Consider the following 128,884-nt stretch of genomic DNA (forward strand, 5'->3'; position numbering starts at 1 on the left):
CTCAGGTGGTGACAAGTAAAAACCTACAGGTTGGGACTTATGAGTCCCAGCATTTACACTTTAGTCAGGGTTAGGAACTGATTAAAACCCCAGTTTTTAATTAAAGTAATTTTCATTGCTTGGTGAAAAGTCAAAATCCAGAAGAAAATAAGATATTGACCAAATTCCCAAAGGGAACCATCCTGCCAAGGGGACAACAGCTGGCCATAGGTCTATATTATGGGCCCTAAAGATGCAGTTATTTAACTAATTGGAAGAAATTATCCCAAGATGACCCCTATCACTGTTGGCCAACATGGGGCTCTTTTGAGCAGAATACAATTAATTACCTTAAGAAATGGGATGCTTTTAATAAACGGCTCCCCAAGACCACCAAAGGAGATGCCTCTTGTAACTTGGATTCTTTTAAGGAAATGTTCAATAGGATAAAAAAGCGTTCTCTCCACTGCATTACCAGTTGCCTCTGATTTCTAGACAATGGAAACTATGCAATGAGGCCATCCTTCTATAAAGAAGGTGCTCAAGATGAAGTTCTCAGGACCTAAAATGGTTCCATGTTTTTCTCCTCCACTTCTTCCAGAACTAGTCAGAATTAAAGGCATGGAAACTATCCTTCAGGGTTACTGGGAACCCCCCTGGTGTCCTGACTTGCATGCCCCTTTTTCTAGGTCTGCCTTTTGTGGCTCTAAGCAAGATCACATTAGAGACGGGCTCAGTAAAATTCCTGTTAACAGAATCCTCTTGAGTCTTTCCCCTGAGGGCAGGGCCTGAGTCTTTCCAACTCCAAGGTCCAGGAATAAGATAGAGAAAGTTTACAAACTGGAGTCACTTTGGTTCCTCTGCTCCCTAGACAGGGAGCCCAGGTTAGAAAGGACCAAGCACCAGTCCAGGTGAGTGCAGTCCATCCACAGGCTTGACTCACATCGGCAATCCAGCCATGTCCATAGACATAGAGGATGGTCTGTGAAACTGGTGACAGCTGCCTTATGAATTGTTTCTGTACAAAGAGGCATGAAATTGGATAGAGCAGTAACAACACCGTCCTGCTCACATCTTCTGTGTTTGAAGCTGATTCATTGGCACCATCCTGTCTTGAGCACTGCCTGCCCCTACCCCGGTTCTTTCTGTGAGGGGATCAAGGTTAAATGACTATCCCAGGGTCAAACAGCTAGTAAGTTTTAAGTACCTGAGGCTGAATTTGAACTCAGTTCTTGCTGACTCCATGGCCAGTGCTCTATCTACTGCTTCACCTACCATTCCCCATATGGTTTTAACTTCCCCTTCATTACAGCTGAATGACAAGGGTGGCCCCTTCATTCCTTAGTCTCTATTACCCAGGGATTGTATCTTTACTGTCTTTGTACCTGCCATCTCCCCCTCCCTCTACACAGAACTCCTCCCCATCCTTTTTCTTCCTTGTGGCCAAGCTCTCCCTTGTGGTGATTTGATCCTTCCTCCCTAGTCCTGAAGGCTCCTCCAGTCCCTATCCTTTGCTGTATGATCATTAGAGCGGAGCTTGTGCTCCTGGTGCTACTCATGTCCTCCTGCCTCAGCTCCCACAGGCCTTCCCAGGTCCCTCTGAAGCCCTCTCCTTTACCAGTTCTTAGGTCAAGTCAATGAGCAATTAGAAAGGGCCTAGTTATAAAAGCCCCAGATTTCTTGTATATAGACTGCTCTGGGGCCATCCTGCTGCTCCTGTTTCTAAAACTATCCTGGCACAGTGATTGAATGATGGATGGCTTCTCTACTGTTTGAAGGAGGTGCCTGGGATTTTCTTCCTTGCCTCTGTTGATCCTGGGTCTCAGGACTAGCTTCACTACAGACCCTATCACTGTGCAGATTGGCTTCCTGGTGGGATAATTTGGTCTACCCTTTGCAGAGTGTCCCATGTGCTGGCAGAAACCATGAGAGCAACAAGGAGAAAAGGAAGAACTGACAGTCAAATTAGCGTGTCAAAGTACCTCAGACAGTGTCTTGGAAAGTCTGGGTCTGCTATAGGCTGGAGCAGATTCTACCTGGGAAGGTAGTAATGGATGGAACTGACTTAAGCCAATACTCAATTTAGATGTTAAGGAAAAATCAGACATTCCTAGGTCATTCAACAAGTAAAAAGAGCTTTATTTAAGCAAAGCATTAAAAGAACATTCAATAAGGATGTTAGAGTTCTTTAGCTTGAATAGACAAGAATCCTTTCACCTCTACATGAGAACTCATCTGGTCAACAGAGCAATGTGTGGCAGTGTGCCATTTGGGGAAATCTTTCCTATGGGAAGGATTCTGATTTCACATGGATAGACTTTTATGCCTCTAGCTTCCCAGGCAGCCACACTACTTTGTCTAGAGACCTTTAGAATACTGTTTAAGGGGAGGCACATGGAGCCTTTGCCCATTATGTAAGTCAGGTGCTGGGGTCAGCTTCATCACCTTTCTGGGAACAAAAAAATATAATGGCCTTACTACGTGACAGAGGAAGGACAGAACTCTAGGAAACAGTGGCCCCTTCATACATGGAGAGGGTGCTGCATTTATTATCAACCACCTACTAAGTGCCAGGCATTGAATTAAGCACCTTAGCAATATCTTACTTGACCCTCACAACCAGCCTTGTAAGGTAGGTATTATTATCACTGTCTTATTTTTACTTATGTTGTCTGAAATATTTTTGGGAAAACAGTTTTTACCTTATTTCTAAATCCAATTTCTTGTACATCAGAAATTACCCTTCTCTCCCTCCCGTTTCTTCCACATGCCTCTCCTCCTGCATTGATATACCAAGAAAAACTAGCCCCCATTACAAGAATGTATGTAGCCAAGCTTAACAAAATTTCTCAATGGTTTTAGCTAAAGAAAATTATATCAGCTGGTACTTTGAATATCATGAGTCATCATGAGTCCTCCAAAATTGATTTATCATTGCATTGGTCAGACTTCCAATGTGTTTATATACACGTATGTATGGATACATACAATAGTATCAGTCAAGTTCCACCTAATTATCTTTCCACCTGCTCCCTCCTCCACACTGAAGACAGAAGAAACGCAAACCCATCCCACACAATGTATAGTCAATCTGAAAAAAAAAAAATTCACAGGACCTATGCCCTAAAAATATTTCTTTTATACCTGAGTCCTTCCCCTTTAACTTTAGCCCTCTGGAATCTTGGTTGGCTACTATACTTATTTAAGGTCAATGCAACAGTATTTCATTACATTTGTTAAACTTACTTATTCATCCATACCCCATTTATGAAAAATCCTTCAGATTTTCTTTCTTTGCCACCTCAAAAAGAATTTTAAAAATGAAATTTCTTTTGCTTAGACCTAATCCCTCCCATAATCACTAGCTTCCTTCTAATTTCTCTTTTCCTTTCCCTTCTTTTCACTAGTGAATAAAATGTATTTCCATACATAATTCTGTGTTGTGTGTGTGTTCTTCCTTCCTTTTACTAGAGGACTAATGTTCAGGAATAAGATGTTCCCACCCACTCCCACCTCCTTGTTTGTATAGATATCTACTTATGCCCCATCATTAAGGGAGATATTTCCTAAACTCCTTTTCCTTCCCCACCTTAATGTATTCCTCTTCCTTTCTTTCCATCTCTTCCTTAAAATCAAGCCATAACAGAACCTCTTCCAGGTATTTTCTAATTTTATTCTCTCTGTGAGACCCGAGGAAGATCAGAGAGGACACATATCACCTCCCCATATTTGAAGAAAAGTGATTTATCAACATTTTATTCCCCTAGGCTAGTTCATCCTTCTTTACTTTCTTATGTTACTCTTCAGTTGTACTTGAACTTGAAAACCTCTCTGAAGTTATGGTCTTTTCATCAAGAATGATTGGAAGTCCTTTCCTTAAGAGTCATTTTCCACTTGTATCACTGCACTCAGTTTTGTCAGGTATATTACTCTTGGTTATAAGACCATATCCTTTACCTTCTAGGGTATCCTATTCCAAACTCTGTGCTCTTTAATGATGGTTATTGTCAAATTGTGTGTGATCCTATGTGAGGCTCCTTGGTACTTGAATTATTTTTTTTCCTTCCTACTGCTTGCTGTTTTTTTCTTCATTCACCTGTGAGTTCTGTGTTTTTGGCAATGGTGTTCCTGGGAGTTTCCATTCAGAGATTATTTTCAGAAAGTGATCTGTAGTTTAGTTTGACTTTCTGTTCTGTTGTAAGACATATGGGCAGTTTTAAGATTTCTTGAAATCTTCTATTGAGGCTCCTTTGTTTAATGAAATTCAGATAGCTCAATGTCATTTATATTTTCCATTCTTCTCTTTTCTGTGTGAGTTGTTTTTTATTATGAGATAAGTGACATTTTCTTCTGTTTTTTTTCACCTTTTGAATTTGTTTTAATACTTGTTATTGCCTTGTGGGTTGTGTTTGTTGCATTCAGTTTTAGAGAATTTGCTGCTTAGCCATGGTTTGTGGCTCTTCGGTAAGCTGTTGCTTCCTTGATTCTTGCTTCCACACCACTCACTTCTTTTCCCTTCAGGCACTTTCATTCCACTTAAAAACATGTTTAACTCTTGCTTCAGTGCTTCCAGAAATTCTGGTTGAGTTTCTGTCCAAGCTCTGTTTTTTGGAGGCCGTGCTTGTAGCTATGAGTCACTCTTCTGTAGTTGTGTCTCCAGTTCTTCTGCCACCATAACTGTTCATTATGGTGAAGTTTTTCTTTATCTATTAGCTCATTCTTTCAGCTTTCTTCCTCTGAAGCACCAATAAGAGTGTTGTCTTATTCTAGGGATCTCAGGGGCAGGATAAAAGCCTATGTGTTCTTAGTGTTCCCAAGGTGGTCTGATCCAGAGCAAAATAGGATTATTGCCCTCCTATTCTGATCTCTATAAGTTTCTGACCTGTTTCTATGCAGAGTGAACTGCTGCCAGGCTCTGTCCCTATTGGCCAAATACTAAGCTCTTCTGCCTGGCTCAGAGGAGCAGAATTGTAAGGTTCTCTTTATTTTGGGATTCCTGCCCTTGTTATTCCGCTGCAAACTGGGCTAGAGATTTGAAGGCATACTCTGCTATGCATCCCAGGTCTGAGTTTCACCCTTGCTTCTGCAGGCTTCTGCACTTCCTTGCTTCATTCCCCAGGGTCTCATTACCAGGAATTCCACTGCTAGGCACAGATTTCCTTGACCCTGGTTATGTGAGCTGAGCCTGGGTAGAGGGTGAGAGACCTGCCAGTGGCAGCCATCCTATTCCAGTTCCCTGATGTGGGTCTGAATCTTCTTGCCCTGTTACTATGATTTCATTGCAGGAATATTCCTTCTACAATGTCTTCCTCACTAGATTTGTTCCAAGGGCCCACAAACCTTCCCTTTTGCCCTTTGTGCGAACCTGGCCCCAGGATTTCCAGGTTTTTTTTAATTTCCCTCATCCAGAATTGGTCTGGTTGACTGCAGTGCTTCCTCACTCTTGACTCTGCCATGCCCAGAGACATCACCTTCATTTTACATAAGTTAAGAAAACTGACACAGATGTTAAGCAATTTGTCCAGCGTCAGACAACTGTTAGTGTCTGAGGCTTGATGTAAGCCTATGTCATCCCCTTCCTGACTCCTAGACCAGTGTTCTTGGGAGAGGAGGAAGAAGAAAAGCTCCTGGAAGGAATCTGGCACTAAAATAATTGATCAACAAACATTCATTAAGAGCTTGGGACACACAAAGAGGCAAGAGACAATTCAGTTACTGAAGGATCTCACAGTCTATTCAGGAATGGTGCAAAATAGAAACCAATCAAAAAAGAGAAAGCAGTAGAATTAATAGGGGTTGACCCAACCACAAGTCAAGTGACTTGCTTCATCCAATTGAATTATGTTCAAAACCAATTTCTCCAGACACCTGTAACTTAGAATTCCCCCTTTCTACTGTTAAAATACACTCTGTAAATCACTCCTTAACTTCTGAGTACTGAGAAATCAGATAACCTGACTTGTTAGCAATAGCTTGCCTTGCAAGTAAACAAATCTTCATACTTAGAATTTTGATACTCAGACTCTCTTTAAGATACTAAAGAAAGGCAAGCAATAGAACACCCAACATACATGTGAAATCATGCAAAGCAGATTTCCATACCAATTGTGTTGTCAGAAAACAAAAACCTGCTTCAACCTGCACACAGATCACAGATTTCACCACTTCTCTCTCTCTCTCTCTCTCTCTCTCTCTCTCTGGAGAACATTTTCATCATGACACCTTTGGAATTATTAGGGGTCCCTGTATTGATCGGAATAGTCAAGTCTTTCATAGTTGATCATCGTTACAATATTGCTGTTACTGTGTCCAGAGTTCTCCTGGTTCTGCTCACTTCATTCTGCATCAGATCATACAAGTCTTTCCAGGTTTTTCTGAAACTATCCTGTTCATCATTTCCTATATAGCACCATAGTATGCCATCACAATCATATACCATAACTTTTTCAGCCATTCCTCAAATGATGGGAATCCCCTCAATTTCCAATTCTTTGCAACCCCCAAAAGAACTGCTACAAATATTTCTGTACAAATAGGTTCTTCTCTCCCTCCCTCCCTCCCTCCCTCCCTCCCTCCCTCCCTCCCTTCCTCTCTGTCTCTCTGTCTCTCTGTCTCTGTCTCTGTCTCTGTCTCTGTCTCTCTCTGTCTCTCTCTGTCTCTCTCTCTCTCTCTCTCTCTCTCTCTCTCTCTCTCTCTCTCTCGATTTCTTTGGGATATACTAGTGGATTATGGTTAGGGTTAGTATCAAATCAGTTGGACCAGTTCACAACTCCACCAACAATGCATTAGGGTCTTAATTTTCCATTATCACCTCCAACATTTGTCATATCTAACAGGTGTGAGGTGGTACCTCAGAGTTGCTTTAATCTGTATTTCTCTAATCAATACCATTTAGAGCATTTTTATATGGTTATTAATAGCTGTGATCTCTTCTGAAAACTGCCTATATCCCTTGGTTATTGGGGAATGGCTCTTATTTTTATAAATTTGACTCAGTTCCTTATATATTTGAGAAATGAGACCTTTATCAGAGAAATTTTCTGTAAAAAAAATAGTTGCCCCTAGTTTCTTGCTTTCATTCTAATTCTGGATGCATTGACTTTGTGCATACAGTATTCTTCATAGACAAATCTCAGGTTTGTTTTAATCCTTGCCCCATTCAAGCATGAAAGTCACTACAGTCTGAAAGGGGGTCTCCCCACCTCCATAAGGAACAGGAGCCTCCCACTTACCTGTTGGGCCCTAGCCCTCAGCACAGGTCCCTCCCAGAGGGCTGGGAAGGAAGAACAGGGAAGGAAAAGCAAACCATAAGAGGTACTAATCTTACCTGTGGTGCTGAAAACAACCCAAGGAGCCATAGAGGGATTATTTTGGCAGCTAAATAGAAAACAGATGGGACACAGCAGAGACCTATAGCAGGAGGATTAATTAGGAGTCTATTCCAAGAGTCTAGGTGAGGTGATCAGGACCAAACTAGAGGGCTGATGCCCATAGAGATGGGAACAAGGAAACGAGACTTTGGACCCCCAAAATAGGAAGGGCTGGACAAGTGGATCAGAAAGAAGAGGGGTCAATGTCCCTCCAGTCATTCAACTGCATGGGGAGGGGATGGGAAGAGAGCAGGAGACAGAAGGGGAGGGAGGAGATAGATAGGGCTTCTGGGCAAGAAGGTTACCTGAATGGATGACTCAGCTTGCCTACACCTTCTCTGACCAAACTCTTAAGTTCAGACCAGAATGAAGAGGAATCAGGAAATCCAATGAGAAACGAGAACAAATGACTTATTCCACCTGAGAACTGCACAAGAGGTCAGCTTGAGGACAACAGCAAGCTAGGGACATGCAGGTCAAACAGCCTGTAGTCTCCCAGTGGGACCAGAAGGCTGGAGACACATGTCACCTGAAGGAAGGCTCTGATTTTGGAGGCAGGAAGAGCAGAGGGTTCCCCCAAGGAAGGCACAAAGTGGTGATAAATATGGGGGGAAAGAGAGGGTCTGGAAAGCCTTAGACTAGGACATTTTGGGTATCTGAGTTTCTTGGCATCCTGTCCTAAAATGTCATAGGGGGCCCTGAAAATCCAATATGTGAATTTTAAAGATGTAGAGGCATTTGATCTTGGGAGGAGGTAAGTATAGGAGCCCAGGTGACCCAGTGTGAGACCAGGTAGAGTTAAAAGCTCATCCAAAGGCAAAGCAAGTGTTGGAGCCTGATCTGAAACAAAGTCTCAATTCAGAAACTAAAGATGGAGGGAGAAGTAAACCAAAGAGGATGCCAACCAAGATAAAAAATCACTACCAATCTGGAGATTCTCCAAAAGAAGGGGGAGAGCTTTCCTTACACAGATGCAAGCCTCAAGGGCATGGGGAAATGGCTTTTCCTTAAGGTGTACATGAACACCTGGGAGAAATGAGATTTGTGAAATGAAACAGGAGTAGAGAAGGTGGTGAGCCCAGCCCAAGCAAGGCAGAACAGACCAAAGAGAAATCTAGGCCTATGAGAGAGCAAGACACTGAAACAACATCCAAGGACAGAAACAGAAGGAAAAAGAGTCCTGACACTCCAGGTCACCAAAGCAAGGAAAACACCTTGAGCCATGAAAACCAGAGGGTGAAGTCACCAGCTCTGAAGGGTCTCAGCTCCTCAAAAGTGATTCCTACAGCAGGGGTGGCAGGTGGAATCCCGAGTACCAGCCTGGAACAGGCTGCTCTCAGAGAGGCAAACCAAGGCTTGCACACCAGAGACCTCCCTCTATGAAACTGAGCCTCAGGAGGGACACGCAGTCCTTGGGGAGCCCACGGGATGGAGGGAGAGGCATCAGGCTTCAGAGGTGGGTGAGGGAGGATTCCCGGCTTTTTCGGGGAGGGGGCATCCCCGAGTGGGAAGGGGCCTCCTTGATGCAGGCCAAGGAGGCAGACATGACCCCAACAGTAGAAAGCAGGAACGGGAATGGTGGTGGGGTTGGGTCTACCTGGGCTAAACTGATTGGCTACAAAGGTTCTCCATGGGGGATGGGAGTGAGGCTCAGGGCATTACCAGCATCCCAAGCATCCTCCTAGCCCCTCCCTAGGGGTTCCAAGGAAAGAACTTCAGCTGCTAATTATCCTCTTAATTAAAGGGGAAGATTGAAAGGGGTAGAGAAGCCCAGGATCGGGGCCGACTGTGTGTGTGGGGGGGAAGGAGAGCTGTAAGTCACATGTCATGCCAGGTTAAGAGAAAATTAAACATGGACACATAACCAAACTCTGTGAGAATTTGACAATTAAATGGTGTCATGTGGCTCAGATTGGGACTGGGATTTGGAGGACTCTTCTCTCGCCCAGAGCTAGAATTGGGTGCCCACAAACAAAATAGTTGCTCCTTCCTTTGTTGAGGGCTTTTGTCCTTCTCCCACCTTTCCTGCACCTTTCACCCTGCCATGATATCCCCCTTGTGGTGGAGATTTCTAGTATCTCCTCCCTCCTTTCTTCTGTTGTCATCAATATGCAGATTTCTGCATGACTTGTGAACTCTTTGGAAGCTATACACATGGTTATTTCTTTTTTTAAAGCTCAGCATTCACTTTATTGAAACCAATATGCCATAGTCTTGCAAAATTTAATTCAACCACCATAGTTTACCTCTCATTTACTGCTATTTATTTCCCCCCCAAAATTATTAATTTATTTATTTTTCAGTTTTCAACAATCACTTCCATAAATTTTAAATTTTCTCCCCCCTCCCTCCCCAAGATGGCATGCAATCCTATATGGGCTCTACATACACATTCTTATTGAGCACATTTCCACATTAGTCATGTGGAAGAGAAGAATTAAAATGAATGGGAGAAGTCATGAGAAAAAACAAAACAAAACAAAACCAAACGTAACAAAATAGAAAACAGTCTGCTTCATTTGACATTCCAACTCCATAGTTATTTCTCTGGATGTGGGTGGCATTTTGCATCATGAGTCCTTTGGAAATGTTTTAGGTTCTTGCATTGCTGTGAAGGGCTAAGTCTATAAAACAGTCCTCATGCCCTGTGGCTGTCTATAATGTTCTCCTGGTTCTGCTCATTTCACTCAGCATCAGCTCATATAAATCTTTCCCAGTTTTTCTGAAATCTGTCTGTTCATCATTTTTTACAGTACAATAGTATTCCATTCCATTCACACAGCATAACTTGTTCAGCTATTCCCCAATGAGTGAGCGTCCTCTCAAATTTTAGTTATTGTCCACCACAAAGAGAGCTGCTATAAATAGTTTTGTACATGTGGGACCACTTCCCATTTTTATGATTTCTTTGGGATACAGCCCTAAAAGTGATATTGCTGGGTGAAAGGATATGCAAATTTTTATAGCCCATTGGGCTTAATTTCAAATTGCTCTCCAGAATGGTTGAATCAGCTTACAGCTCCACCCACAAGGAATTAATGTTTCAACTTTCCCACATCTTCTACAACATTTATCAATTTCCTGTTTTGTCATGTTAGCCAGTCTGATAGGTGTGATGTGGTACCTCAGAGTTGTTTTGAATTGCATCTCTCTAATCAATAGTGATTTAGAGCACTTTTTCATGTGATTATAGATGGCTTTAATTTCTTCCTCTGAAAACTGCCTGTTCCTATCCTTTGAAGATTTATGAGTTGGGGAATGACTTGTATTCTCACAAATTTGACTCAATTCTCTATATATTTTAGATATTAGGCCTTTATCACAAACACTGGTGGTACAAATTCTTTCCCAGTTTTCTGATTCCCTCCTAATCTTGGTTGCATTGGCTTTGTTTGTGCAAAGCCTTTTCAATTTAATGTAATCAAAACTATTCATTTTTCATTTCACAGTGTTCTCTAGCTCTTGTTTGGTTATAAATTCCTCCATTCTCCATAAATCTGACAAATAAACTATTCCTTGCTCCTCTAACTTGTTTATGGTATCAGCCTTTATGCCCAGATTGTGTATTTTGGATTTTATTCTGGTACACAGTGTCAGACACTGATCTATGCTCAGTTTCCACCACACTGTCTTCCAATTTTCCAGCAGTTTTTGTCAAACAGGGAGTTCTTCTCCTAGAAGCTGAAGTCCTTGGGTTTATCAAACAATAGACTGCCATAGTCATTGACTACTGTATCATGTGTACCTAACCTATTCCTCTCATCTACCTCTTTGTCTTATCCAGTACCAAGTAGTTTTGAGGATTGCTGCTTTTCTCTTTAATTTACACTCTAGTATAGCCAGGCCACCTTCCCTATCATTTCTTTTCATTAATTCCTTTGATAATCTGGACCTTTTGTTCTTCCAGATGAATTTTTATATTATTTTTGCTAGCTCTATAAAACAATTTTTCATGGCTTGATTGGTATGGCACTGAATAAATTAATTTAGGTAGAGTTATCATTTTTGTTATATTAGCTCAACCTACCTATGAGCAACTGATGTTTTTCTAATTATTTAAATCTGACTTTATTTGTGCAAAAAGTGTTTTGTATTTGTGTTCATATAGTCCCTGTGTTTTTTTTGGCAGGTAGACTCTCAAATATTTTATAGTATCTACAGTACCTTTAAATGGGATTTCTCTTTCTATCTCTTGCTATAGGATCTTGTTAGTAATAGACAGAAATGCAGGTGATTTATATGGGTTTATTTTGTGTCCCGCAACTTTACTAAAGTTGTTAATTATTTCAAGTAGTTTTTTACTTGATTCTCTAGGATTCTCTAAGTATATCATTATATCATCTGCAAAGAGTAATAACTTAGTTTCCTCTTTGCCTATTCTAATTCCTTCAATTTCTTTTCCTTCTCTTACTGCTAAAGTTAATGTTTCTAGTACCATATTGAAAACAGTAGCGATAATGGGCATCCTTCTTTCACCTCTGATCTTACCGGAAATGTAGGTAGCTTATCTACATTATACATAATGTTTGCTGATGGTTTTAGGTAGATGCTACTTATTGTTGTAAGGAAGGCTCCATTTATTCCTATGCTCTCCAATGTTTTCAATAGGATTGGGTGTTACATTTTGTCAAAAGCTTTTTCTGCGTCTATTGAGATAATCCTATAATTTTATTAGTTTTGTTGTTGATATAATCAATTATGCTGGTAGTTTTCCTAATATTGAACCAAAGCTTCATTCTTGGTATAAATCCTACCTAATCAAATTGTATTATTTTCTCTTGGTAAGTTGCTGTAATTGTTTTGCTACTATCTTAGATTTTCTTGCATCCATATTCATTTGGGAAATTAGTCTATAATTATCTTTCTCTGTTTTGGCTCTTCCTGGTTTAGGCATCAGCACCGCAGTCCTTTCTCTAATAATAAAACTGTTTTCATTTAAGTCTTATGATTGCTGTTGATACCCCAGGCTGAGGAGGCTTTGTTCTGATTTGATATATATTTGGCGTGCATAGCTCAATAAACCAACGTGCTCTGTTTCCTCAGCCATTTTCTCTCTCCTGCTACATATTTGATCCTCACAACAATACATGGCAGGTGTCATTAGTATTCTCATTTTTGAAGTTGAAGAAATGGAGGCAGACAAAATTTAAATAACTTGCTCTGGATCACACAACTAACAAGGGTCTCAGGCCACGTTTGAACTTGGCTCTTCCCTGCTCCAGGTGTCGTGTTCTAGCCACTGGGCCACCCAGCTGCCTCATAGACATTGACATCTAAGTCATTAGCTATAAATACTTGTTCCTGTGTGCAATTCTGTTAAGTAATCAGTTGTATGGCGTTATATATGACAACTAAGGTAAGCTGAGAGATAATGGTTTAAGCACGATCACTTTATTAGGTAGGCTAGCAATGACCAATAAATTGGGTCAATGGCTTCTTTCAGTAACCAAGATGCCCTGGAGGAGAACTCACTAGCCAAAACAGAGTTTTGGGGAGTACAGAGTTGGGTAAGTGGGGAAAATAATACAATTGTTTAAAGTGTAGACAGCATAGTGGGAGTAGGGACAATTGGGTTAATGTATGGGAGTTTAGTGACCACCCTCTCTGACAATTAAGGAACATTGGTTATTCTGTGGGATACATCAGCACCTTTCAGGTCTTGGTAGCAGATATGAGTTAGCAGACTACCTGACACCTAGAAAGGTTTGTTAGGAACATATGAATTTTGAAAGGAAGGACACTCTATCTTTTGGGGTTGCTACCAAGTTAACTTTTGACTAACTCAGAGGAAAAGCTGACTCAGGGATGAAAAATGTGGATTCAGCAATTATACAAAATGGAGCACCAATACAGGACAGGGTCAATTACAAAATCTAATCAACTTTTGAAGGATGCAGAATGATTTCTATTTTCTCAATTGCCAAATAGTTATCTATGGTTCCTACTTGTTTTTCTATCATGGATCCCTTTGGCAGTCTGGGGATCTTTTTAACTGTACCAAGGTTTTCAATTCTCCTCTCCTCTTGTTTTGAAGGATCATTAAGGCTGCATACACTCTGATTTCAAAATTATAAAATTTTTTTGGTACATTCATAGCATTTAAATCATTTGAAGGCAAATCATATTCAGCTTTACATTCTTTTAGTGGGAAAAACCAAGCTTTTCCAAAACTTCCATTTTCATACATATTTGAAACATCATACTGGATACATCCTTAGGACACCAAATACAATGAAATACTTCTGTGGTAATAAAATATATCTTGTTCACAATAGGGAAAAGTTAACTCAATGACAAACAAAGTATTGCCCTGGCAAAACCTGAGTGAGGAAGGAGGACTAATGAACCTGTTCATAAAATTATTTGTAAGTGGCAAGATAATCAAAGGTGACAACTTTTTATTTTAAGAATCTTTTTACACAATTAAAAACAATCCATAGGTCTAGTTTCCAAAAACAAAACAAAAATCTTTTCCTCATTCTCAAAAAACATAATATAGAAACATATCTATAACCTAGAAGGTTATTAGAGGAACTCCCATTGTCTATATTTTTGCCTCTGTGATAATCATGTCAACAAATATAAGGCCACAAACAATGACTTCAAATTTCCAGCCTTTTATTCTTATCCAATAAAATAATTGATATTACAATTATTGAGAAATTCCATGTATATAATACCAATGAATATTGTACACACTATTTAGACTTCATTTCAGCTATTTAATTTTCTCAAGTTTATTTTTTTACTTTTTGCTGAGTGGATTTTATTATATGTAACACTTCTTGCTCCCTTTTTTAAATCTTATTTTTTGAGGTAATCATATCTCAGAAGAAAAGGGAAGACAGAATTTGCTCTTCACTCTGAATTCTTCCATTTCCCACTCGTTTTACCCAAAGGGGTCAAATTTAGAATAGGAAGAAGTTAAGTGTAACCCTAAAAAAGCCTCAAACCTTTGACATTTCAAAAACTTTGAACACCCTTCTACCTAAAGAATAAAACAAAACAACAGAAATCCTTTTGCCCCTTCCAAAGCTACATCGGCACAAGAAAGTCATAGAAAAGGAAAACATTTTAAAAAACGTATATGAGTTGATCAGGACCAGATAAGATAGATTTTTGCTTAGATAAGACTTCTACATAAATGAAAACACTTAAAACAACACCCTGTCTCAGCTTCTCACGAATTTAACAGGGTGAAAGACATAATTCTTTGTCTTTACAAACAAGCTCACCCATCCAACAAAAATAAATCTAGAATTAATTATAAGTAGCACTCTACCAGTTTGGGGCAGCTAGGTGGCACAGTGGATAGAGCACCAGTCTTGTAGTCAGGAGGACCTGAGTTGAAATCCAGTCTGAAACACTTGACACTAAATGTGTGACCATGGGCAAGTCACTTCATGCCAATTGCCTCAGGGGAAAAATAGCCTACCAGTTTATATCTCAAGGGATAAAAGGAATCCTAATAATACTAGAGTTTTCTTTCCTGATAGTGCTCACTTAAACCTACCTATCCCCATTTACAGACAATCACAAAGAAGTCCCCTAATGGTTTGTGGTTATATCATGGGGGAGGCAGAATTCTCCCTCCAAGACAAAAATACTCAGTGAAGACTGGAAGCAAATACCTGATGAAGTGTCAACAATTGGAGATGAGAAGGAGGAGACCAAACTGACAAAGAGCAGTTCTGTTCTCATGGAGAAGGCTGCAGCAGCCTATAAAGACAGATACATACTCTTGGGAATGGCACAGACCTACAGAAAGTGGTCTTCAGAGCATTTGTCTTCACTTAAAATAACTTCCCAAAATTTTATATGTACACACTGGGAAGGAATAGTTCTAGAACTTTCTGCAGAGAGACTTCACATCCTTTCATGTCTCCTCCAGCTCTAAAACTCTGACCCCCTCCTCCCCAATGCTACCAATAGAAACCAAATGTTGCCATGTGCAGATTAAAAATGGAAAATGCACTTTGACAATTTTAGAAGGAACACTTGGGTTCCCTATTTTAAAGAGCCATAAAAGAGAAATATATATCTACAAAATTAACCTATCACAAAATAAGATCCAACAGTCTGCTCATAATCATGAGACTTTTAGTGCTTTAAAGAATTTCAAAACTATAGCATGAAATATGTTACTTCATGCAGATTTAGAAACATCTTATATCCCTACCTAAAATTAGAAACTGATCCAAGAGGTAGGTGAAAGGTACTGGAGTGAACAGTCTTTTCCCAGTGTAGACTCTGTAGGGACTACTCTGTGTCTTTGATCATCCTTTGCTAACCTGCCCTGGCAGTAATGAAAAGTTCTGTCTAGACATAAAAGGAAAAATCAAGACCCTGTTCCTTCCTCTGTGATATCAGATTGGTGCTGAGGAGCTTCCCATATTGACCTTCCTTGAAGTCCTCAAATTCTTAAGTGACCTAAGGAGAAATTCCAAATTGCATGTTAAACATCACACGAAGAAACAGAGTTCATGATTTGGTATCAGTGTTCCCCTGGGGCTTTTCAGATAACAGTCAAGACCTTGCCACACTTGTGTAGAGCATGGGGATGCTCTTGGCAAATTTACTAAGGACTAATGTGGGATGATAGCCCACTGGCCCCTCTCTCCTGCCTGCCTCTACTTTTTTTTTATTTTAACAGCAATTGAATTTGAAGGCAGTTAGGAAAGCAATTACTTTGATAAGTAAAACAGCAGAAATGTACTGTCCAACACAGGAAAGCATGTAACCCCATTTTGGCCTCATTTTGCCTCATAATTCTGCCTCACTAATATTTTCTGACATTGTAGGGTCTTAAGAACAACCCAGTCTTACTCTGACAGTCTTCAGATAATGGATGAGAAAGTCTCCTGTGACTGTGTGGTCAAATGACCAAACGAAGCAATTCTTCTCTAGAACATTACTATTGGTCAGGAAAGCCAAGAGTCAGCATCATTGGAAAAATGCTTAGAACTGAGGCCATCCTCTGCAATGGCCTTGTCCTCAAAAAATAGACTTGGCAGATTTGGGTTCATGGAGAGCCTTGAATGAAAACGGTACAGCAGAGGAGAAGAATGTATTTTCTTCTTAAATCTCCTTCACTATGTATAGTCCATCACCCATTGACTCACAGGACTGGGACTTTTAAATGACTTTATAACATGTGCCAATATTCCTGATTATTCCAAGTAAAATGCCAGAACTTCCACATTAAAATGAAATGTGGTGGATCCTGCAGATATATATATATATATATATATATATACATGTAGTACACTTTCCCAGCTTGCCTTCCTACGGATGGACCCAGCTCAGTATACGGATGAGAGGTGGTAGAGAGAGCAGCCCTTCCCAAGTCCCGTAAACTTTTCAGGTTTCTGGCTCCATACCGAGAGGGGAAGCAACTTCCCCTGCTTCTTTCATCTTTTTCTGTCCTTTATCGACCTGGCAGTTTCTGATCCCTGTCACTGCATCTGCAAGGCAAACATTAATGGCTGGAAGAGGAAAAGGCATTTCGGTTATGGCAGACCACAGAAGGGTCCTGTCAACTATGGGGCCGGGAGCAAACGACCACCCAGGCCCCTCCCACCTCAGGCTTTCTGGGCTTTTTGACGTCTTCTTCTTTCATGCTTGTCCTTGTATCCCCAGCACCCAACACAGTACCTGGCCTATAGGACACCTGGCCGCTCATTGCTGAGGCTGTAACTCTATTGACATCAGTGGCTTCCTGCACCTTCAGGGTGCGTTTCCCACCACCAGAGGCTCGAGACAGCAGTCGATAGCCGAAATGTTAGCACCTTTCCTCCCAGAGGCGCAAATCGTGGCCAAAGCTCAACCACGGGACATGCTCGTCCTTAACCACAGCAGCGTGATGCAAAACATTGACAACACCGCAGGCAGTGAACCAAGCTGACCAGGCTCAAATCCTCAATGGAGGGACTCCAGACCAGGCTCCTGGGCAGCCCAAGTCACTCTGACTCAGAAACTAGAGACCCCAGCTTCTGTGTCTCTTGGCATTTTGACTTAGGCAAGAGGTATGGTGGTGAAATCCAGCGAGACCCGGGAGGGCTGATAACCAACATCACTGAATAGCGATGGAGCCTCGCGTGGTGTGGCTTTGATCATCTAATCTATGATGGTAACAGTTCCTCTGTTATCTGCCCTTGGCCCTCATGTGTACCAGCGCCAGCCACACCGAGCTGCCTTTGTGGGACTCCCTAGCCCAGATGTGATAGCCTGGGCTCTATCTGAGCAACCAGACTTTCCATAGCATCTATTCCAAAGGAGTAGGAAAATGCAGTAACAGCCTTTTGCATCGTGGAGGACAATGCTTACTACTGGTCACATGTTTGATGTACCCATTTCAAGAGTGGCATAGGCATGTGGACGCCAAACTGACAAAGGAGGTTTGTAGGGGATTCCTGTAATCTCAGTGGAATCCATTCCTTTAGCCACAGAAAGGGCATGATTTGAATGCAGAACCCACTGACCAAGAGCAGGGTAGTTTTACAGCAGACATATGTGGGTTTGGTAGCTATAGACTTAATGAATACCAGGGTCTTTAAATAAAGCAACAAGACTCAGTTTGTTGGCAGATCACCAAGGTGATGGTGGTAATGATAAGAGCACAGGATCTGTTGCTCCATTCAATTCAGTCATGGGAGATCCACTTCACAAGGGCCTCAGCACCATAGGGGTATAAATAACCAGTAATCTGGTTATTTACAGGCAGTTCAAGCCTTATGCTATCAGCACCCCGACCTCAGCCATCTCCCACTATTCCTAACATGGAGACAAGCCATTAATTACCTCCCATTAACACTGAAGTTTTGGTATAAAAAATGATACTGCCTCTGCTGCTGTGTCTGCAAGTCAAACAACCAGAGTGAATGCCAAAGGAAGACAAAGTGAGCTGGGTTAGGACCAGCAACCCTACAGAACAAAAGCGTCTGGGTCCCTTGAGGATTCCAGGATCAGAGGACATTCCAGGCTCTACATCCAGTCTCCCTTTTAGGGGTTTCTGGTTTCCAGCTGAGGTTTGGGAAGGAGACAGAGTGATGATGACATCTCATCAGATAGGGAAAAAATGAGTTTGACAAGCAAAACTATAAAACAAACGTGAATTGTTGAGAGGGAAGCTTGGAGTGAATGACTACTAAGGCCCCTTCTAGCTCTGTCATTATGAGACTCCAGGATCAAAGGTCATTCCAAGGTTTTGAGTGTATTCTTTGTTTTTGGGCTCTGCAGTGTCCAAGCTACAGCTAAGTATTCCAGCAAATAATTTCCACTAATTTGGTGGAAAAAGTGATTTTGACAAATAAAATGAGGGAATTCCCTGAGGTGCTGATGGACGGGCTCATTGGGTCATCTCAGCAGCTCCTATCTACTTTTCCTGCCTCAGACTCTCAGAGCTCCAACCTTGCCTCCACAACTGCTTTTTATTCCTCTCAAAATGGACATCTCGGAGACATCTTAAGCTTACCACATCCCAAAGAGATCTAAATGATCATTCCTAAACTCTTCCAACTTTCTGTCCAGGGCAAAAACCATCTTTCTAGTCCCTCAGGATCCCAACTAGGGCACTATCCAAGCTGCTGCTGGAGCTTGTGGAGTGTACCTTTGGCAACATCTCCAGAACATACTCCCTTCTCTCCTCTGTTACTGCCACCATCCTGGTGCAGACCATCATCGCCTCATACCTGAACGATTGTAACAGCCTGCAGGTGGGTCTCCACTTTATCAGTTATTTAGCTCATCCCTTCCACAGAGCTTGTCATGAAGCAAGCTGTCAGCTCATCAGGAAAGACATCCTTGTTACAATTTACTGGGCTCGTGTCTCTTCCTACTCCACTTCCTACTCCACTCAATCCTCCATTCAGCCACCCAAGTGTAGGTGTGACTATGTCAGCCCCCTACTCAACAAACTCCTATGACTCCCTATTTCCTCTAGGATCAAATACAAAACCATTCAAAGCCCTTTCTAACCTGTTCCCTTCCCACTTTTCCAGTCTTCTTGCACCTCACATCCCCACCCCCTCCACCCACTGACACACTACTCTTCAATCTAGAGTCACTGACGTCCTGTCGGTCTCACGAACAAGACATTCCATGTCTTAGCTCCAGGCATTATCTCTGGTTCTCCCCGGTGCCTGGAATGCTTGCCATTCTTTGCTTCTTTTAAGTCCCAGTTAAAATCCCACCTTCTACAGGAAGCCTTCCTTAACCCCTCTTAATTTCAGGGCTTTTCCTCTTTTGCTGTTGTGTTTCAGTTGTTTCAGTCATGTCTGATCCTCCATGGCCCCATTTGGGGTTTTCTTGGCAACGATACTGGAGTGGTTTGCCATTTCCTTCTCTAGCTCATTTAACAGATGAGAAAATTAGAGACTTACCCAGAGTCACACAGCTAGGAAGTGTCTGAGGTCAGATTTGAACTCAGGTCTTCCTGACTCCAGGCCTAGCACTTTATGCATTGCACCACTTTTTAATTATTTCTGATTGACTTGGCAGTTTCCAGATACTTATGGGGCAAGAAACTACACCATTTTGGACAAATCAGATAAAGAAGTCAGGCTATAGTTCTGAAGCATTAGCATGACTTGTTGCCTCATAAATTGGCCCATAGACAGATATCTGCCACTGAAGAAAATATACCACAAATTTGAGCATAGGCTATCAAAGAACAAAGCCACAGCAACTTATTTTATGGATAATGCTGGATGAAAATTTAAAAATATGTATATAAAGCACAGGATAGCAATGTAAGTGTGTTACATTATTCTCAACCATCCTGAGCCTCATTCTTCCACTTCCTTACCCCTCTCCTGCCAAAATAATTAGGACTTTTAAGGAAATCCTCCTTGGAAACCACTTCTGAGAAGTCAAATGTGGAAAATCCTTAAATTCCATTGCATGTAACAACCACTGTAGTGAAAGAAAGCATTTTAAACTTTCATTCGCCTTAAACGAACCCTCAAAAGAGCAGCTTGCCAAGTTTGGTCATGATTCATTTTGGCAAAAATGTACTTAGGCTGAGATTCCTTTTGATCATGCTCAATAATGAATTGGTAAAGGGCAGCTTCCCTTTCTGTGACCTTCTATTTCACTTTTTCTTTAAGTGGTTTAAAGAAAAACCACTTAATTTATGGAAAGTCTTCAATGGAAAAACCATCAATAAGACACAGGGTAAGAATGTATTTCATTGTCCAAACATTCTTAACTTCACTACTGTACAAACCTGAGACTCCACCCCCAAAACCAGACTTTTGTGGAAATCCTTCACTGAAAATTATCTTAACCTAGAGAATTACAAATATTTCCATTCATACTGTTCACACCAGGTTTTTTTTATGATCACTGTAATCAAGGCGGAATCATCAAGATATTGGAGGTGCTTGGTGAGAGTCCTATCACTTTTCCATTCCGTTCTCCATAGAATAATGTCTCTTTCTTGATCTGCTAGTTTACAAACAATTGCTGATTGGAAAAAATTCCTGTGTTCTTTTAAAAAAGTGACCAAATGAGACGAGAGTCCTGTAGCGTGTAGACATTTAACTATAGCCAAGAATGATTCATCCCTGTAAAGACATTGTTCTTGCCAAAGAGTAATCAATCCAAAGGCCATCTCAGGCAATGGCAATGTTTCACATCAATCAAGAACAACAGGCTTATTGCAGTTTGGCTCATGGAGGGTATGAAATGTCAAATGAAAAGTACAAAGCAGGAGTCAGTCAGTCATCTATCCCATTCTTAAACCTTCTTTGCCATGTCTGCCCCAGAATTGGGCAAGAAACCAAAAGGGACTTTGAAATAAATGCTTCCCTGGATTTGATCTCACAATATTAGCCTGGATAGCTCCAATCCAAAAGGCAGCATTTCAGCATTATAAAATGGAATATTATGCCTCATGCACATTTAGAAATACCTAATTATCTCTCCATCCTGACTACCTAAAAATGGAACCTGATCCATTAAATGGAGAGGGTGGATTAAAGAGCTCAGCTCATCAAAGATCATGTATGATGGATGCACTTTGTTAATGCTTCCTCCACCCAAATCCAATTCCTTCTGTTTCCTGCCTCCAAATCGAACCCAAACACGAGTTGATCCCTCTTCCTTCCCATATCTTCCATGAAAACAGATTGAGTTTAGACACTTTTCCACTCCTTTCCATCCTTTTTTGTAAATACTTGTAATTTATTAAGGTGGTTCAAGAATCTCAACTATTAATTCCCAGGAAATCAAAACTGAAAAAGTCAGTTCCTCACTTGGATTTTATTTTGAGCCATTTTGCTCATTGCCTGTCTGAACTAACTTGAAGCAAGCAAACTGTGTTTGACCTGTGGCTTATAGCATCACTTAGTTTTCTACAGTGACATTTTGCACAGAAAATGGGAATGCTGTTAGCCTGTCATTACTTAAGGATAATGTGGATTAATAACAGATGCTAGTCTGCTATCCCACCTTTGAAGGCAGTTGGGTAAACAGAGGGTTTGACAAACAAACACAAAAATTGTACTGCTATCTCAGGGGGTTGCAGCAAATCTGCACAGAGGTCACATTCTGCCCAGTCATTAAATCATTCCATGTTTGAAATATGGTTACTCTTTCCTGACTTGGCAGTTTCTAGAAGCTTGTTTTAGTTAGGGGCTACAGTGGACAGAGCTCCAGGCAAGGGGTCAGGAAGACTCATCTTCCTGAGTTCAATCTGATTTCAGACTCTTTGTAACTGTGTGACTTTGGACAAGTCACTTAAGCTCATTTGTATCAATTTCCCCATCTGTAAAATTAGCTGGAGAAGGAAATGGCAAATCACTCCAGTATCTGCCAAGAAAACCCCAAAAGGGGTCACAGAGAGTCAGACATGATTGAAATGACTGAAGAATGACAAAAAGAAGAACATTGTTGGCCACAGCTCATGGAAATGACATCACACCAAAGGAAGAAGTGAGTGTGACAAATAAACTACACAAGAGAAGCAAGCTGCCAAACGTGGGGTTTAGAACAAATAACCTCTTGGGTCCATTCCAGCTCTGACATTCTAGGGTTCTAAGATGATATGATATGCCTATCTTCTTGGGACACTTTGCTTGGTCATGAGCAAGCCATCAACCTGACAACATCCTACCACATAAAGGGAAAAATGAGTTTGACAAATAAAATTACAGAACAAAAGTGTGCTCTCCAAGGTGCTGATGGAAGTGAATGAATGAATGAATGAATGAATGAATGAATGAACGGATGAATGAAAAAGGGTATACTAAACATCTGTTATGTTCTTGTAGAACCTAGTCCAACTCTAGCATTTTATATTTCTAGAATTATGTACATCCTCAGAGTCCAAGTAGAGTTTCCCTTTCTTGACTTGGCAGGTTCCAGATATTTACTGGAACAGAAAAGCCATTATTGCTGTCTGATCACATGAGGAAGTAAAATTGGTTCTCAAGCATGGGCATGGCTGATTCCTCACCAGATGCTATGAATGGTGATCTGCTGCTAGTGCAGATTATGAGATGGGATGGGCATGTGTCCAGTAACAGAATTGGGCTTACTACACTTTCTACTTCACACAATTAAAAAGCAAAACAATGGGACTTGTAGTCATCAAAATGTCATTTCTTCTCTGTGATCTATAAAAAAAATCACAGAGATCTCTACATCACCTACTTGAAGTGCTTGATCAGAATGCTATTTTTTTAACCCCATTGAGACAAATCAGAAAGAATATAAATCTGCACTCAGACTTTCCCTAAAATAGTAATTCCCAGATCTTTGGAAGAGGAATATTCTGACAGAATAATTTCAGAGTCTTCCTTTGTTAAACTGGTGTGAGAAATGATTCACTTAGACCCCTACTCTATTCCAATAAGTATTAATCAGTTTGGTATGATATATCATTTTGTGGCTGATGTATCATTTTTGTCCCTTCAAGTTCTACCAACCAATGAGATTCTACATCTTGTGTAGTCCTTTAGAGTGTCTACACTCTACTACAGTATCAAGTCTGGTATCAAATCTTACAAAAATAAGGCCCTGGAAGAAGGGAGCATATCAGATCATAAGGAAGAACTGAGGTCCACTTCATTGGAAAGGGTCATGTACCCTTTAATAAAGTGCCATTGTCTCAGAGCTCTGTGTCTTTCCCTAACCCTAACCCCACACTAGCTATTCCCTCAAGTTTCATCCAGTTCTAAATCTATGACACTGTGATCCTACCAATTGAAATCAAATATTACTAATTAAAGATTAAAAATTTTAAAAATACATTTGACCCTTTCAAAAGCAATCATCATTGAGTTTTCCCTTTAAGAAAATATTGGTCATGAATAAGAAATGATATTTATAAATTCACCTTGTTATGTAATATTCCTTCACTATCTTGCAGTTACGTTGGAAACTTTTACATCATTTTTGGACAGAATTTCAGAGAGGCATTACTTACTCTTCCACCTCCCATTTTTAACGGCAAGTAATATGGAAGGAAATGCATTAATTTTTCTTAACTGTTTCTTGCTCCCTTCTTAGTAAATAGCAAAGTACAGAAAGTATTTCTTTAAAAGATAAGTCTCTTCTAAATTAGGTCTCTAATTAGGAATATTGTTCCTTAAGGATTCATGTGGTAAAGTTCACTGTCCCATCTCTCCTATCTCTGCTTACCATTCTTAACAGCTATCATGTTTGTGGCCGTTCAGATGACTTGATGAGCCAAACCACAAACCCATCCTCCCAAATTTGAAGGAGCAAATCCCCCCATAAGGCTTCAGTTTGCCCAGAGAGTCTCTTATTTGAAGATGGTCAGATGTTTCAGACTCAAAAGATGATTTTTTGATGAGACAGTTTTCATCTCCATTTGGGCTCATGAATAGATGTGACAATTGACTTCCAGCATGTGTTGGGTTACTATAGTCAAGAGTTTCGAATCCATGTCAAAATTCTATTCTTGCTCAACAACAATTAGGCCAAAGTCCACCTTCATTATGCCAATTTTACACCATGATTGAACAACAGTGTTCATTCATGTTATTGCAACTTGGTTCATGGTGAGTATTAGGTATAAAATGGCAGGTATAACAAGTCCTCAACATCTTCCACATGGATTATTTATAGAAAATTATACAACTTCATACATATTCTCTCATGCAGACTTAGAAATATCTCATTATCTTTCTGCCTTGGCTAGAGAAAAATGGAGCCCAGTACAATTGGCTGTGGTAGGGTGGTGGTACTTGAGAGAAGAGTCTTGTCCTTGTAACAAGAAGTTGGGGAGCCAGTCTGTGTACTTTGTCACTCCTTTCTAAAATTCCATATATTATGTGTGTCTGCTGAATTCAAAGTCGTGGGTAGAACCAGAAATGGAAAACTGACCTTACTTCATTTCCATATGAATTCTAACTCTGGCCTGGGTTGTTTTCACACTTTTAATTTTCTTTTGCCCTAAAACGTGAGCCAAAAGAGCTCAGGAGTGAATTCATGTCAACGATTTGCAAAAACTGTGCATGTGTTCATGTGCATGTGTGTGTGTGTGTGCATGTGTATGTTTCTTAACTGTCTTGGACAAGAATGGAACAGGGGACTCTCTGGAGACATGTGTACCCAATATCGCCTGTCAGAGCTGGGATTGCCCAAACAAGAAGAATGACATCTGAAGCCCACTGAAGAAATGCTTGGATGGCATCCTGTGCACTGACAAGCATTGATTTCTGGACCCCAGCAAGAATGGGCAGGTAGGACTTCTCTTTGTCTGGCAATGATCTTTCTGGGAATATGCCCCAGAAATATTTGTTTCTTTAGCACATGTGGATCAGTAATATAGGGTTTCCAAAACCACAGGCTGCCAGGCTGGGCACTTTATTTCTCTTTCTTCATAAGATTCTAAAACCCAGTGAAGCCAAGCCTTCAGCAGAACCTCCCCTTGACCTCCTCAGGCCTATCTCATGGGTAATGTGTTCAATGTGTAGAGATGCACCCAGGAGATGGACATTATCAATGCAGGAAGTTGTGAGAGTTAGTAGAGAAAAAAAAGATGGAATAGTTAGAAAGGAAAGGATGAAACTTAGGTTGAAAAATTTCAATCGCAAACATGGGAAAAAAGCTAGCCAAATGTTTGATAAATGAAAGAATTAAGATGGAGTTTTTTGCTCTAGGTGAAAGCAGAGAGAGAAGAAGAAAGCCATTTTCAGCTTCTGGAAGGTATGTTCGAGTTTAGCGCATCATCGTGTGCATCAACATGAACAACTGTGCCCTCAGCAGATGGGGAAGGCAGAAGTGCTTGGGGGCCTCAGAGAGAGACATCTGAGACAATACAAGGGGGGCAGAGGTCATTCAGAATTGTTGCTTAGAATGGGAAAGGAAGAAGCATTTCTATAGCACCTACTATGTGCCAGGCAATGTGCTCAGCTCTTTACAAATAGGATCTCACTGGATCCTCACAACAACTTTGGGAATCAGGTGCTGTTATTATAACAATTTTATAGATGAGGAAATTGAGATAAACAGAGACTTGCCCAAGAAAGTGTCTAAGGCTGGATTTGAACTCAGGTTCCTAACTCCAGGCCCAGTGCTCTGTTCACTGCTGCTGGCTGGCTCTAAACTGATGTCTAGAAATGGGAAAAACTTACGTTCATTGAGAATTTTAATGACAGGTTTTTGAAAATACAACAACTGGTGTGAAACTATTGAAGGAGATGAATCTTATTGTAGTTCCCCACTTTCCTCCCTTCACATCCAGGAGGGATCTTCAGAGTAATAAATACAGGGTTAGGGCACTCTTTGAAGCTGCCATACTTGGAGGTAAAGTTTTGATCAACTCCTGGCCTTAGAGAAACAGTTCTTTCCAAAGTTGGGATATCCCTTCCCTCCTTTCTCTTTCTTTCCCCCGTCTTGGTCTATTTTCTCCTTTCTGTCCCTCCTTCTTTTCTTTTCTCAAGCTATCTTTCTTTCTGAGGAGGGAGAATGGTGAAAGAAGGTCTGAATTGAATAGGTATATATTAGAGGCTCAAACTAAGATAAAAAACAGAAACTTCTCCAAGGACATTAGGAGTTTAAGATTACGGAACTATGTCTCTGCTTCTAGAAATCCCTCAGAAAACAGAGCATTGCCTCCTCTTGTGAAGATGCAGGAGCACATGATCTTCTCATGAATGGTCTTTCCTTCCACAAGAATGTGGGAGTCTACTTGCTTCTTCTCACCTTTGTAGACTTTTCTCATTCTCATTAATTGATTACATAGATTCTGACACGCAGAAGAGGCATTGGAGACTTCTACCACTATCTTCTTTTTTCACACCTCCGGGAGCTCTCTAGGTTCTGCTAGAGCAGGGACATGGAAGGGGATGGAGCCCATTGCCCCTTCTGTTGAATGGGCCTAACCTTGAGGAAGATTTCTGTTGCAAAGAGGAAAACAAGGCATTGCTTCTCACATTTCCCCACAGGTCCTAGTCACATCCTTTGGAGTTAGACAAAAACCTTCCTTCTCCATCTTTCTCCGTGACATTTTCCAGATGATTGAAAAGAACCGTGGTGTTCCATCTCAGTCTTAATCTTCATCCTGGCCAGCCTCCATTGAACAAATCCCCACTCCAGGTCTCAGGGTTTTAGACTCAGGATTCTTTGACCCAGAATGTCAATGATCTCTCTGTTTTAGATCACCAACAACTCAGAGGAAAATTCTTTCTGTCTTCATTCAAATAGTTAATTAAAAGAAGCTAGAGGTCTGCTCCAAGGACCAGGTCAGGGAGTTTTGAATCAAATGGTATAAAGAAGTGAGGTCTTGAGGGTCATACATGTGGAATAGCTTTCACCTTCCTAAAGGTCTTTTACTGGAGGAAATTTCAATGGGTAGGATTTAATTTTCAATCCCAGAAAGATTTATTCATCAGAGCACCCTCAGGAAATAGAGGACTAGGGGGCAGATAGCAATAGGATGAGAACTGACTCAAGCCCAGTGACAGAAAGAGCCTGAAAGAACAGGCTCACAGAGCTGCCTGAAGGTAATAGAGACTCTCCAAAAGAAGGGAGAGGCTTACTAACCACTGTGATGCCAGTGGAGCTTGAGGATGGCTGCAAGAGTTGGGGAAAGAGCTGAAATCATAGGATCCTTGGTATATGATGTAGAGGTAGTCAGGTGGTCCTCAAAATAGCCAGAGTTGAGGAATATCTAGAGAGCAGAATAACTCTTGACTTCAGTGGAGAGTAGTCCCAAGCAAAGAACATTACAAAGACCTAGAGAACAGCGGGCACAAAACCTCCAGTGGAACCAATCCCAAAGAGAACAGGGGGAAGTTATCTACAGAAACCAGCAGTTTTCCACCATCCAAAGCATGAGTTACCCCAGAAAGCTTGTGTTTTGCATGGATATCTCTTCACACAGATGCTTTGCTGCAAAAATTCCCCCCATGCCCAGATACTCCTTACATTATTCCTCTCTATGTCCCTACTCTCAATGAGCGGATGTGTGGATACTCACCAACTCAGTTCATGGTGATTATTAGGGGTAGAAGGAAAAGTATAAAGCAGAGACAAGAAATGTATTTCATTTTCAGAGTTTCTTTGCCACGTCTGGCCCATGCTCTACAGACTCACAAAACTGAGACTTTTAAATAAATTCTTTTCTGAGACTACCATATTAAGTATGAAGAGTGCAAATTACTCAGATAATTCCAAATCAAATATCAGAATTGCAGCATTATCAAATAGAATATGCTATCTCTTGTAGATTTAGAAATATCCTGTCATCTACCTAACTTGGCTCAAAATGAAATCTTTTTCAAGAAGTGGATGGGAATAGCTGAAACCTGCAGAGATCACATGGGTGCCACTTTGCTAATTTGGCCATTTGGTTAAGAAATGATGGGCATCAATATGGAATTGAAAGGCATTCTTCTATCCACTAAGAGAAAACAGCTCCTTCTTCCCTCCTCCATCCAACACAAACTGGGCTGCTATTTGATTTATATGTTTTTTTTCCTTCTAGAGTGGCAAATTTCCTAGGTAAAGAACAAGTATAACACCCTTATTCTCCTGAAATTAATCTTCAGTCATGAATTTCCCGAGGGTGGACATCACTGAGTAGTTACGCTATACCGATAGAAGCGTCTCTGCTGCTCATACTCAGTAAAAGAAAGGACAATTTCAGTGGTTCCTATTTCACTTGGTTAAAGAAATATAGATGTACCATCAGTTGTTTTATGGAGAGATTTGCATGGAAAATGAATAGTACAGTGTGCAGAATAACAATCTATATTGTTGTCCAAACCTTCTCACTTTTGGAACTTTTATGAAAATCCTTCATTGTAAATACTTTTAAAAGATTTTTCCTAAGAATCACCAAGAGTTTTAATCTGTATCCATCAAAGTGTCAGCTCTTTTAAAGATCCTTCAAAGGAGATATTAGGGCCTCATCATTAAAATATTTGCCTCATCAACTGGAGGAGATTGCTCAGCATCCTGTTGTGCTTAACTCACTAGGAAAAGAAGACAAATTATTCTGGAAATCTTAACTCTTTGCTTCAGTACAGACTTTCATGAATTTTGCATATGTAGGTGATCACAGGAACTTCCGCCATTTTCTTTTTCAATCTAGATAAACTCTCAAATCCTTGCCAGGACTAAATCTCTAGTACTGTGAGCCTACCAATTAACTTCACTTTTTACTCTCTGCCAATTAATTCTTTTATAAATTCTTTTAGATTTGGGCCAAAATAGCTAATATTGGGACTTGTCATTGGAGAGCAGAATTCATGAAATATAAAAGACAGTTACAAGTTTTCATCATTATAGAAGTAGCCCCAACATTCCTCCATGACCTTTGACTTCTGTTCTGGCTCTCTAAAGAATTTTAGCATCATACAGCCTCCCTGAAATGTTTATAAGCATCTCACCATCTGTCCACCCTGACACAGCACCCTTGAATTAGGATCATCTGTCTGTAAAACTCCAGGATTGATGGATGGTCTCTACAAAGTTGAAAGGGCAAAGCTGCTTCCTATTGTGACACTACCCTGCTCAAAGGGGGTTTGGCACTGGTTCCCCTGTCCTTTTTCCTATGGTCACAAAGCTACTAAGGTATTTAAGGAAGGAATTTCAAAACCTTGTTGTCCTGAAATGAACCCTCAAATCCTGAGTCCATCCAGCATTGGCTTTCTTACTACAGCAAAACTGAGTGATGGATTGATCTCTGCTTCTTCTGCTCAACAATAAATTGCTACAAATTGGTTTCAGTGATGGCTTTCTATCTCACCTCACTCCAGAACAAGGGACTTAGAATCGTTTCAGTTTATGGTGATTTTTGAGGGAAAATGAATGGGACAGTGTACAAAGAATCAATTTACCTCTTCAAAATTTCTCACCCTCTCCCTCTTTCAACCCCTGATAATTTGTCTAGAAGTGAATTGGATTTCATGGAAATCCTTTACTGAAACTGATTTTAACTAGCTACTTCTTTTGAATTCCAGATTATTCCAAACCTATCAAAGTCTTGGATCTTTTAATGATCTTTACAGTGAAATGGTAAGACCCAGTAATTTAGATCATGGCCTTATTAATTGGAGGTCTTTAATAGAACCAGCGTTCTATCATTTCTCACTCATTAAGACAAATCAGAAAAACCCTTCCTTCCTTATCTGTGTTTCTGAATTCTGATTCCTGTTATGACCTTACATACCACTATTTGCAGATTAAATATGAAAAAAATGCATTGAAGCTGCAACAAATGATTCACAGGGTCCCCATTTAAAAAGTAAATTTTCTGTATTAGAAAAAATAGTCACAAGTTCATATCAAAAGGTAAGGAGCCCCAAAAGTGTTCCTCTAGCCTTGTCCTTCAGTCCTAGTTCTTTAGGCCATTTCAGCAACACACAGTGAGTTATTCCATTTCATGAAAATATGGAAATATCTAATTATCGCTCTGCCTTGGTGAACTGCAAACAGGCTGATGAGAAGTGATGGGGCAGCAGTCTTGCCCTAAATGTCTTGTGGGAGGCATATGTTAGTCTGCTAATCCAGTTATAAAACTCTGAGATGGGGGATCTCTACAAAGATCAAGGGGTTCCTAGAGCTAGGAAGGGAAAGATAGACCTTTTTCCTTGCCTTTTGATGCACAACTAGGCTTGAGTGTGGACCTTGTACCCACTTGATTCCTGTCCCAAAAAGACTAGGTTCATAAGGAGAGAGTTTCAAAGACTTTCTGCTGAATTTCCCCATGTCAGATCAATTTGTGCTCTGTGATTTTGTTTGGAGCCATTTTGTATAATACCTTTGTGAGTTAACTTGGAACAACAAGCCTGGGCTTCTCCTGTGGTGGATAGCATCACTCCCCACAGTTGGCCACACTTTTCCCAGAGCATGGGAGGGCTTTCACCATACCATTACTTAAGGATTAGTGGTGAAGTCTGTTGAACCATTCTCCAACTTCTTCCCATTTTTCACAGCAACTGTCTTTGAAAGTCACTCAGGTAAGGAGCTGACTTGACAAACAAGTCCCAGCCAGGGGCTGACTGCCGTTAAAGTCACCTTCTGCCCAGACATCCTCTTATTCTAAGATTGTATCACTTCTCAGGCTCTTACAAATCATGTCCGTTTTCTTGATCTGGTCACTTCCAGACAGTTACTGGATAAGAAAGCCTTCTGTGTGCTTGCCCATGTGGGCCAGGGGGTATGGACTGCTACGTTGCTACTGCTATGATGCTAAGTTGTGCATCATTTCAACAAAAGTGCTGCTCTTGCTAAAGAGTGATTGGGCAGATGGTCATTTTCAATAATGGTTTTCTACTTCGCGCCATCAAAGAATTATGAGATGAAAACAGCTGGGCAAATGGAGATTATTAGATGCAAAAGGAAAGATGTAAAGCAGAGGATTTTGTGTCCTCAACACTTCTTTACCAAGTTGACCCTATGTGGAAAGAGTCTTATCAACCCCAAAACTGGGGCTATTAAATTAATCTTTTCCTGAGATTTCCAGCAGTCATGAAGAACCCCAAAATAGTCTCATTTGTCCAAGCTATGAGAACTTCAGTGCTAAGAAATTGAATATGATTCCTCAGCCAGATTGAGAAATATCTAATCATCTCCTTACCATGGCCACCTAAAATCAGAGCCTGCTGAGATCGACCATGCCCAAAGAAGACCATGTTCCTGAACTCTGATCATCAAGTTATTCAGTGATGGAAGTCTGCAGGCATTCCATGAAAGGACTGCAAATTTTCAAGCCCTGTCTTCTTCCCCAAAGGGAAAACAGGTCTCTCTTCCTCCACTGCTCATAAAGCAGGGTTGGCTTGGTTCCCTCTGTCTATCTTCCATGACCCAAATTACCAAGGGACTTTCAAGCTCTCATGTTCCCACAACCCACCTCCACCCCTCAGATAAGTCTGTTCTTTATTTGGGAATTTGAATTGTTTATCTTTGATAGCTCCTTTATAGCTCCATCTATTTCCCTTTCTGAGATTGGGTCAAGGAGGATCTCTAATTGGTTTTCTGATAGTTTGAATATTTTGTTGCAAATATTTCCTCTGTTTCTTTGTGTTCTCAATTTTGTTAGCGTACAACTAACTGTTCCCAATTTGTTCTGCTTCTTTTTGACATTTCTTCTGGTTTTGCTGTGATTTTACCTTCTTACTCCTTTGCTATTTTATTGATCTGATTTTGGGCTCTCTTCTTTATTGTCAGAGTAGCTAGGGGTTTATCACTTTGATTATCTTTTCAAAGAACCAGGTTTTCATTTTATTTATCATGTCTCTGTTTCCTTTAAGAATTTGGATTCTAAGGCATTTGGAACATACAGGTTTCTGATTGATGTTTTCTAGTGTCTCCAGTTTCTTTCAGCACAATGCCCTTTCCTTATTTATCCCTTTTTCTTTTTGGAATGTTTATTGTTGCTTTTTCTGACAGCACAATGAAAACTTCTGCTTTTTTGGATACTCTCAATGAAGATTAAAGTGTTTTTCTTTTCCTATCCCCATCCCCTCATTTTTACTCTGTGTACGTTTTTGGTTTTTAAAGGTGTTTCTTTTAAGCAACAGATTGTAGGGTTTTGTTTTCTCATCCATTCTGTCAATTTTTTACTGTATTATTTAAATCCATTCACAATTAAAGTTATAAGAATTAGGTTTCTATTTTCCTCCATTTATATCTAAAATTTTAAAGAAACCATTTTTCCTTCTTCTGCTGTAAACACAGTCGTCTGCCCCTTCTGTTACTTTACTTTGAATCTTTTTAAAGCTGGTCTTATTCCCGCTGGCTCCTGTCCCGTTCCCCATCCTTTCCTCCCTTTTGGTACCTCTTTCCCTTTAGGATTTACTTTATGAATTCCTCTCTCCTACTTTCGCCAGGGTATATAGTTCTTCTCCATCTTTTGTCCTGTCCATTAGCCAAGAAGCCTCCACCTTCCTCTCCGTCCCTTCACCAAGTCTTGTTCACAAGTTTAAAATTTCATTTTTGTGCCCCTTTCCAAAAGGATTTTTCTCACTCTTCATTATCCATCTTCTCTTTCGGTTTCTGGTCGAATCTCATTCTCTGATTCACTACCCCATGATCCCTGCCTTGTGTGCTTTACCTAGTTTTCCGTTGTTCCTCCCTCTCAGGACCAGACCAATGATTGCAAATATCAGAGAGGACCCGCCCCTAAGTCCCTCCCCCACCACAGGTCCATGCCCTCTCTTGTTGACTCTTTCCCACCATTTGTCTGGATATCTCTTATGTTCATGCTCTCCCACTCCTCCAAGTGCCAATTACCCCCAAAGGTTCCAAGTCCCTCCTCCCACAACAAGTAAGTAAGCTTGTTGGGTCCACAATCCCCATGGCCTCATCCAATTTTAGGTCCTTATCTCCCTTTACCCATAGGAGCTTTCTGTCCAGAATGCCTCCTGTCCATTTCACCAATGTTACCCCTGCCAGATTTCTGCTATCACACCTGTCTCTGTGCACTTTTGGAAAGAAGTCTCTTTTCTGCTCCCTCTGTTGACATTCCTGTCCTTGCCTGTTGGATTTGTTCACTCCTCTGGCATTTGTGGGGTTTGAGAAGCAAAGAATCTCCTTAGTTCTGCTTTTCTTTCTAAACATGCTTCAAATCCTTCTTTCTTATTGAACATGGGTCTTTTGTCTCATGTGGCTAAGCTCAGACTTGCAGGATGCTTCCCCCTGGAATGCAGAAAGGTCTTTCCCCCTGCATGTGAAGGTCTTTCTCCTGATGGCTGAAGAACGTATGTTTTCTGAATTTGTTCAGTTGAACCACTCTGTGTCTGGAGTTTGTAGTCAGGTTTGGTTCTGAAGTCAATCTGGGAATTCTTTTGAGTTTCATGTTTGAGGTTGAGAAGTTCTCTGAAGCTCTCTCCATCACCATATTTCCCTGGTTATGACATTATGTTTTTGTCCTGTTATATTTTGGAAAACCCATCATCCTGTCTTTGAAATCTATATCTTGTACCTTAATGTTCTTGGCCTTTGCTTCTCTTCTGCTGGCTTGTCCTTCCCTACTTTGGATTCACTTTCCCCATCAATGGTTCTCTTTTGTTTCTTTGGAGACTTGCCATGGCAGATTCAAGTGTTTCTGTTCTGCTCGTCATTACGTTTGCTTTGGAGGACATCGATTCTGCTCTCACAATTCTCCTTGCTCGTTTAAACCACTAAGGAGCTGTGTACTCCTCAAATTCCCCAGAATTCTCTTTCTCAAGGGCTCAGTTTTCAGTATTTGTTCATTGATGCCTGAACTCTTTTACTAGATCTGGAGGTCACATGTCCTTCTTTTGTTACTAGTTTTCCTACTGATTGATATTTTTATGTTCTGGGTCTTTGGTATTCTTTCTTCCTAGTGCTTTCTTTGGTTCATTCAATCTTGATTCCCCATCTATTTTTCTTGATTCTTACTTCTGACTTTTCCCTCCTTTTTTTGTAATTTCCTTATTGGCTGGATCTCAAAGCTTCCTCCCACCCCAGGCAATTCACAGTTCACTAGACTCTCCCCCAGTTGACTTTTGGGTGGTCAGAACTGGCTCCAGCTGAGTGTTGGGTTCTTCCTTCAGGCTTTCTGAAGTGCTGCACAGCACCCCTCCCCCTACCCATGGGCAGTATCCTACCCTGGTGACTTGTCCTGCTCCCTGAGTTCTTCAGTTCTCTGGCCCAACATTAGCAGCCCTGAGGCTGCAGATCAGAGCGTTGCAGCATTGCTTCTTCTGGAATAAAACCTCTGGGAATATTTTTGCTCCTGAAGGGCTGTGACCAAACTGGACAAAATGGCCTGAGTATTTCCATGGCACAGAAGGAGAAGTGGCTCTGAAGGGTGGCTCTGATGCAAGCCTGTGTTGTGTCCTTATGCCTGCCAGGTAGGAGGTGGGAGAGGGTGCTGAGTGAGCTCAAGGTCAGGGTTTGTGTTGCTTTCCTCTTCTTTTGGATTCTGGGTGTCCTAGATCATGGTAACAGCTGGAGTTGCTTTATCTTTGGTGCATAATTTCTGTTTTGGAGAAGTGTTGGTCATGTGGTCTGGAAGGCTCTAAACATAGAACCATAGATCTAGGCTAGAAGGAGCCTCTCCCCATCTTGAGGATTCAGTTGGTCATTCAGTCAGGGCTGAGGACCACCTGCACCATCCATAAGTTGACCTTATGGAAAGCAGAGACACTGGTTTTCTCAGGGTGCTGTTTTAGCAGGAACACTGACTCTATCTTTCGTTCTGGGTTAATATGGTAAAGTCCAATGTCCTATATCTCCCACCTATATCTGCCAGGCTCCCCTTTTAAACAGAAAATAATAATGATGGTGATTTGGGGAATAAAAATTGTTTTCTTGTCAATTTCTCAGCTGCCAACAAAATAAAGTTTTGGTTTTTCCTTAAGAGAAGTGTAATATCTCCCTTGATGCTGATTTTGTCAATTAATTTAATGTGTTGCTTTTTTTTCTTTAGAGGTGACTAAGTTGCACAGTGGCTGGAGCATTGAGCCTGGATGCAGGAAGACTTGAGTTCAAATGTGGCCTCAGACACTTTCTAGATGTGAGATCGTGGGCAAGTCATTTTACCTCTATTTGCTTTCATTTCCTCAACTACAAAATGGAGATTTTATTAGCATAATAATTATTATCTAGATAATGCTAACAACCTTGTAGGGCTCTTATGAAGGTGAATTGAGATAACATTTGTACAGGTACTGAGCACAGAGAGTGCATGGTACACAGTAGTTACTCTATAAATGCTTATTCCCTTCCCTTTTTAGCATAAGCATTTTTCCCTTTGGAAATCATCTGAATGTGAACAGATGAGGGTAGACTTACTTTCTTCTGTCAGTAATTATTCTTTACAATAAATCATTCCTGATTTTCCACATCACTTTTTTTTTCCAGCATCAGTCACTGGGTGTGCTCTCTCTTGGAACACTTTCCTGATGTCCTTCTTGAGTTCTCAGAAAATGACCATTAGGAAGTTTCTTTTTCTCCATCAGGGCTGAGGACCACCTGGACCATCCATATGTTGCCAAGGTCTTTGGAGTCTCCAACTGGAAGACACAAAAGAAGAGAAATAGCCTCTTTAAAGGTGCAAATGCCTCCTCCCAGACATGGAAATGGAAAAGAAAGTCATCATGAACATTTTACCAATGGATCTCTCAGCGACAGCAGTCTTGTAAAAATTGTGACCCGACAGCGTCCTCTGCTGGAGGTGTCCTCACTGGGGAGCAATGTTTACATATACACACATATACACATACACACTTACATAGATGATTATACCTTTAAGTTTTCCTGCCAATTTCTTCTTGTGACTCTTCTCTTTCTCTCTTCCTCCTGCCTCCATCCGTGCCTGGAAGGCAGAGAGAGGAGGGAGAAGGACACCATGTTTCTGCTGTCTTTACAATGAGGAAGATCAGATTCTTTGGAGGTACCTAGAGAGCCCATAAGATGAAAAGAAGTGTAAGAGAAAAGACAATCCAACCAACCAACCAACCATCCATCTATCCATCCATCTGCCCACCCATCCTCCCATTATTCCATCGTTTCAGTTATCATCTGTTTCTTTCAGTTGTCACTTGCCCACTTACCCTCCCTTATCCTCAGCTTTGGAGGCCTGGTTTATGCTGGGAAAGAGCTAAGATAAACAGGAGAATGTAAAGAGACCAAAGAAACCAGTGGATCCTCAAATTTAGACCTATTCTCCCCAAGAAGAAATCCTTGGCTGCCTCCACTCATGTGTGGAAGGAAGAGGGCCATGGGAGCAGCAGTACCACCAGTCTTGACTTCCCAGGGGGCAAGGCCAGACTCTATGGCAGGTGTCAGAAGGCATGGGAGAGGGCTGCTCATGGTTCATAGGGACCAGGCTGGAGGCTGGCTGCCAAGCTGCTGCTCCCTCCTCAGGAAGGGGCAAGAGAGGAGGAGCCAGGCCACCCACCCATCCCCTCCTGCCTTCTCCCATGTCTGGAAGGAAAAGAGCCAGGGGAGAAGCTAAGCCATCAGACTGTTGCTTCTGCTTTCCTAGGAGTACCTTGGGGCAGTGGAGGAGCAGGAGAGGCCCCAGGCTCAGGCTGTCTCCTCCTGAGGTAAATCCATAGGATGGGCAAAGCAGGGAGGGTCTGTGTCCTTCAGCCTCACAAGGGCCAGAGGATTAAGGTGAAGGCTAAAAAAATCACTTTTTTGATGAAACTTTAAAAATAGGTGTGATGGATTGGGCAGGGGGAAGGGGATGGTGCTCAGCCAATAACGCAGCTCCAGGTTAGAATCAGGTCCCTGGGAGATACCTTAGCTGAGCTCCACAAATGGAGGTCCCTCTCCATTATAGATTTACTCTTTGCTTCTCTCCATGTTTTTGATTAGTTTTTTTCTTTGAATACTTACCTAAGCCAGCCAGTACATGTAGAATGAGTTCACACAACTTCATTATCATTATATATATATGTTTACATATACACACACACACATATGTTTACATACACACACACACATATATATGTTTACATATACACACATATACATACACACATACACACACATATATAGATGATTATACCTTTAAGTTTTCCTGCCGATCTCTTCTTGTGACCAGGTCTACTATTACTCTTGGCTTCTCCGACATGATTTATACATCCACTTTTTGCATTCCCCTGAGGCACCAGAAATTTCTACCCAGGTAACAATGTGCTTGTGGATGCTCTGAGCAGGGATGCTCTGAGGGGGCTGGACCCCACCTGATGTCTCATGGATTCTGAAAGGTGCTATGCTCTAGACAGCTGGAATGAGCCAGCAAAAGCAGAAGCCAGTTGGGTATTGTTCCAGTCTACTTCCAGTACTGGTCCTTTGGTACCCAGGTGAGTTCAGGTACCCCAACACACCCTTGTTCACAGAACATGGGCTTCAGACCTTTTACTGGAGCCTCCAGGCCAGTCCCTGCAGGTCTCAGATGCATGAATTAGCACACAGCTCTTCCTTCTGGGTCTTCTTGAGCCCTGTCCTGTCGAGTTTCCTGTTACATCACTTCTGAAATGGATTTGGGGGTGCTGGCCTCCTTTGTTACCTTTAGAGGAACACAAAGGCTCCCAGTGAGCGAGATGTCTCAACTGGAAAAAGAAGAGCCCTGGGGAGATGGACTCCTAGGTTGTTCCATGGAAGAGTTGAAATGAGTTTGTTGGCATCAGTTTGGTGCCTTTGGATGGAGAGACTCACAGGACACAGTAGAGGGCCTCAGAGCTGCTTTGTCCAGTAAAAAGTACAGAGATTCAGTTAGGAAAAGAATTCTGAGAAGATCCGAGTTCAGTCTAGAACCTCCAGTCTTCTCAGGCAAGTGAGCTCAAGGAGAATGGAATTTTCCTGATATGCGATTAGCCATGAAAGTCAGAGTGGAAGCTGGCAGAGGAGAGAGAGGAAGCTTGTAGGCTTTTGACTGGGGAGACTGAAGACAGTTTCACATTGGTTATCTGAGATGGCATGCTGGGGAGACTGAAGGCCCTTCCCCTCTGCTGGGCTCACAGAACCAACTTCCGTCAGTGGGGGCTGAGATGCAGGTTTTCCTTGACTAAGGAGATCTAGAGCTTGGGGACAAAAGGTCCTTTTTAGAGCTGATTTGCAGAGTAGGCCAGAAGGGAAAGAATTTCTCCCTTTTGGGGGACCCAGTGCATAACATGGGTGACTGAGATTTGGGGAGAGATCTGCCACCTCAATTACATCCTTAGTGGAAGGATTGTCCAGGACATCAGGTAACCTTGTGAAACCCTGGGTGGAGGAACAGCTACATTGGAGAAGAACACCTGGGAAAGGCAGTAGAGGCCAGAATGGACAATTGGCTATAGAGACTCATGCTTGGCTGGCAGTAGGTAGGCTGGCAGAGAAGACATTGCTCCAACTCCATTTGCCTCAAAGATTCTACAATAAATGTTTGCTTGTGGATGTGGCCATCAGAATGAAGGTTTCAGCTTGGGAATTATTGGGAAGTGGTTCTTTCTTCTGTTTTCTTGGTTTCTACAAAATGGAAGTGCCCACATACACAAACACAAAATTCTAGTGTGTTCAGTTATTCTCTGTCAGTCACACTAAACAAATTCACACCCTCAGAATGAGTGCTAGAGCAGAACTGACCATGGTCCTTTCTTACCTCTGGTGTCTCAGCCACTTGGTTTCACATGAGCAGGTCCCCTGCCCAGAATCTTCATGAATGTTCACTCTTCCACTGCCTGGTGATGTGTGTAAGAAAATGTGCTGAGACTTATGAGTGGTAGTTGACGGCATGACTTCATCTTGCTGCTTCATTAAAATGACTTTGCTTTGATCTAAGTCTGATCAACTGTGGACTGGCCAAAGCAAAATCCATGGGTAAAGGCTGAGGAAATATAGTTTGGGGAGGATTCTGAGCTGCCCTGTGCTTGTGTTCTGAGGTAGTCTGTTGAAGGTCAGGGAGGGTGTGTGTGTGGGGTGTCATGACCTAAGCCTTTGCTTCAACCTCTATATATATGCATGCATGTGCACACACACGCACACACAGACACCCCCCCCCCATGCCATTCCCATCCTCTCTCTCACACCTTTAGTGTCCAGATAGCTCAGCATCTAAATCAGGGCTCTCCAAAGGGAGATAGATGTGCAATCCCCTAAGGAAGATAATGTCTAAACTTGTAAAAATATTTTTCTGAAAAGGATCAGAAGAAAACAAAGCTTCCCTATAATGAGACTATAGATTTACACTTAGCTCAGTGAGTCAGTATCCCCACACTTCTGGTGCTTATGAAAGTGGGAGAAGTGGACTATTGTAGGCAGTAATTTCTTGGTAACTCCCTGCAGGATTGAGCATGCTCGCAAATTAGGTCCAATGTGGTCTGTGGATGGGAAGCCTTTAGATAATATCAGTGCCCTTCTCCTCTGGACAATCAGACATTCTGGGTGGTTCAGTCTGTTAGTCCCATATCCTGGGCCCCTCAAGGAGCCAGAGAGAAGTGACTGTCCTTAGGAGACCCCTGATACAGACTTAGCCTTATCCTCTCCCCTCAGTACCCTCTTTTATCCCATCACTCACCAATTCTTCATCTCTGGGGTAACTCCCAGGGTGGGAGCTGGCACCTCACAATGCAGCCAGTCAGGCCTGAGCTGGGTGGGAATGTGCTGAACTGGACTGGTTTACCCAGGTAAGGACAGCCCCTGAGTAGAGGCACACTGAATGCTTTGGCCCAGAAGTGTAGACACAAGGTGAATTTGCAGCACATGGTGATAAGTTTCTTATTTGTAATGGTTTAAATAAGGTAAACCAAGGTACAAAGCTCCAAGCATGAGCAATTAATTAGTAAAGCATGAATTCAACAATAGATTGCAGCGAGGTGGTGCAGTGGATAGAGCACCAACGCAGGAGTCATGAGGACCTGAGTTCAAATCTCACCTCAGACACTTTACATTTACTAGCTGTGTGACCTTGGGCAAGTCACTTAACCCCAATTGCCTCATCCTGATGAATATCTGGTCACTGGATTCAGATATCTCTAGAGGAGAAGTGAGGCTGGTGACCTGCACAGCCCTCCCTCACTCAAAACAAAGTCAAGTGCAAGTCATGTCATCATTTCTGTGTTGGTATGGTCTTCTTCAGCAATGAAGGATGAACACACACACACACACACACACACACACACACACACACACACTTTGGTAAAACTAAGACTCTGAATGAGAACAGTTTTATTTTATAGGTTTTGGGGAATACAGAAAAACAACAGGGTAGGAGATGTCAGAGGACTGAGTACAATGTGACTGGTTAAACCAGCTGAGGAGTGGGGAACAGTATGCTTGGTTGGAAGTTTGGTAATGAAGGACCAACAACAGCCCCCTGCCTTTCTTCATGTGACCAAGAGATGTTCCTTGTTTGAGTCTACCTGCCAGACAGGGACCCAGACTTCTTTGGAGAGCAAACCAGACATCCTTAAAGGACAGCTCCCTGGTGTCCACCTGAATCTCCCAAGGACAGCAGAATCCTTTGAGACAACAATGGAACAGTGATTACCAGGAGAACAGGACTTCAGAACTTAACCCATCAAAGGTCAGCTGAATGAAAGTCAGAGAAGAGAAGCACGATGTGAGCAGTTACAGGACACAATTGATTGTCATAGTGTCAATAAAAAAATGATAGAGGATCAATTTAAATCTTCTCCTATTGGAAGAGAGAAGGGGAAGCTTGAGACAGTCATAGATGTAAGTGGAACCTTCCTCTCTTGAATTTTGTGGCCATGCCCTTCCCAGACACCAAGGCCACCCCCCCTTCTTCCCCATCTCCCACTCTCTTGCTCCTTCATTCTGCTGACTCTAATGCATGTCACCTGTTTAGAAAATGGATCCCAGTGGTTTTTGTGACTGGGAGAGAATTCTAGCTTCGGGGTAAAATGTAGTGTCTATCTGCTGCTTGGAGAACTGAAGGGGTGAGATTGGGAGCTGGGCAGAGCAGCGGAACAGTCAGCAACCCTGGTGGGCAGAAAGCAGGAAAGTTCTGTGTGTGGAGCAGAGTTCAGACTGTGGTGTGGTTTCCTTATTTGTTCCTGCTGGCGCTCTCTCTCTCCCTCCCTCCCTCTCTCTCTGTCTTTCTCTCACAGACACATAAACACACACAAACACACACACACACACACACACACTCACACAGAGCACTGTTGTTTACAATCCAGATGGTATCCCATCATTTCTTTGTGTTTACTCTTCCTGATCCTGATGACTGGAGATGAGGGATGGACATAAAGAAAGAAAATATGTCCAAGGGCTAAGAAGCACCCTAAATTTCTTTTTGGATATAATCCCACTCTAGCCAAATCACACCTGTAACCTTTACGTATACTCCAACTGCCCTAATAATGATTAAGTTCTTTGGAGTATTATCTTGCCATATAAGAATATAAACAAGTTAACCTTTTAAAATCCCTTATGATTTCTCTTTCATGTTTACCATTTTATGTTTGTCTTGAGTCTTATATTTGAAATTCAAATTTAAAAATTATTTACTTTTTACCTATTCTTTGTAAAAACCATTTTAACACTTTAAAAAAAGTGAGTTCCAAGTTCTCTCTCTCCCTGCCTTGTCTCCCTCCTCATTGAGAAGGTAAGAAGTTGGATATATGTAATAACTGTGCAATCATGCAAAATATATTCCCATGTTGGTCATGTTGTGAAATAAAACACGGACAAAAACAAATCCTGGACAAAAATAAAGTGAAAACTACTATGCTTCGATCTGTATTCAAACCGTCATCAATCCTTTCTCCAGAGGTGGAAAGCATTTTTCGCTGAGTCCTAAATTGTCCTAGGTCACTGTATCATTGAAAATAGCTAAGTCATTCACAACTGATCATGCTACAACATTGCGGTTACTATGTACAACGTTCTCCTGGTTTTGCTTACTTCACTCTGTATCATACAAGTCTGTCCAGTTTTCTTTTTGAAAAATAATTTTCTTTTTTCCACAATTACATGTTAAAACAATCATTAGCATTTATTTTTTCTTTTAAGTTTTGAATTCAAAATTCTATCCCTCTGTCCCTTCCTTCATCCTTGAGACTAATCCTAAACCTGAGACAAGAAGCAATCTGACATGAGTTCTACATGTGCAATCATGTAGAATATTTCCATAATAGTGATTTTGTGCAAGAAAACACACAAAGTGAAGACTAGTGCGCTTTGGTCTGTGTTCAGACGCAGCTCTTTCTCTGGAGGTGGACAGCATCTTTTCATCATGAGTCCTTTGGAATTTTCTTGGTCATTGAACTGCTAAGTTCATTAATAGCTAAGTCATTCACGGTTGTCTATTGTACAGTATTGCTGCTGTTGCGTACAATGCTTTGCTTACTTCACTTTGGATCAGTTCGCGTAAGTCCAGGCTTTTTTCTCAGAGCATCCTGCCCTTCATTTCTTATTATACAATGGCATTCCATTATCACCTTATACCACAATGTGTTCAGCCTTTCCCCTGTTGATGGGCATTCACTCAATTTCCAATTCTTTACCACCACAAAAGAACTGCTATATTTTTGTACATATAGGTCCTTTTCTTTGAAATCTTTGGGACTCACAGGGTTTTTTAGGGTTAGGGTATTTCTGGCTCAATGGTCATGCATAATTTTATAGCCCTTTGGGCATAGTTTCAAGTTGCTCTTTAGAATAGTTGGATCAGTCCACAACTCCAACAACAGTGTATTTAGATCCCAGTTTTCCAACTTCCCTTCAACATTTGTCATTTTCCTTTTCTGTCATATTAGATAATCTGATCGGTATAAGATCATATGTCAGAATTGTTCTAGTTTGCATTTCTCTAATAAATAGTGATTTAGAGCATTTTATCACATCTATGCACACACCATGCTTTTTTTTCCTTTTAACTTTGTATTTAAGTTCCAATACTTAAGTTTATGATACGTTTTTTTCCCCTTCCTCTATTCTGTATTTGCGTTCTGGTGTTTGAGTAGTAATAAAATTTTGAATGAAAAAAATTCCTCAAAAATGTTTCCATTCTCTTTACACTTTTTTCTTTTGTTTGGTCAGGACACAGGAAAAGGTCAATTTGGATTTACTAAGCCACCAGGGAATTGAGGGGATTAGGACAGTAAATGATTAATTGTGGGGACTGAGTGAAGAAGTCTACTGAGTGCGTCATGTGACTCAGTTCTGGAACTAGTTTATTTTCTATTCAGTTATGGGTCTAGTCCACCTTCTGTCCTGTGAGAAAAATTCATTTAATTGTAGGAATTGGGAGAAAACTTTATTGCATTGTTAGCACCTGGCCAAGAGAAATTGAACACCTCTCCCTGCTGCTTAGAGATCCTTAAACAAGGATCTGGGTTATGCTGGTCATTCAGATCCAAAGACTGATAATTAGAGACACTTTGGGGAATGGGACTCCCCCTTTTCGGATTCAGCAAATTGCACCTGTTCACACTCCTCCTTGGAAAGTCCCTAATTTTTCATCCAATTAGATTACCTAATGTGTACTCTTTCCTTTTGATTGGTTTTATTTGTTTGTGAAGTATAAAAGTCTGTCTTTCCCCTTTATTCTGGGTACAGACCTAAGTGGAAGAAGTCCAGTCTGGCTTGGTTAGGCAATTGGCATGCATTGCTTAATAAACTGATATTCTCAGATCAAAACTTTGTTTTCCTCAGTCAATTTATCTTTCATCTTCCATAACGCAACCCTATCTCCCATAGAGGAGTCCATGAAGGTCCCTTTGACTGCCCAAATTCCCTGAAGGCATGTGACAAGCAGCTCAGCAGCCTCTTCTATGGATTTAGTTCTTTCATATTCCCCTTCCACGCTGGTGGGGCAGAAGCAGCCATGGAAGACATTTTAGATCAAATCTGTCGGGTCTCTAATCTAAAAGGTTCAGCTCAGTCTCAAGTCTATCAGGTGAATTCCTTCCTCAACATCATATTTATTAGGTCACAGAAATCAGGAAGCAGAAAAAATCTCAAGTTAATGAGAAACTTCCTGATTGTTGCATGCAGTAGGCTAAATACATACGTGTAGGTGGCTTGCTGTGGACCAAAAACTTGCCCCCAATGTCCCCAGTTTTTATACTTTTGATCAAACAACTTTAACATTTTTTCCCCTTCATTAAACATCATTTTTCAGTTGAAATGATATTGCCACAAATCCTTTTCCAATTAAGACACTGTATTTTACAGGACATTCAGATGTCTCTTGTCATGCCATCATGCAGCTGATGAGCAGCTCTATTGCTTCCTTTAGCAGTTTTGCAACCAGGTGGGCCATGAATTACTTTCTCTTATTCCACCATTTTGTTACAGTCAGACACAAAATTTAGCACTTTACCAGTGACTTTCTTGTTCCAGAGAAAGCATGACCCAAGGAGCATATTCATAAAACTCCTTTCTAGTACGAATCTTCTAATGTAACAGGGTGATCTCTGGCTGAAGGCCTTCTCGCCTTGAGCCCATATATGGTTTGTACCCAGGGCAAATTTTTCTGTCCAAGAAGCTCTGTACTCTATTTGAATGCCTTTCCTCAACTATGTCAATGATAAGAATTTCATCTAGTATGAATTCTCTGATGGGAAGTAAGAGCTGACTTTTGCCCAAAGGCTTTACCACACTGAACATATTCATAAGGTTTCTCTCCAGTGTGGATTCCCTGATGTTTAACAAGACTGCAGCTTCTTCTGAAAGCCTTTCCACATTGATTAAATTAGTAAGATTTCTTGCCAGGCCTAGAGGCCTGAGGGCTACCCGAGTCTTCTTACCTCACCTCCTGAGGTCTTTGGTTGGCCAAACCGGATGCTCGTATGAGAGAAAGGACGTTCCAGAGTCGAACAAGGGTTGAGCTTTATTTCAGGGTCTAGTTACAAGTGCAGGGGAATACTTCCTTAGGAGGGAAAGAGAAAGATCTCCCAAGGAGGCAAAGATCTTACAATAAGAGACTGGAAGTAGAAGTATAAGCGGGGAGAGGGGGGGAGGGGAGAGAGGAGAGAGGAAAAGCGGAGCCTTGTTGTCCTGTCCGCTCCGCGCCCCTCCACCCAAGAGAGCTTTCAGGCTTTTCTGATCCTACTTAAACTCTCCAGCAGCATAGTTTGCATCTGAATACCGTGCTGTTAGATAACAATAGTGTGCCCAGATCCGGGACAATCTCGAGGGCGGGGAGAGCTCTCTCCCATCACGTTTCTCACGGGAAGAGGCGGAAATACACGAGATAGCTCGGTTCACCTCGATTCCCAGTCGTTTCCTGGGGGGTCTCGTGAGAACTCTAAGATTTAGAAGTTCCCACCTTTACCCGCCCGAGACTGTCCACATGGAATTGAGCTTCCAACCCTAGCAATTTCTCTCCAGAACAGATTCTCTGATGTTCAGTAAATTTGTTGTACCATCAGAAATTCTTGCTATAACAAAAATCACCCCGACATACACAGGGGGAGGGCGGCTGCTATCATATATATATATATATATATATATATATATATATATATATATATATATATATATATATATATATATATATATATATATATATATATATATATATATATATATATATCAACAGACAGATCCAACTGTCTGACCATTACATACATGGTCACCCAAGGGAGAAGCACCAACATCTCAGTTTTCAAAGACAGGGGTGATCCTGACCCGCTTCCCAGGGTCTCATCTGGCCAAACAAAACACTTCCAGTCAGTAAGCCCCAAAGTAAAATCTTACCCTGAAAGTATTTATACATTTTTCAGAGCCAGCAGGCATCACAGACCTTGAGAACCAGTGCCTCATTAGAAAATGAACAAAAGGTGTGTGCCTTCCTACAAATCTTCCCAGGCCCAAAGGCAGCTAGGTGGTGCAGTGGATAGAACACCAGTGCAGGAGTCAGGAGGACCTGAGTTCAAATCTCACCTCAGACACTTGACACTCACTAGCTGTGTGACCTTGGGCAAGTCACAACCTCAGTTGCCTAATCCTGAGTCATCTCCAGTCATCCTGATGAATATCTGATCACTGCATTCAGATGGCTCTGGAGGAGAAGTGAGGCTGGTGACCTGCACAGCCCTCCCTCACTCAACACAAAGTCAAGTGTAAGTCATGTCATCATTTCTCTGATGGCATGGTCATCTTCGGCAACGCAGGGCGAACACACTCACCCGGGCCCATTAATAGGTGGGGAAGATCTTCTTTAATCACCTTATTCCATCAGAAGCACTTGATTATAACTAAAACAAAACAACAAAAGAAATGCATTATCCATGCACTTGTCATATTGAACACATTTGTAAAGTTTCTCTCCAGAATGAATTCTCTGATATACAGGAAGACTGCAGCTGCACCTGAAAGATTTTTTTCACATGGATTACATTCCTAAGATTTCTATCCAGTGTGAATTCTGATGTCCAATAAGGACTGAGTGTTCACTAAAACCTTTACCAAGTTATTAAAGATGCTCATGTTTTGTTTTTTATTTTCAGTCTGAATTTTTTCCCGTAGTAAATAAAGGATAACTATTGTGTGAAGGCTTTATCACACTGATTACATTCATCAGATTTCTCCTCAGAGTGCATTCTTTGATGGACAGCACAGATTTCTTACAAGTGAAATCACAGGGACCGTCACTCACAAAGCTTTGCTTGTGAGTGTCTTCTACACAAAGGCTTAGCTCTACAAGAGTCTATTTTATTTCAAGTCTGATCTTTCCTTCTGAAAAGAGACCAACAATTAAACAAATATACACAGACACATACAAACACTCATATATGCACACTTACATACACATATACGTATCCTCTTCCCTCCACTGGCAGAACATTAACTGATTTAGATTCTCTTTACCCAGAAAAGGAGAAAGTCTTCAAACTTGAAAGGGAAGAACCAATTATTTGAAAATGCCATTAGCTCAGACCCAAAGGATAATCTAATTTACAAAGAGCTTCACACACAGTCGCATTAGATCTTTACAATAAATCTGTGAAGCAGGAAGGTCTGACATTTTCATTACATTCACAGCTCAGGTCATGAACACAGCTCAGAATGACTTGACCTAAATCCCATCAACTGAGACTAGCTCAAACCCATGACTGGGCATGCTCTGGCCACTGTAGGAGACTGATTGTCTGCACTTTCAATCTTTCCTTTTCACTTCCATCTTTATTGTCTGAACTTTCAATTCTTTCTTCATGACTATTGTGCCGTTTGGGGCACATATACTAATATTCATATGATTTCATGATTGATTGTATGTGTAAACATAACACAATTTCCCTGATGATTGCTTTCAATCTTATTTCTCTGCTGTTGTCTCTGAGATCACATGATAAATGTCAATGCTGTTTTTTATATTTACTTGAGGCAAGAGAAGTTTTTTTTCTGGCCTATTATTTTCTTGGAAGAGCCATTCTTTCTTTCTTTTTCTTTAAATGTTGCTGTGCACTAAAATAAAAATAAATTGCTTGAAATAAACAGAACTTTTAAAAATGTCTGGCATTTCCAATGTCTGAAAATATGTGTGTCACACAGGAACTTGAGTCCATCATCCTATTATAAGGAATTGGATAGCAGGCTTCACTTTTGTGTGTGTTCGTCCTTCGTTGCTGAAGAAGACCATGCCATCTGAGAAGTAATGACATGACCTGCACTTGACTTTGTTTTGAGTGAGGGAGGGCTATGCAGGTCAACAGCCTCACTTCTCCTCCAGGGCCATCTGAATGCAGTGACCAGATATTCATCAGGATGACTGGAGATGACCCAGGATGAGGCAGTTGAGGTTAAGTGACTTGCTCAAGATCACACAGCTTAGTGAGTGTCAAGTGTCTGAGGTGAGATTTGAACTCAGGTCCTCCTGACTCCTGCACTGGTGGTCTATCTACTGCACCACCTAGCTGCTCCACAGACTTCACTATTGGTTCCCTGGAAACCCTTCCCATTCGGTGGTTCAGAAACTCCATGTAGCTTTGAGACTATGGTCAAGGAATTTGAGCTAAAAAATTGTTAATGGCACCTTAAGCAGTAAATAATGGCCCAATTTTGTTACAAAAATATTTTCCTTCTAGAACAACAAGCTTGTTAATTTTCCAACCACAAAAAGTTTCTTTCTGCTGTGATTCCAAACCATCATGGTCTGGCTTATAATGCTTTTGGGGTTCATGAAATGATGACATCACACTCTGACTGATTCTAATTGAGTGCAACATGTTCTGTCAGTTTTTCAACTTGACATCAAATTGTTTCCAAACTTCCAGGAAGGTTAGCTATTCAAGTGCAAATGGTCACAGGCATTCACACACCCTCCCTGGCTGGCTCTCACTGCCCCAGAGTAAGAGTGAACTATTAACTACAAGACTGAATGTGGTAATAGCATCTCAGCAACACTGTAATCACCAGATCAGAATGTTAGAGGTTTGCATTATTGCAGCTGAGACGATTTGCATTATTGTGTTATGGCAAGCTCTTTGAAAATGATAGTCACTAGGCATACACAGCAGAGTCCGTGATGGCACCATCATGGATCTCCACAACTCTTCTGTAAAAACAGACCTTTAAATGCCAGTATTGCAATGCTAAGGTTGTTTTCTGACTTGAACTTATCCTCCACTCTATCTGGCAGTTTCTAAAAGGAATTGGTTGGCACATGGCTTAGTCATTCAAGAGTATTTCAGTCAGAGTGTAGCTGGATTGCCTACAGTAGAAAAAAGTTATGTCAGATGACATTTACAAAGGTTGTTTTATAAGTAAATGTTAAAAAAAACTCAAAGCAATAGGTGCAGTTGACCTTCAAGTACATTTGTCATTAAACACACTACTTGTCATGAGCCAATAGAAAAAATAAGTCTTTTATGTAATATTTGGCAATTCATTTTATTGACTGGTAGGGGAGTTGAAAACAAAAAAAAATGAATTTCTATCACTCAGCAAGAGAGTTGTACAAATCTCTTCCCATTATCCACCTCATATATGTATGATCATTTTCATGGTATTCTATTTATTCTCTTTCCCTTAAACCTTCCATCTTCCTACTTTCCTAATGCTATCCAAGGCATCCTCAATAGTCCAGGCTCAGAGAGAGTGTCATGCATTCCTCATTAATTCTCACATATTCACATTCCTGACCCATATATTCAATCTGGAACAGAGTCCTGGGATTCCACCTGTGTGACATCTCTCCCATACACCCCACTTCTCTCCCAACATAGTCACTACCTTGGTTCAGGACCCAATCACCTCACACCTGAGGTATTTAGTATGGATCAATTCTCTTCTGCCTCTGCTAATTTTGGCCTAATAATTAACACCAAGAAAACACAGGTGCTCCATCAGCCACCACCACACCATCTATACGTGGAACCATTGATTATGACAAATGAAGAAGTTTTGAATGCTGTTCACTTACCTTGGTAGTGTATTTTCCAGGGATGTACACATTGACAATGAGGTTGATGCACGCATTGCCAGAGCTAGCTCAACTTTTGAGAGGCTCTGAAGAAAAGTTTGGGAGAGAAGAGGTATTAGACTGACTAACCAAACTGAAGGTCTGCAGAGCCATTGTGTTGACCTCATTGTTATATGCCTGTGAAACATGGACAGTCTACTAGTGCCATGCCAGGAAGCTGAATCACTTCCATTTGAACTGTCTTGAATCACTTCCATTTGAACTGAGGATCACCTGGCAGGATAAGATACTAACCATTGAAGTCCTTGTTTGAGCTGAACTGCCAAGAATTCCAACTATATTTCAGAGAGCACAACTCCCATGGGTTGGCCACGTTGTACAAATGCAAAATGTATGCTTGCCAAAAAGACTATTTTATGGGGAACTCACATGGGGCAGGTGATCATATGGTGGTCAGGAGAAGTGATGCAAGGATACTCTCAAGGTCTCTCTTGAGAACTTTGGATTTGACTGTGTGACATGGGAGACACTGGCACAGGATGGCTCAGCATGGCGTGCGCACATCAGAAAGTGTGCTGTGCTGTATGAGCAAAACAGAATTGGTACAGAACAAAGGCAACATAGGATGCACAGATTTGGAGTAACTGTCCCAAATATTCATACAGACTATAAGTGCCCAATCTGTGGTAGAGCATTTAGAGCTCATATTGGTCTGAGCAGCAGCAGCTGGACACACTGAAACTTTCCTTTATCAGAGTGATGTCATTTTGGTCCTTTTTGGGAATGAAGCTCAACAACCAACCAACCAGCATGTACGTGTGTGTGTATGTGTGTGTTTATGCATGTGTGTGCATGTGTGCATGTGTGTATATGTGTGCGTGTGTGCATGTGCAGTGTGTGTATATGTGTGCAGTGTGTGTGGATGTGTGTATGCATGTGTATGTGTGTGTATGTGTATGTGTGTGTGCAGTGTGTGGATGTGTGTGCAGTGTGTGTATGTGCAGTGTACGTGTGTGTGTGTATGGTGTGTGTATGTGTGTGTGTGTGTGTGCAGTGTGTATGTATGTGTGTGTGCAGTGTGTGTCTATGTATGTGTGTGTATGTGTGTGTGTGCAGTGTACGTATGTGGTGTGTGTGTGTGTGTGTGTGTGCAGTGTATGTGTGTGGTGTGCATTAGTGGAAGTGTATTTGTGTATTCGTGGGAGTGGTGTGAGGTCCCTCCTCCTAAGCTACCAGCCAAGCAGGGCCCTTAGACAGACAAAGTACAGAAATTGGTCCATTTATTTTTCAAAAAAGGAACTCCTCATTTTCAAAGACCTTGAGCAGAGCCATGTGTTCCAGGCCAAAGGAAACAGAGCCTTCCTTTTCTGTGAGCCTCAGTTAAGGGCCTCCTTCTTACCTTTGTGGAGAAGAGAAAGAGAAAGGTATAAGTTTCTGGAACTATTGGGCAGTGCTGGGAGTTTTCTTTTCCAAGAGGGGGAAGGCAGGGACTGAAGGAGACATTTGGTCTTGTCCAAGAGGCGCTAGGCTCTAGGGCAAAGAATTAGTGTATGGATGCAATGGAGGGCCTTATATTCTCCCCCAAATCTCCTTTCCACCATCTTCACAACAACCCTATGAGGTAAGGTGTTCTTGTTCACTGGATTTCGCCCTTCAGGAACATGAGGCAAGCAGGGGTGAAATGACTCTCCTGGGTCATCCAGCTGGTAAGGGGCTGAGGCTAGAATGAATTCAAGTCTTCTTGATCTTCTACCACTTCACAGTTCCACCAACAATGTATCAGTGTGCCTGTCCATCTTCTCATACCCCTCCAATGTGGACTGGGGCCATTTCTGGTCATTTCTTCCAGTTTACAGAGTATGAGATGAAACCTCAGGAGTGTCTTGGTCTGCATTTCTCTTAGCAATTTGGAACATTTTTTCACGTCGTTGTGAATACTTGGCAGTTCTTTTGAGAACTCTTTGTCCTTATCCTTTGACCATTTCTCTATTGGGAAATGGCTATTAGCCTCCTGTTTATGTGTCTAGACACTAAACCCTCATCAGAGAAATCTGATGCCAAGGTTCTTTCCTATTCCCACTTCCTTTTTTATCTTGGATGCATTCATTTGTGTACAGAAGCTTTTCAATATCAAGTAATCAGAATTTTCTCTGTTATTTAACTAATTGCCTCTGTCTGTCCTTTGAAAAAGTATACATCTCCTCCAAGTTCTGATGAAAGGTAGATCTGTTTCTCTTGTGAGAGTTTTATAGAATTATCATTAATATTAAAGTTATTCATCAATATAGAATGTATTTCAGAGCATGATGTGAGCTGGTGGTCTAGGTCTCATTTCCTCCCAGACTGTTTTCCAGGTTACTCAACAGTCTTGTTTGTTTTGTTTTTTATTTTACTAAATCTGGTTGCTTGCTTCTCTCTTTATCAAACAGTAGTTTATTGATTTCTATGGTATCTTAATGTCCCTTTCAAAGTCTTGAAGTATCTCTCATCATTTTACTGATGCCTGATGGTTTTGATGACTGCTGTTTTCTGTTATGAGGTCTGGAAGTGTTGCCCCCGATGTTCTTACTTCTTATCATCGTTTCCCTTGACTTTGTTGATCTTTAGCTTTTCCAAATGAATTTTTTTATGCTTTTATTCAGACCTGTAAAATGTGTTCTTCATAATTCGATTCGTGAGGGAATTAGTTCTTAGTCCTGTAATTGCTTTTACTCAGTGATATTATTCAGTAACCATATTCTGAATTCTGACAAAAAAATCCTCTTCTTTGCCTCTCTTATTTAGTGCCATATCAATCAAACTACCAAAAAATTATTTTGTAGAGCTGGAAAAAAATAACAATTCATCTGCAAGCTCAAAAGGTCCAGAATGTCAAGGGAATTAGTGAAAAAAAAGGCAAGGGAGGTGGTCTAGCTATACCAGATCCTAAATTATATCATATAGCAGCAATCATCAAAACTGATACTGGTTTAGAAATAGAGTAGACTTATCAAATAGAAGATTACCATAGTTACTGACTGTTGTGTCTGGCATGTCTAACATATTCAGCTAATCCACCACAGTCTCCAGCTTCTGGCAAAAGAACTCACTGTTTAACAAAAAACTGCTCTAACAACTGGAAAAAAAGAGTATGGTAGAAGCTAGGCATACACCAACATCTTACACCCTGTACCAAGATAAAGTCCAAATGGGTGCATGATTTAGATATAAAGATTTTGTGTGTGTGTGTTCGTCCTTTGTTGCCGAAGAAGACCATGCCATCAGAGAAATAATGACATGACTTGCACTTGACTTTGTGTTGAGTGAGGGAGGGCTGTGCAGGTCACCAGCCTCACTTCTCCTCCAGAGCCATCTGGATCCAGTGACCAGATATTCATCAGGATGACTGGAGATGACCCAGGATGAAGCAATTGGGGTTAAATGACTTACCCAAAGTCACACAGCTAGTGAGTGTCAAGTGTCTGAGATGAGATTTGAACTCAGGTCCTCCTGACTCCTGCACTGGTGCTCTATCCACTGTACCACCTAACTGCCCCATTGATATAAAGATACAAAGAATAAGGAATAGTTTATCTGCCAGATCTATGGAGGAGAGAAGGACTCAAGACCAAACAAGAGATAGAAAACATTATGAAATGCAAAATGAATGATTTTGATTACATTAAATTGAAAAGTTTGAACACAAACAAGACCAATGTAATCAAGATTAGATGGGGAGGAGAAACCTGGGAAACAATCTTTACAATCAGTGTCTCTGATTAATGCCTTATTTCTAAAGTATATAGAGAACCGAGTAAAACTTATAAGAATACAAGCAATTCTCCACTTGATAAATGGTCAAAGGATATGAACAGGCAGTTTTCAGAGAAAGAAAATAAAATTTTCTAAAGTCATATGAAAAAATGCTCTAAATATTAATTAGGAAAATGCAAATCAAATGACTCTGTAGTACCACATCACATCTATCAGATTGGTTAACATGATAAAACAGGAAAATGATAAATGTTGGCGAAGATGTGGATTAAATTGGAACACTAATGCATTGTTGGTGTAGCAGTGAACTGATTCAACCATTCTGAAGAGTAATTTGTAATTATGAGCTAAGGGTCATAAAATTGTGCATACCCTTTGACCCAGTGACATCACTTCTTTGTCTGTATCCCAAAGAAATCATGAAAATGGGGAAAGGACCTCCATGTACAGCTCCATGTACAGCAGCAGAACCAGAAATGGAGGGAATGTCCATCCACTGAGGAATGTTGTACAAATTGTGGTACATGAATGTAATGAAATCCTTTGTGCTCTAAGAAATGACACACAGGTGGACTTTGGGAAAGCCTGGAAAGACTTGTATGAACTTATACTGAGCAAAGTGAGCAGAGCCAGGAGAACATTGTACACAGCAACAACCACAGTGTTTGACTTTGATAAACTTAGCCGTTCTCAGCAATGCAAGGACTCATGATGGAAAATGCCATCCGCACCCAGAGAAAGAAGCATGGAGTTGGAATGCAGAGCGAGGCAGATTGTTTTCTCTCTCTCTCTTTTTTTATGGCTTCTCTCCTTTGTTATAGTTCTTCTATGCAACAGGATCAATGTGAAAATAGAAATGTTTATGTGTAGACCCCATATAGGATTGCATGCTGTCTTGGGGAGGAGGGAGGAAAGGGAGGGGGAGAAAATTTAAAAGCTTATGGAAGTGAATATTAAAAACTGAAAATAAAGGAATTAAATGTAAAAAAATTTTAAAAAATGAAAGCTAGCTGTGATGATGAAAAAAAATGATGAGTAGGCAGATGTCAGAGAAGCCTGGAAAGTCTTATATGAAATGATACTGAGTGAGATGATCAGAACCAGGAGAACACTGTTCACTGCCTGGGCTGCATTGTGTGATAACTGATCTTTACAAACTTAGCTCTTCTCAGCAATCCAAGCATCTAAGACAACTCCCAGAGACTCATGATGACAAATTCTATCCACATCCAGGAAAGAATTGGGGAGTCAGAATGCAGATGAAAGCAAACTGTTTGCTCTTCTTTTTTTTGGTTATTTTATTTCTTCTTGCTCATGGTTCCCCCTATTAGTACTAATTTTACTTACATCATGAATAATGTGAAACTATGTTTAATATAAATATATAAGTAGAGCCCATATCAGATTGCATAATATCTTGGGGAGGAGAAAGGGAAGGGTGAGGAAAAAAATCCAAAACTCAAAATCTTATGAAACTGAATGTTAAAAATTAAAAATAATTAAATTATATAGATTTTTAAACAAAGTATGGTTAAGCAGAATTTTTATAAACCTTATGAATGTAATAAAAGTGGTAAGGGTTTTACCCAGAGGCACAGTCTTAGTGATTTGTTTAAGAATGGGCAAGGAGTACAAGACTAAGTCCACCTCTTTTTTCACATATACAGAGTCCATCAGGTTAAATGCTGGTCTGGACAAATGAAAAGACAGAATTAAGATTGCTGACAGAAATGTTACCAACATTAGGGGCAGTTAGGTGGCACAGTGGATAGAGCGCAGCCCAGGAATGAGGAGGACTTGAGTTCATATGTGGCCTCAGACACTTTCTAGCTGTGTGACGCTGATTGGCTTAATGTCAGGTATACACAGGATTACATTCTGATGGCAGAAAGTGAAGAATTAAGAAGTATCTTGATAAGTGAAAAGAGGAGAGTGTTAAAGCCATGTTGAAACTTATCATATAAAAAAACTAAGATCATGGCAATATTCCATTCCCTCCTGGTGGAGAGAGGGAGAGGGAATGAAGCAGTGTCAGAGTTTATGTCCTTGGGCTCAAAGATCAACTGCAGCCATAAAATTAATGATGCTTGCTCCTTGTCAGGAAAGCTATGGCTAGTCTGGACAGTCTCCTGTAAACTGGAGCCATCACCCTGCTAATAAAGGTACACTTAGTCATAACCATTGTTTTTCCAGCAGCAACAAATGGCTGTAACAGCTCGAATCTAAGGAAAGCTGATTGTCACAGAATTGCCCTCAAATGGTGGTGCTGGAGAAGGCTTTTCACAGTCCCTTGGACTTCAAGGACATCAAATCGAATTAATTCATATTATTGACTGGAAGGTCAAATACCAAAGTTGAAGTTTAAATCTTTTGACCACTTAATGAGAAGACAGGACTCAGTGGAAAGATCTTGATGCTGTGAAGGATTAAAGGTAGAAGGAGAATGCGATGGCAGAGGATGAGGTGGGCAGTGTCATGGAATCAATGAGCTTGAGCTTACAAAAGCTTTGGGACACACTGAAGCATGGAAAGGTCTGGCATGCTGTGGTCCAAGAGAAATCACTGAGCAACAAAAATGATTGCATCTCCTTTTAGAAATCGTTTTTAAAATTTATTTGATTTTCTTTTCAAATTTATTTGTTTTCAGTTTTCAGCAATCACTTCCATAATTTTGAAATTTTCTCCCCTTCCCTCCCCAAGATGGTATACAATCCCATATGGGTTCTACATATACATTCTTAATAGATACAGTTTCACATTAGTCATGTTGCAAAGAAGAATTAAAATGAATGGGAGGAAGCATGAGAAAAACTAAACAAAACATAACCAAGGAGAAAATAGTCACTTCATTCTACATTCTGACTCGATAGTCCTTTCTCTGGGTGTGGATGATGTTTTGCACCGTGAGCCCCTTGGAAATGTTTAAGGTCCTTGCCTTGCTGTGGACGACTAAGTCTATGAAAAACAGTCCTCGCATACAGGCTGTTACTGTTACAATGTTGCTGTTACTGTTACAATGTTGCTGTTACTGTGTACAATGTTCTCCTGGTTCTGCTCACTTCACTCAGCATCAGTTCATAGTGAAGTCTGCCTGTTCATCTTTAGAAATCAGTTTTTAATTAGCAACATTTCATACACAATAGTTTCCTAAGTACCCTAATATGAGGAAAACTAGAAGATAATAGCAAAATGATGTGATGGATTTAAAATAGGAGATAAAATTATTAGCAGTATAATGATGTCAATTCAATTTATTGCATTTCCAAGTTGTCTTTTATAGGAAATCACGTCATGCATCTTTCAATTTTTCCCTCTGGGCTGATTGAATTCAGAGATCAGTGTAGTAGAGCAGATTAATTAATAAGGTGCCATTGGCTCAGATTTCTGACTCAATCTCTTTTATTGTAGTTGGAAAATTTTAATCCACACACTTCTTTTATAAGGTCAAAGGTCATAATTACCTTAATGGAAAAACACATGTGACCTTAAATAATGTCACATTATAATTTAGTTGAGGACAATCTGAGTCCCATCAGCTTTGGATGTGCACTTGTGAAAGTGCCTCTGAGGTGAATGTGATGGTTAACCACAAACAGACAAGTGCACTGGACACAGAGTGAACTTGGTTTACCACTCAGAACTTACAGTGAGCCAGTCTTACTCACTCCCAATTGCCTTTGCTGGTGTTCTTTGGCTGACCTTGCTGAGCTATGACCCTGAAAGTGGCCCAGACTAGACTAGTGGTAACTGTTCCTGCAAAACATCCTCCTTCTGCACCCTACCTGTTCCTGGGAATGACTGCCCACTCTTTATGGAGACCCCTGCCCAAACCTCCTCTTTTTCAAGTTTTTTTCAACACTTTTTCAAGTGTTTTTCAAGTATAAAATGCTCCTGCCTCTTCTAGGCTGGGGACTCTGTGGAAAAGGAATGGTAATGAGTTTACCAGTCAACCTGATGTGCTTCAGCTCCCTCCTTATCCAGCAGAGGCAGAAATAACCTGGGGATCAAAATCAGCCAACCAGGAGGTGGAATGAATGTTGCTTAAGATTGAGATAGCAGTGATCCTTTGTGGTATCCAGTGTGTGAACCAAGAACACCTCCACTGTGCCAGAAACCACAGGACTGGCTCAAACTGGTCCATACTGCCCTCAAATGGACAGAGCTCCTTCTGTTTCTCTTTGTTCTAAAACCATAGAAAGCACTCCCTGAGCCCCCAATCTGGGAAGCAGAAGAATCTCCTGTTCTCTGAGCACCTGCATGTCCTGGATTCACCCAATACATGCTTCAGATTTTGCACTTGAACTATGCCTCCATGTCCTCTGATCAGTGAACAGGTACCTCAATTACTCATTCTGCCACAATCAGTTCCTTTGTACATTATACTGGGCAGGCCTGTTTTAGTATCTTATTTTCCCCCAGTAAAACTTTTTTGCTTTCAAGACATCTTAGACTCTTCTACATTTTGAGGGGTGGGCTTTGTCCAGATGACATTTCAGGATAACATAAATTACCTTCAGAAATGTCTTATTGAAGCAGAGAAGATGGGATGATTTTAATACATGGCTGCTCAAAAACACCAAAGGAGAAGCCTATTGTAACTTGAATTCCTTTCAGGAAACCTTCAATAGAACACAAAATATTCAGGAAAGGGAAGAAGAGAAAATCTGTGTCTTCCACAATGATAGAAATGTATTGTTCAATTAAAACTGGAAATCAGAGAGGGTAAGTGGAGTTTTTGCTGAGTGAAAAAATATTTATTTGGAAATATCAGAAGAAAATCCATTCATTTAACTTGTGCGACTGTGTCAAGGAGCATTCTTAATTCAAGATACTATTTTTAAAAAAACAGATAATCCTAACATAAAATCTAAAGGATTTCACTAAAATAAATCAAGATCAAATATGAAAAATTGCTGAGCAGCACATATGTCAAATGATACATCAAATCTGACCAAAATAAGTCCTTTATATCCAAACAGAGAGACTTGACACCAGTGTGAACCAAGAGTCATTGCCCACAGATGAGTGCTGAAAGGATATGAATGTTTCTAAACTCCTAGATACTATAAACGACCTGAAAACAGGTCTCCAAGCCACAATAAGAGAAAGCCATGGAAAAATAATCTCACCATCTCCTGCGAAGGGGTAAATTTTGTGCATGACAATAACAGAGTGCTGAAATAAGAGGAAACAATTCTTTGGGCCCCAAACCAAAAAATGGAGGTAGTAGAGTTGCTGATAGACAGTAGGAAAGGAGATGTCTGGACTCTCTAGAAACCAGGATGAGCCTTGGAAGTAGAGTCAGTATTATGGCTATTACGTTTGGTAAAGAGAAGGAACCAGAGCTGGGTATTCAAGGGTATGTAAGTGCGCACTTTTGGTCTTCAGTTTCCTCATCTGTAAAATAAATGAGATTATGTGTCAGATCTGCTCTAGGGGAAGCTTGATCCTCTCAGTAAAATCTTTAGTTTCCTGGTTTCCCAGTTGGGGGTATGAGACAAGAAAGAGGGAAAATCCTACCAAATGTGCCCAGGTTCATTGTTTCTGAAAAAAGAAGTTAGCAGGCATTCACACCTTCACATTTCAGGCAGTTCAGATCAGCTTTAGGCTGAAATGGCACTCCCCTCCATTTTAATAATTAAGACCTTTCCTTTTTGTTACTGAGTTGTGTCTGACTCATTGTGACCCTTTTTGGGGTTTTCTAATCAAAGAAATTGGAGTGGCTTGCCCTTTCCTTCTCCAGATCATTTTCCAGATGGGGAAACTGAGGCAAACATGGTTAAGTGACTTTCCCAGGGTCACACAGCTAGTAAATGTCTGAGGCCTGCATTGAAAGTCAGTTCCTCCTGACTACAGGCCCTTGGCTCCATCCACTGGGCCACATCCCTGCCCCTCTGCTACTCGGATTCCCAATTCCATTCCCTGGACTCTGGTTTCCTCTGCATTCTTGGGTCCTGGCTTGTTTATCTACAGGGCCTGGGGAGGTTACAAGACTTGCCCGAGTCATAGCTGGGATGGCCGTCGTTAAATCCGAGGGGGCAGCCCCTGGTCTCAGGTCAGCCTGCAGATTTCTTCAGTCCTCAGACCCCCTCAATCTGGGCTGGGGACATTTTCTCCCCAACTTCTAAGGAGGGCTGGAGGGCAGGGTGGACTCTAGCCCTAACCCTTCTTTTTCTCTGGTTCAAGCTGGGAGCACAAAGCCGCGCGCTCCTGCAGTGATGATGGGAGGGAGGGAGCCTCGGCTGCTCCATAGAATCAGAGGCTGTCCTGGGAATGACAAAGACCGAGCCAAAGTCTATCAAGCGGGACATTCCCTCAGGGTCAGTTTCAGTTTTGGTCTCCCAACCTATGCGGGCTCCTTCTGCCCAGTCACCAGTGACGTTTGTTGTCTCTCACCCTCGATTGGCTGGCAGAGCCTCCAGTAAGCCAATCAGAAGCGAGGGATTCGTCCCTTTATAAACCCGGCGCCCACAGGTCTGGGCGACTTCGGGCTCCTGTTCTGCGGACCATGGAGCGCTCCCTGGGCGCTCTCCTTCTGTTGGGAACCCTGGCCCTGCCGGAGACCTGGGCGGGTAAGGAGAGACTGGGCACAGCACCTAGGGGTAGCCGTGGGGCCGGGATGGGGTTCCCTACACGAAGCTCCTCAGACCCCAGCCCAGAAAGCGTTTCCTCGAACCCGGCTCCTACTAGTCGGTGCGGTCCGGGCGGGGTGAGAGGGAGAAGCAGGAATCAGCCTGGACTGGGAGCCTTCTGCCCCTTAGCGGGGCTTTGGGGGGGGGGGGTGTCTTCGTGTCGGTCCCTTAGTTTGGGAGGGTGAATGGATCGGTAGGGGGTGGCAGGTCATGGGGAGGGAGAATGGGGGCCACAGTCCTGGGGGCGTTAAGGAGCAGAGCGGTCCGGGGTCCCCCCGATACCCCCCCCGGAGCCCCCCAAGGGCGAGGACAGAACCAGGGGCAGCTTTGATAAAGAGTTTCTCGGAGGATGGGGGGGGCAGGTGAGGACACAAGGTGGGGGGCCGGGGGTGAGCAGTGTGAGGGACCTCGGACCTGGACCAGAGGTGGGGGCGGGGAGAGGGAAGCTGTGTCAGGGGGCAGGGGGGCTCGGACACGCCGGGGCTGTTTTCGAGGACGGCGTGGTGCTGATCTCCAAGCGCTGAGGTCTGGAGAACAGGGCGGGCGCGGTGTGCCAGCCTGGGGGGGAGGGGAGGGTAAGGGGCGGGGATACGGGGGCATCTCTGGACAGCAGGCATGGTCAAGGGTCAAGGGTCACTGCCCGGGCGTAGCAGGGTGCAGGGTCACCCCAGGCGCCCCCCTTCCTGACCCGGCCCCGTCCCCATGTCCCAGGCTCTCACTCCATGAGGTATTTCGATACCGCCGTGACCCGGCCGGGGCTCGGGGAGCCGCGGTTCCTCTCCGTGGGCTACGTGGACGATCAGCCGTTCGTGCGCTTCGACACCGACAGCCCGAGTCCGAGGGAGGAGCCGCGGGCGGCGTGGATGGGGGGCGTGGAGCAGGAGGAGCCGGGGTACTGGGAGCGGCAGACGGGGATCATCAGGCAGACAGCACAGATTTACCGAGTAAACCTGGAGAACCTGCGCGGCTACTTCAACCAGAGCGCTGGCGGTGCTTGACGGCGGAGGGGGCGGGGTCCGCCCTGGGAATGGGGGAGGAGCCTCCTGGGGTGTGGGGGGCGGGGCCGGGGCAGCCGGAGTCCACACTGACCCGAGCCCAGGCGTCCACACCGTCCAGCTCATGTCTGGCTGCGAAGTGTCCCCCGAGCTCAGCTTCCAGCGCGGGTTTATGCAACCCCAGCCGTGAACACCAAGCGCAAGTGGGAGGCGGGGAGGAGCCTCACGGAGGGATGGAAGGCCTACCTGGAGGAGGAGTGCGTGCAGTGGGTGAAGAAGTACCTGGAGATGGGGAAGAAGATGCTGATGAGGACAGGTATGGCCGGCCCCCAGTGTGCGGGGCACTCCAAGCCCCTGGGCGGCCCTTCTCCACCTCCCCTCGGCCCGGCCCCCGACCCCCGGAACCCCTTGTACCCCAGGGCGTATTGTAGGGTGTTCCCCTCCCCCCACCAGTCCTTATGCCCCTGGAGGGGAGGGGGGAAGGGGAGTCTGGAAATGCTCCTGCCCTTTGGCTGCAGACCCACCCAAGTGTGCTCGGCATTCAAGGCCCCCAACTCATCCTTCTCGTTCACTCTTCAGCCTCAGCCCTGGGCCCCCTACCCCTAGGACCCCTCATGCCCCATGGCTCAGATTGTGGGGTGTTTCTCCTGCTGTGACCTGTTCATGTCCCCTTCGAAGGGAAGGGGGAAAGGGAGCCTGGTAATGCCTCTGACCCTTGCCTCCAGACCCATGCAAGTGTGCTTGGCACTCAAGGCCCGCAACCCATCCTTCTCAGTCACTGCTTAGTCCCAGCACTGGGCTCCCAACATCCTGGAACCCCTTGTACCCCCTGGCTCAGATTGTGCGGTGTTCCTCCTGCCCCCACACATGCCCTTGGAGGGGAAGGGGGAAAGGGAGCCTGGTGATGCCTCTGATCTTTGCCTCCAGACCCACCCTCTGCCAGAGTGACTCGTCACACTGCCCCCCATGGGGAGGTGACCCTGCGGTGCTGGGCCCAGGACTTTTACCCTAAGGAGATCTCCCTGACTTGGCTGAGGGATGGGAGGAACAGCCCCAGGACACGGAGTTCATTGAGACCAGACCTGCAGGAGATGGCACCTTCCAGAAGTGGGCAGCTGTGGATGTGACCACGGGCCAGGAAGGGAGATACACCTGCCGAGTTCAGCATGAAGGGCTGCCTGAGCCCCTCACCCTGCAGTGGGGTAAGGACAGTGAAGAGGGGCTAGGAAGAGGCCACCTCCCACTCCATAGGACCAGAGGGAGGGGGAGTTACTGCAGAAGGTGGGGGAGGGGTTAGTGATTCAGGCCAGACAAGGATCAAGGCCTCTTACTTCCCTTTTCCATTTCAGAGCCAGAGTCCTCATCCACCTGGCTCATTGTGGGGGCCATTGCTGCTGCGATCCTCATCCTCATCCTCATTGCAGTCATTGCTGTAGTTTGGCACTGCATAAAGAGGCTTTCAGGTAGACTGGAGTGGGCTGGGAGAGGGGCCATTAGGGATCAGGCCCCATGGAGATCCCAGCTTCCCGAACTGGCAGCTTGTCTCTCTGTCCTCAAGTCCTCTCCTTTTCATCTAAGGGACAGTCAGATGAGCCCTAAGAGTGTAGATGAACAAATATGTAACTGGAAGCCATTTCCCTGGAGGATGCCTGGCAGGGGTGTCACAGGCTGGCTGAGTGGGGAATCTGCTTCAGACTCAGCTCAGACATGAACATGGGGATCTCTGCTGTAGACCAGCCTTGGGAACCCCCAGGGGCAGGCCTGGAGGGGGAGAAGGGCCCATTTGGGGGCCTTTTCTCTCTTCCTCTTGGATCTAGAGGCTAGAGGGGTATGGAGCATGGGGGTGCAGTCCTGGTTATTCGTTGGGTCTCCAAGACAAATCTTGGAATTTCTGAGACGCTAGTGTGGTCTCCTCTCCTGGATTCTTCACTGGAAATTTGTTTTCTTTTCCAGGTGGAAAAGGAGGTGATTATGTTCAGGCTGCAGGTAAGTGAAGGGTAGACATGGAGGGTAGAAAGAAGGGGCCAGCCCATGGTGTCTGCAGGACATGAGCAATGAGGACCTTTTGACCAATAGCCTTCCCTTGGTATCCCTTTCCCTTCCCATACCCTGGTTCTGGAATGCATGTCTCTGACTGGGTTGTTTCCCTCCTTTGTCCTCAGGCAATGAGAGTGCACAGGGGTTAGATGTCTCTCTCACAGCCAAAGGTGAGATTCTGGGGGCCTGGAAGGAGGGAGGGGCCAAGCAAAGATAAGGAGGGTCTGTGGGAGGTTGGGCTGGGTGGTGACGCAGGCCCTTCAGAATGATGAGAGGCTGGAGGCCAGAGGGCCCTTGGAGGATCCCCCTGAATCTGTCTTTCCTTCTTCAGCTTGAGAGAATTGCCTGGTGTGGACCTGAGACAGAAAACCAGTCTGCAGTCCCCGTGTTGTCCCTGTTGACCCCTGGCCTCTCTCCCCTGCACTGACCCCTGTGATCCTCCCTGGACTCTACTGGCCCAAGCCCAGGGCAGCCTCATCAGGGCCCTCACCTTGCTCTCTAAGGCCTCCCTCCCTCCTCCCTCCTGTCTCTCTGCTTTGGGAATGAGCCTCCTTCATATCTGATGCTGCTCTGACCTCTGGGGTCTCTGTCTGACAGCCAGAACAGCCTGATGAATCACTGCTCTGGAGTCTTCAGCTTTTCTCCACTATCTCAGCTCAGCTTCATGTTGGATGGTGGATTGTGGGGGACAGGATGGCCACGTGGAGATGTTCTGGCCACATGAAGGGGGAAACAAATGAAAGTTTGGACATGCCTGAGAAGACTTTTATTTGCTCTGCTGTGTCTGTGAGTAAAGGTGGGGCTGGGCCCAGAGGGGAAGGAGCCTGGGGGAAGGGATAGTATATGGTGAGAGGGCAGACGTTTGTCTTTGATTTGCACTCCTCTGGGGCACGTGTGGACATGGACTATTGAGACTTGTTTCAGGGCTTCAGACAGAGCCCAGGCTGCGCACTCTTCCTGGCTCTGGAGCCATGGCCAGACAGGCTGCTGGGTCACTAACCCATGGGCCGCCCACCCATAGGCTGCCCCTCAGCACTGACCTTCTTCACAGAGGTCCAGTTCTCTCTGTTTTGTCATTTTCGTCAGAGATATAAAAGTAGTATTTTCGTCCTGGGGACAGGAAGTCTTGTGAAAGGAGAGGACACATCTTCCATGGGGGCTCACTTTCCTCATTTGCAGCAGAAAATGGGTCTAAATTTCAAGGTGACTCAGTGGAGCCTCTGACTTAGAGGCAGGAAGGCCTGAGTTCAAATCCCACCTCAGACACTTAATAGTTTTGTGACCCTGAGCAGGTCACTTAACCTCTTATCTCAGGAATCAGGGGTGTGTGGGGGGGTCATGATAGCCCCTCCTCCCAGGGTGGGGGTGAAAATCAACTGAGATCATAAATACAAAGGGCTTATGATAGAAATAAGCGCTGTCATTATTATTGCTTTCAAGCACTAATTCCTGATTCTGCCGATTCCAGACATCATAATACTCTGAAACGATGACTTTCATCCTTCAGAGCCCTAAGGATTCCAGTGTGGTCAGTCATTTATCTACTAAGCAGGGACCCTCCTGCCACCTGGTGGATATTCATGGTATTGCAGGATTTAGAATTAGAGTATCCTCCCTTCTGAAATGATGAGTGTGAAGGGGGGAAATGTGTGCCGTCCTCTGACAAACCAGCCCCTGAAGCCTCCAGACTTCATGGTGAGCTTGGGGACTTCCCAGGCTCATCAGCGTGAGTCTGAAGGGGCCTCGAGGTCCTCGGGTCCAGCTGCTTAGGACAGCACCTAGTCCATAGGAGACTCGATCAGTGCTGTTGGCCTGCCTGGCTCCAATCCCCAAATCCATTCCTCTGATCTCTAGGACTTTTCTATGAAAGTAAAACCTGCCTGATAATGTTTAGGTGCAGCTTCTGAAGCCCAGGCTAGGTCAGCCACGGGTGTTCAGAGAAGCCAGTTTGGGACACCCAGGGGAGGTTCCAGTGAGAAGGGGACTTCAGCTTCCAAGTAGAAGATATATTTATCTGTATCAGATAAGCTGTGTACACTGACCCCTGTGCAATCTGATGAGAGTTTTCAGGGGGGTCTGTGAACTTGGATGAGAAGAAATACATCTTTATTTTGACTAACTTCTAATTGAAATGTCATCATTGCTTTGACTATTAAATTTTCAAAAACCACACGGGTGTTCTGAGAAGACGTTTATTAAAAGCTTCACCAGATGACACAAAAATTCAAGATGACCTGATCTACGTTGTATCAGAATGATGACGGAAATACAACTGTGTGTAGGTATCTTTCAGCACTTGTTGTGCCTAAGAGTGAGTGTGTACATACATCCACTAACCAATTAATTCATAGATAAGAATTATGAAAGTGCCTGTGACCTTTGACCCAGCAATACTGCTACTAGACCTATTTGCAAAGATGATTGGAGGAAAAGGAAAAGAATCTATATGTTCTAAATATTTATAGCTGCTGTTGCTGTGGTGGCAACAAACTGGAAATCATGGGGATGCCCATCAATTGGGGCATGGCTGAACAAGTTGTGTTACATGGTTATTATAAAATGCTACTATGCTATAAGACATGATGAAAACATGGAAAGACTGGCAGGAAATAATGAGGAGCGAAATGGGCAGAACCTAGAGAATGTCACATACATTCTCAGCAATAGTGTTTTAAGAACAACTTTGAGTGACTAAGTCATTTTGACTAGTTTAAGCACCCAGATGAAATACAGAGGATCTGTGAAGGAAGGAGCTGTATGTATCCAGAGAAAGAACGGATAAATGGAAGCATCCAAGGAATAATTTTACATGCACGCACACGCACACAATTCTGTCTAATGGTATCCATCTCTAGGACTGGGGGAGGGGAGAAAAAAGGAAAAATTACATGGTAAGTTTATTATATAATAATTTACTAGGAATACCACATTGTGCATATTAGATTTGCAGTTTCATGGGTAATCTCTTTTTCTTCTATGTTATGGAAAATAATGTTTTATTTCACAGATTCAAAATAAAATACAGAAAAATCAGAGCTACAACTGGTTGCTCTCAACTTCGAGCTGGGCATCAGTGACTACGCCAGATGTGAGGCCACAGATTTGGTGGTGTTGGGTTGTTCAGCTTGTCAGGAGCCCAGGTCACCAGGACCACTGTGAATGAGAACAGAGGGAGGAGATAAGAGGACAAAGAGGTCATAAGGGAAAGACCTGGGCCAAGAGGCCTGACTTTGATCTTTGCATCCTTTCCAGTGATTCCCTGCACTCTCCTGGGGTCCTTGTTTTCAAAGATATTCAGGATTTGGTCCCCTCCTCTTGTTAGGGACATGCTTAGCAACAGCCAGCTTAGGTTTAGTTTCAATGTTGGGATGAAATGATGCACTTACAAATCATTGAACATTAAATAAAGGACTTGCTCCTAAAACAGCAAGAATGTGCACCAAGGACATGGTGTGTACGTCCTTCGTTGCCAAAGAAAACCATACCATCAGAGAAATAACGACATGACTTGCAATTGATTTTGTTTTGAGTGAGGGAGGGCTGTGCAGGCCACCAGCCTCACTTCTCCTCCAGAGCCACCTGAATCCAGTGACCAGATGTTCATCAGGATGACTGGAGACGACTCAGGATGAGGCAATTGGGGTTAAGTGTCCAAGGTCACACAGTTAGTGAGTGTCAAGTGTCTGAGGTGAAATTTGAACTCAGGTCCTCCTGACTCCTGCACTGGTGCTCTATCCACTGTACTACCTAGCTGCAACCAAGGACATGATGACATTTTTCTGGATAGGGCTCCTCTCACGTCCAGGTGGAAACTTGTCTGGTCAGCGGGACAGGGCAAGATGACTCCAAGGAAGCCACAATGTGGAAGAAGTCACAGCTCCCTGTGGATGGGACTTTAGGTGCCCTTAGGTCACCAGGAAGCTACTTCATGGGAGACAAAGGCCAATCAGATCCTAGGAACAGCTTTGTTGTCTTTTAGGGAAAACTAACCTTTTTTCTGGGGAAACCAGAAAGCCCTGATTCCATCCCACACCACTGCCCCCCAAACCCAGGGATCTTCTAAAAGACATTTCACCATTTTCTAATTTTCAGGATTTGATTGGACAATTATCCTGACCCAGGAAATACAAGAAGTGAAGAAAAAATACCTTGCCTCAATAAAGAGTAACCAAAAGAAAAAGGAAAAAAAATGGGGAGGATGAAAAAAAGCAGGAATTCTAGACTTTCTTTCTCCTTTGGATGGTGTGAACCTCAGTTCATCATCTGGTGTCAAATACAGCTGGAACCACTTAAAAATGTAATTTGGAGATAGTTTACAAAATAAAGATTCAATAAAACATAAATAAGGTTAATATGTGGTTTTCTAAGCCAATATGCAGGCCAGAGATCCTTCCATACAGAACCTGGCAGCTAGGAAGTGCTTATTTTTTAAAATTTATTTCATTTATTTTCATGGTTCCTCAGTCACTACTATACAACCTAGATTTTTTTTGTTTCCCTCCCTCCCCCTCCCTTCCATCCATCTCTCCCCTCTCTCCCTGAGATGGCATACAAATTTATATAGGTTCTACACATACATTCCTATTAAATTCATTTTCACCATAGTCATGTTGTATAGAAGAATTAAAATGAATGGGAGAAATCATATAACAAACCAAAACATTATACAACAGAAAATGATCTGCTACAATCTGAGATTGAATTGCATAGTTCTTCCTCTGAATGTGGAAGGCATTTTGCCTTAAAAGACCATTGGGAATTTTTTAAGTCCTTGCATTGCAATGAAGTTCTTCGTCTACCAGAAAAAAATTCTTGCACACTGTGGTTGTTGCTGTGAACCAAGTTCTTCTGATTCTGCTCCTTTCGCTCAGCATCATATCATATAAGTCTTACCAGGCCTCTCTGAAGTTTTCCTGTTCATCATTTCTTAAAGTGCAATAGTATTCCATTACATTTATATACCATAATTTATTCAGCCATACCCCAGTTAATGGGCATCCCCTTGATTTCCAGTTTTTGGCCACCACAAAGAGTGCTGATATAAATATATTTGTACATTTGGGACCCTTTTCAGTTTTTATGATCTCTTGGGGATACAGTCCTAGAAGCAGTATTGCTGGGTCAAAGGGAATGCATATTTTTGTAGCCCTTTGGGCATAGTTCCAAATTGCTCTCCAGAATGGTTGGATCAGCTCACAGCTCCACCAACAATGAATTAGTGTTCCAGTTCTCCCACATCTTCTCTAACATTTATCATCTTCCTGTTCTATCATGTTAGCCAATCTGATAGGTGTGATTTGGTATCTCAGAGTTGTTTTGATTTGCATCTCTCTAATCAATAGTGATTTAGAGCATTTTTTCATGTGACTATAGATATCTTTAATTTCTTCCTCTGAAAACTGCCTGTTCATATCCTTTGACCACTTTTCAATTGGGGAATGACTTGTATTCTTGTACATTTGCTTTTGCAGTACCCCCTAAATAGTTGCCTATATATTTTAGAAATGAGGCCTTTATCACAGACCCTAGTTGCAAAAATTCTTTCCCAGTTTTCTGCTTTCCTCCTAATCTTAGTTGCATTGGATTTGGTTGTGCAAAAACTTTTCAGTTTAATGTAATAAAAATTATCCATTTTGTACTTCATAATGCTTTCTATCTCTTCTTTAGTCAAAAATTCTTCCCTTCTCCATAAATCTGAAAAATACACTACTCCTTGCTCCACTAATTTCTTTATAGTATCACTATTTATACATAGATCATGCATTGATTTGGATTTTATTCTTGTGTATCATGTCAGGTCTTGGTCTATGCCTAGTTTCTGCTACACTTTCATCCAGTTTACCTAGCAATTTTTGTTGAATAGTGAGTTCTTATCCCAGAAGTTGGGGTCCTTGGGTTTATCAAATTGCTATATTCATTGCCTACTGTGTCTTGAGTACCAAGCATATTCCACTTGTCTACCTTTCTGTTTCTTAGCCAGTACCAAGTGGTTTTGATAATTGCTGCTTCATAATACAGTTTGAGATCCAGTAGAGCTAGGCCACATTCCCTGATATTTTTCTTTAGTTCCCTTGCTATTCTGGACCTTTTGTTCTTTCAGATGAATTTTGATATTATTTTTCTAGCTCTAGAAAATAATTTTCTGATAGTTTGATTGGTATGGCACTAAATAAGTAAATTAATTTAGGGTTAGGGTTAGGTAATTAATTTAGGTAGAATTGTCATTTTTATAATATTGGCTCAGTCTACTCATGAGCATCTGATGGCTTTCCACTTATTTAGATCTGACTTTATTTGTGGGAAAAGTGTCTTGCAATTGAATTCATATATTCCCAGGATTTGTTTTGGCAGGTAGACTCCCAAATATTTTATAGTGTCTATTCTAGCTTTAAACAGAGATTTCTCTTTCTATATCCTGATGTTGGGCTTTGTTAGTAATATATAGAAATGCAGAAGATTTGTGTGGGTTTATTTTGTAACCTGCAACTTTGCCAAAGTTGTTTATTATTTCAAGTAGCTTTTTACTTGAATCTCTGGGAGTATCTTGGTATGTCATCATATCATCTGCAAAGAGTGATAAATTAGTTTCTTCTTTGCTTATTCTAATTCCTTCAAGTTCTCTTTCTTCTCTTACTGCTACAGCTAGCATTTCTGGTACCATATTGAATAATAGTAGTGATAATGGACATCCTTGTTTCACCCCTGATCTTATTGGAAATGCATCTAGCTTATCTCCATAGCATATAACCCCTGCTGAGGGTTTTAGATAGATATTGGTTATTATTTATGGAAAGTTCCCTTTATTCCTATGTTCTCCAGTGTTTTTGATAGGAATGAGTGTTTTGTCAAAAGCTTTTTCTGCATCTATTGAGATTATTATGTGATTTCTGTTAAGTTTGTTGTTGATGTGATCAATAATGCTAATAGTTTTCCTAATATTGAACCAGCTCTGCATTCCTGGTAGGAATCCTACCTGATCATATTATTCTCACGATAAGTTGCTGTATTCTTTTTGCCAAAATCTTATTTAAAATTTTTGCATCTATATTCATTAAAGAAATTGGTCTATAATTTTTTTTGTGTTTTGTCTTTTCCTGGTTTAGGTATCAAAACTATATTTGTATCATAAAAAGAATTTGGGAGGACTCCTTCTTCCCCATTTTTCCCAAATAGTCCATATAGTATTGAAATTCACCATTCTTTAAGTATTTGATACAATTTACATCTAGCTCTGGAGATTTTTTTCTAGGCAGTTCATTGATGGCTTGTTCAATTTCTTTTTCTGAGATAGGGTTGTTTAAGTATTCAACTTCCTCTTCTGTTAATCTGGGCAATTTTTATTTTTAAAATAATCATCCATCTCATTTAGATTGTTGAATTTATGGGCATAAAGTTGGGCTAAGTAATTTCTAATTGTAGTTTTAATTTTCTCCTCATTGGAATTGAGTTCACCCCCTTTTATTTTTGATATTGGTAATTTGGTTTTCTTTTTTTTTTAAATCAAATTGACAAAAGGTTTATCAATTGTATTGGTTTTTTCATAAAACCAACTCTTTGTTTTATTACTTTAATAGTTCTCTTAATTTCAATTTCATTAATCCCTCCTTTGGTTTTCAGTACTTCTAATTTGGTATTTACTTGGGAATTTTCAATTTGTTGTTTTTCAAGCTTTTTCAGCTGCATGCCCAATTTATTGATCTCCTCTTTCTCTATTTTATTCATGTAGGCATTCAAAGATATAAAACTTCCCCTAAGAATTGCTTTTGCAGTACCCCATAAGATTTCGTAGGTAGGTTGTCTCATTATTGTCATTTTCTTGAATGAAGTTGTTGATTGTTTCTCTGAATTGTTGTTTAACCCACTCCTTTAGGATTAGATTATTTAGTTTCCAATTAATTTTTGGTCTATCTTTCCTTAGCCTTTTATTACATATAATTTTTATTGCATTATGATCTGAGGATGCATTGACTATCTCTGCCTATCTGCACTGGATTGTGAGGTTTTTATGCCCTAGTACATGGTCAGTTTTTGTATATGTGCCATGTACTGCTTTCTTTCTATCCCCATTCAATTTTCTTCAAAGATCTATCATATCTACGTTATCCAGAGTTTTATTCAGCTTTTTAACTTCTTTCTTATTTATTTAAATTTTAGATTTATCAGGTTCAGAGAGGGGAAGGTTGAGGTCCCCCACTAGTATAGTTTTACTGTCTATTTCTTCCTGTAACTCTCTTAACTTCTCCTCTAAGAATCTGGATGCCATACCACTTGGAGAATATATGCTTAGTAATGATATTGCTTCATTTTTTATAGTGCCTTTTAGCAGGATATTGTTTCCTTCCATATCTCTTTTGATTAGATCTATTTCTGCTTTTGTTTTGTCTGAGATTAGGATTCCTACACCTGCTTTTCTTACATCAGCTGAAGCACAATATATTCTGCTCCAACCTTTTACCTTTACCCTGTGTGTATCATCACATTTCAAATGTGTTTCTTGTAAACAACATATTGTTGGATTATGGCTTTTAATATATTCTGCTATCCCTCTCCATTTTATGGGAGAATTCATCCCATTCACATTCACAATTATGATTACTATCTGTGTCTTTGCCTCCATCCTCTTTCCCACAGTTTGTGCTTTTAGTTCTCCCTTCTCCATTCCCCTCCACAATAGTTTTACTTTTTGACCACCACCTCCCAGTCTTCCCTTCCTTCTTTCAGTCCCCCTCCTTTTTACTGCCCTTTACCCTTACTACTTCTTCCCTCCCTTTTTAGCCTCCCCTCCCCTTTCTTTCCCCCTTCCCCTCCTATTGCCTATAGAGCTAGTTAGATTCATATACTTAATTTTGTTGTCCCTTCCTTGAACCAAATCAGATGAGTACCTCTCAAACAGTGATCATCTCCCTCCCCTCCTTCCCTCTACTGTAATATAATTTTGTACTTCTTCCTGTGAAGTAATTTACCATCTTCTTTTTCCTCCTTTTCACATCTCCTGTTACAATCTCTTTGCATGCTTAAATCACATTTTTATCATCATATAATTTACTTTATACCCGTTCCCTCTTTCTATGCATATCTTTTTTATATATCATGATATACAATTCTCAAGATTAACAAGCATCATCTTCCCTTATAGGGAGGTAAACAGTTTGCCCTAATTAAGTTTTCTTTTCCCCTGTTTACTTTTCTATGCCTCTGTTGAGATCTGCATTTGAAGATCGAATTTTCTATTGAGTTCTGATCTTTTTATCAGAAAGGTCTGGAAATCCCTTATTTCATTGAATGTCCATCTCCTTGTTTGAAATATTATGCTGAACTTTGCTGGGTAATTGATCCTTGGTTGTAGTTCCAGTTCCTTTGCCTTGTGGTATAGAATATTCCAATTCCTTCGATCTTTTAATGTAGAAGCTTCAAGGTCCTGTGTGATCCTTTCTGTAGCTCCTTGATATTTGAATGGCTTCGTTCTAGCTGCCTATTGCATTTTCTCCTTCACTTGACAGGTCTGGAATTTGGCAACAATAACGGTGGATTCTTTCAATGACTACTTTGCCCTCTGGATCTAGCACTTCTGGGCAGTTTTCCTTGATGATTTCTTGGAAGATATTGTCCAGACTCTTTTTTCCATCATGGCTTCCTGGTAGGCCAATAATTCTTAAATTTTCTCTCCTAGATCTATTTTCCAGGTCAGTTGTTTTTCCAATGAGATATTTTACATTTTCTTCTATCTTTTCATTCTTTAGATTTTGTTTGACTGATCCTTGTTATGTCATAGTCATTAGCTTCTACCTGTCCAATTCTAATTTCATCAAGTTGTTTTCTTCAGTTAATTTTTGCATTTCCCTTTACATCTGTCCAATTATTCCTTTTAAGGAATTATTTTCTCCAGTTAGTTTTTGTTCTTCTCTTTCCATTTGTCCAATTTTCCCAGGTAGGTTTTGTGCTTCCTTTTCCATTTGTTCAATTTTCCTTTTTAAAGAGCTGTTCTCTTCAGTGAATTCTTTTTCCATACTTTTAAAATCCTTGGTCATTTTTCCTTCTATTTCCTTCTTCAGCTGTTCCAGGAGAGCTGTTTGTGCCTGCGAGCAGTTCGTAGTCCCTTCTGAAGTTTCAGATGGGATACAGTTTCAATACTGACCTCTTTGATATTCATGTTTTGGTCCTTGTTTTAGTCTTTTCCTTCCTCCTTTGCTTGTGACTCATGATGGTGAGGCTTTGTATGTTGTAGCCTCTTGTTTTTTCAGCTAAAAGCTAAAGAACCTGTTGCTGAGCTGGCTGGTGTGAGAAAGCAAAGACTGGTTGAATTCTGATTGTTTTTCCCAGGATTAGCCCTGGAGCTAGCTTGTTAAGTGTGAGGAAGGGGTGATCTAGTCACAGGACATCTCCTCAGCTGAGCTAGAGCAAAGGCAAGCTCACGCTTGGTGATCCTGGCTGCTGTAGTGTCTTCCCATTTCCCCTGGAGCGCTGAGGCATGCCTGGGTCCTGATGCGAGGCTCCACCCCTGTGGGGCTCCAGATCTCCTCTCAGTTGGTTTCCTGAGGTGTGGCTGTCTGGAACAGCTCTGGTCCTCTGCCACAGTAAGAGAAATATTCCTTAACATTTTTCCTAGCCTCAGGTGCTATGAGACTGTTTGCCCCTTCTGCTGACCCCACTGATTCAGGATTTTTCTAGGGAAATAATTTATGGTTCTTTCAAGGTCAATAAGGAGAGGGGGAAAAGGCATTTACCCATCACTCCACCATTTTGGCTCCTGGAACTTCAAATAGGTGACTTACAGACATTTCATCTGTGGGCTGAAAGTCTCAGGCGCAGCTGCTGCAGAGATTGCTGGGACTCCACCCACGGCTCTCACTCACTTGGCTCCACTTGACTCTCACCCTGAGCTGCTATCTCACCATGCTGCTACTTCCTCAGACCACCATGGGGCTTTCCTGCTCAACCCATGCTGTGCTGTGTGCTCCTCCTCCCCCTTGGAACAGATTCTTTCCATTGATCTTCCAGTCTGTCCTGGGCTGTGAAGCTGCCTCAGTCCATCTCCTGTTGGATTCTGTACCTCCAAAATTTGGTCAGATTCTCTACTTAGAAGTGTCTGAGGGAGTTTATCCCAATTTTTCCTTTTAAGGAGTTATTTTCTCCATTTAGGTTTTGTACTTCCTTTTCCATTTGTCTTTTTAAATTCTTCTGTGATTTCTTTTCTTATATTTTTAAAGTCATTGGTTAGTTTTTCTTCTGTTTCTCTAATTTGACTTTTAAAATCCTTCCTGAGCTCTTCCAAGAAGGCTCTTTGTGCTTCAGACCAGTTCATACTCCCTTCTGAAGTTTCACATGGAAGTACAATCTCAATGCTGATGTCTTTGGTATTTGTGTTTTGGCCCCTGTCCCCATAGAAAGATTGTATAGTCTTTTCTGCTTTGTTTCTTACTCATGATAATCACCCTTTCCCTGGCTTTTAAAGTAGATCTCTGCATCTGTGGCACAGAGGTCTCTGTCCCATAGTTCTTATGCCTAAAACTTGAGGCTTTGTGTGTTGTGGCCTCTGGTTCTTTCAGCTAGAAGCTAAAATGCTGCAGCTTACCTGGTGCTGGTGTTGGAAAGCAGAGGTCAGGTGAGGTCTTTTGGGGTTTCCCCACAGTTACCCTGGAGCTAGCTCGTTAAGGTGGGGGAGGGTTGGTCTGGCCATAGGAGGTCTCCTCTGATGAGGAGGCAAGCTCCGTGGTTGGTGAACCCTGTCTGAGCTAGTATCTTCCCAATTCCCCTGGGGTGCTGAGGCACACCTGGGGTCCTGGTGTTGGTGATTGCAGGCTCCCCACTCCTGGGGCTTAGGATCTCCTCCTGCTTCACTGAGGTGGGGCTGTCTGGGACAACTCCAGTCTTGCACTGCTCTCCTTCAGCCACAGCAAGAGGGACCCTCCTTAGCCATTTTCCTAGCCTCAAGGTCTAAGAGGCTCTCTACTCCTTCGGTTGCTCCCACTGTTCCAGGATTTTTCCCAGGGAGATATTCTCTGGGCTTATCAAGGTCAACAAAGGGAGGGAGGTAGCAATTACTGATCACTCCACCATCTGGGCTTTGGGAACCAGAAATTGTCCAGTATTGTCCAGAATTCTCTAATGGAGGATAAGTTCTATCTCTGTACAGAAGACATTCCCAAGTTGGTTAGTGATAGTTTCTTTCTAATATGAATTAAGTCAAGTAATCTCTTTGTTCATATGGAAGACATTCCTTCATTCAATCTTTTCATAAGTTCTCTGTAGTATGAAGCCAGTGATCTAGAATAAGATCTTGAAGACCAAAGGCATTTCCACCTATGTAAGCTAACCCTAACTTTCCCAAATTAATTGTATTTATGAGGTTTGTTACACATACAATTTTTTTTTGATATTGTGTAATAACTCTGCTCATACAGAATGCCTTCCCACATTCTTTTCATTTATTTCCTCCAGTTTGAATTACTTAATTTTGAATGTTGTCTTTATACAGGCAAGCCTTCGAATATTGATTACACTTAAAAGGTTTCTTTCCAGAACTGAATCTTTAATGTTCAAGACAAAAGCCTTGCCATAATGCTTACACTCATAAAGTTTTCTCTTCAGTATGAACAATCTGATGTTAGCTAAACCCTTGAAATTTCTCAAATCTGAATTTTTAAATGTTCAATAAGTTGCCCTCTCTTGCTGAAGGCCTTCAGTTCATAACTTTTCAGCCAAGTTTGCATTTTCTGATGTTGTTTGTCCTTTGTTCTTCAAGAAGACCATGACATCAGGAATGTGATGCCAGGACTTGTAAGTGAATTTGGGTTTAAGCGAGGGAGGGCTGTGCAACACCACCAGCCTCACCTTTCCCTCTGGAGTCATCTGGGTCCTGGCAAGGTATAGATCAGGACAACTTGAGATGGCCCCTGAGTAATATGTACACTCTGGCTGAAGACCACTCCAAACTCATTACTTATATAGCCTTTCTCCATTAGGAATTCTCTAGTGAAGAAAAAGTTGTGAACTCTGGAGGAAAATATTTCCATCTTCATTACATCAATAAAGTTTCCTCTCAGGATAAATCCTGTTATAAGGGATAGGTTGTGGTTGGAAGGCTCCAATGTGAACTTGTTGATTATCATTTAATTCTATGGTTTTGGAGGAAGCTTTCTTAGATTGATGACATTTATGAATTTCCTCTCTATTCAGTTTAGGAAGATGGGTTTCCCACATTCATTAGGCTCATTACATTTCTCTCCAGAATAAAGTTTATGATATTCCATAAAGTCTGGTTTAGATGTAGAAACTATCTCTCTAGAGCAAATTTTATGACCTTTCCTTGGTTCTGAAGATAAAATGAAGCTCCCTCTGCCTGCACTGTATTTGGGAAGATCCTTTTCTAGAGATACTCTGTGTTGAACAAAAAGTTTTGGTTCCAAACTGATACTTTGAACAGATTTATCACCTGCATGATCCATCACTTTACTAGGAGTTTTCCTTTGGGTGGCATTTCCTTGCTGAGAATTTTTATTCTCCAAGCTCTGCTGCCTTTCTAATCTGGCATCACAGTCCCAGCCTTCTCTCCAGCTGGAGACACAGAGACCATCCTTTGGGAATCTGTCCTGGAAGAACTGCTTCACAGAAATGTGCAGTTTGGGAGGTGACTCCTTGTTTTCAGACATAGTCTCCCAATCTGAAAAAAAGAAAGAAGAAGGAAGATGGAAATGTCCCCAGTACCCACTTGCTGTACACTTAGCCCTGGTTCTGTGCCTCTTCCAGAATTATTGTTCAGTTTTTTTTTTCTCTTTTTTTTCTTCTTTTTTTAAATTACATTTATTTATTTAACTTATAATATTCATTTTCACAAAATTTTGGGTTACAAATTTTCTCCCCTTTTATCCCTTCCCCCCCCAAACACCAAGCATTCTAATTGCCCCTATAACCAATCTGCTCTCTCTTCTATCATCCCTCTCTGCCCTTGTCTCTGTCTTCTCTTTTGTCCTGTGGGGCCAGATAGCTTTCTATACCCTTTACCTGTATTTCTTATTTCCTAGTGGGAAGAACATTACTTGACAGTTGGTCCTATCACTTTGAGTTCCAACTTCTTTACCTCCCTCCCTCTCCACCCCTTCCCTTTGGAAGGCAAGCAATTCAATATAGGCCAAATCTGTGTAGTTTTGCAAATGACTTCCATAATAGTTGTGTTGTATAGGACTAACTATATTTCCCTCCATCCTATCCTGTCCCCCATTACTTCTATTCTCTTTTGATCCTATCCCTCCCATGAGTGTTGACCTCAAATTGCACTCTCCTCCCCATGCCCTCCCTTCTATCATCCCCCCCACCCTGCTTATCCCCTTATCCCCCACTTTCCTGTATTGTAAGATAGGTTTTCATACCAAAATGAGTGTGCATTTTATTCTTTCCTTTAGTGGAATGTGATGAGAGTAGACTTCATGTTTTTCTCTCACCTCCCCTCTTTATCCCTCCACTAATGAGTCTTTTGCTTGCCTCTTTTATGAGAGATAATTTGCCCCATTCCATTTCTCCCTTTCTCCTCCCAATATCTTTCTCTCTCACTGCTTGATTTCATTTTTTTTAAAGATATGATCCCATCCTCTTCAATTCACTCTGTGCACTCTGTCTCTATGTATGTGTGCATGTGTGCATGTGTGTGTGTGTGTAATCCCACCCAATACCCAGATACTGAAATGTTTCAAGAGTTACAAATATTGTCTTTCCATGTAGGAATGTAAACAGTTCAACTTTAGTAAGTCCCTTATGACTTCTCTTTGCTGTTCACCTTTTCATGGTTCTCTTCATTCTTGTGTTTGAAAGTCAAATTTTCTTTTCAGCTCTGGTCTTTTCATCAAGAATGCTTGAAAATCCTCTATTTCATTGAAAGACCAATTTTTCCCCTGAAGTATTATACTCAGTTTTGCTGGGTAGGTGATTCTTGGTTTTAGTCCTAGTTCCTTTGACTTCCAGAATATCCTATTCCATGCCCTTCGATCCCTTAATGTAGAGGCTGCTAGATCTTGTGTTATCCTGATTGTATTTCCACAATACTTGAATTGTTTCTTTCTAGCTGCTTGCAATATTTTCTCTTTCACCTGGGAGTTCTGGAATTTGGCCACAATGTTCCTAGGAGTTTCTCTTTTTGGATCTCTTTCAGGCAGTGTTCTGTGGATTCCTTGAATATTTATTTTGCCCTCTGGTTCTAGAATCTCAGGGCAGTTTTCCTTGATAATTTCATGAAAGATGATGTCTAGGCTCTTCTTTTGATCATGACTTTCAGGTAGTCCCATAATTTTTAAATTGTCTCTCCTGGATCTATTTTCCAGGTCAGTTGTTTTTCCAATGAGATATTTCACATTATCTTCCATTTTTCCATTCTTCTGGCTTTGTTCTGCGATTTCTTGCTTTCTCATAAAGTCCTTAGCCTCCATCTGTGCCATTCTAATTTTGAAAGAACCATTTTCTTCAGTGAGCTTTTGAATCTCCTTTTCCATTTGGCTAATTCTGCTTTTGAAAGCATTCTTCTCCTAATTGACTTTTTGAACCTCTTTTGCCAATTGAGTTAGGCTAGTTTTCAAGGTGTTATTTTCTTCAACATTTTTTTGGGTCTCCTTTAGCAGGGAGCTGATCTGCTGTTCATGCTTTGACTTCATGTCTCTCATTTCTCTTCCCAGCTTTTCCTCCACCTCTCTAACTTGATTTTCAAAATTCTTTTTGAGCTCTTCCATGGCCTGAGCCCATTGGGTGGGCTGGGACACAGAAGCCTTGATTTCTGTGTCTTTGCCTGATGGTAAGCATTGTTCTTCCTCATCAGAAAGGAAGGGAGGAAATGCCTGTTCACCAAGAAAGTAACCTTCTATAGTCTTATTTCTTTTCCCTTTTCTGGGCATTTTCCCAGCCAGTGACTTGACCTCTGAATATTTTCCTCACACCCACCTCGCCTCCTGATCCTCCCAGCCAGCGTTTGGAGTCTGACATTCAAATGCTGCTTCCAGCCTCAGGGCTTTGGGCGGGGGCAGGGCTGCTATTCAGTGCGAGATTAAGTTCAGATGCTCAGGTAGGGGCAGGGCCACCTCTCAGGCTCAGTTCCCTCAGGAAGTTTATGCACAGACCTTCAACAATGGATCCAGGCTCCTGCCTGCTTGGGGAGCCCCAGTCTGCTGCTGCCCTTCAGCTTCTGCCCCCCAAGGGGGCCCGAGCCATGGGGGCACCCCACTCCCCCCTCGTCCCACCAAAGAGACTCTCTCACTGACCCCCGTCACCTGTGGGTGGAGGGACTTGTGCGGCCGCTGGAGATCCCGTCCCTGAAGCCTGCTCGGATCTTTTCCTCTCGGTGCTGCGGCCACGGCAGGTCTGGCCTGGGCCTATTGTTCAGTTTTAAAGAAGGGAATGAATCAGCCTTGTTGGTACAGTCACTTCCAGTCTAAACAAGGTTTCCCATTGACACTATCATCTTGTGTGGGAGGATGGATAGCAATTGTAGTTTATAAGAGAAAACTGAGGCTCAGAACAAGTTCTGTGATTTGCTCAAAGACAACCAAATAACTAATACCTGAAACCCAACACGATCTCAACTGTCATTTCTGTCCCTCTGGTCTTTTTGCCACACAGTGCTGCTTCCACACAATGGAGGGAACATTTAGGTAGATGCTAGGTGGTTATCAGTTTAGGAGAACTTCGAGAGGATTCTGGTATTAAGTGGAAGACTGACTGGACAGTCTCTGTTTCAATGCCAATTTCAGATTCTGATTCCCCATCTTCTTTATGTTTAGGATAATGGAAACAAGAACATTTTAGTCTGAATAACCCATTTTCCTTTCCATGTGTCTGCACACTAGGGAACTCAGTGTGTGACATTTAAAGACATAAGCCACTTGGGTACTTACATGTCTTATGAGACAAAGATTAAAATTTAACTTTGTCCTAAATAATATAAGGATAATGAATGGGGCAATAACCAAAGCTTTAAGTATGACTGGGAATCCTGATCTTTCCCCTTTATGGTTGCCCTCCCTAATTAGCTTGCAATTAACAATTTGTATTTATTTTGTATTTTCTACAACATATTTATCAATAGACATGCAATATATTGGCAGCTAGGTGGCATAGTGGATAGAGCATGGGGCCTGGAGTCAGGAAGACCTGAATTTCAAACCTAGTCTCAGACACTTACTAGTGTGTGATTTGGGTAAATCACCTGTTTGACTCAGTTTCCTCAACTTTTGGATAATGGAGTTCAAATGAGATAACTGCAAAGTGCTTAGCATGGTACCTGGCTCACAATAGATGCTACATAAATGCTATAACATGTCATCTCTCCCAATAGATTGTCAAATTTTTGAGGGCAAAAACAGCTTCAAATATTTTCTTTGTATGTTCAGCACAGAGAATGCTTAGCACATAAGACTCTTTTTAAATACAAGTAATCAATCAGCATGTTTAAAATGTGGTGTTCCAGTCTAATTCTGACCTGTCTATTTCACTATATAATTGCTTTTTTTTATATAACTATCTATTCCTATGGGGAAAAAAGAACCCTTTGGAATTTTGGTATTACGTTTCATAAATTAATTTCAAAAGAATTATCCTTCTTATTATGCTAATCTGACAAATCTACAAAAGTTGAATATGTTCCAGTTATTTAGTTGTTTTATTTCTGATCTCCACAATATGGCTGTCTTTATACAAGCCCCAAGAGGCCCAGGTAGGTCAGTTTACAAGGAAGGGATGCCTTTTGTTACTCTGATGACGAGTTAAGTGTCCTTTCAGGCTAAAAGTCTTCCCACATTCATTACATTCATAAGGTTTTTCTCCAGTATGGATTATCTGATGTTTACTAAGAAGTCCTCTGAGGCGAAAAACCTTCCCACAGTCATTACATTCAAAAGGCTTTTCCCCAGTATGAATTGTCTGATGTACAGTAAGATGTCCTCTCTGGCTAAAGGCTTTTCCACACTCATTACATTTATGAGGCTTCTCTCCAGTATGAATCCTTTGATGTAGAGTAAGGAGTTCTCTTAGGCGAAAGGACTTTTCACATTCTTTGCATTCATAAGGTTTCTCTCCAGTATGAATCCTTTGGTGTCGGGTAAACTGTTCTCTCAGGCAGAAGGCCTTTCCACATTCCTTACATTCATAAGGTTTCTCCCCAGTATGAATCCTCTGATGCCGAGTAAGGTATTCTCTTTGATGGAAGGCCTTCCCACAGTCATTACATTCATAAGGCTTCTCTCCAGTATGGATCCTCTGATGTCGAGTAAGATCTGTACTCAGTAGGAAAGCCTTCCCACATTCCTTACATTCATAAGGTTTCTCTCCAGTATGAATCCTCTGATGTCGAGTAAGATCTGAGCTCAGGTGAAAGGCCTTTCCACATTCACTACACTCATAAGGCCTCTTTCCAGTATGGATTCTTTGATGTCGAGAAAGGTGTGTTCTCAGATGGAAGGCCTTCCCACATTCCTTACATTCATAAGGCTTCTCCCCAGTATGAATCCTCTGATGTCCAATTAGGTCTGTATTCAAGTGGAAGGCCTTCCCACATTCCTTACATTCATAAGGCTTCTCTCCAGTATGAATCCTCTGATGTCGAGTAAGCTCTGTGCTCAGGTAGAAGGCCTTTCCACATTCCTTACATTCATAAGGCTTCTCTCCAGTATGAATACCCTGATGTCGAGTAAGCTGTTCTCTCAGATGGAAGGCCTTCCCACATACATTACATTCATAAGGTTTTTCTCCAGCATGGATCGTCTGATGTTTAGTGAGAAGACCTCTGAGGCGAAATACTTTCCCACAGTCATTACATTCATAAGGTTTTTCCCCAGTATGAATTGTCTGATGTACAGTAAGGTGTCCTCTCTGGCTAAAGGCCTTTCCACATTCATTGCATTTATGAGGTTTCTCTCCAGTATGAATCATCTGATGTCGAGTAAGATCTGTGCTGAGGTGGAAGGCCTTCTTACATTCATTACATTTGTGAGGTTTCTCTCCAGTATGAATCCTCTGATGTCGAGTAAGGTGTTCTCTTAGGCGGAAGGCCTTTCCACATTCCTTACAGTCATAAGGCTTCTCTCCAGTATGAATTCTCTGATGTCCAGGAAGGTATCCTCTCTGGCGGAAGGTCTTCCCACATTCATTACATTGATAATGCTTTTCTCCATTATGAATTTTCTGGTGATGAGGAAGCTGTGAATCCTGGAGGAAGGAATTCAAAAATTCATAAGATTTCTTCTCAGAGTGAATTTTTGGATGGAAAGGAAGGAGTGACTTGTGGTTAAAAGGTTTCCCATGTTCACTACATTCAGAAGGTATCTCTCCTTCGTGAACTTGCTGAATTTCATTTAATTTGATGGTTTTGGAGGAAGCCTTTCCAGATTGATGACATCTGGGAGTTTTCCCTCCAATAACAACTTTCTGATGTGAACTGATGGTTGGGCTTAGGAAGATGGGTTTCCCACGTTCATTAGGCTCATTAGGTTTCTCTCCAGAATAAAGTCTATGATATGCAATGAAGTCTGATTTAGATGTAGAAACTATCTCCCTAGAGTAAAGTTTATGACCTTTTCTTGGTTCTGAAGATAAAATGAAGTTCCTTCTGCCTGCATTGTATTTGGGAAGATTCTTTTCTAGAGATACTCTGTGATGTACAAAAAGCTTTGCTTCCAAACTGATACTTTGGACAGATTTATCACCTGTACAATTCATCACTTTACTAGGAATTTTCCTTTGGATGGTATTTCCTTGCAGAGAATTTTTGTTCTCCAAGCTCTGCTGCCTTTCTAATCTGGCATCACAGTCCCAGTCTTCTCTCCAGCTGGAGACACAGAGACCATCCTTTGGGAATCTGTCCTGGAAGAACTGCTTCACAGAAATGTGCAGTTTGGGAGGTGACTCCTTGTTTTCAGACATAGTCTCCCAATCTGAAAAAAAGAAAGAAGAAGGAAGATGGAAATGTCCCCAGTACCCACTTGCTGTACACTTAGCCCTGGTTCTGTGCCTCTTGCAGAATTATTGTTCAATTTTAAAGAAGAGAATGAATCAGCCTTGACTTGTTGGCACAGTCACTTCCAGTCTAAATAAGGTTTCCCATTGACACCACCATCTTGAGAGGGAGGATGAAGAGCAATTATAGTTTATAAGAGAAAACTGAGGCTCAGAACAAGTTCTGTGATTTGCTCAAAGACAACCAAATAACTAATACCTAAAACACAACACAATCTCAACTGTCATTTCTGTCCCTCTGGTCTTTTTGCCACACACTGCTGCTTCCACGTAGATGCTGGGTGGTTATCAGTTTGGGAGTACTTCGAGAGGATTCTGGCATTAAGTGGAAGACTGATTGGACAGTCTCTGTTTCACTGCCAATTTCAGATTCTGATTCCCAATCATCCTTATGTTTAGGATAATGGAAACAAGAACAATTGAGTCTGAATAACCCATTTTCTTTTCCATGTGTCTGCACACTAGGGAACTCAGTGTGTGACATTTAAAGACATAAGGTACTTGGGTACCTACTTGTCTTATGAGACAAAGATTAAAATTTAACAGCTATAAAAGGCAAGATGTAAGGATGGAGAATGGGGTCAGTCAATATGCATTTTTAAGCATTTATTACCTGCCAGGCATTGTGCTAAGCACTGGGGATGCAAAGAAAGGCAAAAGATAGCTCCTGCCCTCCAGAAGCCCACAATGGGGCCCACAATGGGGCCCATAATGGGGCCTCCAACAAGCAAAGCACAAACTGAATAAACAAGATCTGGTTACAAGAAGGACGACACTAGAATTAAGATGAGTTGGGGAAATGTTTCCTGTAGGAGACACAACCTTAGGGTTAGATGGAAAGAATCCAGGAGGTAGAGATGAAGAGGGAGAGGACTCCAAGGATGGGAGACAGCCAGAGAAAATACCCGAAGCCAATAGATGGAGGATCTTGTTTGTGGAATGCTAAGGAGATCATTGTCACTGGATCTGAGGGTGTGTGTGTAGGAAAGTATAAAAGTGTAAGAAGAATGAAAAGGTATGTTTAGGGAGTAAGGTGGGAAGAGCTTTACCAATCAAAAAAGAGGATTTCGGATCTGACCCTATCATGCCAACCTAATCTGTGTGAGGTACCACCTCTGAGCATCTTCCCCTCCCAGACTGATTCTTTTTTGGAAGGCAAACTATCTTCTGACTCAATTCTAACCTAGCCTTTAATCACCAAATGGGCACTGCCTCAGACAAAGACCTGGGAAAGACTTTAGCTTAAAAAGGCCAAGTTCTCCCACTGCATCTTGGGTCGTTGTCAGTAGTCTTAATTTATGTCTTGCCCCTGTACTCTGAGGACTCTGGAAGAGTGAGGCTGATGACTTTGCACAGCTCTGCCTTACTTGAATCCAGTCACTCTCTTGATGTTAATGGTGGGAGAGGTAAAGAAGGGTGCAGTGTACTGGAGCAGAAGGAGAGGATAAGATTGAGTAAGGAGGGGAATGGAATAAAGGAGGAGATCATGGTGGGGGATGTTAGAGAGATGTGACATGCATAGATGGGGAGAAGAGGTGGCTTGTGGTGAATGGCCTTGACTGCTGAGAGGATGGAGGGAGGCCCGAGGAAGAGCTGCTGGGGTGAGTGGTGTGAAGAATCAATCAGGCACAAGTAGGACTGCACTTATGCAGCGTGGGTCGATCAACACTGATGAAGCACCTATTGTGTGCCAGGTATTGTGCTAAGCTCCGAGGATATGAAAAGAGGCCAAAGACAGTCCCTGCCTCCAAGGAGCTTCCCATCTAATGGAGGAGGCAACGTATAAACAAGACCAGACAAAGTCAGCTGTGGACAGGATAATGGGGAATGACCAAGAGGGAGGGCACTGAAAGGAAGAGGAGCCCAATAGAACATTGTGGGCCCAATCATAATGGCTGCACATCTTTCTGAAATCTCATTCAGTAACACATGAAGAACAGCAAAGGATTCAGGGAGGGAGTCATCCAGGACTGTGGTTGGACCAGGAGAAAAGGGATTCAAGAGAAGAAGAAAGTGCTGAACTAGGTCAACAAGGGAGCAGGATCAAGAAGGAAAGAGAGGGGAGTCGGACCATTGCCAATAGCTCTGGAAGGTCCAGGGGGCAGAAGTCAACAGGCTCAGGAGCAGTAAGGCCCAGGAAAAGTTGGAAGGAGATATGATTTGGTACGACCTTCAAAGTCCTTGAATAAGCAAGTATACCTGTGAGTGAGGGTGAAAGGAAGGGTGTGACCAACCCTGGAGATAGTGGAGCTGAGGGAGGAACTGAGGAAGACTGGACCAGCACATGCACTGTCATTCTTGGAAGGAGGGCAGGAGGAGGCAGAGGAGGAGACTATGAGGCAGGCATGAAAGTCACTGAGAAAGAGGGGAGAATGCTGGGGGTGGCAGTGGGGGTAAGTATATAGTACCAAGATCTGGACTGGGTGATAGGTTTGGCTCAAAAGAAGAAGGTACTGAGTGATGATGGGAAAGAGGGAAAAAGTGGGAAGGAGGGGAGAGAGAGAGAGGAGAGAGAGAAAGAGAGAGGCAGAGAGACAGACAGACAGCAGACTAGACTGTGGAAGTGTTAAGGGAGATACAGAATACTGATTCATTTACCAGTGAGTGAGTCAGCAGTTATGAAAGAAGGTACATTACAAAGTAATAATTATCAAAGGTGACTGGTGTTGGTGAAAAAAATATGAATTAGAGAAATATATTAGAACCCACACAAGGTAACACAGTGCATAGAGTGCTAGGTCTGGAGCCAGGAAGATCTGAGTTCAAATCTAGCCTCAGAGGCTTACTAGCTGTGTGACCCTGGGCATGTCACTTCACCCTGTTTGCCTTAGTTTCCTCATCTATAAAATAAACCACTCCAGCGTCTCTGCCAGGAAAACCCTAAAATGGGGTCATGGAGAGTCAGACACAACTTGAAATGACTGGACGATGACCATGACAACAACAAAGAGAACTAGTTGTTAAGTGAACCCAAGACCACAAACTCCTAGGGCAGCAGCTTTGAATCAGTAGGAACTGCTGGGAAAATGAGAAAGCATCCCAGCAGAAAACAGGCTTTGACCAGTAGCTTACAACATACAGAACAACAATTTGTAAAGTAATAAAACAATCTAAACATAAAAGTTCTCATCCTTTACAAAAAATAAGAGGAAAAGAGAAAGTCTTGTCTTTTACAACTAATGAGGCACAGAGAAGAGATTATAAAAGACAGATGATTTTGAATATATGAAATATGAATTTGAAAATGGTGGCCTGAATAAAAACATAGCCAGACTTAAGGAAACTTATGGACTTTGCATCAAGTAACTCTGAAAGAAGTCCAATATTCAAAATCTACAGGGAATTCATTTTAGACTGAGTCATTCCCCATGAGGTGAATGGTCAACGGTTTTAAACAAACTCTGCATAAGTGAAAACAAATGTTCCAAACCTCTACTATGAGAGATACAATGAGAACAAAACTAGGGCTTATCACCTCCCTCTCATCAAGCTGGCAAGATAGTAGAAGGTGGATGGAAATAGCCGAGGGAGGGCAAGGACACTTAGGATCTCTCTAGAAAACATTTCACATTAGGAAAGCGAGACAAGCTACTGCTGAGACCTTGGATCAGGCAAACCCATTGGTGGGCACAAGAGACAGATGTATCCAAGGCCTGGCCCCAGAATTACCTGCAAAGGCAGAAAGTTGCCTTCTGAATGGGGAGAATGGCAGACCAAATCTGGACACCAAACACCAAATATGATGAAGTCAGACAAATGCAGAAAGGCCGGCAGAAACAACAGCGAAGGGCGAAGGGGCAGTGCACGGAAGGAGGCCCATGCCCACGTGACTTTTCTGTTATGAAAGGGAGACCCTGAAAAAGGAATGGGAGGTTCCAGGGGCTGTCCATCTGTCCATCACAATTCCTCCAGGAGGGGGCGCTGTAAGAGGCTGTTTATTGGGAAGTGACTGTGACTTCAAGACAAAACATCAACCAAAAAGATGTAAAGGACGTTACCTTTTCTTGGGGTTTTTAAAAGAAAAAGGTAACATATAATTCTAGGAAAACACACAGAGAAGAGATAAAAGGTAGTGAGGCAGGCTGAGGATGTGCTATCACAGAAAGGAGGGACAGAAGGAGCACAGGGTCTGAGGTCAACAGCCTCTCCAGAGGGCTGCCTGGGTGACCCTGGCCAAGTCACTACACTGTGTGAGGGGGCAGGAACAGATGACTCCTGAGGGTCCAAAGAATCGCACTGACTTGTGAATGGGCCTCCATTTTCTTTCTCCCAGAGGCCTGGGTCCCAGGACTGAATCACAGACACAAGGACTGCCCTGCCTGGGGGTCAGCCAGTCACTCACCTGCACAGCTGCTTGCTGGGACTTCCCTCCTCTCTGGCCTCCAAGGTGCCTCCCCTCGCTCCAGCTGGTGGATCACCTCGGGCTTGGATGTGGCCAGTCCTGTTCAAAGGGAAGGGGAGTCTTGGGATAAAGAGGGAAAAGTGGAAGCTTCCAAATGAGCTCAGATCCCCAAGAATCCACCCTTCTCCCCCCCAGAAAAGATGAAAAACAGCCAAGGATAAAGGAGAGATTCAGGGAAAATCAAGAGAAAGTCCAGGAAGTCGCTGCACTTGGCCCAGGACCACAAAAGGAGACAGCTCCAACAGGCCCTCCTTGGGCCTTTTCAGCTCTTCCTGGCCTGGCCTCTGGCTTCTGCCTTCATGCTCCCGGCTACATCCTGCATGGCCTCATCAGGCTGTCCACCTTGCCTTGACCCTCTGACTAAGAACAGTTCTGACCTTCCACCTACTGTTCATGGACCCTGTATCTTGCAACATCTCTTCCTCCCTGGCAGAGCAGGTCTCTCATCAAGACTTGATGAACTGTTCCCTGGGAAGAAGAAGCCCTTGTGTTCACCAGTCATGCCCAGAGTCCCTCCATTTGACCCCCATAAGTTCCAGCTATTATCTACTCTCAAAATGTCCTCCTTTTCACAGTCAGCCCTTTGCAATTTGACCTGTCTCCTGACTGTGCAACCAATTCTAACCCTAAATGAGGCCTTTCTCTGCCCTCATCCAAGATGGTACATTCCCTAATGTCTATGACTCATTCTCCTCAACATCTGGACTTTCCATGACAGACATCTTTCCTCTGGACTGATTTCCACTTCTGTACCACTACATAACACCTGGCTCTTCCTCAATGGATGTCTTCTTGGCCTCTCAAACTCCACATGTCCAGAATGTGTCCCCCTGAAACCTTCCCTTCTCCTCTGACTGTCCTCTTCACAAGCTGTTTTCTGCCACATCTTTTTGATTCTACGTCATCTCCACTCTCTTTCTAGTCACCACCCTGGGCCAGATGTTTGCCTCTCACCTGGCCCCTGGCTACAACTTCTGGCTGATGCATTCCTAATGCACTGCTCTGTCTGGCTCCAGCTGCCCCCTCTCCATATAGAATGGACTGCTGGCAGAATCCTCAGCTCCATCCTCATCCTACACAAGGGCCAACACAGTATTCTCAAAGGTGCTGATGCCTTTCCTCAGCCCCTCAGGGATTACTGGGATTGACTTAACTGTGATCATGTTGGTTTCCCCCCCCATCTTCTGTCCCCAACAAAACATAAGCTCCTGGGGGCAGGGACTATTCTTTCTGTCTCTGTGCTCCTAGCACCTAGCACAGGGCCTGTCCCACATCCAAGAGAATGAGGACTCCCTGGTCTCTGAAGGCAAACAGTCACCTCGAAGCTTTTTACCAAGGAAGGACCCACAGATCCCTCTGGGGGCTGGGGCTGGGGAAGCAGAGCCAGAGTCCCAGGGGAAGCTGTCCTCACCCAGGCACAGCAGGTTCTGGTAGGTCTCCAGCATCACATTACGATACAGCTCCTTCTGAGAAAGGTCCAGGTAAGCCCACTGCTCCCACGTGAAGACCACTGCCACATCTTGGAAGGTCACTGGCTCCTAAAACACCACATGCCTTTGTTTGTGCTTGTTTCAAATGGACCTGGGAGTATGTGGGGTGCAGTTCTTGGGGTTCTGGCCTCACTGAGATCCATCCAAATATCAATGCTTTGGCTGGTAATAACATCTGGATCATGTAATTACAGCCTTACCCTTCTGAGGGAAACAGCATGGGGAGGGAGGAAGCAGGTTGGACTGCTTCCAAACAGGTTGGTCAAAAGACCTGGGTTCAAATCTACTTACTGTGACCTGGGACAAACCACCAGGCCTGCTGGGAGTGTCTCTGCATCTAGAAAATGAGGGGGACCGAGGGGATGGGACCTCATCCACTGGGGAACAGCTGAACAGGTTGTGGTATATGATTGTGATGGAATATTATTGTGCTATAAGAAAAGATGAGCAGGAGGCTCTCAGAAAAATTGGGAGGTTTCACATGAACCGATGCAAAGTGAAGTAAGGACTGCACACAGTAACAGCAAGGATGTAATGATGATGAGCTGGGAATGACCTAGAATGCTCTAAGACAAGTGCAGGGGACTCGTGATGAAGAATGTCCTCGGGCTCCAGAAAATGAACTGATGGACTCTGAGGCAGAGTGGGGCAGAATTTAAGCCTTTTTTCTTGCTGTTTTTAAAAATTTACAACATTGCTAAGAGGGAAATGTTCTGTATGACTTTGCATGTGTAATGGTATCACACTGTTTGATGGTTACTTTTTGATTTAAAAAATAAAAAGTGCTTCAACCAGTGTGTGGTACACAGCAGGTGCTTAATAGACTAATTTTAAAAAAGAGAAAGGAGTCTGTTAAACTAGATGATCTTTAGGGTCTATTCTGACCCCGGAGTCTTGTGATACCCACATTGTGCTTCCCATTTTGCCAACCCTGACTCTGCCTTACAGCTACTTAACATCTCCATTATAGAGAGGGGAAAACTGAGTTTAGCAAAGCCTCACTGACAAGGAGCAGCTCACATCCAGTTCTTTGCACTCTCTCCATGACTTCATCTTCTTCCTTGGGTCAAAGGCCAAGATCTCCCCTTTATTCTGACATTCCCTACACTGGCTTTTACCAAATCACAGTTCATAGTAAGGAGCACATTACCATCAGCTGTCACTCTCCAAAGAGGGGAGGTGGTCCCTGGGGCTCTTGTTTGCAGACGGCACCGAGGTTTAAGCCATGGCAGAGCCTCAACCATCTACACTGGTCAAACAACCCAGAAGTCTGATCCATCGACATGGCTGTCCTGCAGTCAGATCTAAAGCTCTCAATTCAACGCTGACTCATCCTTTTAAATAGTGATACTCTTGTGGTGAGGCAGAGAGGGCTGTGAGACACCCAGCCCTGAAGGTGAACATCCCCATGGGGAGACAGAAGGACATGGGATGGGCATCAGAAGAGGAGGAGGATGTCATCAGAAAAAGATGTGTGCTACAAACAGCAGGGGAGCCTGGTCACATGGCCAGAAGTGATGGACTCTCTGGGCACTCCATGATGGGCTCTGCATTCCAACACAACTGGAGGAAGGTTTTCAGCACACTGGGTGGACCTTGTGGTTGTCAGTGTAGAAGCAATGTGGAGATGTCTCTCCAGGTAATTCCAAATACTTCTACTAAGTAACCAAAGCCATGTCTTCCCATTCTTTCTAACTGCTTAATTAGCGCAAATGGGCTCATTAAAATGGGTTTTCTGCAGCAACTCCCATAGGGCAAATACCTTTTTACCCAAAAATGTGAACTTCAAAACACATAATTTGGTCTGAGGCTGGAAAAATGCTCGGAAATTAAGCCATTGCCCCTGACCAGGAGCCATATTTACATTCCTGTGATAACAGATATTTATCCTGAGGCTTTGTGTTCCCAAAGCACCTTCACAGCATAATAAGGACAACAGCTCATATTCACTGGCCAGCTTTAAGCTTTACCTATGGTGTCTAGTTTGATCCTTGCCACAACCTGTAGATGTGGGAATGTGACTTGTCCAGGATCACACAGCCAATAAGGCACAAAGGCAGGATTCACACTCAGCTCCACAGCCCTTCCACTGTCTCTATCCTCTGATCTGCCTAACAACCAGGCAGGGCAGACAGCGTAGGGAGGTGGAAGGTGACCAACAACTAGTAAGTGAAGGGGCCAAGACAGAGCTCCAGGCACCTCAGTCCTCCCGAAACCCAAATGTACCCTCCAAGGACCCCGGCTGGATGGCCCTGGAATGTCACACTTGGCAGGCCCAGCCTCCAACACTCCAAAGGGGATCCTTGGCTCCCTCTGTCAGGTTTGCCGGATCTCTCACCTACTCCAGCTGACACAACACAGGCAAACACAAGACACAAATATTCAGCCTTTATTGATGCCTGATCTCCTCTCCTCGGCTTGGAATGGAGAGGACCTGGAGGCCAGAAGAAGCCCAGAGCCTGTTCTAGCAAGAATCCTGAACCTCAGAGCTTGGAAGAGGCACCAGAGACCACTGGAGGGAGCTCAGCGCAGTGACAAGAGGGTTCAGTTGGAGGAACAGGGCTCGAGTTCAAGTCTGGCATTCCAGACTTGTAAACTGTGTGACCTTGGCTAAGTCCTGACCTCTCTAGACCCATTTCCTCACCTGTAAAATGAGGGAGATGGACTGGATGACCTGGGAGGTCCCTTCCAGGGGCAGACCTAGGTCCTAGGAATGAACTCTCTACAGTTTCCTAACAAGGGGTAGGCCCAGCTCCAGTGGAAGCCCTCCAGGGCTGGGGAACTCACTACCTGATAAAACCCACAGCACTTCTGGATGGCTCTAATTCTTGGAAGTCAACTCTGACACCAAACCCAAACAGAACCTGTCAGACCCTCCTCCACAAGATGCCTTACAAATACTCAGTAACAGTTGTCATGGCCTCCCCGACTCTCAGCCTCTCCAGGAAAAGCACACCCATCTCCTTTGATGCTCCCCCCATGACAAGAGCCCCAGGCCCTGCCCCTTCCACCTTCCTCCACTGGACAGCTTCCAGTTGCTCTGCCTTATGCTGGGCCTGGGACCTCACTGATTTAAGGACTGATCTCCTCCCTGGGTTCCCTCCGCTCCCAGCCTTCTCTCACCCACCCCCACCCAGAGCATCCAACGGGACAGGAAGGAGACTCCTCTAAGTCCTCATCAGGCTGTGAGGCCGTCCATCCCCTTCCCTCATTCTGCCCACCTGATGAGCCCACCATCTGTCCAGGTCCTATGGGTCTTTCCCAACACCCCTTAAATCTTGTAGGTCATCACTGCGCTACGAGTCTCTCTGCTGCTGCCCTGGGCAACCCACACCTCTGGAGTCTCAGAACGAGGTGTGTGACCACAGTGTGTCTGAAAAGATGCACCTGAAAGTGATAAGAAGTCACCGAAATTTAACACAAACTTCCCAAAAGAAATTCAGTTTCACGTAATTCCTTTCTTCTATTTATTCATTGTATTTTGTCATGTTTGCATTTATCAATGAAGCTATAATAAGTAAATTTAACTTTAAAAAAAAGTTGGATTGTTTTTACATTAATTGGGAAAAAATTAATTACTTTAGAAAATATTTAGAAAAAGATGGATCTTTGCTTCATCTCATCACAGCCACATATAACCTCCCAAATCCCTCCTGGCTCATTCCCTCCCTCTCAATTCGAGTATCAACAGTCAAGGCCTGTCTCTGAGAGCTCTGCTGAGGCACGTGCTCAGGGGCTGCCCCCCTAGCCCCACATCCCAGACTCTAGTATCTTTTCCGCTTTAGGTGTGGAGGCCATTTGGGGAGACTTCCTGAGGCTCAGCATATCATCAGGGGTTCCCAGGGCTTCTGCAGGAGCCCACCAGCCTCAGAGAATCCCTCATGGAAGAAGTTATTTTTCCTGTGGTTCACCTGGCATTAAGGGTCACAGAGAAACAGGATTCCCTCTGAGGATGCACAGATTGACAAATGCACATAACCCAACCCTGGAATGGATGCCCTTCTCACAGGTGGAGAGCCTTTAATGCAGGGCTTACGTCTACTAAGGCAACTTCATCTTTGCAACTGACAAACAACTACTTATCAATATCCTTCTGAAAAGGGTGCTCCCTCAATCCAAATGAACACCAAGGACCTCTCCCTCCCTGGCCCTGGGCATAGACTGGTCAATCTGCGGGATTGTGACTCTGGCACTCCCAGATTCAGGCTTAGCCAGGTGGGTGCATCAGTGGGAGGATGTATTATTGTCTTCACCCTCTGACTAAGACTGGCAGAAATCTCTCCCAAGCTGCTCAGGCACCTCCCAGGCAATACAGAGAACTAGATCCTCTCCACTTTTCCTCTCCCTTCCAGGCAGACATATATACTTGAGCTCCCAAGCACAGGACCCACTCTGCAGACACTGAGCTCCTCCTCCTTTTCTCTCCCCTGCAGGATCTCAAAACAAGAAGCATCCTTCTAACTTAGGGCAAGTGGTGGAATCCTTATCTCCAACACTGAGCTCTGAACAGGGGCTGCACACTGGCCCAATCATCCTAAAGCACTTCTCAGTTTCAGGGCTTCCCAAAGAACTCCAAAGTTCTCCAATCTGACACATGCAAATGAACACCTGTAACAGAATTTGGAAGCCCAGTCTGCCCTGGATGAGCTAATTGTGTCTACAACTACCTTTATAAGTATTTTTTTAAAAAAAATAGTTCCAATTCCTCTCCCTTCCTTCAACCTCTCCCTCACCCATGGAAAAGGTGAAAGAAATAATTCCTACCCTACTTAGTATTGATGTTCCTGATGGAGCTCCTGTAAGACCTGACAGCTTTTGGATGGAGAGATGTGCAAGCACAAGAGCTAGGTGGCCCTGTTGGTCAGCCAGGGTAAGCTCCTGCTTTGGCACAGACCCATCCTAGCTTTCCTAGTTAGTGTCTCTCTCTCTACACTCCAGACCACCTGGAACTCTGCTGTAACTTTCCAGCTGGAGCAGGAATAGAATAATGAATAATGATAGAATAATGAATCTAGAGTATGTCCCCCCCACCCCAAGCTCCCCATGCCCCAAATTCTGGCAGTAATGACAAGTTGTACCCAGACTACTCCAGGATGTGCTCAGCTCAACCACAGGTCAAGTGACTTGCCTGATCAGAACAGTCAAGTCTTTCACAATGGATCATCATTACAATGTACTGTGCACAAAGTTCTCCTGGGTCTGCTCGCTTCACCCTGCATCAGATCATACAAGTCCTCCTGGATTTTTCTGAAAGCATCCTGCTTGTCATTTCTTATACAGCACCACAGTATGCCATCACCATCATATACCATAACTTTTTCAGACATTCCTCAAATGATGAGAACCCCCTCAATTTCCAATTCTTTGCAACCCCAAAAAGAACTGCTACAAATATTTCTGTACAAATAGGTTTTTTTCCCTCTCTCTCTAACCCTAAATTTCTTTGAGATATAGCAGAGGGTTATGGTTAGGGTTAGTGCCAAATCGGTTGGATCAGTTTACAACTCCACCAACAATGCATCAGTGCGCCAATTTTCCCTTATCCCCTCCAGCATTTATCACTTCTCAAAGGTGTCAGGTGGTACCTCAAGAGTTGCTTCAATTTGTATTTCTCTAATCGATATCATTTAAAGCATTTTTTCATATGGTTATTAATAGCTGTGACATCTTCTTGAAAACTGCCTGTATGTACCCCTTGATCACTGGGGAATGGCTTTTATTTTTATAAATTTGGCTCAGTTCCTTATATATTTGAGAAATGAGACCTTTATCAGCAAAATTTTCTGTATAAAAAGGAGTTTTCTCCAGTTTTTTGCTTTCATTCTAATTCTGGATGCATTGGCTCTGTGTGCGCACACAGTATCTTCACAGACAAATCTCAGGTTTGTTTTAATCCTTGCTCTGTTCAATCATGAAAGTCACCACAGTCTGAAAGGGGGTCTCCCCACCTCCATAAGGAACAGGAATCTCCCACTTACCTGTTTGGCCCTGGCCATCAGCACAGGTGCCATTCCTTTATTTCCAAAGGCCACTCCTCTTGAGGAAGAACAGAGAGCTGGGAAGGAAGAACAGCGAAGGAAAAGCAAACCATGAGAGGTGCTAATCTTACCTGTGATGCTGAAAACAACCCAAGGAGCCACAGAGGGATTATTTTGGCAGATGGGACACAGCAGAGACCTATAGCCCTGAAAATCCAATAATGTGAATTTTAAAGCTCCAGAAGGGTTTGATCCTGGGAGGAGGTAAGCACAGGAGCCCAGGCGATCCAGAGTGAGACCAGACAGACCTAAAAGCTCATCCAAAGGCAAAGCAAGTGTTGCAGCCTGATCGGAAACAAAGTTGCAATTCAGGAAGGAAGACCAGAGTAAACCAAAGAGGAGCCTGCCAGGATCAGAAACCACTGCCCATCTGCAGATTCTCCAAAGAGGCTGGGAGAGCCCACCTTACACAGAAGGCCAGCCTCAAGGGTAGGGGAATGGCTTTCCTTAAGGTCTACACCAACACCTGGGAGAAACGAGAGGGGAGAAGGCGGCGAGCCCAGCCCAAGCAAGGCTGACAGATCAAAGAGACCAGGCCTGTGGGACAGCAAGACACTAGACAGACACAGGACAGACATGGAAGGAAAAGGGATCTGGACCTCGAGCCACGAGAGGCAGAGGGTGATGTCCCCTTCTAAGGGTCTCGGCCCCCCAAAAGCGGACAGGCTGCTCCAGGGGGGCAAACCGAGGCTTGCACGCCGGAGACCTCCCTCTACGAAGCGGAGCCCCAGGAGGGACGCGCGGACCTTGGGGAGCCCACGGATGGGGGGAGGGGCACCAAGCTTTAAAGGGGTGGAGGAAGATTCCCAGCCCTTTGGGGGAGGGGGCGTCCCAGGGTGGGAAGGGGCCTCCTCGACGCCGGCCAAGGGTGCAGACACGACCCCAACAGGAGAAAGCAGGGACGGGGGTGGGGGTGGGGTCTACATGGGCTGAGCTGATTGGCTACAAAGGTTCTAAATGGGGGGGGGGGCAGAACATTACTGGCATCGCAGGCAGCCTCCCCGCCCCTCCCTGGGCGGTTTTAAGGGAAGACCCTCAGCCGCTAATTACCCACATAATTAAAGGGGGTGGGGCGTCGCAAGGTAGAGCAGGTCAGGCTCGGGGCAGGGGTCGCGGGTTCCAGAGGCGCCTCCTTCCCGGGGCTGCTGGAGCCAGGCCGGACCAGACGCGAGGAGGGGGAAGCTGAAGTCACGTGACAATAACCCAGGCATCAGGCGCGGTTTCCATGACAGCCCAGGGAGGGGCGGATGTGGCTGCCGGGTGCGCACTCCTTCCTGGGAAACGTAGTTTGTAGGCTTGGGTGGGCTGTGCGCATGCGCCCGGCTCTTTCTGGTGCCTGATTCTCCCCGGCCTGCTCTCTTGGGACCCCTTCTCCTCTCACTCTCCCTCCCTTAGCCGTGCAGGCCTGGGAGGGAGGCTCCGTCAGGGAACGGAGGCGGGAGACGGTGTCCGCCTCAAAGAACCAGGCCCTAGGGCGGGCCGTAGGCGGCCTGTGAAGGGCTTTGAACGCGGAGCCACAGAGCACTGGGAGGAGGCCCTGGAGCAGGGGACGCGTGTGATGACGTCACTGCCTTGTGACCGCGGTGGGGGAGGGGGGAGGGTTAGACCAGGAAACCGCCCCCCCTTCAGAACCGGGAGATGGGCTAGGAGGGGGAGAAGGAGGTGGGGTCCAGAGGAGGGGGGGTCAGCTCCTAGGGTGGACCCAGAGCCGAAGGACAGCCTCCGCGCTCAGCCGCTCTCTGGTCAGCTCCGCACCCCGCCCTGTGTGCCCGGCACGTGTTGATGAGCCGGGCTTAGGCAAAGGAGAGCGTGAGCCTGGGCAGCGCGTGGTCTAGGACCCGGTGCTGGGGCTGGGGGGCTGGGAAGGAAGAGACCCTGCCGGTGGCGTAGACACACCTCCCCAGTGTGTGTGGGGTTTGCCGTTGTCCCAGTGGTGAGGAGAGATCTTCAGTGGGGGGGGGGGGGGGGGGGCGGGGGGCGTGCCTCCCTCCCCTGGACTGTGACCCCTCTTCCTGGAGGACGGGTTGGGGGAGAGGGGGCCAAGCCTGGCCTTGGTTGGCATTCTCCTCCTCACGGGACAGTCGGGGTGCTAGAGGCCTTTGGGTGGGGTATGTGGGGACCGGCCAGATTTGGAGGAGAGCGAGTGTGGAGGCGGCTGCTGGGGGCAGCCCGTGGGTGGGCGGCAGGGGGCGCCCTGTGGGTGGGCAGCACAGGGCAGCCCCTGGGGGGGCGGCGGGGTCAGCCACAGGGCAGCGGGCTTGCAGGACGCTGACGTTTCTGTAGACAGCAGGAAATGAGCCTGGAGAGACTGAAAATAAGTGTTGGGGGGCAGAGAGGGCAGTCTGCTGAGGCCAGGGCCACCTCATCTCGGGCAAGGAAGAGGGGCAGAACGCAGGCAGTGATGCAAGGTGATGGAGAGGGGAGATGAAGGAGCTCATAGTGAGTGACCTTCATCTTTCTTTAAAAAATTTTTTAGCATTCATTAAAGAGAATCTTAGATATGCTGATTAACAGTCACCGAGCATCCCCCACTGCCCTCCACTATGATCAGTTTCCCATCAGTATGACTTCTTAGGTTTCACAAATTATGTTTCTTATAATTTCTGTGGAAACAAAATGTGATCATCCTTGACAATCCGTGCAGATAAAAGATTAAGAAAGGTGGTCCTGACTGTCAGAAGTTGGTCAATAAGTATTTATTCAGCTTTACTAGGTGCCAGGCACTGTGTTAAACACTGAAGACAGAAATGCAGAGAAGGAAGGTGGTCCCTGCTCTCTAATGGGGGAGGCTGAAAAGTGGGGGTGGGGTGGGAAGAAGGCACCCTGCATGGAGGAACTCAGGGTGCGAGGGTCCAAAAGCAGTCAGCCTGCCCATCAGCAACTGATATTTTTCTAAGTATTTAGATCTGACTTTGTGTGAGAAGTGTTTTGTGTAGTCCCTGGGTTTGTTTTGGCAGGTAGACTCCCAGATATTGTATAGTGTCTACAGTGCCTTTAAATGGGATTTCTCTTTCTGTCTCTTGCTGTTGGACTTTGTTAGTAACATGTAGAAATGCAGATGATTTATGTGGGTTTATTTTGTATCCTACAACTTTTCTAAAGTTGTTTATTATTTCAAGTAGTTTTTACTTGATTCTCTAGGATTCTCTATATCATCATATCACCTGCAAAGAGTGATAACATAGTTTCTTCTCTGCCCATTCTAATTCCTTCAATTTCTTTTTCTCCCCTTATTGTTAAATCTAACAGTTCTGGCATCATATTGAAGAATAGTGGTGATAATGGACATCCTTGTTTCACCCCAGATCTTATTGGAAAGGCAGCTAGCTTGTCCCCATTACATGTAATTTTGTAATACATGATGATTTTAGGTGGATGTTACTTGTTATTTTTAGGAAGGGTCCATTTATTCCTATGCTCTCCAGTGTTTTCAATAGGAATGGGTGTTCTATTGTGTCAAAAGCCTATTTTGCATCTATTGAGATGATCATATGGTTTCTGTTAGTCTTGTTGATATGATCACATCTGCTGATAGTTTCCCCAATATTGTACCAGCTCTGCATTCCTGTTATGAGTCCTGCCTGATCAAAATGTATTATTTACACGATAAGTTGCTGTAATCTTTTTGCTAATATGTCATTTAAAATTTTTGCATCTGTATTCATTAGGGAAATTGGTCTATTCTTTTCTTTCTCTGTTTTGGCTCTCCCTGGTTTAGATATCATTTCTCTTGTAATAAACCAATATTGTGATTGCCTGCTGATACCCTGGACTGAGGAGGCCTAGTCCTGATTTGTTGTACATTTGACATGCACAGCTTAATAAACCAGCATGCTTTGTTTCCTCAGTCATTGTAATCTGTCCTGCTCCACATTTGATCCTCACAACAATCCATGAAGGCAGGTGCCGTTAGCATTCCCATTTTGAAGTTGAGGAAATGGAAGCAGATAAAAGTTAACTAACTTGCCCTGGGTCACTTTAGCTAACAAGTGTCTCAGACGACATTTGAACTGGGGTCTTCCCAATTCCAGGCTCACTGTTCTATATACTGGGCCACTATAATGGTAATTTAAATGGAAAAATCTTAATTTAGAGTTAGGGTTAGGGTTAGCCTAAATTACACATGGTGGGAGGAGCTTGCTGAATGGGAAGACCAGGAAGGGTGGAGCAGGGCTGGGAGGAAATTGGTCAGGAAGGGCACAGGCAGGTAGGCAAAGCTTAGGCTCCTGAGTGTGTGTTTGTGGGAAGGTTCCAGCAGGGGGCAGAGAGGCTTGGGAGTGACTTCGCCCCCTGCGGTGATAAACTGTGTTGACTATGACTGATTTTGCTTTCTCATTCTGGGATTTGACTTTTTGGTATCTAAATAAGTTTTCTTCTGCCTTCTATATAGAAAGTCTGTTATACTTTGCAATTGAGAACTATGGCAGCATATTCATAGTCACCACCAGTGCTATGTGCCTTGGCGATACAGCCACCCAGCTTTATCATTGCCATTGACCTCTAAGTCATTCACTATAAATGCTTGTTCCTATGTGCAAATCTACTGAGTAATCAGTTGTATGGTGTTACATTTGACAAGTAAGTTAAGCTGAAAGACAATGGTCTAAGCATGATCACGTTATCAGTTAGACTAGCAATAACCAATAAATTGGATCAATGGCTTCTCTCTGACCAAGGGAGAACTCACCAGCCATAATAGAGTTTTCAGGAATACAGAGTTGGGTAAATGGGGAAACTAATATAATTGTTACAGTGTAGACAGAATTGGGTAGGGACAATCGGGCTGACATGGGAGCCTAGTGAAAATTTAGGAGCATTAATTATTCTGTGCCACACATTAGCACCTTGCACATTTTGGTAGCAGACCTGAGTTAGCAGACTCCCTGGGACCTAGAAGGGTTTGTTGGGGACATAGGACTTTTGCAAGGAAGGACACAATCTTTTGGGGATTCTAACAAGTGAACTTATAACTAACTCAGAAGAAAAGCTGACTCAGGGATGGAAAAATGCGGACTGAGCAATTATCCAAAATGGAGCATCAATGCAGAACAGGGTTAGTTTAGAATCGAATCAAGGATACAGAATGATTTAAATTTTCTCAGTGGCCAAAAATCTATAGTTCTTACTTGTTTTTGTATCATGGATCTCTGGCAGCCTGGGGGAGCCTCAGGACCCTCACTAAAAATGATGTTTTTAAGTACATGAAATAAACAACATCATCCTGGAAACCAATTGTATGGAAATCCAGTCATACAAATATTTCTGCAAAAAGTTCCTGGATGCCAGGTAAAGATCTCCTGACTTAGGGCATCTAAATGAACGTCAGATGGTCCTGATACTATCAGCGTCCTTAGGAGTCTTTCTGCTCCTCTAAGCCTCGGCATCTGTCCTGTCTCTTTCTTTTTTCCTTACGGTCGGACATTCATCACAGTCTACAAAGCACAACTGCTTGTTGTGTTGCACAGTTCTACAAGGAGGCGAACCCTAACACAAGTTTGTTCTTTTTCCTTTGTCAAGTTCCTCTACTTTGTGTAATTCCAGATCAGAGAAACATTTTCATGAAGAGCATGCATTCTATCATGACATCATGCCATTTGTAATTAAACTAAGCTGTATTTCTTTAAAAAGATAGAATACTTCCCAAATCTGCCAATGGAGGGGAGTTTTGACACCTAATAAATTGTTACATCTTATTATTGTAGGTCTCACATCCCACTTTAAAGTTCAGGGTCCATGATTAGGCAAACAAAATGTAAAACAAGTTACAATCTAACATTGCATCTCTCAGGAATTTTTTCTTTATCATGGAGAAGTGTTTCTTTTTGATTCATGGGTTATGCTATTTTAATAACACAGGACAATCATATTCCCTTAATAAGCTACCAGATTTTCAGTTCATATTCTAGTAGCCCGGTTTGTGTTCTAATTTGTGTTCGATACATTTTTTCTCATTACATTCCAGTGCATTCAGTTCAAACTCTCAATAGTAGATAGAATCCAATGACTAAGTATCTAGATTTTTGTCTTCACTTCCTTTGACAACTATATCTATCATGGTTTCCATGAATGGGGTTTGATGTAAGAGAGAGTTGGGGGAATTGAGGAGAAAAGGAAACCCAGCTCAGCAGATCACAAGAGACCTGGTATAGAGAGGAAGACAGAGTTGTCTGAGTTGGCCAAAGATTGCTCAGGGACAAATCATCCAATGACTTAGGATCCAGACTGCAAGCAGCCTCTTCACAAACCCTTGCACATGCACTCCTTGGAGATACATGGAGTCGTTTCCATACCATTGCCATAAAGTGAGTATCACGATAAATCTAGTCACATGACACTTTTGTTTCCCAGTTCTTGTAAAAGTTATGTTTATATTATACTACTGTCTATTAAGTATGCAATAGTATTATGTCTAAAAACCAATAGACACACCTCAAAATTACTTTACTGCTAAAGATGCTATCATCCGAGTCCTCAGGGAGTTGTAATCTTTTTGCTGGTGGAGGGTCTTGCCATGATGTTGATGGCTGCTGGCTGATCAGGGTGGTGATTCCTGAAGTTTGGGGTGGCTGTAACAGTTTATTAGAAGAAGGCTTCACCAATAACTGGTTAGTGGAACAGACAGAACATGCATGCATCTGCCACTTAAGGTTGCCATCTTCTATGAGCATGGTTCATGGCAACCCAAAACAGTTACAAAAGCAACATCAAAGATCACTGGTCACAGATCACTTTAACAGATGTGATAATAATGAAAAGGTTTGAAATATTGTGAGAATTACCAGCATGTGACACAGAGACATGATTTGAGCACGTGCTATTGGAAAAATGGCACTGGTAGACTTGCTCAATGCAGGTTGCCAATAACTTTCAATTTGTACAAATTCAAGATTTCAAAGCACAAGATAGCCAAGTGCAATAAGATGAGGTAAATCCTGGTTATGCTGTCAGTCGGGGGGCCAAACTCAATCTGAAACCAGACTGCAGATTGACTTAAAAAACTCCAAATCAACTTTATCTAGGTTGTATCATTTTATTCACTTTGTTAAACATTTCCAAGTTACATCTTAGTTGAGCTGGGCTGGGCATTGGGTACCTCTGTTCTAATTGACCAATAGGTGGCCTCTCCATCAATATGGAAATTATTTTTCAAGTTATAATCTTGATGCAGTGTTCAAATTGATCTGATTTTAAAATCTCAAACTTTCCAAACCCATTGTAGAGACTCAAAGATTTCAGAGTAAACATAATGGCGTTTGTGATTCCCACTCCTTCCCAGCTGACAGTTTATCTAGCACTCAGCTTATACAAGGAAGCCACATTCTCAAAATTTAATGTGATTCCACAGCTTGAGGAGCTCTGGCCTTCCAGAGTTGGATCCTACCTATGGAGGGCTTCTTAACTGTACCAAGGTTCTTAATTGTCCTCTCCTCTTGTTCTGAAGGAACATGTACTCTGATTTCAAAATTATAGAGAGGTGTTAGTTTTTTGTTGTTCATTGATAGCATTTAAATCATTCTACGGCAAATCATATTCAGCTTTACATTCTTGTAGGGGGAAAAGCCAAGCCTTTTCATAACTTCCATTTTCATGCACATTTGAAACCTCATGCTAGATACATCCTTAGGGGACAAAATACAATGAAATGCTTCTGTGGCAATAAACTATGCCTTGTTCACAATCAGAAAAACAACTCAATGGCAAACAAACAAAGCACTGCCCTGGCAAAACCTGGGTGAGGAAGGGGGACTAATCAACCTGTTCCCAAAATTATTTCTAAGTAGCAAGATAATCAGTGATGACAACTTTTTATTTTAAGAATCTTTTCGCACAATTAAAAACAAACCACAAGTCTAGTTTCCAAAAGCAAAACAAAAAACCTTTCCTCATTCTCTAAAAGCATAATATAGAAACGCATATCTATAACCGAGAAGGTGATTAGAGAAACTTCCACTGTCTATATTTTTGCCTCTGTGACAGCCATGTCAACAAATGTTAGTCATAACAAACAATGACTTCAAATTTCCAATTACTTCAGTAATTCTAGTTATTCCCAAATAATTCCAAAATATTCCAATTGTTTTCAATAAAATAATTAATAGTAAAATTATTGAGAAGTTCCACATATATAATACCAATGAATATTGTACACATTATTTAGACCTCATTTCAGCTATTTATGTTTTTCAAATTTATTTTCTACTTTTCCCTGAGTGGGTTTTATTATATGTAACATTTCTTACTCCCTTTTTTAAATCTTATTTTTTGAGGCAATCATATCTCAGAAGAAAAGGGAAGACAGAATTTGCTCTTCACTCCGAATTTTTCCATTTCCCACTCGTTTCACCCAAAGGGGTCAAATTTAGAACAGGAAGAAGTTAAGTGTCACCCTATGAAAGCATCAAACCCTCGACATTTCAAAGACTTTGAACACCTTTCTACCTAAAGCACAAAACAGATGGAAGCCCCTTTGCCCCTTCCAATGCTACATCCTCACAAGAAAGTCACAGAGAAGGAAAACATTTTTTAAAAATGTATATGAGTTGCTCAGGACCAGACAAGATAGATTTTTGCTTAGATAAGACTTCTATATAAATGAGAACATTTAAAACTGCACCCTGTCCCAGCTTCCCACACACACTCACAAATTCGACAAGATGAAAGAAATAATTCCTGACCTTTACAAACAAGCTCACCCATCCAACAAAAGTAAATCTAGAATGAATTATAGGTAGTAGGCTATCAGTTTGGGGTAGCTAGGTGGCACAGTGGATAGAGCACCAGTCTTGCAGTCTGGAGGACCTGAGCTGAAATCCAGCTTCAGACCCTTGACACTAGCTGTGTGACCCCAGGTAAGTCACTTAATGCCTATTGTCTCAGGGGAAAAATATAGCCTACCAGTTTATAACTTAAGGGATAAAAGAAATTCTAACAATACTAGAATCGAAGATGAGGAGGAGAGCAAATAGACAAAGAACAGTCCTATTCTTATGGGGAAAGTTGTAGTAGCCTACAAAGACAGACACATACTCTTGGGATTGGCACAGACCTACAGAAAGTGGTCTTCAGAGCATTTATCTTCACCTAAAATGATAATTTCCCAAACTTTTGCATGTGGACACCAGGAAGGAATAGTTTGAGAACTTTCCACAGAGAGACTTCACATCCTTTAATGTCTCCTCCAATTCTAAAACTCTGATTCTCCCAGTGCTACAATGGAAACCAAATGTGCCATGTGCAGATTAAAAATAGAAAATGCACTTTGACAATTTTAGAAGGAACAATTGGGTTCCCTATTTTAGAAGAGCCATAAAAGAGAAAAGATATCTAGAAAATTAACTTATCATAAAAGAAGACCCAACAGTCTGCTCATAATCATGGGACTTTTAGTGCTTTAAAGAATTTCAAAACTATAGAATGAAATATGTTACTTCATGTAGACTTAGAAACATCTTATATCCCCACCTAAAATTAGAAGCTGGCCTAAGAGGTAGGTGAAAGGTACTGGAGTGAACAGTTTTTTCCCAGTGCAGACTCTGTAGGGACTACTCCGTGTCTTTGATCATCCTTTGCTAACCCACCCTGGCAGTAATGAAAATTTCTGTCTAGACACAAGGAAAAATCAAGACCCTGTTCCTTCCTTCCTCTATGATATCAAATTGGTGCTGGGGGACTTCCCATGTTGAATTTCCTTGAAGTCATCAAATTAAGTGACTTAAGGAGAAATTCCAAACTGGATGTTAAACCACATGAAGAAACTTCATGGTTTGGGGGATTTAATGTCAGAGTTCCCCTGGGGTTTTTAGATGACAGTCAAGGCCTTGCCACACTTGTGTAGAGTATGTGGATGTTCTTAGTGAATTTGCTAAGGACTAATGTGGCATGATAATCCACTATTCCCTCTCTCCTGCTTGCCTCTCCTTCTGTTTTTAATGGCAACTGAATTTGGAGGCAGTTAGGAAAGCAGTTACTTTGATAAGTAAAACAACAGAAATGTACTGTCCAACACAGGGAAGCATGTGACCCCATTTTGGCTTCATTTTGCCTCATAATTCTGCCTCACTAATATTCTGTGACATTGTAGGGTCTTAAGAACAACCCAGTCTTACCCTGACAGTCTTCAGATAATGGATAAGAAAGCCTCCTGTGACTGCTTGGTCAAATGACCAAACAGCATTACTATTGGTCAGGAAAACCAAGAACTCAGTCACTGGAAAAATGCTTGGGCCTGAGGCCATCCTCTGCAATGGCCTTCTCCTTCCCTCAGCAAAGAATAGACTTGGCGGATTTGGGTTCATGAAGAGCCTTGAATGAAAACGGTACAGTAGAGGAGAAGAATGTATCTTCTTCTCAAACCTCCTTCACTATGTCTAGTCCATCACCTATCTACCCACAGAACTGGAACTTTTACATGAATTCTTCACCAATATTCCTAATTATTCCAAGCAAAATGCCAGAACTTCCACATTAAAATGAAATGTAGTGGATCCTGCAGATATAGAAACATGTAGTACTCTTTCCCAGCTTGTCTTCCTACGGATGGACCCAGCTCAGTATACGGATGAGAGGTGGTAGAGAGAGCAGCCCTTCCCAAGTCCCGTAAACCTGAAAGGTCTGGCTCCATACAGAGTGGTGAAGTGGCTCCTCCTGCTTCCTTCATCTTTCCCTATCCTTTTTCGACCTGGCAGTTTCTGATCTCTGTCGCTGCATCTGCAAGGCAAACCCATGCTAATGGCTGCAAGAGGAAATCTTATTTTGGTTATGGCAGAGCACAGAAGGGTCCTGTCAAATACGGTGCTGGGAGTAAACGACCTCTCAGGCCCCTCTCACCTCGGACAATCTGGACTTCTTTCAAGCTTGTCCTTGCATTCCCATCACCCAACACAGTACCTGGCCTAAAGGACCCCTTGCCTCTCATTGCTGAGGCTGTAACGCATCGTGCTATCGACATCAGTGGCCTCCTGCACCTGTAGGATGCGTTACCAACCACCAGAGGCTTGGGACAGCAGCGGATAACGGAATTGTTAGCACCTTTCTTCCCAGAAGTTAATCCTTCCCAAAGCTCAAACCTGGGAAATGTTCGTCCTTAAAGACAGCAGCGCGATCCAAAACATTGACAACACGGCACGCAGCGAACCAACCTGACCAGGCTCAAATCCTCAATGGAGGGACTCTAGTCCAGAGTCCTGGGCAGCCCAAGTCACTCTTGCTCAAAAACTAGAGGTTATGTGAAACATGTCAGACCCTGGCTTCTATGTCTCTTGGTACTTTGGTTTAGCAGAGGGATATCGCGGCTAGATGAACACACCTCCAGCAAAACCCGGGGCGGCTGATAACCAACACCACTGAGCAGCCATAGTGCCTCATGGGGTGTGGCTTTGGTCATCTAATCCATGATGGTAACAGTGCCTCTATTATCTGACCTTGGCCCCAGCGTGACTGGCGCCAGCAATACCAAGCTGCCTTTGTGGGACTCCCTAGTCCGGATGTGATAGCCTGGGCTCTATCTGAGCAGCCAGACTGTCCACGGCATCTGTTCTAAAGGAGTGGGGAAATGCGGTAACAGCCTTTTGCGTCATTGAGGACAACTCTTACTACTGGTTACATGTCAGATCCACCCATTTCAAGAGTAGTATAGGCATTCGGACATCAAACTCTGACTAAGGAAATTTCTAAGGGATTCCTATAATCTCAATGGAGCCGATTCCTTCACCAGGCGGTCTTTTTAGCGACAGAAAGGGCCTGATTTAGATGCAGAGCCCACTGATCAATAGTAGGGTAGTTTTACAGCACACATATATGGGTTTGGTAGCTCTAGACCCAACGAATACTGGGGTCTTTTAATAAAGTAACAAGAACCAGTTTGATGGCAGATCACTAAGGTGATGGTGGTAATGATCAGGGCACAGGATCTGCTGCTACATTCAATCCAGTCATGGGAGATCCATCCCACAAGGGCCTCAGCACCATAGGGGTGCAAATAACCAGTAATCTGGTTATTTACAGGCAGTTCAAGCCTTACGCTAACAGCACCCCAACCTCAGCCATCTCCCATTATTCCTAACGTGGAAACAAACCATTAATTTCCTCCCGTTAACACTTAAGTATTGTTATAAAAAATGATTACTGCCTTTGCTGCCATGTCTGGAAGTCAAACTACCAGACTGAATGCCAAAGGAAGACAAAATGAGCTGGGTTAGGACCAGCAACCCTACAGAACAAAAGCGTCTGGGTCCCTTGAGGATTCCAGGATCAGAGGACATTCCAGGATCTACATCCAGTCTCCTTTTCAGTGGTTTCTGGTTTCCAGCTGAGATTTGGGGAGGAGACAGAGTGATGATGACATCTCATCAGATAGGGAAAAAATGAGTTTGACAAGCAAAACTATAGAACAAAAGCGAACTGTTGAGTGTGGAGCTTGGAGTGAATGACCCACTAAGGCCCTTTCTAGCCCTGTCATTATGACACTCTAGGATCAGTGGACATTCCAGGGTTTTAAGTGTGCTCTCTCTTTTTTGGCTCTGCAGTGTCCAGGTTACAACCAAATATTCCAGCAAAGAATTTCCACTTGTATACTGAGAAAGGTGAGTTTGACAAGTAAAACTACAGAATTCTCTGAGGTGCCAATGTTGGGTCATCTCAGTAGTTCCCATGCATTTAATGACTTTCTCTATGTTGATGCTGCTCAGGTTGACCTTTCCTGCCTCAGACACTCTGCTGACCTCCAACCTTGCCTGGCAACTGCCTTTCATTTCTCTCAAAATGGGCATCTAGGAGACATCTTAAGCTCAACACATCCCAAACAGAGCTGGTGATCATTCCTAAACCTTTCTACTTTCTGTCCAGGGCAAAACCATCTTCTCAGTCCCTCAGGATCCCAACTAGGGCACTATCCAAGCTGCTGCAGGAGCTTGTGGAGTTTACCTTTGACAGCATCTCTAGAACAAACTCCCTTCTCTCCTCTGTTACTGCCACCAGCCTGGCACAGACTCTTATGCCCTCATATCTGGACAATTGTAATAGCCTGGAATGACCGCCATTCTTTGCTTCTTTTAAGTCCCAGTAAAACTCCCACCTTCTACAGGAAGCCTTCCTTAACCTCTCTAATTCTTTTCCTCTTTTGCTAAGGTGGTTCAGCTGTTTAAGTCATACCTGATTCTCCACGGCCCCATTTGGGGTTTTCTTGGCAAAGGTACTAAAGTGGTTTGCCACTTTCTTCTCCAGTTCATCAAATAGAAGAGAAAACTGAGACTTACTCAGAGTCACATAGCTAGGAAGTGTCTAAGGCCAGATTTGAACTTAGGTCTTCCTGACTCCAGGCCTACCACCCTATGCATTGCACCACCTTGCAATTATTTCTGATTGATCCTGTACATCACTTACTTTGTATGTGTTTGCATGTTTTGTACCTCATTAGATTGTAAGCTCCATGAGGGTGAGGACTATCTTTTGTCCTATTTTGTATCCCCAAAAGGAAATCTTCCAGGTCAAATGACAAGAGGAGGCTGTCCCCCAGGAGCCCAAGGACACTTCCATGGTCCATCTCCAAGAAGATAAAGGAGAGAGATTTTCTTGCCACAATCACAGGGGGTCTCTCTCAGTCATTGCTGGCAAGATTCTTGTGAGAGTCCTCCTTATGAGGCTGATCCTTTGTCTGGAAGGTGGTCATCTGCCTAAGAGCCAGTGTGGTTTCAGAAAGGGCCAACGAACAGTCAGTATGGTGTTTCCTGCCCAACAACTCCAGGAGAAATGCCAGGAGCAGAACAGGTCTGTCCACAACGTGTGTAGATCTGACCAAGGCCTTTGACCAACTGTCAGTTGTGAGGGCTTATGGAAAACTATGTCAAAATTTGGTTGCCTGGAGAAGTTTGTCAGAATCGTACAGCATGCTTGCCTGGGTTTGGATTTATGGACGATGCTCTTGTGCCTTCTTGGTCACCAATGGAGTGAAGCAAGGCTATATGCTTGCTTCCATGCCTTTTAGCATGATGTTTTCAGCAATGGTGTTGGGCACCTTTGAGGACAAAAATGGCATCAACGTCAGCTGTTGCATTAATGACACATTATTTAGCTTGAAGAGGCTACAAGCCAAGACAAGCCAAAGTGGAAGGAGAATGGGTGCGTGAGTTTTTGCTTTCAGGTGATTATACACTCAATACAGCTTCTGAAACTGAATTACAACCAAGTACTGATCCCTTCTCTGCAGCTTGTGCTTATTTTAGCCTGACAATTAACATTAAGAAAACCAGCCAGCACCACACCACCCATAGATGGAACCATTGGTTACAGCCAATGGAGAAGTTTTAAATCCTGTGGATAAGGTCATTTACCTTAATAGTAAGCTTTCCAGGGATGTACACATTGAGAATGAGGTTGACATATGAGTTTCCAGAGCTAGTTCAGTGAGATTCCAAAGGAAAGTACAGGAGAGAAGAGGTATTAGACTGACTACCAAATTGAAGGTCTATAGAGCTCTTGTGCTGACCTCATTGTTGTATGCTTGTGAAACCTGGATAGTCTATAAGTGCAACACCAGGAAATGGAACTGATTCCATCTGAATTATCTTAGGAAGATGTTGAAGATCTCCTGGCAGGATAAGACACTAGACACTAAGGTCCTTTCTGAAATTGCCAATCATTTAAACTTCCCTAGAGAGTGCTACTCCAATGGACTGGCCATGTTATTTGGGTGCCAAATGTATGCTTGCCTAAAAGACCATTTTGTGGAGAACTCACACAAGGCAAACACTCACATGGAGGTAAGAAGAAACCATACAAACTCTCAAGGTCTCTCTGAAGAGCTTTGGGAAATCCTGGCACAGGATCACCCAGCATGGCATGCCCTCATCAAAGAAGGCATCGTGCTCTATGCATGAAGCAGAACTACAATAGTTCAAAAGAAACACAAGCTGCACACATCGAAAGAGATATTGCCACCCAAATATTCACATGGACCATTGGTGCCAAGATGTGGTAGAACCTTCTGAGTGCGTATTGGTCTGATCAGCCACAGCTGGACGGACACACTGTACCTTGACCCTGACATAGTGGTGTTATTGGGTCCTCTCTGAGCACAAAGGACAAAAACCAACCAAACCCCAGAACTTATCACAGTGCCTGGCACGTAGGAGATACCGAATAAATGTTTATTGATTGATTGAATGAATGGAAAAATCATCTATTAAGTACTTACTATGTGCCTGGATAGAGTGATGGGTCTGAAGTCAGGAAAAACTGAGTTCAAATAACTCTTCAGACACTTACCAGCTGTGTGACCCTGGGCAAGTTAATCTTTGTTTGTCTTAATCCATTGGAGAAGGAAATGGAAAACCACTATCGTATTTTTGCCAAGGAAAATCTAAGGACAGTGTTGGTGTGCTATGACCTATGGGGTCACAAAAAATTGGACATGACTGAACATCAAATGTGGATATAAGTCTCCAAGCAGTTTTAACATTCTAACGCTCTAAGATTGTATAATATTCTACACATTGAAGTGTATTTTCTCTTTCTTGACTTGGCAGTTTCCAGATATTGATGGGGCAAGAAAATAGACCATTGTGAATAAATCAGATAAAGAAGTCAGGCTATAGTTCTGAAGTGTGAACATGGCTTGTTACTTCACAAAATGACCCACAGATAGATATCTGCCACGGAAGAAAATATACCACACAAGCTTCAGCATAGGATATTAAAGAACAATGATGGAAATTTAAAAATATGTATATAAGGCACAGGATAGCAGTGTAAATGTGTTTAACAGAACCAGTGTTCTGTCATTTCTCCCTAAGACAAATCAGAAAAATCATTCCTTCCTTATCTTTGTCTCTGAATTCTGATTCCTGTTATGACCTTACATATTACTATCTGCAGATTAAAAATGAAAAAAATGCATTGAAGCTTCAACAAATGAGTCATAGGGTCCCCATATAAAAAATAAATTTTCTGCAATGGAAAAAAATAGTCACAAGTTTATATCAAAAGGTAAGGAACCCCAAAAGTGTTCCTATAGCCTTGTCCTTAGTCCCAGTTCCTTAGGCCATTAAGCAACACACAGTGGATTATTCCATTTCATGAAAATATGGAAACATCTAATTATCTCCCTGCCTTGGTGAACTGCAAATGGTGCCTGGTCAAACAGGCTGATAAGAGGTGATGGGGCAGCAGTCTTGCCCTAGATGTCTTGAAGTCTGCTGATCCAGTTATAAAGCTCTGAGATGGGGGGGGGTGTGTCTCTACAAAGATGAAGGGCTTCCTAGAGCTAGGAAGGGAAAGATGGATCTTTTTCCTTCCCTTTTGCTGCACAACTGGGTTTGGGTGTGGGTCTTCTGCGCTCTTTATTCCTGTCCCAAAATGACTAGGTTCATAAGGAGAGAGTTTCAAAGACTTTCTGTTGAATTTCCCCATGCCAGATCAATTTGTACTCTGTGATTTTGTTTGGAGCCATTTTGTATAATACCTTTGTGAGTTAACTTGGAACAACAAGCCTGGGCTTCTCCTGTGGTGGATAGCATCACTCTCCACAGCTGGCCACACTGTTCCCAGAGCATGGGAGTGCTTTCACCCTACCATTACTTAATGATTAGTGGCGAAGTCTGTTGAACTAATTCTCCAACTTCCTCCCGTTTTTCACAGCGACTGTCTTTGAAAGTCACTCAGGTAAGGAGCTTGACAAACAAAGCCCCAGCCAGGGGCTGACTGCCTTTAAAGTCACCTTCTGCCCAGACATTCTCTTGTCCTAAGACTGCATCACTTCACAGACTCATAAAAATCATGTCCCTTTTCTTGATCTGGCAAATTCCAGACAGTTACTGGATAAGAAAGCCTTCTATGTACTTGCCCATGTGGGCCAGAGGGTATGGACTGCTACAACCCAAAGTTGTGCATCAGTTCAACAAAGTGCTGCTCTTGCTGAAGAGTGATTGGGTAGATGGTCATTTTCAATAATGGTTTTCTACTTCACACCATCAAAGAATTACAAGATGAAAATAGCTGGGCAAATGGAGAGTATCAGATGCAAAAGGAAAGATGTAAAGCAGGGAATTTTGTGTCCTCAACACTTCTTTACCAAGCCGACCCCATGTGGGCAGATTCTTACCAACCCTCAAAACTGGGACTGTTTTTCATCCTTTCCTGAAATTTGTAGCAGTCATGAAGAATTCCAAAATGGTCTGATTTGTCCAAGCTCACTATCAGAACTTCAGTGCTAAGATAGAATATGATTCCTCAACCAGAATGAGAAATATCTAATCATCTCCTTACCATGGCCACCTAAAATCAGAGCCTCCTGAGATCGACCCTGCCCAAAGAAGACCATGTTCCTGAACTCTGATCATCAGGTTATTCAGTGATGGAAGTCTGCAAATTTCCAAGCCCTATCTTTTTCCCCAAAGGGAAAGCAGTTCTCTTTTCCTCCACTGCTCATAAAGTAGGCTTGGCTTGGTTCCCTCTGCCCATCTTCCATGCCACAAAACTACCAAGGAACTTTCAAGCTCTCATGCTCCCACAACCCACCTCAACTCCTCAGAAAAGTCTGTTCTTTATTTGAGGATTTGGATTGTTTATTTTTGATAGTTCCTTTATCATCTATTTCCTTTTCTGAGATTGGGTCAAGGAGGATCTCTAACTGGTCTTCTGATAGCCTGAGTATTTCCTTGAAAATGTTCCTTTTTGTGTTCTCAATTTTGTTAGCGTATAACTAACTGTACCTAATTTGTTCTACTTTAAAAAATTTTTTTTTTCTGGTTTTGCTGTGATTTTACCTTCTTACTCCTTTGCTATTTTATTGATCTGATTTTTGGCTCTCTTCTTTTTAGTCACATTAGCTAGGGGTTTATCGGTTTGATTATCTTTTCAAAGAACCAGCTTTTCATTTTATTTATGATGTCTCTGTTTCCTTTAGGAATTTGGATTCTAAGGCATTTGGAACATACAGGTTTCTGATTGATATTGGTTAGTGTCTCCAGTTTCTTTCAGCACAATGCCCTTTCCTTATTTACCCCTTTTTCTTTTTGGAATGTTTATTGTTGCTTTGTCTGACAGCACAATGAAAACTTCTGCTTTTTTGGATACTCTCAATGGAGATTAAAGCATTTTTCTTTTCCTATCCCCATCCCCTCATTTTTATTCTATGTACATTTTTGGTTTTTAAATGTGCTTCTTTTAAGCAACAGATTGTAGGGTTTTGTTTTCTCATCCATTCGTTCATTTTTTATTTAAATCCATTCACAATTAAAGTTATAAGAATTAGGTTTATATTTTCCTCCATCTTTATCTAAAATTTTAAAGAAACCATTTTTTCCCTTTTCTGCTGTAAACACAGTCGTTTGCCCCTTCTGTTACTTTACTTTGAATCTTTTTTAAGCTGGTCTTGTTCCCACTGGCTCTCTTTACCTCCCCCATCCTTTCTTCCCTTTTGGTACCTCTTTCCCTTTAGGATTTACTTTATGAATTCCTCTGTCTTATTTTCACTGGGGTATATAGTTCTTCTCCATCTTTTGTCCTATTCATTAGCCAAGATGCTTCCACCTTCCTCTCTCTTCCTTCAGCACATCTTGTTCACAAGTTTAAAATTTCATTTTTGTGCCCCTTCCCAAAAGGGTTTTTTCACTCTTCATTATCCATCTTCTCTTTTGATTTCTGCTAGAATCTCATTCTCTGATTCACTACCCCATGATCCCTGCCTTGTGTGCTTTACCTAGTTTTCAAATTGTGCCTCCCCTCAGGACCAGATCAGTGTTTGCAAATATCAGAGAGGACACACCACTAAGTCCCTCCCCCACCACAGGTCCATGCCCTCTCTTGTTGACTCTTTCCCACCATTTGTCTGGATATCTCTTGTGTTCATGCTGTCCTACTTTTCCAAGTGCTAATCACCCTTCAAGGTTCCAACTCCCTTCTCCCAGGACAATAGGCTTCTCAGGACCACAATCCCCATGGCCTCATCCAGTTTTAGGTCCTCATCTCCCTTTACCCATAGGAGCTTTCTGTCCAGAATGCCCCCTGTCCACTTGACCAATGTTACCCCTGCCAGATTTCTGCCATCACCACTGTCTCTGTGCACTTTTAGAAAGAAGTCTTTTCTGCTCCCTCTGTTGACATTCCTGTCCTTGCCTGTTGGATTTGTTCACTCCTCTGGCATTTCTGGTGTTTGAGAAGCAAAGAATCTCCTCATTTCTGTTTTTCTTTCTAAACATGCTTCAAATCCTTCTTTCTTATTGAATGTGGATCTTTTGTCACATGTGGCTAAGCTCAGACTTGCAGGAAGCTTCCTCCTGGGATGCAGAAAGGTCTTTTCCTCCACATGTGAGGGTCTTTCTCCTGATGGCTGCAGAACATGTGCTTTCCGAATTTGTTCAGTTGAACCACTCTGTGTGTGGAGTTTGTAGTCAGGTTTGGTTCTGGAGGCAATCTGGGAATTCTTTGGAGTTTCATGTTTGAGGTTGAGAAGTTCTCTGAAGCTCTCTCTATCACCATATTTCCCTGGTTATGACATTATGGTCTTGTCCTGTTATATTCTGGAAAACCCACCATCCTGTCTTTGAGATCTGTATTTTAAACCCTAATGTTCTTGGCCTTTGCTTCTCTTCTGCTGGTTTGTCCTTCCCTACTTTGGATTCACTTTCCCCATCAATGGTTCTCTTTTGTTTCTTTGGAGACTTGCCATGGCAGATTCAAGTGTTTCTGTTCTGCTTGTCATTATATTTGCTTTGGAGGACATTAGTTCTGCTCTCACAATTCTCCTTGCTTGTTTTAACCACTCAGGAGCTGTGTACTCCTCAAATTCCCCAGAATTCTCTTTCTCAAGAGCTCAGTCTGCAGTATTTGTTCATTGATGCCTGAACTCATTTACTAGATCTGGAGGTCACATTTCCTTCAGTTGTTACAGGTTTTCCTACTGATTAATATTTGTATGTTCTGGGCCTTTGATATTCTTTCTTCCTGGTACTTTCTTTGGTCCATTCAATCTTGATTCCCCATCCATTTTTCTTGGCTCTTACTTCTGACTTTCCCCCTCCTTTGATTGTAATTTTCTTGGGGGCTGGATCTCAAAGCTTCTTCCCACCCTGGACAATTCACAGTTCACTAGACTCTCCCCCAATTGAGTTTTGGGTGGTCAAAACTGGCCCCAGTTGGGTACTGGGTTCTTCTTTCAGGCTTTCTGATGTGCTGCACAGCAACCCCTCCCCCTGCCCATGGGCAGTGTCCTGCCCTGGTGACTTGTCCTGTTCCCTGAGTTCCTCAGCTCTCTGGCCCAACATTGGCAGCCCTGAGGCTGCAGGTTAGAGCATTGCAGCGTTGCTGCCTCTGGGATACAGCCTGCTCCTGAAGGGCTGTAACCAAGCTGGGCAGCACGGCCTTAGTATTTCTATGGCACCAGAAAGACAGAAGGGGAAGCTGCAGGGGTGGTTCTGATGCAAGCCTGTGTTGTGTCCTTGGGTCTCCTAGTGTAGGAGGTGGAAGAGGGGTGCTGAGTGAGCTCAAGGTCAGTGTCTGTGTTTTTTTCCCCCTGTTTTTGGATTCTGAGTGTCCTGAATCATGGTAACAGCTGGAGTTGCTTTAACTTTGGTGCATAATTTCTGTTTTGGAGAAGTGTTGCTCATGTGACCTGGAAGGCTCTAAACATCGAATTATAGATCTAGCCTGGAAGGAGCCTCTCCACAATTTGGGGATTCAGTTGGTCATTCAGTAAGGACCTTATGGAAAGCAGAGACTGGTTTTCTCAGGGCGCTGTTTTAACAGGAACACTGACCCCACCTTCAGGGTTAATGTGGTAAAGTCCAATGTCCTGTTTCTCCCACCTTAACTCTCCCCTTGCCAGCCTCCCCTTTTAAACAGAAATAATAATGATGGTGATTTGGGGAATAAAAGTTGTTTTCTTGTCAGTTTGTCAGTCACCAACAAAATAAAGCTTTGGTTTTGATTTTGGTTTTTCATTAAGAGAAGTGCAGCATCTCCGTTGATACTGATTTTGTCAATTAATTGAATGTGTTGCTTTTGTTTTCTTTAGAGGTGACTAAGTCACACAGTGGCTAGAGCACGGAGCCTGGATGCAGGAAGATGAGTTCAAATTGGCCTCAGACACCTTCTAGATGTGAGATCCTGGGCAACTGATTTTACCTCTTTTTGCCTTCATTTCCTCAACTATAAAATGGAGATTATATTAGCATAATAATTATTATCTAGATAATTAACAACCTTGTAGGGCTCTTATGAAGGTGAATTGAGATAACATTTGTACAGGCACTGAGCACAGAGAGTGCATGGTACACAGTAGTTACTCTATAAATGCTTTTTCCCTTCCCCTTTTAACATAAACATTCTTCCCTTTGGACATCATCTGAATGTGAATAGATGAGGGTAGACTTACATACTTTCTTCTGTCAGTAACTAGTCTTTACAATAAATCATTCCTGATTTTCCGCATCACTTTTTTTTTCCAGCATCAGTCACTGGGGGTGCTCTCTCTTGGAACACTTTCCTGATGTGGGTCTTGAGTTCTCAGAAAATGACCCTTAGGAAGTTTCCTTTTCTCCATCAGGGCTGAGGACCACCTGGACCATCCTTATGTTACCAAGGTCTTTGGAGTCTCCAACTGGAAGACACAAGAGAAGAGAAATAGCCTCTTTAAAGGCGCAAATGCCTCCTCCCAGACATGGAAATGGAAAAAAAAAGTCATCATGGACATTTTACCAATGATCTCTCAGAGTGACAACAGTCATGTAAAAATTGTGACCCGACAGCACCCTCTGCTGGGAGTGTCCTCACTGGGGAGCAAAAGGACAAGCATCTTTACAGTCTGCTCACCTCTTTAAACAAGGACAACCCTCTTTAGCAGTGACAATCATGGCAATTTAGGGTTTACATGTTACACGTTTCCATGACCTCACTGGATCCTCACAACAACCCTGCCCAGCAGGTGTTATTATGTGGAGGACAGCCATGAAGTGACTTGCCCAGGGTCACCTCACTAGGAAGTGTCTTAGGCAGGATTTAAACTCAGGTCTTTCCGACTACAGGGCCAACTCTTTCTCCATGGCATCCCCAGCTTCCTGAGATGGTGTGAGGAAGAAGATGCAGATGATGAACAGCCAGAGTGCTTGTCCCCAGAAAAGGGCCAAGATCTCACCCCAAAATGCCCCAATCCAGTGAGCCTTTGTTTACGTGGACGTGGGGAGGTCTGTTTATTTCCTAATGTTCTAGGTGAGGAGGCTCTGAGGAGCAGAGGTGGCTCTTAGAGGTACTGCCATCCTTACAGTCACCAGAGAACTGTCCCCAGGTTCAGAAAGCCGGAGACAGGGCCTGTCTATTTAGGCTGTTGTCAGAAAACTGAACAAGGGGTGATCAAGGAGACCACACAACACCAATTACTGATGTGCAGCGAGGGAGGCGGTATAGGAAGCTGCAGCTCATTCCGTGAAAATTTGGACATATATTTGCTGTGTGCTTGTTTGTACAGGCTGAAATGTGGGATATGAGAGCACCACTGGTGTATATGCACACTGAGTGAATTATGTGCATTGTGTCACCACCTAGGCTTCGGGCTGAGTAAGAATTGTTTGCTGGAAGTGATGGAATTCTGGGTTGCTAGGGGCATCACAGTGCACAGATCACTAGGCCTGGATTCTGGAAGACCTGAGTTCAAATCTAGTCTCAGACACTATTTACTAGCTGTGTGACTGTGGGCAAGTGTGTTCACCTGTTTGCCTTGGTTTCCTCCTCTGTACAATGGAGACCATAATAGCATGTCCCTCCCAGGGTGGCTGTGAGGATCAAATGACACAAGAAATGTAGAGCCTTTAGGCCAGTGCTTGGCACATAGAAGGTGCTTAACACGTTAGCCGTTATTTTGTTGTTTACTGCAGACTGGGATGAGATTCTCTTTGACACTTGGAGGGCCTATACAGCGAATGTCATCACAGTCATTTGTGGGTCTCCAACCCCTGGGACAGAGCAGGGTAATACACTGGAAGATGTGGCTGGGGTAGATCAGATCAAGGTCAGCATCATTCAGAATTCTCTGACCAGCTCAGTAGTTGGCATTTTCACTTCATGTCTTCCCCATTTTCTTCCTATGACAAACATCCTCGTGCAGTTGAGCTTTTCCAGACACAAAGAATTACACAAAAGAAAACCCTGTATGGCACTATGAATCCTATTATATGTAGATTTAAGAGAGACAGAGGGAAGCTGAATATGGCTGATCCAACCTATGCTTTCACATGGAATGTACACTTACGTGTAACCATACATATAAATAAACTTATTTACATAGACGTGAATATATGTTTGTATACATGTATGCATGTATGCACAGTCATGCATTCATGTATTTGTGTGTGTGCTGGTGAAAGTTGGTTGGTATAGAGAGTGGCCTGTCCATATGTGTTACATCAATACTGGTGATGGGTGTGGGTTGAGGGGAATTCCTCCCTCAGTAATCCTCCTCTATTCTTTAGTTAGAGGGAAGCCAGTGTCTGGGAGAGCCTGGGTATGTATTCATAATGGATTCAAAAGAGGAGCAGCTGAGCCCCTTGGTGATGCTCCTCCTTTCCTTAGTCACAGGCTGCCTTGAAAAATTCCCTGTGCTTATCCTACGGGCTGGAGGTCATTACTCTCTTAGGGCTACCTGCTTCTCTGGCATATCATATGATATGACTAAGGAATATTTTTGGAGACTGACTTCAAAGTGTTTGTAATTCAGGTGGGATGGAGGATAAGGGGGGAATACAAGATCACTTGAGATGTGATGTGTCTTCTGCTTTTTCTACCCACCTTTGCCCAAATCTTTTTTGATGCAGCTAACAGAAAGTACACAACCAGGATAAATTGTGTCTTTGTAGGGCAGAACAGAGAGCAAAGGTCACAGTGTATTATTAGTTCTAGATGGATGGATGGATGGATGGATGGATAAATGGGTGGATGGATGGATGGATGGATGGATGGCCTACCTCCTCTCTTGCTTTCTTCCTCTTGCCTCCATCCATGCCTGGAAGACAGAGAGAGGAGGGAGAAGGACACCATGTTTCTGCTGCCTTTACAAGGGGGAAGACTAGATGCTTTGGAGATACCTAGAGAGCCCACAAGATGACAAGAAGTGCAAGGGAAAAAACAATCCAACCAACCAACCAACCATCCAACTATCTATCCATCTGCCCATCTATCCACCCATCATTCCATCTTTTCAATTATCATCTATCCCTTTTGGTCATCACTTGTTCACCTACCCTTACTTATCCTCAGCTTTAGAGGCCTGGTCTCTGCTGGGGAAGAGCTAAGATAAGCATGAGGATGTAAACAGACCAAAGAAATCAGTGGATCCTCAAATTTAGACCTATTCTTCTCCAATAAGAGATCCTTGGCTGCCTCCACTCATGTGTGGAAGGAAGAGGGCCATGGGAACAGCAGCACCACCAGGTTTGCCTTCCCAGGGGGCAAGGTCAGACTCTACGTCAGGAGTCAGAGGGGGTGGGAGGGCACTGCTTATGGTCTATAGGGACCAGGCTGGAGGCTGGCTGCCAGGCTGCTGCTCTGTTCCCTGGGGAGAAGCAAGAGAGAGGAGCCAGGCCACCCACTTATCCTCTCCTGCCTTTTCCCATGTCTGGAAGGAAAAGAGCCAGGAGAGAAGCTAAGCCATCAGCCTGCTGCTTCTGCTTTCCCAGGAGTACCTTGGGGCAGGGGAGGAGCAGGAGAGGCCCCAGGCTCAGGCTGCCTCCTCCTGAGATAAATCCATAGAATAGGCAGAGCAGGGAAGGTCTATGTCCCTGTCTCACAAAGGCCAGGGGATTAAGGTGAAGGCTAATAAAATTAGCTTTTGTGATGAAATTTTAAAAATAGGTGTGAAGGGTTGGGCAATGGGGAGGGGATGGTGCTCAGCCAATAACGCAGCTCCAGGTTAGAATCAGGTCCCTGGGAGATGCCTTAGCTAAGCTTCACAAGTGGAAGTCCCTCTCCATTATAGATTTGCTCATTGATTCTCTCCGTGTTTCTGATTAGTTTTTCTTTAAATACTTACCTGCTAAGCCAGCCAGTACATGTAGAATGAGTTCACATAACTTCATCCTCATATATATATATATAATATATGTTTACATACACACATATACACATACACACACATACACACATATAGATATGATTATACCTTTAAGTCTTCTTGCCGATCTCTTCTTGTGACCAGGTCTACTTTTAGTCTTGGCTTGTCTGACATGATTTATACATCCACTTTTTGCATTACCCTGAGGCCCCAGAAATTCCCATCCAGGTATCAATGGGCTTGTGGGTTCTCTGAGCAAGGATTCTTTGAGGGGGCGGGACTCCACTTGATGTGTCATGGATTCTGAAATGTGCCATGCTCTACACAGCTGGAATGAGCCAGGAAAGGCAGAAGCGAGTTGGGTGTTATTCCAGTCTACTTCCAGTACTGGCCCTTCAGTACTCAGGTGGGTTCAGGTGCCCCAACACACCCTTGCTCACAGAGCATGGGCTTCAGACTTTTTACTGGAACCTCCATTGTTCTCTGCAGGCCTCAGATGCATGGTGGAGATGACAACACTTCCTTCTGGGTCTTCCTGAGCCCTGTCCTGTGGAGTTCCCTGTTACATCACTTCTGAAATGGATTTGGGGGTTCTAGGCTCCACTGCTACCTGTAATGTAAAACAAAGGCTCCCAGTGGGTGAGATGTGTCAACTGGAAGCAGAAGATCCCTGGGCAGATGGATTCCCTCTAGGTGATTTCATTGAAGAGTGGAAATGGGTTTGTTGGCATCAGTTTGGTGCCTTTGAATGGAGAGACTCATAGGACACAGCAGAGGGTCTCAGAGCTGCTTTGTCCAGTAAAAAGTTCAGAGATTCAGTTAGGAAAAGAATTCTGAGAAGACCCAAGTTCAGCCTAGAACCTCCAACCTTCTTGGGCAAGTGAGAATGGAATTTTCCTGATATGCGATTAGCCATGATGCTCAGTGTGGAAGCTTGGCAGAGGAGAGAGAGGAAGCTTGATTGGGGAGACTGAAGACAGTTTCACATCGGTTATCTGAGGTGGCATGCTGCGGAGACTGAAGGCCCTTCCCCTCTCCTGGGCTCACAGAATCAACTTCCATCAGTGGTGTCTGAGATGCAGGTTTCCCTTGACTAAGGAGATCTAGAGCTTGGAGACAAAAGGGCCTACTTAGAGCTGGTTTGCAGGGTATGCCAGAAGAGAAAGAGTTTCTCCTTGTTGGGGAACCTATTGCATAACATGGGTGACTGAGATTTGGGAAGAGATCTGCCACCTCAGTTACATCTGTAGTGGAAGGATTGTCCAGGACATCAGGTAACCTTGTGAAACCCTGGGTTGAGGAACGGCTACATTGCAGAAGAACACCTGGAGAAGGCAGTGGAGGCCAGGATGGACAATTGGCTACAGAGAGTCATGCTTGGCTGGCAGTAGGTAGGCTGGCAGAGAAGACATTGCTCCAACTCCACCTGCCCCAAAGATTCTACAATAAATGTGTTGCTTTACCCCAACAAAATCCTGAAGTTTGCTTGTGGATGTGACCATCAGAATGAAAGCTGAAGCTTGGGAATTATTGGGAAGTGGTTCTTTCTTCTGTTTTCTTGGTTTCTACAAAATGGAAGTGCCCACATAAGTAAACACAAAATTCAAGTGTGTTCTGTCATTCTCTGTCAGTCACACTAAACAAATTCACACCCTCAGAATGAGTGCTAGAGCAGAACTGACCATGGTCCTTTCTTACCTCTGGTGTCTCAGCCACTTGGTTTCACATGAGCAGGTCCCCTGCTCAGAATCTTCATGAATGTTCGCTCTTCCACTGCTTAGTGATCTGTGTGTGAGAAAGTGTGCTGAGATTTATGAGGGGTGGTTGATGGGATAACTACATCTTGCTATTTCATTAAAATAGCTTCATTTTGATCTAAGTATGATCAGCTGTGGGCTGGCCAAAGCAAAACCCATGGGTAGAGGCTGAGGACATATGGTTTGGAGAGGATTTTGAGATTCCCTGTGCTTGAGCTCTGAGATAGTCTGCTGAAGACCAGGGAGGGTGTGTGTGTGGGTGCCATGACCTATAGATGCCTTTGGTTTAACCTCTATATATGTGTATGCATATGCACACACACACACACACACACACACACACACACATCTCCATGCCATTCACATCCTCTCTCACACCTTGAGTGTCTGGACTGTTCAGCACCTAAATCAGGATCCTCCAAAAGAAGATAGATGTGCAATCCCTTAAGGAAGACAATGTCTAAACTTGTAAAAATATTTCACTGAAAAGCATCAAAAGAAAATGAAGCTTCCCTATTATGAGACTATGGATTCACACAGTTCAGTGAAGCAGTATCCCTACACATCTGGTGCTTATGAAAGTGGGAGAAGTGGACTATTGTAGACTGTAATTTCTTGGTAACTCACTGCAGGATTAAGCATGCTCACAAACCAGGTCCAGTCTGGTCTGTGGATAGGAAGCCTTTAGGCAATATCACTGCCCTTCTCTTCTGGACAATCAGACATTCTGGGTGGTTCAGATCTATTAGTCCAGTATCCTGGGCCCCTCAAGGAACCAGAAAGAGGAGACTGTTCCTAAGAGACCCCTGAGATAGACTCAGCCTTTACCCCCACCCTCAGCACCATCTTTTATCTCATTACTCCCCAATTCTTCATCTCCGGGGTAATTCCCAGGGTGGGAGCTGGCATTTCAGAATGCAGCCAGTCATGCCTGAGGTGGGAATATTCTGAACTGGACTGATTTGCCCAACAACCCCTGAGTAGAGGCACACTGAGTGCTTTGGCCCAGAAGTGTAGACACAAGGTGAATTTGTAGTGCATAGTGATAAGTTTCTTATTTGTAACAGCTGAAGTAAGGTAAACTGAGACACAAAGTTCCAACCATGATAAATTAATTAGTAAAGCATCAATTCAGGAAGAAATTGCATCTCAACCTGGGAGAAAAAACTATGGCCCTGAATGAGGACAGTTTTCTTTAATAGGTTTTGGAGGAGTACAGAAAAACAATAGGGTAGGAGATGTCATAGCACCGAGGACAACATGACTGGTTAAACCAGCTGAGGAGTGGGGAATAGTATGCTTGGTTGGAAGTTTGGTAATAAGAGGCCCATAAGAACCCCCTGCCTTTCTTCCTGTGACCAAGAGATGTTACTTGTTTGAGTCTACCTGCCCAACAGTGACCCAGACTTCTTTGGAGAACAAACCAGACATCATCAAAGGACAGCTCCCTGGTGTCTACTCGAGTCTCCCAAGGACAACAGAATCCCTTGAGACAACACCAGAACAGTGATTACCAGGAGAACAGGATTTCAGAACTTAACCCATCACAGGTCAACTGAATGAAAGTCAGAGACAGAAAAGCATGATGCAAGCAGTTACAGGACACAATCGATTGTCAATAGTGTCAATAAGAAAATGATAGAGGATCCATTGAAATCCTCTACCATTAAAAGAGAGAAGGGGAAGCTCAAGACAGTCACAGGTGTAAGTGGAGCCTTCTTCCCTTGAAGGGGTGAGATTGGGAATGAGACAGAGCAGCGGAATAGTCATGAACCCTGGTGGACAGAAAGCAGGAAAGTTCTGTGTGTGGAGCAGAGCTTAGACTGTGGTGTGGTTTGCTTATTTGTCCCTGTTGGCTCTCTCTCTCTCTCTCTCTCTCTCTCTCTCTCTCTCTCTCTCTCTCTCTGACACACACACACAAACACACACATGCACACTTACACAGAGTTCTGTCCTTTACAATCCAGATGGTATCCTATCATTTCTTTGTGTTTATTGTTCCTGATCTTCCCAATATATGACTGGAGATGAGGGATGGATATAAAAAAAGAAAACATGTGCAAGGGCTAAGAAGCACCCCCACCCTCTCCCCACAATACACCTGGTGACCTTGGCTGCCAGCTGATAGACATTCCTGTCATGTAGAATATCTGTTGGGAGACATGACTCCTGATGTGTCGAAAGAATGGGGCAAGAAGAGGCAAGATGAGGTTGGTTTTGTGTGGCGAAGTGCAGGGGCTGCCCAGCTCCCCACCACCCATTTGGAGAAGAGCTGACACATTCCCATTTCCCTGAATTTCTGGGGCATGTGCCCTGAGAGATGGCTCAGTGTGGACTCCCTGGAGGAATCAGGGTGTTATGGCCTAAATTAATCTGTGGTGATGTCCTCAGTGACTGCATTTTTCCCAGTTATTCTTGATTTCCTTTCATATAATAAGATCTTGAGGGTAACAGAGAATTCAACTGTCAGATTAAGTTAACTGTGGCTGGGGCAGAACTACTCCTCTTCTCCCCACTGTGGAAGGGGGCTTTTATCCTGAATCATAAAAAGATTTCTAGCCCTAGATGTCAAATATTTGATGGATAATACATAGGTGTAGTCCCAGTCTGTTACCCTTGGCAAGAAGTAAGCAGTTACTGCCTCTTCTTACTATCCAACAAAGATGGACCTCAAGTCTCTACTGAGATGAGATCTCCAGATATATCTATAGATCCATTTATCAAGCTAGCTACCTAGTCTTTGATGTACAGTCTTTACTGCAAGTGGGAATTTGTCTAATAGAAAAATTTTATAAGATTTCTTCATTGTTTATCAAGAATTTCATACACACACATACACACAAAAATACACCCACACATATGTAATATACACGAACATATATAACACACACGAATACATCCACATGCACATATAGCACACACACTATATACATATATGTATTATAATGCACAATGCATCCATATATGTGAAATACACATACCTACACGCATATATACATATACACACACATACGTGTATAGTGAGCCATTCTGAGTCCCCCTTCACCTGAGAAAGGCCTAAAACCTGGATTGGCTAGTCAGGGGAAAGACATTTGTGGTCTACTCTGAGCTTAACATACCATCATGCCCTATGTGCTCTGGCATAACAGACATACTTTGCTCTGTTTTCTGAATGAACTCAAAGTGCCCCTTCCTGTGTCACCAACTCCAAGTCTGGCTGAAGCTGTTCAGGATCATTCTTCTGTTTATGATTGTCCACGGCAGGGCACCAGGAACTGAGCATTATCTTGAATAATGGAACTTATTATCTCAACACTTTGATGCTTCTTTTATCTTTCTGCATTTACAATCTATCCTATTAAGAAATTCCTTTCTCATGTTGTGGTTGACACATATGGAGATTATAATTTTGGATGACACAAGCATCCTGAGCTGGAATTGCTGTAAGTATATAAAAGGTCTCCTTCAACTTGTTAACTTCTGAGTCAGAATTATTTTCTGACTCCCTCATGCAATGCATGATTCTCTGGCTTGATAAGAACAAATAAGCATGTTATAGCACATGTACAGCCTGATTTTGTTTGTTCCTTGGCCAATCTTTGGTAAGGTGAATCCCATTCTGTTTGATCTTAGGACAAAACTTCAGTTAAGGGGTAGCCTGCTATTCAACCATACACCAAAGGTTTGGTCCAAAGAATCAAACAGAATGTTTTATTCACACACACACACACACACACACACACACACACACACACACACACTAATAATTAAAACATTGGGATTTTAATCATGATTCTGAAGGCCCACTGGATCCTGCCTCTGAAGTTTTCATTTTCTTTTTCTAAAACCTGGTGTTCAGGAGTGAGTTTAATTTTAATCAGCCTGAGATCCTCCCTTTCTCTTCCCTCCCCTTTTTCTCTCCCATCCCCCTCTCCTCTTTCTGCCACTCTCCTTTCTTCTATCTTCCTCTGTCTTCTCTCTCTCCCCTCTTTCTGTCTACCTCTTATTTTTTCTTAGTAATTTGTAGAATTTATTACAATCATTCCCTTCCTTAATCTACTATTTAAACAATTTGTCCATCCTCATACTCCATCCTGCCCATATTCCATGGAGAAAAAAAGAATAAAATAATTGGTTGGATGTTGTCCTTCATTCTTGAAGAGGACCAAAATGACATTCCTGTGTTAGAGTCAAGTTACAGTGCATCCAGCTGTGGCTGATCTGACCAATATGAGCTCAGAATGCTCTACCACAGGTTGGGCAGAAATAGTCCATGTGAACACTTGGGGTGATTCTCTAAATTTGCACCTGTGTTTCTTTTCAGCTACTTCAATTCTGCTTTGCTCATGGAGCATGGCCCTTTCCTGGATGAGGGCGCTCCATGCTAGGCAGTCCTGTGCCAGTGTCTTCCATGTGACAAAATCAATTCTAAAGTTTGTAGGAGAGACCTTGAGAGTGTCCTTGAATCACTTCTTCTGACCACCATGTGAGCACTTGCCTTGTGGGAATTCTCCATAAAACAGTTCTTTTGGCAAGTGTGTGTTTTGCATTCAAACAATGTGTCCAGCCCATTGGAGTTGAGCTTTCTGAAGCATAATTTGAATGCTTGACAGTTCAGTTTGAGCATGGACTTTCAGTGTCTGGTACTTTAACCTGCCAGGTGATCCTCAGAATCGTCCTAGGACAATTCAAATGTAAGTGATTCCTCAACAAGCTAAATATTCACATTCAACAAAAGTTGTGGCCCTAATGCAAAATGACTACCAGAAGAAAATCACCAGTCATTTGAGATCCAAAAATGACAGAGGGGAAGGTGGTGTCAGAGGTTGAGTGAAGCATGGGGCATCTCCACTAAGTGTTTACAAGATGGTCACCAGCTCCTGTTGAACAAGAGATAATGGCCCACAGGCACAAAAATAAGTTGGGAGATTTTCCATATTGTTGAGTCATCTCCACCACACTGGGCTTGCTCACCATGACAAGTGAAAACAAAGGTGGGAGGAGTCTCCAGCTAACTCTGAGGTACCACGTTACACCTATCAGATTGGCTAAAATGACAAAACAGGAAGATGACAAGTGTTGGAGAGCATTTAGGGTTAGGGTTAGGGTTAGGGTTAGGGTTAGGGTTAGGGTTAGGGTTAGGGTTAGGGTTAGGGTTAGGGTTAGGGTTAGGGTTAGGGTTAGGGTTAGGGTTAGGGTGCATTTAGGGTTATGGTTAGGGTTAGGGTTAGGGTTAGGGTTAGGGTTAGGGTTAGGGTTAGGGTTAGGGTTAGGGTTAGGGTTAGGGTTAGGGTTAGAGCGCATTTAGGGTTAGGGTTAGGGTTAGGGTTAGGGTTAGGGTTAGGGTTAGGGTTAGGGTTAGGGTTAGGGTTAGGGTTAGGGTTAGGGTTAGGGTTAGGGTTAGGGTTAGGGTTAGGGCGCATTTAGGGTTAGGGTTAGGGTTAGGGTTAGGGTTAGGGTTAGGGTTAGGGTTAGGGTTAGGGTTAGGGTTAGGGTTAGGGTTAGGGTTAGGGTTAGGGTTAGAGTGCATTTAGGGTTAGGGTTAGGGTTAGGGTTAGGGTTAGGGTTAGGGTTAGGGTTAGGGTTAGGGTTAGGGTTAGGGTTAGGGTTAGGGTTAGGGTTAGGGTTAGGGTTTAGGGTTAGGGTTAGGGTTAGGGTTAGGGTTAGGGTTAGGGTTAGGGTTAGGGTTAGGGTTAGGGTTAGGGTTAGGGTTAGGGTTAGGGTTAGGGTTAGGGTTAGGGTTAGGGTTAGAGTGCATTTAGGGTTAGGGTTAGGGTTAGGGTTAGGGTTAGAGTGCATTTTAGGGTTAGGGTTAGGGTTAGGGTTAGGGTTAGGGTTAGGGTTAGGGTTAGGGTTAGGGTTAGGGTTTAGGGTTAGGGTTAGGGTTAGGGTTAGGGTTAGGGTTAGGGTTAGGGTTAGGGTTAGGGTTAGGGTTAGGGTTAGGGTTAGGGTTAGGGTTAGGGTTAGGGTTAGGGTTAGGGTTAGGGTTAGAGTGCATTTAGGGTTAGGGTTAGGGTTAGGGTTAGGGTTAGGGTTAGGGTTAGGGTTAGGGTTAGGGTTAGGGTTAGGGTTAGGGTTAGGGTTAGGGTGCATTTAGGGTTAGGGTTAGGGTTAGGGTTAGGGTTAGGGTTAGGGTTAGGGTTAGGGTTAGGGTTAGGGTTAGGGTTAGGGTTAGGTTAGGGTGCATTTAGGGTTAGGGTTAGGGTTAGGGTTAGGGTTAGGGTTAGGGTTAGGGTTAGGGTTAGGGTTAGGGTTAGGGTTAGGGTTAGGGTTAGGGTTAGGGTTAGGGCTTTAGGGTTAGGGTTAGGGTTAGGGTTAGGGTTAGGGTTAGGGTTAGGGTTAGGGTTAGGGTTAGGGTTAGGGTTAGGGTTAGGGTTAGGGTTAGGGTTAGGGTTAGGGTTAGGGTTAGGGTTAGGTTAGGGTTAGGGTTAGGGTTAGGGTTAGGGTTAGGGTTAGGGTTAGGGTTAGGGTTAGGGTTAGGGTTAGGGTTAGGGTTAGGGTTAGGGTTAGGGTTAGGGTTAGGGTTAGGGTTAGGGTTAGGGTTAGGGTTAGGGTTAGGGTTAGGGTTAGGGTTAGGGTTAGGGTTAGGGTTAGGGTTAGGGTTAGGGTTAGGGTTAGGGTTAGGGTTAGGGTTAGGGTTAGGGTTAGGGTTAGGGTAGGGTTAGGGTTAGGGTTAGGGTTAGGGTTAGGGTTAGGGTTAGGGTTAGGGTTAGGGTTAGGGTTAGGGTTAGGGTTAGGGTTAGGGTTAGGGTTAGGGTTAGGGTTAGGGTTAGGGTTAGGGTTAGGGTTAGGGTTAGGTTAGGGTTAGGGTTAGGGTTAGGGTTAGGGTTAGGGTTAGGGTTAGGGTTAGGGTTAGGGTTAGGGTTAGGGTTAGGGTTAGGGTTAGGGTTAGGGTTAGGGTTAGGGTTAGGGTTAGGGTTAGGGTTAGGGTTAGGGTTAGGGTTAGGGTTAGGGTTAGGGTTAGGGTTAGGGTTTAGGGTTAGGGTTAGGGTTAGGGTTAGGGTTAGGGTTAGGGTTAGGGTTAGGGTTAGGGTTAGGGTTAGGGTTAGGGTTAGGGTTAGGGTTAGGGTTAGGGTTAGGGTTAGGGTTAGGGTTAGGGTTAGGGTTAGGGTTAGGGTTAGGGTTAGGGTTA

The 128,884-nt window shown here is 43.0% G+C and overlaps 1 protein-coding gene, 3 long non-coding RNA genes and 1 pseudogene across 15 annotated transcripts; 3 read left to right on the plus strand and 2 right to left on the minus strand.

Annotated features, from left to right (window-relative positions):
* Positions 1-25,953: 25,953 nt before the first annotated feature.
* On the minus strand, positions 25,954-38,167 carry LOC140497215 (uncharacterized). The gene is made up of 3 exons (XR_011964582.1): positions 37,315-38,167; positions 36,045-36,196; positions 25,954-35,812 (listed from the first exon to the last, which is right to left on the minus strand). It is a non-coding gene; the product is annotated as an uncharacterized lncRNA (long non-coding RNA).
* Positions 38,168-59,849: 21,682 nt separating this feature from the next.
* Positions 59,850-65,216, plus strand: LOC140497518 (BOLA class I histocompatibility antigen, alpha chain BL3-7-like; annotated as a pseudogene).
* Positions 65,217-65,330: 114 nt separating this feature from the next.
* Positions 65,331-68,692, plus strand: LOC140497576 (uncharacterized). The gene is made up of 2 exons (XR_011964744.1): positions 65,331-65,937; positions 66,054-68,692. It is a non-coding gene; the product is annotated as an uncharacterized lncRNA (long non-coding RNA).
* Positions 68,693-80,658: 11,966 nt separating this feature from the next.
* LOC140497245 (uncharacterized) lies at positions 80,659-96,247 on the minus strand. Of its 7 annotated transcripts, none has more exons than XM_072598169.1 (5): positions 96,017-96,247; positions 94,903-94,979; positions 88,846-88,972; positions 87,375-87,473; positions 80,659-82,950 (listed from the first exon to the last, which is right to left on the minus strand). In XM_072598169.1, the coding sequence occupies exons 2-5, from the start codon at positions 94,933-94,935 to the stop codon at positions 80,741-80,743; spliced, it is 2,469 nt and encodes an 822-aa protein (XP_072454270.1). In that variant the 5' UTR covers positions 94,936-94,979; positions 96,017-96,247; the 3' UTR covers positions 80,659-80,740. The 7 variants fall into 7 exon arrangements, with proteins under 7 accessions (XP_072454270.1, XP_072454109.1, XP_072454347.1 ...); XM_072598008.1 differs by lacking the exon at positions 94,903-94,979 and adding an exon at positions 95,034-95,109; XM_072598246.1 differs by having other exon boundaries at positions 96,013-96,247.
* A 332-nt stretch (positions 96,248-96,579) lies between these two features.
* On the plus strand, positions 96,580-118,235 carry LOC140497612 (uncharacterized). 6 transcript variants are annotated; one of them, XR_011964827.1, is made up of 3 exons: positions 96,580-96,895; positions 107,487-107,543; positions 115,970-118,235. It is a non-coding gene; the product is annotated as an uncharacterized lncRNA (long non-coding RNA). The 6 variants fall into 6 exon arrangements; XR_011964822.1 differs by lacking the exon at positions 107,487-107,543 and having other exon boundaries at positions 115,970-116,053; positions 116,403-118,235; XR_011964803.1 differs by lacking the exon at positions 96,580-96,895 and having other exon boundaries at positions 96,923-107,543; positions 115,970-116,053; positions 116,403-118,235.
* Positions 118,236-128,884: the final 10,649 nt, after the last annotated feature.

The sequence above is a fragment of the Notamacropus eugenii genome, chromosome 1, assembly GCF_028372415.1.
Source record: "Notamacropus eugenii isolate mMacEug1 chromosome 1, mMacEug1.pri_v2, whole genome shotgun sequence".
NCBI classification, from domain to species: Eukaryota; Metazoa; Chordata; class Mammalia; order Diprotodontia; family Macropodidae; genus Notamacropus; species Notamacropus eugenii.

Bases quoted from the DNA above. Each gene is read 5' to 3' on its own strand.
- LOC140497245 (XM_072598008.1), bottom strand. The intron at 88,973-95,033 runs GTAAGATTAGCA...GTGGTGTTTTAG, and splicing joins GGTTGTTTTCAGCATCACAG to GAGCCAGTGACCTTCCAAGA. The intron at 82,951-87,374 runs GTGAGTGACTGG...TCTTTTTTTCAG, and splicing joins CCCAGCAAGCAGCTGTGCAG to ATTGGGAGACTATGTCTGAA.